This window comes from Aplidium turbinatum, chromosome 9 (genome assembly GCF_918807975.1).
Source record: "Aplidium turbinatum chromosome 9, kaAplTurb1.1, whole genome shotgun sequence".
NCBI lineage: Eukaryota > Metazoa > Chordata > Ascidiacea > Aplousobranchia > Polyclinidae > Aplidium > Aplidium turbinatum.
Window position 1 is genome coordinate 23,984,913 of NC_137480.1, and position 139,269 is coordinate 24,124,181.

Sequence of the window (139,269 nt, forward strand, 5' to 3'; positions counted from 1 at the left end):
GTCCGGAACGAAAAAGATACTAACTACAAAAATCGATATAGACCTACCAGCACGTTAATGAACGGGAAAAGGTGGCAAAACCTTGAAAGGTAACGTGCCTGAATGAAAAATTATGTAGTAGGCTAATAAAGTCTGCTAATAAAGTCTGCAGATTGTATCAGCTTGGCAGGTAGCGCAATGCTTTTCACATTAAATGTTATATTGAACAGAAAAATATGTTGTTTTGTTAATGTGTGTGCATTTATTTGTTGTTAGTCCAGGTTTGTGTCGGCGAATACTGTATCAATAAATTATTCAAGTTTCCGAACATGACTGAGTTCACTTTTAGCTAAGTCCTACACTACACATCAGTAAAAAATATATCGTAGCCTATATTCAAGCGGGTGGTAGGCTTGAGTGAAGAGTAATTTGGTTTTCCATCACAACCTCGACTAGGTTTTGCCAAAGTTGAGCTGATACAATCTGCAGACTTTATTAGGAATAGCACCTAAATGAACAGGCGCCACAGTGCTCTGCACCTAAATATCTTGACGCAACAGTGTGCGTGTCTTAATTTGACCGGTGCCTAACTGCCTGCACCTAAAAGACGTAGACCCCAGTGTGAAGTATGACTCAAATTATCAGCTTAGTACTGTCTGTGTCATGCGTTTGCCTTGTATTATAAATGAATTGACCAAAGTGCTTGCATAAAAATATGTTACTATGCTTCGTATATTTTTCGTATATATATAAGTTTAAGGCGTTTTTTTTTTGTAACGTAAAAACTCAAAATAGTGACTTTGAATTTGGGAAAAAGTAACCAAAATGTAACTTTACTCAACATAAACAAGAAAGCGAAAGAAATGGCAGCAATTCAACATAAAAAAGCATGTAAATTTATTTCAATTTGTACTAAAATCATAATTATATATAATACAAATTCAAATTATACATATTATATGTAATGTTTTACTTTCTCTGGCAGAAAGTTTCTGTCAATCAAGTTAACACAATTTGTTTCACCCCAAAAAATTACTTCACATTTACGAGTTTTTGGGAATACAGTACTAGCAATACGAACATGCATGGGCTCATGCAAACCTAAACTCCGTATCATAGTAGAAGATATATTAAAAGTCTTGGCATTACATAGAATCATAGGCGTAATTTCGGGGGTGCGAAGGGTGCTTGAGCACCCCAAAATGAAAATCTGAGGTAACAATATAAATGCGAGAGCACCCCTGGGCCCTGGTTTGCATACAAAATACACCGATTCAAATGGAAATTTGCATTGCTAAATAACGTTTTTTTTTCTTTCTTGAAAGTCGTTTTACCAAAGCGCAATATTTTCAGTGTTTTACATTTGTGGGTGGCACGCAGCGCCACACATATCAAAGGCAGACATGATTGTAACAATTAAGCACAAACACGCGCACTGCGTCAAGAAGTGCCGTTCGAGAGAAAACAATTTGTCTGGCTCTGGTTGGAAAATCGATTGGTTTCCCGTCGATGCAATATGTAACGGCGAAGCCGCAGGGGTTCGTTTGTGACGCAACAGATAGTTAATGAAAGAAAGTTCAACGATAAAGGAGTCAGAGTCGAATAAAATCTCATTTCAAGCTAGTTGTAATCCAAATCAGTTGCATCAAGAATCAGAGATTGTATTTCAGATACCAAGAGTTATTAAGATGAAAAAAACAAATCAGACAAGCATTGCAGGTTTTTTTGCGCCCAAGCGGCCTCGCCCAAGCGCTAATGAAGCAGCAAGTAGGCCTACAAGTAGTAACCCAGGTTCATCAGCTGACAGCTGCAAAAATCAAACGGAAGTAGATACGCATAGTTTGCCCGATATTTCTCCTCTCACAAAATTTCCGGAAGTTATGCCAAGAAACGACAACGGAGATCGATCCGCGCAAAAAGAATGGTTTTCTCAATATAACTGGTTAAGACTAAACGATGATGGAAGCTGCTACTGTTCCTTCTGTTACTGGGCCACTGCGAATAAACGTGTCAATGTCGGCACATCAACGCCATGGATATTGAGACGTTCAGCATGGAAAACTTTTCGCAAAGGAACCTCCTCTTTAGAGAAGCACAAAAATTCAGATTTACATCAACAATCTACAAATGTTCTAAACGTAAGTTAGCATAAGTGATAATTGCCACCACTGGTGGTGGTAGTAGAGTGGTATAGTAGTAGTAATGTCGTACGGTATTGTGGTAGTAGCCTGGTGGCCCACCAGGCATATTAATACAGTTAAAAGACGCTCAAGTGATGAAGTTTTGTAATCAATATGCGGAGAGGCCTCGTCAAGATGAATATCAGCGCAACATATAAAAAATAAGCTTGAAAATTAACTGTAGGCTACTATTAAATATTATTGTTTTGTACAGATCAGCCTCAGTGATTCACACAACCGTGCACGAATTTGCAGTCGCACCCAAGAAGAGCAACGCAAAAACAGGGTTGCATTATCAGCTATTTTTAATGCTATTCTTTTCTGTGGAAAATCATGTACACCATTACGGGGACATGGCGATGAAAAGATTTCATCCAACATCTGGAATCTCCTGAAGCTCCTTGGGATTTATAACAATGAAGTAATGTCTTACCTATCATCAGATGCTTGTGATAAATAGGCTACCTTTCACCAAAAATTCAAAACGAAATAATCAAAATTATCGGGGACAAAATTATCCGTCAAGTGATCTTTAACATCCGAAGTCAATCTCTGGGAGTCAATAAGTTTTACAATATTGATAAGTACGTATTTTCCATTATAGCCGATGAAACATCGGACATTTCCAACAAAGAACAATTAAGTATATGTTTCCGTTACTGCACAAGCTCTTTAGAAAGTGATGAAGTTTTCGTGGGTTTTTACGAAACACCGAAAACAGATGCGGAATCACTCTATAGAATCATCAATGATGTTCTTTTGCGGTATAACCTCAACTTCAACCAATTGAGAGGACAAGGGTACGACGGAGGGAGCAATATGGCAGGGAAGGTAACCGGTCTTCAAAAACGCATTGCCGATAAAAATCATAAGGCCTTGTATTTTCACTGTAGTGGCCATCAATTAAATTTAGCTGTACAGGATGCCTGTCATAACAACATCATTGCCAGTCAAGCGATGACACTCCTGAACGCAGTTATAAATTTTATACGAGATTCACCAAAACGTTGGAGTATTTTCAAGGGAATACTGGCGACAAACTCCGATCCTAATATAAGCAAGGTGAGTCAAATCAAACCACTCAGCGATACAAGATGGGTGTTAAGATTGGACGCCTTGAACTGCTTTTTGAGCCAATATCCCTCTATTCTGGAGTTTTTAGAAGAAATTGGGAATGACATGTCACAGTCTGGGTCTCTGGGAGCATTCGCGGTCGAGCTGTTGGCCACTTGCAAAGCTTGGAAAGATTTTGCAACTACTTTGGACTTCGCTCGCTACAACATCTCTTCCAAACTATTCACCCAGTTCACAAATCTTGTCAAGGTAGGAACGTAGTAGCTGGTGATGTTAGCGGTTGGATGGAATCGCTTGTAGAGACTCTGACTGCCGATAGCTCTTCTGCAGATAATGCTACATCATTTTACGAAGAATGCAAATCATATGCTTGTGACTTGAGGTTAGATCTCCCCAAAATTCCCCGGCAGTCTCGCAAGAACTTCACCGTTTCAGAAGACGAAATTGCTGTTTTCTACTCAAACGTCTACAAAAACATTCTGCAAACGGCGTCAGATGCAATCGTTAGCCGTTTCCCTTCTTTATCATACCGAATGGCAAATTTGCTACGAGAGCTGCTAGAGAATCCCACAATGAAAGAAGCCGATGTTACGAAAGTAACCAAATTTTATGATGGTGACTGGGAACGCAAGGATTTGCTGCGTGAACGCAAACAGTGGTTCGCTTGTTGCAAACGTGACGGTGATGTTGTGACAGTGAATACGCTACGTCAGAAATTCATTGCACAGCCGTCAATGGTCGATATAATGCCAAATATATATGCAGCTTTGGTAACTTACATTGTTATGCCGACTTCTTCCTGTGAAGCCGAACGTTCCTTTTCGTTATTACGACGCTTGAAGACCTACCTTCGCAGCACTCAAACGCAACAACGATTGAACAATTTGGCCGTTATAGGTAGTCATCACGAATTGGCGGAGAAATTAAACATGGAAGAACTTGTCACGGAGTTTGTTTCCAAGACAACGACCCGCAGAAACAAATTTGGATGTGATTAATTTATAGCAAGCCGCATTATAAGGCAGACGTGAACAAATTAAAGTCGAATATATTTCAATATTCAATGTAAGATCACTTTCGCCTCGCATGTAATACTTGTTTTCATTTCTATCTGATCGTTTGACATACCGCTGCAGTCTATTCGATTACACATATGACAAAGTTATCTTCTTTTATGTTGATTCGACGTTTCATGACGTAGGCTGCAGGCCTCGAAATTCCGGCGGTCATGGCGGACATGACCTCCGGAATGACCTTGAATGTCTGCCGAAGCCGACTCATTGGTCGGTCATAAATGACCGCCGCAAAATTCTTGACAAAAATAGAGCTAATGCAGCAAAAATATATTTTAAATTTGAATTGTTACAATTGTTTGTTTAACGCGAACAAATACGGAGCTGAAACAATTAATAGTAGAGGCAATTGCTTTAAAGATCACATTAGAGTAGCGTTGTTAACGAGCTGATGGCAAAAGTAGCCATTTTTACATCATTTCAACGCCTTGCACTGTTGCCTTGAAATAAAGTTGTCTGAAATTTCCGGCAGGATATGTATTCTAATTTTAACAATTAGGATTATTGCGTTACTTTGATCGTTTGTTAAAAAGAAACGTCACAGAGAAGCAAGTCTCAGCTGGGTTCCGCACGTGCACAGGCGAATGTGGCGACCTTATTCACGCTGATACTGATAGAAATTTAACACTAACACCATTGAGGGCTAACATTATTGCGCATTTGTCTGGACCGTCCTGAGCTGGAGATTTACGACCCCGCGCCAGCAGTAATCGCTCGGCACAACGATTTTATAACGCGAAAACCACGGAATAAGTGATCGTAGTTGCTTTCGTAATAAGGAAATTTGGATTGTTGTTTTCAATTGTGTTTATTGCGTCATTACACGACTGTCATTAACGCACTGATTTATTTGCAAGCAATCTGCTCCAGTATACTTCAGGGTCGGTTAATTAAGCCATCAACCATTGCAGAGTTATTCTGTTGTAGAAAATCTTCTACAAACACGACTACACAATACTGTAGTGTAATTTTGTGCAAAATCTACGTATGCAAAAAATATGTCCGGTTGAGATATTAAATGTCCGCTGAAAGGGCCAGTCCGGCAGGACATGCTTGATCGCCGGAAAAAAAGTACAAATTTCGAGGCCTGTAGGCTAAACAGTAAACATGGTTGAATTTACTATTAGATTGAGTCATTTGTTTTAACATTTTCCATCGGTCAGGTTTTCAATTGATTAGCCTATATTGACGATTTTCATAAGATAACTTAGAGCACCCCTAATTTTGTCAAATTTTTAAAAAAAATTACGCCAATGCATAGAATGTATATATATATTATAAATTCATCTCTCCAGTAGCAATGCAAGATAAATAAGGGAATTAGGCAAAAAAATATGCAAAATAAAGTGACCTAACAAATAAAAAGTAACCTAAAAACACAAAAGTTAACTTTTGGTAACTTTATAACTTACCCCACAACCATGAAATTTTGGTTCTACATTTCTTTTGTTTAATTGGTACAACTAAAAAAAGTACCTTTAGTGACAAAAAATCGCCCTAAATGACACAAATGTCGTACCATGCCTGTAAAACTTGAGAGAAGGGTAAGCTCTTGCCTTCCTAATAATTGTCAATCTGTTTTGAATTTTCATTTCAGGAAAGTAATCACTTAGTGTCAAGAAATGGCAAAATATACAATTGTTGAGTTTACAGGGGAAAATGCTGTTCAGGATGTACCAAGTCCATGGACAGTTATAAATGAGGTGAGCACCATTATTAAGTTGATGGACGACATTGGCTTAGTGGTTAATTTGGCTGCAAAGCAAACATTGGTAAATTGTTTGAAAATTTATTTTATCCAGTTTTGTGTCTTTGTTCAACAACATAGTAAAACCAATTCCACTTTTTGACAGGTGTTGATCTTGTGTATTTTTAAGCTAGTACAGTATACCAAATTCACTTAACTGGTTTATAAATGGCGTACTGACTGCTGGTATTAATTGCTATTACTTTGCAGACTACCAATTTAGGTCATTGTTATTGGCCACCATTTAGAGCAAGCTACCACGTTAAAAAATGCTCAATTGTGGATAAGGAGAAATGGACATTGTATGCAATAAGAGTCCTGGGTGTAATGGTAAGAAATAATATATTTTTATATTGCTACAAATTTTGTGTTTATGGCAAGAAGAACGTTTTGTAGTCAATTTCTTTATGACAAGTATTGATAACTTTTGCATGAAGTAAATTATTGATAACCTGATAACTATATTTAGTTTAGTCTAGCTGTTTATTTTTCAGATGACTATAAAATTGCTTTGGCGATGTCAGAGCAAGCAGAATACACTTCGAACTTGGAAGAAGAAGATCTGACCATCAGAAAGCGTAGGAAGAGAAGAGTAGAAGTCCTAAGTTCTTCTGACTCTGAAGGTTGATGATAAACAATTGATAAAATAAATAAGAAAAATTTATTGAATGTAGTTCTATATTTAATTTTAAATTTAATGTAGTTGTATATTTATGGATTTACAGTCACTAAACAAAGATATCAACACTCAACAGTCTGTTCCCCCTATGAGAGTTCGTCAGTAAGTACCTCCCGACGAACCCTCATAGAGGGAAACAGACTCTTGCGATCTTACTTTAGTGATTGTACATGTATAAATATGGCGCAAAGCTGTTTTGTGTTATTACCCGAAAACTTTAAGCTACACAGTTCCATATATACAGAGAGTGGTCAACGTACTTAGCACAGTAAGTTGATACTGGCTGAGGGAGAGACGCTGAAAACAATTCCGTGACAGTACATGTACAATCTTACAGTACACCCTTTGTTTGACCATATACCTGTGCTTAAACAAGTAGATATTATTAATGGAAGAGGGTAATTGGTTTTAGCGGCCCTCCCTCAGTCAGTCTTAACTGTGCTACCTAGTACCTACGTTGATTACTGAAATATCATAGACTGGCACAGTGGCACTGCTGTCTTATCTATATAGAACACTGCGTTGCAGTCAGTGTTGGATCTGTTTCTGCCCAGATTGCTTTTTTTCGCTGAGACTTATTTTATTAACCTCTGTTGTTAATCATGAAACGTCGTTTGACAACTGTTTTTTTTTGTTTCTGGCTGAGACTTTTTGGTAAATAACCTCTATTATAAACTAATTCCTTTCAATATACATATGCCGCTGTGGGATTTTAGAAATCTTCAAAAATGGCTGTCGATTTCACCGAGTCGAATTCTCCGAAATAGATTGTCCCAATTGTGGCAGACGGATTTTTTAATGCTAGGTACTACACAGAAAACATGTTCGTTGTAATTTGAAGTTTACGGTAAACTTCATTTTTTGTTTAGATAGCGATGATGATGAAGGACATCAGACAAAGAGGCTTACATTGAACTCTTCATTTTCTTTACCGATACCGCCACAATATGAAGACTGTACTCCATCAAGTACAGTAATTTTTCATAATTTCCTACCAATCTCTGCAAAGTTGAAACATGTCAATTAAATAAGTTTTTTTCTTATTTACACCAGGCAAGCCAGGATCGAGTACTGGAAAGAAACGTTACGCTCCATCTGAATTGCCATGTATGTATTTGCATGTATGTGTATTGTGGTTGAGATGACAATATTTTCTACATGGTTATAGCCAAGCCTATTCTAATCTGTATAGCAGTATGGTATTAACATGAGCTGACAACTTTGGTGTAGCGTTAACGTGCTGGCTTTGGAATCGAGAGGTGTCGAGTTCAAAACCTTCCAACACCAGATTGTTTCCTTGGGCAACGAACTTTACAACGATAACCTCTACCCAGTAATCCATCAGGAGTGATGGGTAGCATTAAATTCCAGTCACATTAGTTATAAATCCATTTGGAAACAGTTATACAGTCGACTCCATGGTGGGTGCAGACTGCAGAAGTTGTTCTACGCAGTGTCCTCTATTATTAGTGTGCAAGACGCTTTCCCACTCAGAAGGATAAAATGCAATCAATCAATCAATCAATCTGGAAATGTTGCAAGAGATTTGTAACATAATTTTTATTCAAAATATTGAAGAATTAATTAGCAACTGTAGCCGGTTACACCACTGTATTCTACTAATAACTTTTTTAGTGCGAAGTCTTGTGTCGTCACATAATAGACGGAATTTGATCACCGACGAACCATCTCTTGCACTAACTGGTGAGTGGTATGCTATTCTTGAGCGTGATTAGAATACAGTGCTACTTGATACCTTTTTCTTGTACAATGTACCCAGCACAGTTGTAGGCTACTCAATACAAGTACTTGATTGTAATTGATTTCAAACTGTTAAAGTTTTGACCGCATAGCTCATCGCAAAAATTTTACAGCATTTGAAGCCACAACGACGAGAATGCTCGACAAAATTGAAATGGACCTAAAATTTTTAAGTGCAAAGCTGATCAACATATTGGAGAACCAGCAAACGCAGATGGTATATTTGCACAAGCTGAGTACTTCGGCTGTTGCAGACCCTGAACCTGCAGATGTAAACCTGGCGCCATTTCGTGATGTCCTAAACTTTGAAGAGTTTTGTGGCAAGTTGGACAATAGTCAAGATTTCAAAAAGAACTTGGTATGCAGACATTATATTTTGAAGTACTTTACTTCGGCTATGTTTTTTCTTCGACATCATCTGCTTTAATTATCACTAATTTTTATTTAAACCATAGAGAAATAAAACAGAGTAGCCTTAGCGGGTTTAACGTAATGTATTACACACAAAAATATAACATAATTAAAATAAACTCTAACGTTTTCGACACGTACGTGTGTCCTCACCAGACAGTAGACCATGTCGTCCATGACTGCCCAATCCATCTACCACCACATGGAACGCTTGGACTGAAGACCCTGGATGACGAGACTGTCGAATGGCTGATGACATCATGCCCAAACATATAGTCCGGAAGAGGACAGCTCATACGACGAAGAAGATCAGAACATTGCAGATTTTAGTAATTCCTGATGAGGACACACGTACGTGTCGAAAACGTTTGAGTTTATTTTAATTATGTTATATTTTTGTGTGTAATACATTATGTTAAACCCGCTAAGATTACTCTGTTTTATATCTCTGGTTTAACAAAGCAAACTCTGTACCAAAGCTTTATAACTTTTATTTGTAGACTACTTTTCTCTGTGCGCTCGGAGGAAGAAATCCAGCAAGTTGTCTACGCTTGATGTTGAGGAAGATTGGGACAAGCGAACTTTGGTCCCAATATAGTTTGAAGGGGAAGAAAGGGAAAAAAGCCCTACAACCCCTTTCTATTTACTCCGTTATCACAAGTAAGCCATCACGTTAGCAATTTCGTTACCTTTTCCTGTTATGGGAGTGTTCACAATTGACATCAACCACATTATTTTCCCAACAATTTCAATTCTGTAGAGCAGGGTTACTCAACTAATGTTAACAATGTTCCAGGTTGACAAGTTGAACATTTTTAGCAGTCCGGTAAATAAGTTCTTTTCCACGCAACCACGAAAGTTAAATTATCTGTACCAAACCACTTTTTGAGGTAAAATGTAACTCGCATTGGATTTCTGAGAAAGTGTTGGGGAGTCTGGATGTCGCAGCCCCTCAGCAACTAGGATAATCTCAGTAAAAATTGCTTTTTCCCATTAGAAATCTGTTTAAAAAAGCCCTGAAACGTGGCAATGAGGTTATTCTTCCAAAAGCTTAAGGTTCACCATCAACACCCAGAAGGTCCGGATTCGAACCGCGATCCGCCAGTAGAGTAGCCCTGCTGTAGAGTGTCAACCTTTAGCTGTTGACAATAATTGTGAGCGCTCCTTAATTATTTTATATTATATTGTTTGATTGAAATACAACTTCTAAATAACTAAAGAGATATACTGTGATATACTAAAGTATGTCAAATTCATTCATTTTTTTATTTTTACGGTGCGGTTCGTCATAAACATACTTTACCTAATGGTTTTAAAGATAAAAAGAAAGATTAATGAATACCTTTTCTTTTTCAGAATGTTGGCTTACACTAAACAAAGATGGAAAACTACACCAACTTGATGGTGCAATCACGGATTTTTTTAAAATGCTCCAAAGGGTCTACAGGTAAATATAAGAACGTTTATCAGCGATTAAGGAATTTTCATTTAAGCCTAAGTTTTTATTTATTTGCCTAACGCATTTTTATCCTCCCGAGTACGCTGCTAGTGTTTACACTGTTCTTGTTTTTCAGAAACACAAGGAAAATGAAAACAAGATCCTGTCGGAACAGGACCAACTCTGCGAGCCGGACAGGGAAGCGAGCCAATTTGAGTGCTGACCTGACATTCCAACCTCGTGTAGGCTGGCTCGTCTACACCGACGACATTACGACATCACGGCCTCATGTACAGACAAACACTAATACAACCGTTGAGTTTTTCGCATTTTAAATACATGTTCTTTGATATGTAGTTTTTGAAGTTGAATACGTAGATAGCTGCAGTTAACAAGGACGATTTATACTGCAATTGATAAAAGTAATGGCACACAATACGCATAAGTTTTGTAGATTACAAATACAAATGTATTAAATTGTTGATTTCAGATACGCGGAAATTAAGTAGAATGTGGGTGTAAAAACACGTAAAATCCACCACCAAATATACGTGTAATACACGTGAAATAGTCTCGACACTTATACGTGTATTATACGTGAAAATTAACCTAAAATACACGATCCAAGGAACGTAGAATCTACGTGTCAAATACGAGGAAATTAGGTGTAATGCGGGTGTAAAACACGTAAAATCCACCACCAAATATACGTGGAAAACACGTGTATTAGTGTTGTCAGATACGCGGAAATCAGGTGGAATGCTGGTGTAAAACACGTAAAATCCACCACCAAATATACGTGGAAAACACGTGTATTAGTGTTGTCAGATACGAGAAAATTAGGTGGAATGCGGGTGTAAAACACGTAAAATCCACCACGAAATATACGTGTAATACACGTGAAATAGTGTCGACACATATGCGTGTATTATACGTAAAAATTAACGTATAATACACGACACAAGGTACGTAGAATCTACGTGTAATACACGTAAAATTTCTAGCTGGGTATTAGGCTACCGTAATGATGATTATAAATTTCAGATTGAGAAAATATCTTTTAAAGCTTGAGGAGTAGAGTGGTTCAAAAAAATTCAAGTTTCTCGGAATCTTCCACAAGGCTTAAAATGTGCCATTTCCCCAAAGAAGTGCCCTTGCAAAAAATTAGACTGGTTGGAGGACGTTTGAAGGTCAATCAGATTTTCCATTTTTTACCACATGATGCATAAAACATCATTTTTTTAATATTCTTCTGTTCAAAGATATTCAAAGGCAAAACTTACAACGCACAATGCAAGGTGGATGGCAAAGGCCATCTACTCTCTGAAGATGTTTCTGTTCCTGGACCAGTTCAAACTAAAAACTAGAGAGATCACTGGTTTATCCCAGTTTTGTCACTTTGTGGCTCTTGTTTATGCATGGTAGGCTACTTGCAAGAGGCTCCATTAGCTACAAGAGCTCCCAACAACGATTTGAAACATCTCGACCTCCTTCACCACTAGCCTACCCAATATGTCATATCAAGAAAGCAGCTGTGAAGGCTCTCCAACGTCACTTGTGGTATTTTTCTGACTAGACTATCTTGCTCTGTTTGATGATCGTGTTGATGACAGAACCAAAACAGCAACGGTGACAAACTTGGCACGATCACCACATCCAAACATTGAGGCGGCTGGACGGGACAGGATTCGACCCAGCCCCGGATTTAGGAGGGGGGCAGAGGGTGCAGGTGCCCCGGGCCCCCAACTTTTAAAGGGCCCCCTAAGTGGAAAAATGTGATTTTGTGTTGTTATGTTTTTTCTTTCAGCCTTTAAAGTTTCAGCAAAATGCTATGCAGTGCTGGATTCATGCTACTGTAGACGTAGAGGTGGATTTTGCATGGGGCCCCCGTCAGCGAAATCCGGCCCGGACTACTACGCCACTCACTAAGAATGCAGCTTTTTAAGAGGTATGTTAGGCTTTCCGTGAGCGCTCGGAGTATCGAACACGGCCGGTTGAGTGAGACACCAGTGCACTAACCACTACGGCACTCAGCGAGAATGCAGCTTTTTAAGAGTTATGTTAGACTTTGCGTGACACTACCGAGTATCGAACATGGGACGGTTGAGTGAGGCACCACTGCACTAACCGCTAAGCCAATCTATGCGCAATGCGAATGTAGCCTTTTAAGAGTTATGTTAGACTTTCCGTGACAGCACCGACTCACCAACACGGGCCGTTTGAGTGAGACACCACTTCACTAACAACTACGCCACTCAGTGAGAATGTAGCTTTTCAAGAGTTATGTTACACTTTCTCTGACACTACCGAGTATCGAACACGGACCGCTTGAGTGAGGCACCACTGCACTAACCGCTAAGCCAATCTATGCGCAATGCGAATGTAGCCTTTTAAGAGTTATATTAGACTTCCTGTGACAACACCGCCGGTTCAAGAGTTATGTTAGACTTTCCGTGACACCGCCGAGTATCGAACACGGGCCGCTTGAGTGAGGCACCACTGCACTAACCGCTAAGCCAATCTATGAGCAATGCGAATGTAGCCTTTTAAGAGTTATGTTACACTTCCCGGTGCCGCACCGACTATCGAACACGGGCCGGTTGAGTGAGACACCACTTCACTTACCACTACGCCACTCAATGAAAATGTAGCTTTTTAAAAGGTATGTTAGACTTTCCTGTCACTACCGAGTATTGAACACGGGCCGCTTGAGTGAGGCACCACTGCACTAACCGCTAAGCCAATCTATGCGCAATGCGAATGTAAGCTTTTAAGAGTTTTGTTAGACTTCCCGTGACTGCACCGACTATCGAACACGGCCGGTTGAGTGAGACACCACTTTACTAACCACTACGCCACTCAGTGAGAATGTAGCTTTTTAAGAGTTATGTTGAACTTTCCCTGTCACTACCGAGTATCGAACACGGGCCGCATGAGTGAGGCACCACTGCACTAACCGCTAAGCCAATCTATGCGCACTGCGAAAGAAGCTTTTTAAGAGTTATGTTAGACTTCAGTGACAACACCGACTATCGAACACCGCCGGTTCAAGAGTTATGTTAGACTTTCCCTGACACTACCGAGTATGGAACACGGGCCGCTTGAGTGAGGCACCACTGCACTAACCACTAAGCCAATCTATGCGCAATGCGAATGTAGACTTTTAAGAGTTATGTTACACTTCAGTGACAACACCGACTATCGAACACCGCCGGTTCAAGAGTTATGTTAGACTTTCCCTGACACTACCGAGTATGGAACACGGGCCGCTTGAGTGAGGCACCATTGCACTAACTGCTAAGCCAATCTATGCGAAATGCGAATGTAGACTTTTAAGAGTTATATTAGACTTCTTGGGACCGCACCGACTATCGAACACCGGCGGTTGAGTGAGACACCACTTCACTAACCACTACGCCACTCAGTGAGAATGTAGCTTTTTAGGAGTAGTATTAGACTTTCCGTGTCACTACCGAGTATCGAACACGGGCCGCTTGAGTGAGGCACCACTGCACTAACCGCTAAGACAATCTATGCGCAATGCGAATGTAGCATTTTAAGAGTTATGTTAGACTTTCCGTGACACTACCGAGTGTCGAACACGGGCCGCTTGAGTGAGGCACCACTGCACTAACCGCTAAGCCAATCTATGCGCAATGCGAATGTAGCCTTTTAAGAGTTATGTTAGACTTCCCTTGACCGCATCGACCATCAAGCACCGCCGGTTGAGTGAGACACCACTTCACTTACCACTACGCCACTCAGTGAGAATGCAGCCTTTTAAGAGTTATGTTAGACTTTTCCTGTCCTTAACCAAGTATCGAACACCGGCCGCTTGAGTGAGGCACCACTGCACTAACCGCTAAGCCAATCTATGCGCAATGCGAATGTAGCCTTTTAAGAGTTATGTTAGACTTTCCTTGACACTACCGAGTGTCGAACACGGGCCGCTTGAGTGAGGCACCACTGCACTAACTGCTAAGCCAATCTATGCGCAATGCGAAGGAAGCTTTTTAAGAGTTATGTTAGACTTCAGTGACAACATCGACTACCGAACACCGCCGGTTGAGTGAGGCACCACTTCACTAACCGCTAAGCCAATCTATGCGCAATGCGAATGTAGCCTTTTAAGAGTTATGTTAGACTTCCGGTGACCGCTCCGACCATCGAGCACCGCCGGTTGAGTGAGACACCACTGCACTTACCACTACGCGACACCACTAGTGAGACACCACTGAATGTAAGATTTTAAGAGTTATGTTAGACTTCCCGTGACTGCACAGACTATCGAACACGGCCGCTTGAGTGAGACACCACTTTACTAACCACTACGCACTACGCCACTCAGTGAGAATGTAGGTTTTTAAGAGTTATGTTAGACTTTCCGTGACACTACCGAGTATCGAACACGGGCCGCTTGAGTGAGGCACCACTGCACTAACCGCTAAGCCAATCTGTGCGCAATGCGAATGTAGCCTTTTAAGAGTTATGTTAGACTTTCCGTGACACTACCGAGTATCGAACACGGGCCGCTTGAGTGAGGCACCACTTCACTAACCGCTAAGCCAATCTATGCGCAATGCGAATGTAGCCTTTTAAGAGTTATGATAGACTTCCGGTGACCGCAACGACCATCGAGCACCGCCGGTTGAGTGAGACACCACTTCACTTACCACTACGCCACTCAGTGAGAATGCAGCTTTTTAAGAGTTATGTTAGACTTTCCCTGTCACTACCGAGTATCGAACACGGGCCGCTTGAGTGAGGCACCACTGCACTAACCGCTAAGCCAATCTATGCGCACTGCGAAGGAAGCTTTTTAAGAGTTATGTTAGACTTCAGTGACAACATCGACTACCGAACACCGCCGGTTCAAGAGTTATGTTAGACTTTCCCTGACACTACCGAGTATGGAACACGGGCCGCTTGAGTGAGGCACCATTGCACTAACCACTACGCCAATCAGTGAGAATGTAGCTTTTCAAGAGTTATGTTAGACTTTTCCTGACACTACCGAGTATCGAACACGGGCCGCTTGAGTGAGGCACCATTGCACTAACCACTACGCCAATCAGTGAGAATGTAGCTTTTCAAGAGTTATGTTAGACTTTTCCTGACACTACCGAGTATCGAACACGGGCCGCTTGAGTGAGGCGCCACTGCACTAACTGCTAAGCCAATCTATGCGCAATGCGAATGTAGACTTCTAAGAGTTATATTAGACTTTCTGGGACCGCATCGACTATCGAACACCGCCGGTTGAGTGAGGCACCACTTCACTAACCGCTAAGCCAATCTATGCGCAATGCGAATGTAGACTTCTAAGAGTTATATTAGACTTTCTGGGACCGCATCGACTATCGAACACCGCCGGTTGAGTGAGGCACCACTTCACTAACCGCTAAGCCAATCTATGCGCAATGCGAATGTAGCCTTTTAAGAGTTATGTTAGACTTCCGGTGACCGCTCCGACCATCGAGCACCGCCGGTTGAGTGAGACACCACTGCACTTACCACTACGCCACTCAGTGAGAATGCAGCTTTTTAAGAGTTATGTCCTGTCACTACCGAGTATCGAACACGGGCCGCTTGAGTGAGGCACCATTGCACTAACCACTACGCCAATCAGTGAGAATGTAGCTTTTCAAGAGTTATGTTAGACTTTCCCTGACACTACCGAGTATCGAACACGGGCCGCTTGAGTGAGACACCACTGCACTAACCGCTAAGCCAATCTATGCGCAATGCGAATGTAGCCTTTTTATGAGTTATGTTATACTTCCGTGACCGCACCGACTATCGAACACCGGCGGTTGAGTGAGACACCACTTCACTAACTGAACAAAGACGGTTATTTTTCTTAAATGTATTAACAAAAGAAAAATGATCGAATCGCAATTTCTGCAACAACATACACAACGTAAGATTGTTAAACTCAACACTAGAACTAGAACAAAAGAAGCTGTTGTTCGCTAGCCTGCCAGAATGAAATGATACGAATAGAACAGAGTACTGCCTCGCGGAGTACACGTGACAAAAGGAGTGCAAAAGTAATCAAGGAAGCATGCTAACTGCAGGCATTTGTGCATCCCCCCCAGCTCGTAAGGCGAAACTGTAGACTTACGAGCTCGAACCCATGATTACCCATTGACCAGAGGATGCGTCTAAATCCAATGCCGGCCGTCGGGACCGCGTAGAACGGCGCAAAACAGGCGATTTTTCAATATGAGGGACTCCACTTGTGGGTTCGGTTGGTTCCACTGAATCGAAAGGTAGCGGCTGCTTTGGAGGTTCCGGTGAGTGCTGTGGCTCACAAAGCTTCGGGCTTGAGGCTGGTGTGGGGCAGGAGAGTGCAGGCGGACTGTGATCTGCATCGAGAGGCAACATCGGTGATTCTCCAATTTCTGGGCTAGGGCCTATCTCGAGATGCGGAGGGTGGGGAGGGCAGTAGTCCGTTTCAGGAGGCTGGGCAAAAGAAGATGATGGGAGGCTCTGTGGGTGAGCATTGATGTTTGGTTGAGGAGGGATGGGATCGGCACATGCTTTAGTATGTGGAATTACTCGCAAGAAACGTCGATTCCGTTTTGTGATTCTGCCCGACCCGTCAACTTTCACTACATATTTGTCATGCGGCAACGTTTCGACAACCATTCCCACTTTGTCCCATTTTCGAGGATAGTTACCGTTTTGGTTTTGGATAAATACGCGGTTTCCACATTGTAAAGTACGTAAAGGACGAGTATGCTGAGACAGCGCCTTATCGGTTCGACCAGCTCGCAGACGAAGGGCGTCTTCCTTTGCCTTCCATGTATCCCGCCATGTACGACGAATGTGACGATTGGAGAACTTGACTAGGCGGTTTACAAAACCGAATGCGTCGCGCAGAGGGTGACCGAACACGATCTCTGCTGGAGAGATATCACAGTCAGGATCAGGTGTGATACGCAACTGTAACAATGCACGTAAGAAGGAATCGTTGTTCAGGTCTCCGTTTGGGCTCACATTAGTCATGAGCAAGCGTTTGACAGTTTTGACAGCCACCTCAGCTCGACCATTAGATTGAGGGAAGTAAGATGACGATATGCGGTGCTGCACACCCCAACTCTTAAGAAAGAGTTCAGTAACGGCAGCAGTAAATTCGGGACCCCCATCTGTAGATATTTCCTCAGGAACACCAAACGTGGCAAAGTACGAGCGCAAAAGTTGAGTCAAAGCAGCTGCTCCTGCGGCACTCGATCCTGATGGCGTGGCAAATACATCCGACCACCCCGAGAATCTGTCCCCAATGACCAAAAAGTGACGGCCCCCATAGTCAAAATAATCTGCAAAAATTTTCTTTAGATTAACCTTATCCTATTGCGATTCGATCATGAACAAAGACGGTTATTTTTCTTAAATGTATTAACAAAAGAAAAATGATCGAATCGCAATTTCTGCAACAAAATACACAACGTAAGATTGTTAAACTCAACACTAGAACTAGAACAAAAGAAGCTGTTGTTCGCTAGCCTGCCAGAATGAAATGATACGAATAGAACAGAGTACTGCCTCGCGGAGTACACGTGACAAAAGGAGTGCAAAAGTAATCAAGGAAGCATGCTAACTGCAGGCATTTGTGCACTAACCACTACGCCACTCAGTGAGAATGTAGCTTTTTAAGAGTTATGTTAGACTTTCCCTGACGCTACCGAGTATCGAACACGGGCCGCTTCTATGCGCAATGCGAATGTAGCCTTTTAAGAGTTATATTAGACTTCTTGGGACCGCTCCGACTATCGAACACGGGCAGCTTGAGTGAGACACCACTTCACTAACCACTACGCCACTCAGTGAGAATGTAGATTTTTAAGAGTTATGTTAGACTTTCCCTGTCACTACCGAGTATCGAACACGGGCCGCTTGAGTGAGGCACCACTGCACTAACCGCTAAGCCAATCTATGCGCAATGCGAATGTAGCCTTTTAAGAGTTATATTAGACTTCTTGGGACCGCACCGACTATCGAACACGGGCAGCTTGAGTGAGACACCACTTCACTAACCACTACGCCACTCAGTGAAAATGTAGATTTTTAAGAGTTATGTTAGACTTTCCCTGTCACTACCGAGTATCGAACACGGGCCGCTTGAGTGAGACACCACTTCACCAACCACTACGCCACTCAGTGAGAATGTAGCTTTTTAAGAGTAATGTTAGACTTTCCCAGACACTACCGATTATGGAACACGGGCCGCTTGAATGAGGCACCACTGCACTAACCGCTAAGCCAATGTATGCGCAATGCGAATGTAGCCTTTTAAGAGTTATGTTAGACTTTCGTGACAACACCGACTATCGAACACCGCCGGTTCAAGAGTTATGTTAAACTTTCCGTGACACTACCGAGTATCGAACACGGGCCGCTTGAGTGAGGCACCACTGCACTAACCGCTAAGCCAATCTATGCGCAATGCGAATGTAAGCTTTTAAGAGTTATCTTAGGCTTCCCGGGACCGCTCCGACTATCGAACACCCCCGGTTGAGTGAGACACCACTTCACTAACCACTACGCCACTCAGTGAGAATGTAGATTTTTAAGAGTTATGTTAGACTTTCCCTGAAACTACCGAGTATCGAACACGGGCCGCATGAGTGAGGCACCACTGCACTAACCACTAAGTCAATCTATGCGCAATGCGAATGTAGCCTTCTAAAAGTTGTAGTTCTAGAGTTATGTTAAACTTTCTGTGACACTACCCAGCATGGAAAACATGCCGCTTGAGTGAGGCACCACTGCACTCACCGCTAAGCCAATGTATGCGCAATGCGAATGTAGCCTTTTAAGAGTTATGTTAGACTTCCTGTGACAACACCGACTATCGAACACCGCCGGTTGAGTGAGACATCACTTCAATAACCACTACGCCACTCAGTGAGAATGTAGTTTTTTAAGAGTTATGTTAGACTTTCCCTGACACTACCGAGTATCTAACACGGGCCGCTTGAGTGAGGCACCACTGCACTAACCACTAAGCCAATCTATGCGCAATGAGAATGTAGCCTTTTAGGATTTATGTTAGACTTCCGTGACAACACCGACTAAACGAACACCGCCATTTCAAGTGTTATGTTAGACTTTCTGAGACACTACCGAGTATCGAACACGGGCCGCTTGAGTGAGGGCCGGTTGAGTGAGACATCACTTAACTAACCACTACGCCACTCAGTGAGAATGTAGCCTTTTAAGAGTTATGTTAGACTTTCCCTGACACTACCGAGTATCGAACACGGGCCGCACGAGTGAGGCACCACTGCACTAACTGCTAAGCCAATCTATGCGCAATGCGAATGTAGCCTTTTAAGAGTTATGTTAGACTTCCCGTGACAGCACCGAGTCACCAACACGGGCCGTTTGAGTGAGACACCACTTCACTAACCACTATGCCACTCAGTGAGAATGTAGCTTTTTAAGACTTATGTTAGACTTTGCGTGACACCACCGATTATTATCGAACACCGCCGGTTTAAGAGTTATGTTAGACTTTGCGTAACACTACCAAGTATGGAACACGGGCCGCTTGAGTGAGGCACCACTGCACTAACCGATAAGCCAATCTAGGCTATGCGCAATGCGAATGTAGTCTTTTTAGAGTTATGTCAGACTTCCCGTGACACTGAGCATCGAACACCGCCGGTAGAGTGAGACACCACTTCACTGACTACTACCAGGCCCGGATTTAGGGGGTGGGCAGAGGGTGCAGGTGCCCCGGGCCTCCCGACTTTTAAAAGCCCCCCAAGTGGAAAAATGTGATTTTGTGTTATTTTTTCTCTTTCAGCCTTTAAAGTGTCAACAAAATGCCATGCAGTGCTGGACTGATGCTACTGTAGACGTAGAGGCGATAGAATTTTTTGCACGGGGGCTCCCCGATCTGAAATTGCTCCGGGCCCCTCGTCAGCTAAATCCGACCACCAATCTTCAATAGAGTCATTCATAACAAGTCGGTCATTAAAGCTATTTTATCTGCTTTGCACAAATGGTAACAAAGAAGCAGGAGCATTCCTTGCAAATTCTCCCATAGGCCTACCTCTGGGCATCAGACCCGGCATAGGCCTACAATAAATTTAAAGCCAGTGTCAGTCTCCTGAAAGTGGTTAATGACACAGCCGAGCGAGGAATTGCACTAATTCAGCTCTAATCAAACATAAGACTCTAAAACAGTACCTACTGCAGTTAGCAAGCACCCACAGGAAAATATTTCCGGTGCTTGAAATGAGACTGTGATGAAAACAGAGGCCGAATGTCATATCTGATTAAAGCCTTTCCTTCCCAGTGGTGCCGTTCGGCAACACTAAATAAAAAAAAAAATTTTTTTCTCATTTTTCAGTCAATACTACCCCATGAGAGCTTTAGAAAAATTTTCCAGCCCAAAATAATTTCGGGAGGGTTAACACCACAGTCTTTGACGCTAACATTGTATTTTAATTCATTTATCGTGATATTGATGTCTCTTCGTGATAAAAGGAAAATTGTATTATGTTTAAACTTATTTAACCTACCTGTTTGCTGTAGGGTTTGACATAGGCAGAATGTGGTAAAAAAGTGAAAATCTGATTGACCTTCAATCAGTCTAATTTTTTTGCAAGGGCACTTCTATGGGAAAATGGAACATTTTAAGCCTTGTGCAGGAAGATCCCCAGAAACTTGTATTTTTTGAACCACCCTATTGAGGAGGTTTCGCATAGGCTACTCGTGGTAGCGTGGAGCCAACAAGGGAGACGAGCCATTAAGGCTTTGCTGTTTTATTAGTTGAGTAATTTCAGCTCCTTTCCAGGACTAGCGTTGAAGACGTCAGAATGGCAATCAACTGCCAGGTAGGCTATACGAAGAAGTTCTCCTAATTAGCGGAAAGAAATTCGTTTTTTTTTTCGCTCAGCCGTTGCGAACGACATCGGAAAGTACCTTACGTTAGTAGCCTACCCTAAAATCATTCCTCTGCTGAGTGCCAATCAAGAATAAAGTTAAGAAGGCTACCATATTTAAAAGGTCTTTGGTATGACCCGATGGGAATCAAACCCACATAACTTGTACGTTAACGCAGAGGTCACCAACTGGCGGCCCGCGGAAGGTATCAGCGTACAAGTATAACCAAACATACTTTTCTTGAGAAGTTAAAGAGCACGAAAGCAAAAAATACTTTCCGGGAAGCATATTTTCGCTTTGTATACAATTCCACCGACCAATCAGATTATAGTTCTAGGTAGGGGTTGCTTAAAAGTTATTCCAATGCGATGTCCAGCCACACTGTCCCAGTGGTTGATTAAAAGGTCTGTTTTCAAATTGTCTGTAAGCATAGGGTTGCTTATTTTAAGTTTGTAAATGTCATGTGAACACTAGTGTGCGTTTCACCGTTATTGTGTTTCACGAGCATGGTTCTCTTTATGCAAGTTTTTGTTGGCAAAATAGGTCACTGTGCCAACTCAATTTATAATAAATTGGCAAAATATTATATATAAATTTAAAGACTTTTTCTGATTGTCTTATGAAAATATTTAGCTTAGTAGGCTACTGCAAAATACATAGCCTATATAATATATTTTAAAGAAATATGGAACGCTTCACGATTTTAGGTGTCATCCTTACGCAGGGGCGATGCTAATCTTCTCTGTATCGTTCCAATTTTAGTACATGTACTGCCGAAGCAAGTACTGCAAAATGTTGTTAATCAACAAATTCTTGCCACGCTGATAAGCATCGCAAGTGACAGTTGTCTACAAGAAAGGCGGTTTTATAGACTCTCACAAAAAGGATGAAAAACCAACTCACTTCTTTTTTAGAGGGAAGACTGTTCATGATTTACGATAGAATTACAATTTTTCGGTGATTTCCACAAGCGTTTGTTTCATGGTGCCTGGTTTCTTTTTCCCTGTTATTGAAGCCTATTTTTCGATATGTTTGCAGGTCACTATTGTTGCATGTATTGGGATGTGTCAAACATTTCCTTGTTTACTGAAATTGTTAATTGGAAGATATCTTTTGTGAAGCGAAGTGACAACACCACTCTTGCTTGGCGTCGAATATTCTGATGAAACCGATCGCCTCGCTATAAATGCGCAAAACAAGTGGCCTCGTTTATTAGGCATTGTTAAAAAAGTCAAAAGTGTTGTAAAAGGAGCTTGGCCTGGCAGTAGCGTTGTTCGATAAATTTTGTTACTGCGGTATTCTAACATAAATATTAACAACATGTAACGCTGGATACTGGGTACGAAATGCGTTCTTTTCTAGCATAAGAGTCAATCTACCTAAAATTTTATTAGTGCGGCCCGCCACAGCTCTCCTTAATGCCAAAGCGGCCCGCATGCAAAAAAGGTTGATGACCCCTGCGTTAAAGCATGCTTTCTATTGTTGTCTATGGGCTTTCCTCTCAACTTTCCCTCCAAATTACAGACATTGTGTAGGCCTACTTAAAAAACAAAATTTAATAAAACCATGTGTAAAAAAGTTTTCAGTTGATATATTGCACTAAGGGAGCACCACTAAATATGCAGGTAGACGTCAATAGTTTGTGCAGCCAGCCAGGGTGGGAAGGCGAAGGTACAGCGGCAAAGAGACCGGACAAATCACATTTCCTCTTCTCGTAACCTTGCAAAGCCGTGAAGGTGAGACAACAAAGCGGCCAGCTGCAAAGATACAGCAAATTTTTGAGTTACACCATTACAACTTACAACATCGCCGGCTGCATAGCCGAGTGGTGAGAGCTCTGCAACGGCAATCGAATGGGTACCGGTTCGACACCGCTCAAGAGCATGCGATTGTATCTTTGGCAGGATACTTAAAGGCATGCCTGAAGGTGGACATGAAGATTGGCTTCCTTGTCTTCCCGTCCACTTAATCTAAATCTTCAACCACCAGGACCTTGCAATACCAAAAAAATTGCCAGGCAATGTCTACTGTAAACTTGTGTAAGTATTCTGGTGGGGAAAAAGATTAAATTGTATTATGGTGCGGAAATAAGAGCCCTTTTAACAAATGGTCTCTTTTATCAGATAAAAAATATAACCGCAATAATTTAGACTGTATAGTGTACTGTATGTATAGGCTACTGGTAAATTAATGAAATCGATGATAGTAAAAAGAAGATAATAAAGCTACACTTAAGTTAAGTCAGTTTCCACTTTATGTTCTTTTTCAGGTCTTAAACTTATGTGCATCTCACTTTGGAAATAGGTTACTTTCTAAGCAAATCAAACCATTCTTGAAAAATACAATTATGATTTGCTTGGCCTACGCTGGAACGATGATCACAAATGTTCTACCTGGAACCATCATCAGTAACTCCAGCGCGCCCATTAGCGGACATCTCAATCTGTGATTCTGTGAAGATGCAAATCTGATGCGAAGGTAGGGTTTGGTAAGCTGAGTGCGATTTTACTTCCTTCAATAGTTTGATCTCGGACGAGTTGAGAAGTTGCTCCTTGGTTTCTAGTAGCGACACCAACGGAACAATGGGAACAGCGCAATCGCCAAAATCGGTTGATTCATGGAACCACGTCTAACATGAGAAGACAAATGTCAATATAAAAGTTATGAAAGGTTACACATTATTACAATGCACAAAAAACACCATTGCCACAAAACTGCATCTATTAGTATTTTGCACTAAAAATCAGAAATTCTGCAATATTAATTCATAACGCCACATCCATTGTAAAAGCTATGCTCCTAAGCGCTACAAATAACAATAGCCAACAAAACGTATTTAGAAAATTACTCATGACTTGTAAAACAGACCCAAAGAAGCATTTCTAGATTAATTGTTGTGGTTGCGTTATTGTTCAAATTCAGTCACAAAAATGTATTTTCTACTTCAAATTTCCTGAACCTATCTCTGCACAAACTACCCACCGACACGACTTTCATCATTTGCCGAATCGTCAAAACCTCTTCCGTGTTCTTTGAGTCATCCGCAGCAGCATCCAGGCCAGCAGCCAGGCACTCAAGTGCGGGGGTCCTGCGGCTAAGCTTCTTTATTTTCTCTTTCAACTTCACCAGATGCCACCTGAAACGACAAAGGAAACGGATTTGTTTTCAGCAAAACATAGACTTTTTAAATTAAATAACTAACTTACAGTTTGTATTGATCACATAATATCATACCTCAACTGTAACTTTATCGTTTTATATTCTTTGCTGATATCAAGCTGCTGAAGAAAGTCTTCCAAGAGATCGTCAAATCTCTGCTTCATTGCAAAATCTTGTCTTACAATTTCAATGACGTCAAGATGTTTGTAAAGGGAAGCATTTTCCATCTCCGAATTCACCACTTGGAGGAGACAATGAGCAGCCTGAATGCAAGTCAATCTCATTGCATCATCTAAAATAATTAAACTTTTCGACCATCGCTGCTGCCTTTAAAAGAAAAGTTGAGTTTACGAAGCTGGTTAAACTTAATGGAGATTTAATATCCTTTTTCAAACATTGTACATTTGAAAATTTCGACAAGGTGCAGAAAAAAACACTATCTTTAAGAGCATTCGCAAGCTTACACTGTTCAAGATCAGTAGTCTTTAGATTATATACAATTATACATCCTATACACAGTTAGAACCAGGGCTGAGAGGATAATTTGGGCTATTTGGTATCAATGAGACTTTTAGGCCCTAAATTCAGACTCTTTTAAGAAAAACGCACCATATGGATATACAACGAATATGAGGTGGTTTCTTCAAGTTTCGGCGGAAGGGTCGTGGGCCCTAAAATCAGCCAGGACACGGGCCCAAAAGTACCTTCTGGACCCCCCCCCCCTGTCAACGTTTTTGATTTGCACCAATTAATACGGAGAATAGTTGCGACTATCAAGCTAATTAGCATTTGAATGATGTTGCTTGCACAATTGCAGAAGCAATGGTGGTTGAACCTACCTGCTGAGGAGTTATCAGCCTTTTCAACGTTAAGCAAGCCACATTATCAACTTGTATGCTTAGCTTTACGTGTGGGCGCGATGTCAGAATGGCCATGAAGGCCTTGTTCGGGGATAATGCAATCCCGTGCATTGTTGAAGGAGAACTTCCATTATAGCTTCCAATATCTGAGCAAACAAAAACTTTGTCTTAGTTATCTCGAGGCTTTTAAAACCGGACAATATATAAGTGTTAGTGACGTCACTGTGGGCATTGGGCATTAATGACGACACAAAAAAGAAGACTTACTACAATTTATGTAATGGTCAAGTTTCCAGACCGAGGAAACCCTCCTTCAGAGCAATAAAATCATTGCTAATCTTCGCTTTAATGTAATGAGTCATATATAGTTAGGCTACTGTTAGTTAGGATTCTATTTGAATAAGACCTTCTGATGATCCGTAAGGTGAAACAATTTGTAAAGGCTTCAGATAGTAATAACTATATTTGATTTAATTTACTCTGCTTTGCCTTTTTGCTTAGCATTGAGCACTTTTTGTAGTATTGATAGTTTTCATTGTTTTTAGTTAGACTACTGTATATACTGTAACTTGAAAGAATCACTTCTACTCACCTTTTTTACATTAAATACTGATTTCATATATGCTTTTCACTGATTAAAATATGGAAAAGTGATTCTGACAATCAGGAAGAAGTCAAACACTCAACTCAGGGCAAGAGACATAAATTTCACCCTGTCCAAAACCTCTTGCGGAGTCTGGTGCAACCAATGTTTCATATACACTCGGCACTGTCCTGGGTTTCTTTCCAAAGCAATCATCATTCCCACAGTTATCCAATTAGAACATTTGATTGAGTTTGCAGTTGATCATTAATTAATTATTGTTGCTTCGGGAACAAATCCAAACCAGCGTAGGTTTTCGTATCCGTTTCATTGTTATGATCCTTCGCTCTTCTGTGATACATTGAATAGCTACTTTTGCACTTTTTAAAACTTTCTTAAAACTCACCGGCAGGATTTCCAATGATGTCATTAATGGATAGTTCCAGATCAGGAGAAATGACAACTGTCCCGCAGACCACCAGACCATCGCTGCTGCAGGATATGAACTTTAAGTCTTCTTCTTTAACCACTCGAAGTTCTTTGATTGGTACAGCATGAATATCCTGAAAGTTGCTATGTAGGCGTTACAAACTGAGGGTTTGCTGCAATCTGGCGTTGCCAACTTGGCGCGAGACTATTGACAGAGACCGATTTGGCACAGGAACGTCACCCAGAGTACACCACACCGCTTGTTACTTGTTAAGGCTTTGCGACGGTACAAAAAACCGTGTTGAAGACCTATTCTCAAATAACCACATTTTAGCGTTGCTGTCTGATGGGACTGTTTGAAGCAAAATAATATACAGTATATACAATTTTTAATCGATGCAATTTTTTTCTCTTCTTTTGTTCGGATCAAGAAAATTCTGGTTTGTTTCCCAAACAAGATTCTTTTCAAAGGTTTTAAAATATTTTAAGTTTTCTTTGTACAAAAAGTCTCACATCAGAATGAAACGTCAAGTGCGACAAATGAGCATGACGTCATAATCGATATAAGTGGGAAATGCCTTAAAAGTTTAAATAGCTCACTAAAACAAGTATCTGCATCCAATTCAGTGGGCGTGGGTCGGACACTATCAGGCCACACCAAAGACTTTGTGAAAACGGCTTACTTAAAATTTATTTGTTTTCATGAACCATTCGACATTAAAAAAAATTAATTTAAGGCAATAAACACGGCTGCGACTTTATGCGTAGAGCATAACGTAATGCATAACAATGATGGATACACTCATTCCACTGCTATATAAAAACACGTTAAAACTACTATTATAAAACACAATATAGTAATCGGTGAACAGCCATGATGTTTCACCAGTAAGCCACAGTTAAGTTCAGAAAAACTGCATCACCTATTCGTCATAAAGTCAATTTCAAACCATGAAAAGCAACACAGCAAGCAAACCTGTAAAACACATTCTTCAATGACTTTAGCTTGCTCGTCCAAGGTCATGGCTACAAGAATGTGGGACTTGGCAGCAAGAACGACACTCCCAGCGTCACATGAAATCCAGTGCAGTTTTCTTTAAAACAATATACGGACAATACATTGACTTATAAAATTAGGATTTAATTTAAATTCGTTGGGAAGCAGCAAAAGCAAGAGCGCCCAAAGTTTTCCAGGCATGAGCTGCAATCGTTCATGAATCTTGCTAGGCAACAGTGTAGCCTACTAGTTTCAGCTCTTCAATTTCGGCTTAAGCTTCAAGAGGGCATTGAAATCGAGCCGAGATTGGCCTCGCAAAACAATTTCCCAAGATCTACATTTTGAGCATTCTCAGCTAGGTCATAGGTCACCAAGCAAAACAAAGACGGCAGATCTACTAATACGAATGAACATATCGACACTCACGTAAAAGAAACGTTTTCGTGTGCGTAAGACAACAATCTACAGGCCTCGAAATTCCGGCGGTCATGGCGGACATGACCTCCGGAATGACCTCGAATGTCTGCCGAAGCCGACTTATTGGTCGGTCATAAATGACCGCCGCAAACTTCTTGACAAAAATAGAGATAATGCAGCAAAAATATATATATTTTAAATTTGAATTGTTACAATTGTTTGTTTAACGCGAACAAATACGGAGCTGAAACAATAATCGTACAGGCAATTGCTTTAAAGATCACATTAGAGTGGTGTGGTTAACGAGCTGATGGCAACAGTAGCCATTTTTACATCATTTCAACGCCTTGCAATGTTGCCTTGAAATACAGTTGTCTGAACTTTTCGGCAGGATATGTATTCTAATTTTAACAATGAGGATTATTGCGTTACATTGATCGATTGTTAAAAAGAAACGTCACAGAGAAGCAAGTCTCAGTTGGGTTCCGCACGTGCTTAGGCGAATGTGGCGACCTTATTCACGCTGATACTGATAGAATTTCTGCACATAAGGGAGGGTGTTAGACTAACACTATTGTGTTAGTTAGTTAACACTAACACTATTGAGGGCTAACACTATTGCGTCACTAATGCACATTTGTCTGGACAGTCCTGACATGAAGATTTACGACCCTGCGCCGGCAGTAATCGCTTGGCACAACGATTCTATAACGCGAAAACCACCGAATAAATGATCGGAGTTGCGTTTGTAATAAGGAAATTTGGATTGTTGTTTTCAATTGTGTTTATTGCGTCATTACACGACTGTCATTAACGCACTGATTTATTTGCAAGCAAAAAATATGTCCGGTTGAGATATTAAATGTCCACTGAAAGGGCCAGTCCGGTAGGACATGCTTGACCGCCGGAAAAAAGTACAAATTTCGAGGCCTGACTACATAAAGTGAAATTTAACGCGAACATCAAGTCACCGTCAAACTTGACTTCTCAGATTAAACCGGAACTCAAGTAAGGATGAATAGTGGATACCTTTCAAAATGTTATAATTTTCCGATGTGTTATGATGGGGAAACAAAGACAAACCACACTATAAGTCTTTATGACAAGGTCTGAACGCCGCGAACTCGAATGAAGCAAGAACCGAATAAGTGGTAGACCTTGCATTGAAAGGCAAGTGATGTAACCAATTCAACACCGGGTATCAGTTCACTATATTTCTGATTATCAAACGGAAAAATAATCCTTGCATAATAGAGGAGTCAAGAAAAAGTGGCAAAATGCAAATATCGACAATCTCATGACACCCAATAGAAAATAGAGACTCGAGTCGTATAGAAAGGGTCTGCTACTATTCGGCGAGTCCGATTCGGCGAGTTCCCTATTCGGAGACAGCCTTTTTCGGAGAGTTCCCTATTCGGAGATTTTTTGAATTTTTTTATTTAAATTATTATTAATTTTAAAAATTAGTTATTTCAAAATTATAATATAGGTTTACTCTAAACTGCCACCTAGGTTTTAACTTCATCTTTTATGGCAAACGCTATTTGGCAACTGTCTTTTTTAGTTGACCCGTTTTCGCTGAGACTTTATCTCATTAACCGCTATTGTTAATCATGAAACTGTTGTTTTGACGTAAAACACATATTTTGAACGAACCCAGACAACAAAATTCGTCATTTTTACATTGATTCGAACGTCTGCAGACGTTGAATCAATGTAAAAATGACGAATTTTGCCGTCTGGGAAGGCACTCAAAGGTAAACACTGGATAAAATGCAAGAATGCAAAAGAAACGATATTGTGGAATAAAATACAAAATTCTCTAAATAAACAGAAGAATCGGACATACATCTCTCTGTTATCATTTTTAATGTAAAAATTCCTTTTTGTGGTCCCTTTGTCTGGAACAAATAAAAACTGTGCTGTTGGAAATTTCCGATTGTATATAGTTTTGGTCTCAATCTCATCACCATGATTCGGAGTAAGATGTTTGTTAGGTGATTCACAAGGCTAATTGTTCTGGGGAGTGAGCATTCTGTTGCTCCGGTTTTCTTTGGTAAAGTTATGAATATGGAACGTACCATATCACTAGGGTCTTTCCGGTGTCATAAATATGATTTAAGATCTCAGTGGTTAGGTCTAAACCCCACTCATCTAAAGCTTCGAGAATTTCAACTATAAAAGAAACGATATTGTGGAATAAAATACAAAATTCTCTACTGTAAATAAACTGAAGGCGTCGTTGGATTTAGAATTTTGTAATAGTTGAGGATTCTAATATATTCTAAGTTTGCATGCAGGAGGCGACGCAGGATACATGTCAATTTTATCTGAGCAAACATTAATAGTTCAAAAATAAATTTAATTCGCTTTTTAGTTTTAAGATCTCAATGGTTAGCTCTAAACCCCACTCATCTAAAGCTTCGATAATTTCAACTATAAAAGAAACGATATTGTGGAATATCCTAGTATGCGTATCCTAGTCAGCTAAAGTTCTCTTTTCTACACGATTTCAACGTTTAGCGACGTTAAAACGATGTAGAAACGGCAATTTCTGCTGGTCGGGATAACTAGGCTACGGTATTTCAACGTTTAGCGACGTTAAAACGATAGGCCACACATTTGGTTATCTGTTACTACAATGTAAAAATGAACTGTTAGGCTAACTGGGTTCTTGGAACAAATTTTTACTGGTCGGGATAACTAGGCTACGGTACCCGATAATTTCCTTTCAATCCAAGCTGTAGGCCACACATTTGTTGATCCAAACTACAGGTAATCATTTTAACTATTCAAAAGTACTAACTTATAGACATCACACAGACATGATTTTTTTTTTTGTAACATCTTCTTTTTTTTTATTTTCCCTTCATATCTTAAATTTTTCTGAAGGTGTTGCGGCCGTGCCAAATTTCTTTCAACTCAATCACTTACTTCGATCACAAGCACGTTTTAACGTTCGCGTTTTGTCGCTTCTACCTTTTTCTCGACCTTTGCTTTGTTGATGTGTATTGTTTTTGATATGATGGTCACAAATAAAAACAACTCAACTGAACTGACATGACGAATTTTCATTTAATTGTTCAAACATTTTATTTCTATTTTCTCTGCACGATTTCAACGTTTAGCGACGTTGAAGCGATGTAAAAACGGCAATGATAATTAGGCTAAGGCACCCGATAATTTTCAAAAAAATTTCAAAAAATCTCCGAATAGGGAACTCTCCGAAAAAAGCTGTCTCCGAATAGGGAACTCTCCGAATCGGACTCGCCGAAACGGGCCATTCCGTATAGAAACGACAGATATATAGATTTTGTGAACACCATAAACATCAGGCACAAGAAAAAACAAGTATAATATGGTGTCGGTTCTAGGCTCCTGTCATTCGGGTAGCGATGTTCAAACTACGTCACAGTGTCATGAAAGTAAAAACATGCAAAAACAAGGAACTTACTTTGGCGAAAGTCTGTCAATATCTGTCCATATTGTTTGCTGTGATGAAGTAACCCAGTTATCTTGGTCATCTGAAGTTCTCACAACACACCAAATTTGACCATTGCTGCTGGAAGCAACTAGAGATAATGAAAAAGGATCATCGGTAGTCACTGTTTTGTCACAAATATTTCTTTTAAAGGTGATTGTTACTATATCGGGCAGATTGCTTTGAAACACATCAACAATAGCAGGCTGACTTTCTGCATCCACAGGTAAACTAAATCCCCATATAACCACAAATCCATTTTTCGTTGAAGCAGCAAGAAAGCAAACTAATTTTCCGTTCAGTTCACAAACATCTGACCATGTTACACTGCATAAAGACGACGAGTACTTCTTTTCTTGTAAAGCTTGAAATTTAGATGATTTTGGTTTCATTGATTGATCTTCAAAATATCCACCATTTGCTTTCAAGCGTTCAATTAATATTGCAGTGAGGTTTGTATACAGCTTCCACTTCATATGGGTTCCGCAGCCACATTTCTCATAAACTTTCAAGCTATAAATGTATGAAAAAGTGTCTCTGTTTAAGTTGTAAACTTTTAATTAAACTGTAATCAACAGACATTAGTTGCTGCCATCACGAAAAGGATCGATAGATGTTTATTGGCTGCTGCGAAAAAGACAGAAGATATATAAATCAAAACACAATGTACAATTGTACAGAAAAACTGTTGAAAAGATTACAATTAAAAAAGAAAAGAAAGTATTTAGCATCACAGCAGCGGGAATAAGCTTGTTAATAATAAATTAAAACACACGCTTTGGTTACAGTTAAAAAAAAGCTAATTATTCTACACATAGGCGCCGAGTTTTCAAAATAGCTGGGCGGGCGAACACATACTGCACGTCATAAAGGTTATTTTGTGCGTTTTTCAAAAGGGCGATTTTGCTAGGTTGTTGGGCTAGCCTAGTTTTACATTTAAGTCTATATCTCCTCTAACACGATTTGGAAACAAGTAATAAATATAATTGGTACGCAACAACGTCTGGTCCTGGTAATTCAGTTCCGCATATTTTTTTGTGATTGGTATGTGCGCCGTGCGGGTTGCGGGACGAAAACTGCAATACTGTACTAGTTCCATAATTACATTATTATTGTTGATACAACATGATAACACACACACAACACATCGGTGGGTTCATACTATAAGTCGCTCCTAGCGGGCGCACAGATAAGAAACAAGATGCTGTAATGCAACGCAGAAGCGATTTTACAGCAATTCAGCTCCCGAGAAGCCATCTAGCGATAAACTGCGCTATTGAACCGAGCTTACATTGAATCTACAATTAGAACAGTTATATAACGAAGGAGCTGAATTGCAACTAATGACAACCAACGGTTTCATCCGGCCAAACCACACGTGTGCACAGTTTAGTATCAGTGACGTAACAGACGCAACTGTGATGATTGAGACGACAAAATAGAGCATTTTGGCAGCAGAGTTAATTGATAACCTCGTTTGAGAGAAAATTACTCCTTTGAAGAACAATGCTACAGTTTTTACACCGATTTAACATCTGGCGATGTTAAAACGGTGTAAAAGCAGTGGAAACTGCGGTCAGACTTTTGCCGCGAATGAAGTATGGTCGTCTCGTTGTCTCCCTGTGGGTATGGGAACTTGTGTAACTTTTGCATTGTGTATATTAATTGCATATTTCAAACATGTACCTATGTTCCTGTTATTGACAAATAAAACATTGATTGATTGAAGTTCCTCACAGGTTTGCGCAATTTACTTGATTTATAGCACTGGGCTACGAGTGGCAGAGTGGAGACAAACGGCGCGGCAAGACACTTTTACTGGTTTAACGGCAAATCAACGTTGTTTAACGTTGCATGAATGTAACAATGGCAATAGTTAACGAAAACTAATCGCTTAATTAGTAGGTCTAGTAGGGCCTATCATATGGCGACAAAACCCTGCGAATAAGGTAAGTAGGCTAGTATCAGAAGGGGGCAGATGGTTACAGAAATTTTGGAACTTAAAATTGCATTAATATTTTTTTTAATTCTTGAAATGTCCGGCGGGCATGGCCCGCCCACCCGGGACTCGGCGCCAGTGATTCTATACCTAAAACCAAAATAACAAGGAACAATTGCTGTTCAGTTTATAATTAATCACATTAAAAATACTGGATAAAGTTAGTAAGTTACACATGGCTTGAATTGGCATTTCTGTTCTGCATTTCAAAGTAAAATTTGGGCATCTCAAAATTAGACAATTAACTTTGCTACAATGCTACAGTACAGAAAGTATGTGTGTCTAGCAAATCATGACCAGACGGCAGACGCACTTAAATTGAACTACATTTCCCTGGTCTTGAATAGGAACAAAACAGTTAGACAATGCTAGAAAAAACTTTCACTGTTCTATTTTCTCATAATATGCAAGTCATGCTATTTTGTTTATGCTAGATGACGAAGCTTTTTGCCTGCAGATAAACTTGTTATAGCTAAACCGAATAAAAAACAGAACATTACCAATGGTCCAGTGATAAAACAGAAAGCAATTCCCCTGTTGAAATTTTGCTGCAGCCCGGTGGGGAAAACAGAAGAGATTTGTAACCCTTATATTCATGCTTCTTTTCTTCAGATAATGTTGGATCTAGGAAGATCTACACAGCACATGTTAACCAATATAACATATACTTGATCTATCATATCTACATTCCACAATGTTTACATATAATGGCAAACATCAAATTCTTGAAGCAATATACACAACTCTCTACCGAAGCTGTATCAATATACACAACTGGCACACAATTTTACTTATAACAATTGAAACGTAATTTTACTCGGAACTGTGCAAAATAGCATTTATTATACTTAATAAATGAACTGCACTCTTAAAAGATAGAAAATTTTGAGTCCCAACATTCATCAAGCCTGGCACACTGCAATAGGATGTGATAACACCGAAGCATTAATCAAATTCTATATGAATAATCTCAATTTTATTTTTGAGGTTACTTCATTATCAACAGGCATCATACAATCAAGTGCCTTCACCACTCTAACTAATGAAAATGAAAGCAACATTATACAATCCTAGTTTAACAAATCAAACATAACATGTATTTGTAAGCTTACCTTATAAATGTCGTAGTCTGGACAAGCTTTAATATTTGATGGCTTCAGGCAAGCTGCTTCAAAATCTGATAAAAATTTGCCGATACCAACATCGTAATCAACTTGATCCGCAGTGATGGGTAGATCCTCTACCATGAATCCAACCTCATCTAACTTCTTTCCACCAATCAACAATGACATGTCGCATAAAACAACTTTCTTTTCTGTTCCAATGGCAATTTGATGATCACGTGACCAATTTATACACGAATCACCAACGACTCTGCTGTGCAAATCTAACCTTCCAAAACTTTCACCCCAACTTTCTACTCCAAAGGTTTTACCCATTTTTAAAGAGAAATTTTCCTATGGTGTAACAACATATAGTAAAATGTTGTTTCACTAAGAATTAAAAGACATAGTTGAAAGACGAGGCAGTGATAGTAATATAAATATACAACAGTAAATGGTGGAAAAAATGTTTACTGACAAGGCTATTTGAATTTAATCTGATTCAACAACAGGTTTGTTATTAAGGTGTGGTAAAATGTTTTGTATTATAATTTATATCATCACTTTTCCTTGTGCAATGCTCATTTCTCTAAAAATTACTGAAACATTTAACAGAGCAAATGTTTCTTAAAACAATAAATCTCTGAACCAAATGCTTCCCTGATGAAAATTTTGAAAAGTAATTTGACAAAAAGGCAAAAAATTTAAATTGCAGCTTTTTGCCAAACATGCAACAATGATTTTAATATAATAATACCGATAAATAAAAGGGTTGAAACATAAAAATAAGAAAGAACCAATAAATGCCTGTCTTGCATCTCAAAGAAGACAATACGGTACTAATTGAGAAAGACATCCAGAATGATATCAATGCATACCATCTATCAAAATGATTTGCACTTCACTAGTAAAACAAACAATGCACAAAACCCTTGTTTTTCACATGTATTTTTGACAAATTTACAAGACCACAAACTTCAGAAATATTATATAAAAAATTTGCTTAAAGGGGGTTAGAATCTTTCTAAAGGCTATTGCAAATAACTCGTACTTTCAATACGAGAAACCATTTTACGTGCATAAAAATCTCTATATTCATTAGGTAATTCACTAAGCACTTTAACAGCTCGATTTAATATATCCATGCTTCTGGAGGCTGGGATCAAGTCTTTGTTGCCATAAGGGTCTTTCTTGTCATACAGATCAGAATTCAAGTTTTTCCAGAATACATTTACAGCTACACCAAATTCGAGAGCAACTACATTATGGAACCACAGAGCAGGAATAAATAAGATATCTCCTGGCTCTAAAATGCATTCATATTTATTTGTATTGGCCAGTTTAGGATATTTTTCTAAATCAGGAGTATCAACGTTCATTACAAGTGATTTATCTCCATCGAGATATAGATTTAATGCATCAGAAGGTGGAAACAAAATAACACGCTTGCGCCCATTCACTTGGATCAACAAATTATCCATAACATCATAATGTGTCCACAACTGCAGCCCGGCAGAAGCAATACGAAAAACACTGGAAAAGAACTGTTCTGAGGAAAAAAAATCCGGAAAAATTATGTCATTTTTAAACTCTGGCCATTGTTCTGCAACATTGGATGGTTTTCTTCTTGCGTCTTCACCCAAAGAACGAAAATAGTAATATTCAGTTGGGGTAGAAAAATAATCAGTACCAGTATGTAATGATTCAGAAGCACGTTTCACTAACTCACAAAATGGCAATGTTTTATAAGAATAATTTTTTTTGACGAAGTTCATTTGTGGAGTATCACACACATGCACACTCGCAGCTTTCGACCCTCCTTTCTGACAAAGATAATCTACTGTCCATTTTTCTTTGCATGGTCCAATATCTAAGCCTTTCAGAATGCAAGGTTTTCTTAGTCTTTGAATTTGTGATTCAAACTCACTTGAACTAACATTATATTTTATTTCGACCAATAACTTAGAATCCATAAAGCAACCTCTTAAGCTTAAACAATATTTTCTAGTACTGTAACCTGTAAACAGTCGCTATGTATTAGCTTTTTTACACACAAAGTTACATCGGTACTTTTTGTTATGTTTTCAAATAGCACGTACCTATCAAGTTGTAGCTGCTGCACAGAAGTTGTGGCTCTGGTTATTATTAAACGACTCAAGCACTTTTTTTTCTAAAAATGGAGACTTGTTGCTTTTAAGCTGCTCGCAACTTTATGCCAGGCTACATATTTCCCTAAACACTAAATGGTCTGCCGCATTAACCCAGTGGTTAGACGTCCGGCTCAAGATCACACAGGCACAAGTTCGACTCTCAGGGTGTGCGCTTGAGCAACGCACTTCAGGACTGCTCTCCATTCAGCGGCAACTAGTGGATGGAATAATTCCCTGGCAACAACACTTCAACAATTGGAAGACTTCACTCTGCCAATCTCTGTAACCGGCTCTGTGTCAAGAACCCGTACAAGTACACTATGTGAAACTACCAGTACCAGGAATAATCAATCAAGGCTTTTGTCAGTCCGAGAATAAAGATTCAAAACCAAACCAAACCAGCCTAAAATGCAGATCACCGACATGAATAGATGCCCCTCTAAAATAGCTACTGTACTGGTCTAGTGCCAAGAACTATTTAAATCACTACTTTCTCGTCTGATTGTTTAACTGAATACGACCACCATTTTTTTTTCGCGCAACGACCACCGTCCACGTTCTTTGCTTGGGAAAATCTGTTTTCAAATTTTTTCTCATACAGTCTTGCTTGCAAGTTGCCTTTTCATTTTTTTTAAATTATCATAAACTTTCAAAAGAGGTTCACGTTTTTATAACACAAATACATCAGATCTGAGATCCGCACAATGTTGTCAAAGTCATGCAACACTATGTGAGGTGATCATGTCGCCTAGTACTACTTCTTACAGTCTCTAAAGATGCAAGATAGTTTGGAAGTAGCCTACATTTCATCCGGAAAAAGCTTTTTCGATTCTTAATCAGTGTTTTTGTGAGATTTTAGAGGCCTAATTAAAACCATAAGCACAATTAGACCTCCAATTCACAAGGTAAATCACCCACGCTTTTTCAAACCAATAAACCAAAATGATTGAACTGTGTCTCCAAAAGTTTTCACTGCGTTTTTATTTTAGCTTCTGCCTGCAGCTCCACATTATAAAATATTCTGCCTGTTCTGCAGACCTAGCATTATGCCTTCACGTTTACAACCTAAACGCTTCCTCTCCTCAACCCATTAAAAATGTCTTTCACATTTTTACGTTGGTAACACTTACACCCCATCCCAGGACACATTTGGATTGTTGGACAAACTGTGTAATCGTTGCGACAATAATACACAAAGGTACAGCATGTAAAGATAAAAATATAAGCAGGCAAATCATTCAGCAATATCAGTTGACTAATTCGAAGCAATATCTTGGAAAGCGTTGATCTACTACTGCCAATGATGTTTCGTATCGGTTTCAACACAAAATCGTTGAAAAAAAACAGGTAGCCTAGAATGCAAAAGAAAAATCTCACAACAGAGAAACTTGGCGCTTCATTGTCTCCAACCCTCGACGAGAGAAAGGAACTTAATGATGATGATGAGAATGCAATATCTGGAAACCGAAAAACTGTGTAGCCTCAACTTAAATCAAACTCCAATTTTTTCGTAATGAAGCGTTTCGCTGGATGCAGCGAGGGTTGTATAGCCTACTAGGATCAGCTAAATTTACACTACACAATAAACCGATGCAAAATTGACAAACTTTTCTTGCGGAGGTTGCCCCAATGGTCATCCGCAACGGATAATAGGCTACAAAACAAGCTTGCGAATTTTAAAGCTGTAACAAGCATCAGTAAAGCATTTTGCGTTATTATAATGTTGCTTTTCGGTCAATAGACATGTAGCCTACATATAAACGTGGGAATTTGATGGTAATGACAGAGCATTGAAATAGCCTAAATGTAGAACTTAAAAAATCAATGGCACCACTAATGTATATGATTACTGGCGCCCAAAGTAATCTGCACAAAGGATTGGCAAAGCAACAATACTATCAATTAAATTTGGAACTATACGCTGTTTGAAACTGTTACAAACATCAACAGTAGGCTACAATGATCAAATTTTGCACAAATGTGTTCCAAAAATTTCACTTCATCAAAATAATCAAATGATTTGCAGTCATTACGTTAACGACGTCATGTCTTGAGGTTTGTTGCCTCAGTCATTAGCCTAGTTGTCGGCCTGAGTACAAAATCATTAGCCTACTTTGAAAGCATACGCCCAAAATAAATTCCCAAATGCGTACCACAATATGCGGTGGCCCTAAGCAATGGCTGATCGTTTGTATTTTTATTCAACGTGAAAAACGACATTTGATGGCTGGGGAGGGAATACAAACGAAATAGTATAAAAGCGTAGATAGGCTATTCATTGGCACCCCGAGATGAAAAATAATCAACAGGTTCAGTAGTGAAATGCACTGCAGAATAATTCTCAACTTGGAGATACGAACCTTGTCAGGCGTTAATATTGTGACAAGAAGGTTCTGGGCCTTGGTGGGGTTTGGTTAAATGAGGCAGATTCAGCAAAAAGAAATTGATCTCCTTGTAACATTATGATATGTTCAAGGACGTTGAAACTACGTAAAAAGTGCAACTTATTGTTGTAACTTGATGTGCCATCATTAGTTTTATTGATCAAGTATTACACTCAGCTAGTATTTTAATTTAATATACATTAATTCAACATTGGCAGATGTTAAATTGATGTAAGAAGGAATTATCTTGCTGGCTGAGTGTTAAACTTGAACGTAACTACAAAAATAGGTAAAATAAAATGTCAATATTAGAAAACAAGGCAGGAAATAGCACACAACTGCGTGAGAACGCGATTGAAACTGGAACATATCTCAAGCAGCAATAAACATTTGGCAGGAAACTGTGATTGTTTTCATTTCAGTAAGGCAGTTATGTTGTTTTCTTGGCTGTTGTCGTGATTGGCAATAAAATGGCATTTATGCAACTGGACCGTCGTAAAATGTAGAAACAATATAAAACAACAATTTTCTTGACTTACAATATCACTACACTCACTAAACGTAAGTGAAAGAACAAGACACTTCATAATTGTATTTTTTCAAGCTACAAGTCGTCCTTGTTTGCATCGTAGAAGCGTCAGTAGATGCTTAAACAATGTAAAAACGGTCATTTTTTGTTGCAGGAGTTGGAAAAACAAAGCGAACAGCTCGAAGTGAGAAGCTCTGATCAAAATTACGTCTATTTACGTTGCTTTTTATAAGAAACAACGAATATTGAATGACGCCAAGTGAATGCTTCTTCAAGGAAACAGTTTCTTGGTTTGTTCCGCACAAGTTCATCTAATCAGACACTTGCGCTCTAACCAACGCAATTTTAACGTAATCTGACGTCAATTTATTGCAGTTGGCCTATTATTTTAGCGAGTTGGAGCGAAAGGAGCGACTGTAAACGGAAGAAGAGTCCAATGCTAAAGACTCTTGCATCACTGGGATGGAGGGATCATATTGAGATACTTGTTCTCTTCCTCTAGAGTGGAGAGCATGGAGCTCATGCTGTTGATTGCCATGTTGGATGTGGGTCGTTGACTCCCAGCCATTGGATGTTGAAGAGGATAACGATTGTTCAGGAGAGGAGTTGCTGAAAAATAAGACGGTGTAACATTCCACAAGCGTCATGATGTGATTTACACTTTGTGGAACGAAAACGTTTTGTATCACCACATGGCCTTGAAAACAGCTTTGTCAGGCGACTCTGCTTCAATTTTTGATGTTTTTTTTTATCGGACTATTGTTAAGGTGGAAACCGAAAGCGTTAGATTTGCGTCTTTTATTGTTCGAAACATTGCTTCGATTAATTTCCTTTTCGTTTCGACAAAATGTCGTTGCATTCAAATGGTCAATAAACTGCGGTTTAGACTACAGAAACGCTTGGGCCTTGGATTACAGATTACAGAAACGAGGACTGTGTTAATGTGTACTGGCTACCACTGAATGACCACATCTCGAAATCCAACATTGAAAATGTCAAAATTACTTTCCACGTCATCATCGCGTGACCACATCACTGAGTTAGGCGTTCTTCCTACTTACCACCATTGTGACGTAACAACTAACTAAACTATGGCAGAGCATGGAAACTTACCCAGTCGTGATGAAAATGCTGACATTGGTGGCAATGTGACGTCAGTGTTTGTTACGCTCATTGCGTCATCATTGTCCTCACCTGGACCATTGGTGAATAATTTAATAATATTACAAAGTATTGCTGAACTAAAGTTCTTATAACAAAGCTTGCAAGCAGTAAGATAAACCACGTAGTTCTTGAACTGGGTTTTGCCTCAAGAACAAAGAAAAGCTCCATTATCAAAAGTTGATACGTTTTGTATCAATTTCTTCGATCAGCCAACAAAAGATTACATTTTGTTGCACGAAATATCTAGGAAAGATCCAAACGAAGCCTTATAATAATATTTATGAACTTGGAGGTTAGACAAACCAATCATAGACTCACCAGCATCACCATCGGGTCCTGTTGTACTATCAGCAGGCATTTTTACGTGAGAAGGCGTCTGCAATAAATTAAGACATTAATATTTTTAACACTTGCACTTCAGTCGATACGAGATGGAAATTGCCTCTCTGCTCCAGGTCATGCGTTAACAGCATTGGTTCGGAGTGGAGCACCCGGCCTCACAAGATAAACTGTTTCCTGTTTTCCACTCACCTGACTGGAGCCGCCAATCAACTCGGGTTGCAACTCTGGAATCCTGTCGATGAATTCTTGTTGCAAAAATTCATCAGGAATCTGAAAGATTTTAAATTAAGTATTATAACAAACGTCCACGGTGCTATTAAGTGAACTTAGCTGATACCAGATGATAAAAGTTTACTTGAGAAAAAACACATGAGTGTAAATATAGCCCTGGTGAAACTGAACTGAACAGACAAGTGAACACATAAAAATTACGTGAGGTAATGTGAAATCAAGTAATAATTTCATGAACTTACTTGAGCATCCGGGGTGCAGTTGATACGGTTGGAGCCCCCTTGCTGTGAGCCAGGGGGACTATTTGCAGACGATGACGTCACGGCTGACGTCGAACCTGCATGACGTAGTCTGGCCAAACGCAATCGGTTTTGCTGAGATGCACTGCTGTTACTAGGGGGACGAGGGGTGACCGGTCCGTTGCTAGGAGCCGTTGGGTTACGTTGGGACAGGCTGTTGTTCTGGGGCTGGTACATGTTGCCAAGTGGTTGGTTGTGATTGGCTGACGAGTTGACGTGGTTATGCACGGCTTGCCTCATGTTCACTTGCGCCATCTGCTGGTTGTATGCCTGGTACGAGTCCGGACAATTGTCGTAGTTGGAATAATGCTGACTCATGCTGTTGCAAGCCATATTTTGCTGAATCATCGCAGTTTGTTGCATCATCATGTGACTGTTTACTTGTGCATTATTGTACATGACGTCTGGGTTCATTTGCGCATGCGCGTTGTTGTATTGTCTTTGGGGCTGCCCACTGTTGATGTGGTGCCCTCTCATTGGTTGGTTCATTGGATGAGATGAGTTTTGGAATGATCGCGGTGTGTTCATTGACGCGTATCCACCTTGCGGCATTGTGCATGGATGAGTGACGTCATTGTTGCCGTTGGGTGACATCACGTTACCTAAAAACCGAGGTTCGCTGATAAAACCAAAAATAAAGTACAGACAACAAGACATGTGTAAGATAGAATACATTTATCGACGACCAAAAATAGAAATTTGAAACTGAACTCAAAATTGTAATAAAAAAATTGCTTGTACTGAGCAAACGTCTGACCGCACAAACTGTCTGCCAGAAGGTGCACACTGACTTCTACAAATGACTAACTTACTAATTTATTCGGTTTCAACTAGCAACTTACATCTATTTACAAACATTTATTCACTTACATTTATTTACAAACACGTATTTCGCACTAGAAGCAGAGCATCGTCAATAATAGACACCAACGAATCTCTCCAAAGCGAAAACCACTTCCGCATTGTAATTAAAAAAACAGTGAAGTGTCATACTACATTTTAATCTTACAAAACGTAATAAGATAATGAGATGTCAATATCGTCATAATAAACTTCGACTCCACTTGAAGACGACGCCTATCTTAGAGTTTATATCTCGGCTGTGGAGTCGGACGAAAAACGACTCCGACTCATGGGTATACAGTATAACCAGCCGACACCGAGTCAGGACACGCCAAAATCCCTCCGATTTCACAGCCTTGTTTTGTTTACATATCCACAAACTTTTCTTGCTTAGAGATACAATCACATATAAATAACCAGTAGATTACCGTAAGGCGGTTGGTTTTTAATCATGTCTTCCATTCCTGGCTGAGTGCCTGCCCTCATGTCGGCGTTTAAGTTATCCATTAATATGTGCTCGTTAACCCCACCGTGCGGTTGGTAATGTTGTTGATGACAATACGGTTGATGGGGGGCTTGAGGTTGATGTAAAGCCATGTTACTTCCACTCATTTGATAACTACTCTCGTTGCTGAAGTAGTTTCCATTACTTTCCGCGCCTCCATGTTGCTACATACAATTATCAGTTAGTAAGTAGTCAACGTAACTGACAGAACAAGTACGAAATGTTTGCTCATCTTTTGCATCAAAAACACATTCCCATTATAAATATGATAAAGGAGTCTCTCAATTTCAATTATGCAATTGAACTAGTTTCGCTTTTAGCAGCATGATCGTTGCTATTTCACAATTACTTCACAAACAGGTCGTTAAAATCTACATTGTGAAGTAATTTCACTTATATTTGCCCTTCTCGGTATGAAATTTTAGACTCATGCTAAAATGGGTTTCTATACAGATGGCCTTGAGTGAATATTATTCATATTGTCATTACAACTGTATAACAATTATATCATTGCATTTCATGTGATCACTTTCACCATTCACTTATATCAAAATAAAGAATAGTCTCGGTGGCTCTGATTGTTGTCGACTGTTTGGAAAGTAAGTTGACCATAAATTACTTTCCAGCAAAAACATTGTTATGTCACACACCTGAGTGTTTGGATTCCTGGGAACACAATGATTTGTTTGCTCTTGGCTACTGCTCCTTCCTCTGATCCCTGGAAGTGGGGTCATGTTATTCCAACTGTTGTGCCGCTGGACGCTCGGGAGTTTGTTTGGATCCATCTGGAAAACGAATAGCGAATGATCACAATTGGATCATTGCTAAATTAACAATGATGCTTCTAACCTCTCCAAACGCTACATGTAGTTAGTTCAGTCTTGCACATTCACGATCATGTCAAACTCTGCAAGGTCTTCATATCTTTTCTGGTGTATTGGCATGCACTCATGCTGTATAACGCCTGTTGCAGCTATTACTTTATTTTTCGTCCCGGAATAGTTAATAATAAAAAATATGATGAAATAAAAAATTAGTCACACAAAGGTGCACCATTTTTCACCTGCGAGACTTTCCTCACTGGATCACTGGCCCTTCTTGTGGTGTGGCCCTGCATGTCAGCCGGCTGAGGAGTTCGAATCGATCTCGTGTACGCCCCTTCGCTCCGTCGCCTCACAGTTTGATCGGGTGGGTGAGGTGGCCCCATTTGCGCTTGAGGGGAATGGAAAGTCCCCGAGTGAGGGTGCCCTATACCCTGACTGCTAGGAACGCGGTAGCGGTCATCCTCGTTATGCCTGAGAGAAGATATCGATAAGAACATCAATTTAACTCATTGAGTAATGAAGAGACAGAATTAAACTTGATTCTATTAGGAAAATGAAAATGCATCAAACAGCTTCGAGGAACTTTTATGTCCTTGTGGATGACCATTGAATTCATCGCTAAACTTTCACTTTGATTTTGTGCATTCAGAAAGGTAGACAGGTGAGAAAATGTATGTTCTTGGGTGTAATATAAAAATACATGAAATTCACTACCTACAGCAATGCACTGGGGCGTTGTTTCATGGCGCTCAAAATCCTAGCTACACAGCCGTGTGTATAGGTTGCCATGGCCATGACCACACCACCTTGAAAACTGTGAGCCCTGGTTGGAAACAAAATAAAGCAAACACCTACTCCTGTCTTTCAACTTACCATCGTGACATTTGACCTTTCGAGTACGACTCTCCACTAATTGGTGTTGGAGGAGGACGCCCCGTTAGTTCATTGAATGTAGACCTGAGCCTATGTAGCTCGTATGAGTCTATTTCAGGAGCGTTTGAGTTAGAAGCAGAGTGCCTGGGGCCTGCAAATCAAGCTGGTAAATAAACATCTAACTTTTTTGTGTAATTTTTGTAAATCACTTTTTTTAAGTTTGTACCAAAGCAAGATCGAACATTTTAAACAAATTTAGTTTTAGAAACGCGCAAATAAATATAATTGAAGATATACAGAAAGCCTAATATAAGATGTAGCCAACTTGTAAGAGGTAATGTGCTACAGAATTCAATAAAAAGCACGAAGCTGCTTAGCTTTGGCAGCTAGCTTAATCATAAACGTTTGCAACAAAGCCAGCTACCGTGGGGTGTTATCACTTTCGTCATTGGTAGCAATTAGAGTCAGTTCGGATATCAATAAATTTTACTATTTGGATAACGAATATACCCGGACATTGACATTTTAGCTAACCGGCTAACCAGATAATAAACGATAATCAGACTACCACCCTTCCGAAATTCACATAAATAGTGGCTTACAAAATCATGTAACTATCATGCAGTTCATTGTGAATGTGTCTACACACGACATGTAAATGAAAAAATCGGATATTGGATAGTCCAACCCTAGTGAAAATGTAAAAAAAAAACTCACATTAAACTCATAGCAGCCGCCAGTCGTACCTGTCACTGCTGAGTTCGAGCTTGATCTTCTCGAGGAATCCAGTGATATTGGGTCATACGATCCGGCGACATTGATTCCCATGTTAGACATCTTCAAGAATATTCAAACATGCGCATCAGTAAGTGAATAAAGATTTATGCATATCAGTTTGTATCCTCTGTGGATCCTTCTCTTGTATCATGGGCCAATCCCATAGATGTTTGCTGGTACACCCCTTCATTTTTTTAATCTTAATGCGCATCAGTATGTTGGCTATTTACAATATCGTAAAAATTTACATTTGCAACAAACATTGAATACAAACCTGGCTGTTTCTACGGCTGCCTTGTGACGTCATCGACGACTTTCTGCTGACGTCACTCACTGTTCCGCTGTCCCTCCTGTCCTGGTTGATGAGCGCCATCTGGCGACGGCCGGTCATCGAGCCAGTGTTGATGGAAGGATTGCTCTTCATCGGGATCAACTTGCTTTTTATGGATGATGAAACCTCCGTGGTTCCTCCTCCAATTATTCCTAAACAAGGGCAGTTGGACACATGAAAATGGACACACATGAATTTGTTCATTGAATTTTTTACCTGTTTCTGCAAAAATTTCTAAAAGTGATGTGTATACTTAGAAGATTTTGTGGTCTTTCACAACTGTTCCAGTGTTAACGGTTTACGTATGCTATGTAAAGCTTGATGTAAAGCTTTAAATATCTTGCCTTGCTTGTTGAGCCTTTCATTTATCATATTGCTTCCTTCCACGGTTCGAGAAGGGTAATCTCCCATTATGCGATCAGAAGGCGCGCCACCTATCGACAGGGTAGCCATCTTTTTACTAAAGTGCCGGGGGACCAAAGAGGTTTTGATGTGGGCGCGTCTTCTTGCTTGAACACCAACTCCACCAGAAGTGGAATCTAGAAAACACAATTCGTTCGTTGAAATTCAAAACGAAATGACAATCAAAGGGGCATTAGCTCACACCGCATTTGGAAACTTTCCCGATGGGCCACTTGACTGTGGACCGGTGAGGCCGCCCTGTATTAAAAGACACTTGATGTTTTACAGATTTTGGCACTTTCAACAAAAATATTCAAATGATGGCCATGATGATCGAACAGTTGTAACTGTAGCCATTGTAGTTTACTAAAGTGGTGTCCACTTTTATTTCTAAGTTCTCTGACTGATTTACTTTGCTGATCTGCCCTTGATGGTAACTTATGTAATTCTGATTTGTAAACTGATCACTTTTTGTATCGAAGAGCCTTTTGGCATCAGAGCAATCTTCTCACACAAGTCTTGGTACATTGCTAAGGGTTCAAAATTAGTATTTTCTTTATAACTAGTGTACTTCAATAATTCGAAAAAAAACATACTACCGGTCCGGTACTTTAAAATCTTGTTACCCTATAGATAGTATAGAACAACTATAATAACATCAAGTACCTGGGAGGGGATTTTCATCGACTACAATGTCTCCATCACTGTCCCCTTCATTGGCCCCAACATTGACGTCAACACCGGAGTCGTTGTTTTGTGACGTCATGTGGGGCGAATGGTGTGGGGTGACGTCAGACCCGGAGGTGTACGATGATTGGTTGCTTTTAGGATTCATATTGCTGGGAGGGTTCTGTGAGGATACAAATGAAAATGAAACAAGTGAGTTACTCACAAACTCAGTCCAAGATATGATCAACTCACAAAACGATTTCATGCATTTTGTATGCGATTGTTTACGCAGTAATTTTACAAAGTTTACGATATACTGCATAATCCTTATTACATCTAGCTTTGGAGTTATTTTGATATGTTGATAACTATTGCTGCTGTTAATGACCGAGAAAAGCGAAAGCGTCACAGCGGAAAGACTGGGCTATGCTGACAATTGGCGATGGTATCCAGGCTCTTGCCAGGATGTGATGAATGATGACGATTTGATTCTCCGGAATCGAGTTGACCGACTTTCATCAACCCCGGGGGGCCCGGAGCTTTTAACCGCTATAAGTGTTATGACAAACTCTACGATTCAGCAACTTTGCGTTGTGCATCTTGTTGCAGCAAGCTTGACTTTGGCAACCCTTCATATGGTAGTCCAAGAATTACCCTGTGCCTGGGTGCGACAACAACAAACAAGCTTATAACTGAAACATCATTGATACTGTAAGTTTCAAATTTATCCGAAATTCTCCCAGGAGTCACCCACATAGAGGTCCATAAGTTTTGAACTGAACATTATTGCTGAGTGCTCACATTTACAACACGTTTACAGTTTTATAAAACCACTAATGAAATGTTTGGCTAACAGACGGTTGTCAACTATCTGTTTATATGATTTACAAAACTGTTTAATCCCTTCAATGCATGTAATAACTTGCCATGTCATTAGAGGCTGGGCCATTTGGACGAGTAGTAGGCTGACAATTTTGCTTCGAATTTCCGTTTTCTAGTTTTCGCTTTTCTTTCTCGACGCCGGCTTCCTTTATGGACAAAATGTATGAATTAGATCTCGTTTTTTGTTTTGAAACATTTGAAGAATTTATTATTAAAACTATTTTTCAAATCTTTTTCTGCAAATTTGTGCTTTTTATGTTGATTCAGCGTCTGCAAACATAGAATCAATGTAAAAGAGGACTGTTTTTCTACCGCTTCCCACAGTAATGGCTTTGCTTCCAATCACCTGTTTCACATTCACTTCTGACTTCTTCTCCTCTCTTTCCCTGTTCGCTTTCATTCTCTTTGTGACGTGGGCTTCCGGGCCATGCACAGTCTTGACGTGTTTACGTAAAGAGCTGGGATCAGTATACCTCTTCGTGCAGTCTGCGATCTTGCAAGCGTATGGTTTCTGTAAAAGTTGCATAATGTTTTTGGTGTTTTATGAAAAGGTTCCTTCTTTTTGAAAAGAACGCACGCTCAACCAAAATAACTTGCTTTCTAATTTAAAACATAATTTTGTCAGTCTTGGTGCCTCGAGTGAAGTTTTTAAGTTTTCTATCAATGCAGTTTCTCATCAATTTTGCAAGACCAAAGATTAACTGCTCTCCAGTATTTTCCTGGAGCAGTAAAGAAACATCGACAACTGCAGTATAAAGGAGTGAAAGCGCATAGCAAAGGTTTTCAACATTTAACTCTAGTTTACGATTTGCCGACTGTTCAAGGATAAATTCACGTCATTGGCTTTTTTCAGACAAGATTTTAAGTTGTATTATCAAGTCTGCCTTTTCTTCTTTTCAGTAAATGTACCCCTTGATGAATCAAAATTACCCCAAAGGATAAATTTATCTCCGGTTGAAAACCTTTGGGTAAGACCCTCGACCGGTACCAGGGGCTTAAATGAAGAAAAAAATGGAATCACTGATTTTGTTATTACCTCGTTGGAATGAGTTCGGTTTTGATGCTTGGCCCTATCTGAAGCGTTGCTGAAGGCTTTATTACAAGAAGGGTACTCGCAAACATACGGCTTTTCTCCAGTGTGAGAACGAAGATGTGTTTTCAGGTTTTCCAATCGAGAATAAGCTTTTGAGCAACCTTTGAACTGCAGAAAGAAAAACAAACAAGATTTTGTTTAGTTATAAGTTAGTGGTAAAGCTGTGATCAATAGTCAAAGCATATTTTTGTACCAACTTTTTTTTAAAACCTGTCTGGAGTCATATTGTCACAGAAAACAACTTTCAACCTTTTTAACGTTTTTCTGAATGTCATGAAAAATTGTTCTTCCGTCTTTAGTTGCATACAAGAAGTGATCTCAAAGTAAGCTGCAAGCCAGTATGTTGCTGGTATTGAAAAACAACAAAAATCTCTAAAATAGTTGGTTCGCGGTCTCTTGACAGGTCTGTTGCTCTTTTCTCTTCCACACATCTTTATTATAGAGTATCATAGACACTTGTGACGTTACAAAGAATAAAGTTAATCTTACGTTGCATTTATGCGGTTTTTCTCCTGTGTGCCTCCTCATGTGAACAACGAGCATGTATTGTGCCTTGAAAGGACGCTGGTCTCTGGCACAGTTTTTCCACCGGCACACGAACTCTTTCTTGTCCCCATGTATGTGATCGTTGTTGATGTGCTATGGGTGGAGAAAATTATGTAAAATGTTTAGTAAAACAAAAGTTAAGCAATGGTCATCGAAAGACCGAGATCCAAGCAAGAATCTTACCTGGAGGCATTTGCAGCAATTATCCAGGGCATACAAAAGTAAAGGCAAAGCATCAACTTGTTTTATAGCTTCACTTACGTTTCACGAATGACGCACTATGATAATGTGCATCTTCAGAGCGAATACATCCCTTGTTTTCAGTGTTTAAATTTATTGTACATTATTTCGCTTCAAGTCAGTGTTTCTCAAATTGTGTGCCGCGAGAGATTCTCAGGAGTAACGCGAAACTTTTTTCTAATTTTAGAAAAGAAGTCATTTGCATTACAAATTGGTATGCAGGCAAGGATGCGATCTTTGAGTGCGTACTATCTATTAGATAACTGATAAAATTGTTGTGTCTCCCTTGCCGATGTAGTAAGGGTGATTGTCACGGTATAACTTTATTGGATTGTTATGTAATAATGTATTTTTGAACAAGATGTCCACCTTTCACCATGTTGACTCACCCCCAAAGTTAAGCTTACAGGAAAGCAATAAATTGTATTTACTATTTAGTATGATTAATATGAAATAATGATAAGCTTTTTTATAAATGGTTGTTCCCATTATAGCAGTATACATTATATCTTCTTACATGGACCAATTGTTCTTGTGTGTCAAACTCCAACGAGCAATTCTCCCAATCACAATTTGTTTCATATACAACGTCATTATCGTCATTGGTAACCTGTGATGCGGGGGAAATCCCTAAAAATAACAAGATTATGACAATCAGCTGAAGGTTGATGCTCGACATCCATCCGATGAAATAACTCAACGTGATTTTATTTAAAAGCACAAATTAAAATGAATACACACAGTTATTTTAAGCCAAGCCGCAAGCAAAAATCACTATTCTTGTCAGTGCTTTTAAAGCGATAGACAAGCACAAATACTGTTAATGATTATGAGGGATAAGGAATAAAAAAACTTTATTATCATCGAAATATAAACAGCAATACCCAGATCAAATTTCACTATACAGTAGATCTAGTTTAGATCCCTTATCCAACCTACTCACCAATGTTGTTGTTGGTGTTCAAGTTCACAGAAGGACTAACTGGCTCTGCACCCATTCTATTGGAATTCTGTGAAATTAAACTCGTTTCTATAAATTCGTGACATTTCTACGATAGATGTGAGAATTTGGTACTAAAATACCTGAGAGGTGGCAGTAATACATGCAAAATAAATGTGCCGATACTGTCTAACATTAAATCATATACTTTTATCAGTAGTTATTCTATTTATTAGGCATTACTATACGACAACTTTTTAGATGTTTTTATAACAAAGTTAACGTGCACTTGATCTAGTAACAGTTGTTATTAAAATAGCCACTAAATGTAAAGTAAGTTAGACGACCTACCTTGTTATCATTTCTGCTCTGAGGCAGTAAATGGGAAGGGTTTTGTGGGTTCTTTCCGGGAGGGTGAAGGCCCATGTGGGACGGAAAGTTCATCGAAGAATTACCCATTGGGTGGAAAGGATTGATCATCCCAGGTGGGGTTTTGTCCATAGCGGCAGCTAAATGATTGGTGGGAAGCCCATTTCCGGTGTGACCCGGAAATGACATTTGTCGCGAAAGAAACTGCAAATGCTGCGGTGACGTCATCATAGAAGTGTTGTATCCGGAAAGATAGCCAGTTGGACTGAAACCGAAAAGATAGAAAAGTGTTTTAAACAAAAGAAAACATAATTATCAATTCCGTGCTCGCTAAACACAAAAGACACTCCTAAGCCTTAAGATCAGAGAGCAATAAATGGACAAATAAACATAAGGCAAAAAAGCAAAAGGGTAAATTGGCTAAATAGACGATAGGTGGAAATTAGATTCTTAGTCTAATTCTTCGTTGGCTAATGACGATTCCCTAAACTATTTAATCAGTTCTCACCTCAGAAATGCACCTTGCATGTAGCATGGGATGTGGTAGCAATAATTAGAACAAAAACTCATCTGCTGGTTTAAACATTGAAACAGATTTGATTGTGAAACTAAAACTTTCTTCGTTGAATTTACCTGATGCTTCCAGCAGCCAAATGACCGTAGCTTCCACAACTCGCTACAGATGAACTTCTGGACCTGTTGAGTCCTCCGAACGGGAGCAAAGAGTTTGGTGATGTTCTTATCATTGTTGTGATGTCTAAGTTGTCAGAAAACGCGGGAGATATCGACAATGGACGTTTTCTAGCTCTGGATCTGCAATCAATCAATAACTTATTTGTCAGTAACAGGAGCATTGTAAAAGGTAAAGGGGGTCCCATACTTGATTCAAGTGTCGGGTATGAGAAGATAAGGTTCTCATTGTACTAAGCCTTCGGCACTAAGGAAAGGGAAAATTGGCTAAATAGGAGAGTAGGGTGGCCAGTTCCTTTCTCTCGGCCGCCTTTACTTCAGCAACTACGCCCACCTAATTTGTTACACCTTGGGTAGAGGTGAGCGGTGTTTTCAACAACCAGCTGAAGCCAGGAGTCGAACCAGGTTTGCATAATTGGAAAGCCAACGCCTTATCCGTTGCACCATCCCACCGCATAGTACATGTTTGAAATATGCAAGTATATATACACAATGCATAATGCACATTGCAAAAGTTTAACAAGTTGGTAGCCACTTTAACAAGTCGAAATTCTGCCACTGCGAATGACTACAATGCAACCGCCAACCAATCAGAACATGTTATAAGAGGCTACCGTCCAATTGTGACCCTTCTAGCACTCATCCAGAGAGTTAATGCTTGTTTTGAACTTTATTTGGTAATTACAGAAAAAAAAAAAGCAATAGCAGTGGTGGGAATCGAACCCGCGTCAATGAAATGACTACTTCTAGCCCTAACCCTAACCCCTAAGCCAACCAGCTCACAAAAAATCCATCACTTCGTCGTCGTCGTGTGAGCGTCTGGGGCCGAGGGTCTATCCTTTTACCACCCCAGATTCACGATGTTCCCGGACTACACTGGAAGGCTGCTAGAGAGCAGCCAGTCTTTGGTTTCATCATCCATGACACGCAGACCTTCCACTCCGTTAGGTGGCTTGAAGATGGAGCAGTCATTGATGATGTGGTCTGCGGTCTGTTCCTCGGCACCACATTCACAGGAGGAGGAAGAAGCCATTCCCCATTGGTGCATGGTTGAGCGGAAAATCCCGACGCCCGTGCGGAGACGGTTAAGGCGCATCCATGCCTGTCTTGGTAGTGTTAGACCGATGGGGCGTGTGTCGGCGTCGGGGATGAACGAAGAGAGTCTGGTGGCGGTTGACTTCCATTCAGAACTCCATTTATGGTCCGCCCAAGTAGCCGCAGAGATGTCTTGTACATCAGCTTCGTTGATAAGAAGTTGAGCGGCTGCCACGAATAAGTGTCTTGATTTCAGTCGACAGGGGTACTCGTTTGGGAGAGCAGAGATCTTGTGGTGGAGAAGGTGGTTAAGCTCCAGTGCCCGTCGACCGAGGGACAGAGTGGCTTCTTCGCGACGAAGCTCAGCGGGTTGGATGCCAGCGAGGATGAGGAGATTGTCCAATGGTGTGGAACGCAGGCATCCGGTCACTGTGCGCAGGGCGCTGTTTATGGCAGTGTCAATGTTATGGCAGTGAGCACTGCGGCACCAGACAGGTGCACAGTACTCTGCTGAAGAGTAGACAAGGGCTAAGGCTGCTATACGCAAAGTGTCAGTCCTCGCCCCCCAGCTAGAGCCTGCCAGGCGCTTGAGTAGCGCAACGCCGGATGTGAGTTTCTTGCGCAGTGACACCAAATGGTGGCGGTATGTGAGCGATCTGTCCAGTGTCACCCCAAGATATCTTGGTTCGGGGCAGAAGGACAGAGATTTTCCGTTGTTCTGGACGTGTAGCTTCCGATCAGCTTCCCGATTATGGAGGTGGAAAGCTGCTGCCACAGTTTTGGTTTCGCTGAGTTTCAGTCGCCAGTTCTGGAGATAGGCTGAGAGAGTTTTCATGTCCTGGCTCAAGGTGTCTTCTAAATTTTCCCACGACTTTGCGGAGAGGAGAATAGCCAGGTCGTCCGCATAAGCATATTTTGCGGAGACCGTAGTTGGCAGGTCGTGGGTGTAGATGTTGAAAAGAAGTGGAGCCAGGACCGATCCCTGTGGGACGCCGTTTTTCAGGCGTCTCAGTCTGCTTCGCCGTAAGCTACCGGTGGTGAGGGTAAAGCTTCGATTCCTGACAAGTTCCATAATCATATGAACCACATGTCGGTCAGGAAGCAGGCGAAGCAGCTTGCAAGTAAGGCCGCGATGCCATACGGTGTCATAGATGTAAGATCTAGAAAAACAGCGCCGGCCTTCTTTTTTGCCTCAAGGCAATTCTCGATGTCTTGGGTTAACAGTGTGACCTGATCTACGGTGGATTTTCCGCGCCGAAACCCAGCTTGCTCTTTTGGAAGGAGCGAGTCGATGATTGGGTTGACGCATGCGTAGATCAGTCTTTCGAGGATCTTGAAAGGAACACAGAGGAGGGATATTGGACGATAACTCCTTGGGTCCTCTGGTGGCTTGTGAGGCTTAGGGATCGCAACTACTAAAGCTCTTCTCCAGATTTTTGGGATTGTGAGGTGGTGCAGGCAGGAAGAGAGGAATCTACGTATCCAGGACTTTAGGGCATGGCCAGCATGGAGCACAAGCTCAGGGCAGATCTTATCGGGCCCTGGAGACTTGTGTGGTTTCACTAGGCGGAGGGCGGTGGCGAATTCCTCTGGGGTGAAGTCTCCAGAGATTGCTTCCTCTTGTGGTGTTTCCACTCGCCAAAGGGCAGATACTTCCTTGGCAACAAGACGGGATGCCTTGCGGTCCTTTGTCTTGTAGACCCCGTTCTGCACTAGCTGGGAAGCGATGGCATTAGCAGAAACGGGGCACTGACGAGCGGAGTTTGCTGAGCGCCCAGTGAGGTTGTTGACGATGCTCCATGCTTTGCGGCTTGAGTGTGAGAAGTCGATGGTTTGGACAGCTTCGTTCCATCGCTCAAGCTTCTTTGTGTCCAGCCGCTCAAGTAGTCTGGTGGCGGCGGTGTTAGAAGCAGCGCCACTTGTGGCGCTTAAGTAGGAGCGATAGAGAGCTTCACACTCAGAGTCCCAGCATGGTGTATAGCTGGTTCGATGGCCACGTGGTATTGTGGCCTTTGCCGCAGTTATTATGGCATTGCAGAAGTCCTGGTATGCCTCGTCTGAGTTGCATGTTTCAGGTGATGGTAACTTTGCAGCAGACTCATTGGTCAGGAGGCTGTATTGATTCCAATCGGATTTTTTGAAGTTCCATCGCTTCACCGGTGAACTCGGGACAGGAGCCACAAGTTTTGGGGCGATGATGAGGGACGGCCGGTGTTGGGACCGCGGGAACTTCTCAAGCACACGTCTGTCTGGAAGAGAACTGTCGACACTCGCGAAGGCCAAGTCAGGGTTTGTCCCTGTTCCCCAGCGGCCGGAGTGGAAACTGGCTGGTTCCTTTGGGTTGAATAGGAGGGCAAGATGGTTTGTAGAGGCCCAGTCAGCCAGCAATTCTCCGTCGCTGTTTGTGTTGTTGTAGCCCCAGTCAATGTGCTGGCAGTTGGTCGCCAGTGTAGAGACTGGGGGAGGGGAACGTTGGAAGGGATGATGGCAACATTCGCGAGGGTGGGGGCTTGTAGATGTTGACGATGTTGTAGTCTGAGATACATATGCACACCCACTCAATCTCGGCATCAGTTGGAGATTGATCGACAAACGTCCACTTCAGGCTCTCACGCACACACGTGGCAATGTCGTGCTTCCTGCTTAAGGTAGACCCGGCTAGCGTGTAGTTGGGAATAGCTAGCCTATCTGCAGAGGTGCAGTGGGTCTCCTGGAGGAGGATGACGAGTGCCTGGTTGGTATGGGCAAGCTGCTCCACAACTTTGGTCTTGCTTGTTGTGTAGCCTTCTATGTTGAGCTGCAGAATGGTGGGGCGTCTAAACTTATCAATTGCTCCTTGCAGCTGTGCCGTCCGGGTGGAGGCTATTTGTTGACAAATTTCGTTTCTCATCTAGTTGAAGGCAGATGGTACTCACAGGATGGGGCACGAGGAGCCATTTGTCGTCCATCCATCACTTAATTTGCTTTCTATCATCTTCTTTTCGCCATTTTTTACGTCACTTAAACCGTAGCTTATGATTGGTTGGCGGTTTCATTCTAGTCAAGTTTAGTGGCAGAATTTCGACTTGTTAAAGTGGCTACCAAACAAGTTCCCGTACCGACAGGGATTTTCACGTCATCATTGTTCCAACAAACAACGATGATGACATTTCAAGACAATCTGTGGTGAAGCTTTCGTGTGACGGGTAATGTGAAATATAAAAGTTTTAAAATATTAAAAATCCGTTTGCTGACCTGCATAGAGGGCTTGGAAAGCGACCCATTTCGTCTGGTTTGTCGAGTGAGGAGGCGAGCAACCGTTGCTGCTGCTGCATTAACTGGTAATACGCTAGAGGGCTCAATCCTTGCGTGGGAAAACCACCCGGAAGTGAAGTCATGTGACCTTGGGAACCAGGAAGGGAAGGTGCTAAATTAGACGAAGCTCCGTAAAATGGATTGTTCATCTTCTCTAAGTCTGAAACCAGAAACAGATTGTTGATTGATTAAAAAAGCTCAAATGTACACATCGAACAAACGTATGAATATATTTGGCGACGTTTTGTATCGCCAGCACAAAATGTTTATATGAACAGCATATGAAGAACATCAGTCAGTTGGTTACTTGAAAACGGCTAACATGAGTATGGCCGAAAACGTTTGTATATGGACAAAATGTTTTGGTCCATACGACTATGATGTTATACGCTTGGGCAAAATTGTTTTACGTCTTCATCAACTATTCAAACCATTATTTGGATGAAAACTTGGCAGATCGTAGGGAAAATGTGCTCACACGTTATCCTTAAAAACAATCCTCTTATTATCGCGTGTCGCATGCGGTTATTTTGTGACGTTTTGTTCTTGATAAACTTAAAAACTTTCGTAAACGTAAAACTTCCATGCCTTGAGTGGAATGTCTTGGGCTCAGGTTCCTCGCTTGTGACAGCATCGACATGGTTGGTGAAGTGAAGCCGCCCATGTAGAACTCCAAATTGTTTTGGTTGAATGGATTTAACCCTCCTATCCCTGACATGGGATCGGGAGAGATAGGAATCATTGGAATATCAGATAAAATGGGACTTCCACCTAAGCCTTGGCCCCTAAAAATTCAAACACAAAGTTTTTAACTCATTCTGACCTGGACTGCACCAATGAAAATCTCACAATCATGCTCATGATCACATGATACTCATGTTCGTGATCAGCTAATTTGATCATATAGTCAGGAGATGTGGTCTCGTCATCAAATGATTTGCCAAGTTGAACTTTTTGTTTAATAAGACTACAATGAAAATTTTATGGAGTCTTAAAAAGTGACGAAAATCGACACAAGATAAGAAAAAACACGAAACAATTAACAATCATAAATAAACGGACTTTTGAAGTACTGTAGAATCACTGCAACAGTGTAGGCTACGGCGATATGTTAAAAATAAAAAAAAATCATCAGATTCCGTCAGCACTACGTATTTAAACTTAAAGATGTAAGATTGAAACTGAAAACTTTTGCCAAACAAATTTCATGGCTGACAAACTACACTCCATCCAGCCGGTAATGTGGGTGGTACAAATGTAATCAGAGCTGGCCTTGATTATAGGAATCACCTGTTTAAGTGGAAGGTTGGGCGAATGGCAATTATAAGTGAAATTAGCCGGTGTATGGGCCACAGTGAATGTAGCGCACCACAAAATTCCGACATGGCAGGTTGGCTAGTTGTTGGCAGAAGTGTATGAAGCTGAACAATTACTAATGTTCTACCATGTGGTTCCCATTGGTTGAATAACAAATTCCAAAGACGAAAAATCAACGAGGCAGAACGTTGAAGGGACAGAGTATTTCGCTAACCACTGACCAGTTGTATTTGCGGGTAGCCTACTAAATCTATCCATTTCTTGTGATATGTTTTTTTCAGATAATGGATTGTCAGTCCAGCTTAGCGCAACAAATGGCAATTCCGAAAACAGCGTTTGTTTAAAACTTTTTGTTTGTGGCATACTCTTGTACTTGGGATGATAAGAGCAACGTAGCCCACCTGTTCAACATGGATAGCGTTCAGTGATTATTAACTGAAATAATCTTTTGAAGCGTTTTAAAGCTCTTTTAAACTTAGATGCTGTAGCATCATCATGACATAGTACTCACGTCAGCATGGGCATATAACGTGGGTCAAAGGGATGTCTCCCGTCACGAAACTGAGGATCTCCGGAAAAGTGAGACCCCAATGCTTGGGGGATGAGTTTGTCTGTCCCTGTGAATACAAATAGTCATCAAGACTCTAAGTCAAGAAAGTGCTCAAATAAATCTAGGTCACAAATTCTAAATTTCCTGTTTTGTTTGTACATAATCTTTTTTTAAATCAAATATAGTAATTACTATCTGAAGCCTTTACAAATTGTTTCACCTAACGGATCATCAGAAGGTCTTATTCAAAAAGATTCTATTTGAATAAGACCTTCTGATGATCCGTTAGGTGAAACAATTTTTAAAGGCTTCAAATAGTAATAACTATATTTGATTTAATTTGCTCTGCTTTGCCTTTTTGCTTAGCATTGAGCACTTTTTGTAGTATTGATAGTTTTCATTGTTTTAATCTTTTTTTAGATTTTATTTACTATTTTTTGTGAATTAATCCATATCAAACAATTTTCTTTGTTTTATTCCAATATATTTTTCAAAGTAAAAGAGTCTGTTTGGTAAAAAAAATGTGCGACCACATCTTCATACATCATACACCACAACAACGCACGGTGGGATCAAAAGGCCTCATGAAACATGATATCGCTAATATGATAGAAAGTGCCATATATCTTTATAACTAGACAACCTCAGTGCTTATGTTTCCCACAGATTGTCGTAGAAAATTTTTCTTGAGCTAAGTTACACTTTAGAAATTGAATTTTGAATTCGTCAATAACATGTTTGCCCATGTCAAAATGATGTAATAGTCGGGTATTGTGATCTCACCGTGATAATTTTCCCGCTTCACTGCACACGCAACCGGCAACTGCAGGCAATGATCGATGATGAAGAACATTAGACAAGTAAAAAACTTTCTTAGTGTTGTACTTGTTACGTCATTAGACGTCGAATTTGCGTTGAAAAGACACAATTACATGCGAGAATCTCTTGACAGCAATTACCAATAATTCGATTCCAGTCTGATGGTTTCTGCTGAGAATTGGGAAAAAATGTCTGAGAGGAGATACCAAGATACCAACCCACACAGCAAACCAGTCGTTTTTTAACGTTGAATCCATATAAAAATCGATTGATTTGCTGTTTGGGAAATCATGCTTTGAAGAAAAATTACGGAATGAGATTGTCACGACAGTGGTTCAAAGCCTAAACACGTTCTCAATTTTTCAAAGAAGCTTTCTCAGTCCAAGAACCCTCCCACCAATCAGCAAAGATCCCGGAGCCACTTACCTTGTTGGGATGTCCCGAACAAAAAGGTTTGTGATGCGGACGTGTGGGCTTGAGTGGTCGGATCGGCAGGCTTCAAAAACTCCCCATCTTTTGATTTACCTGGTGGACAAAACAAGGTTGTTGAGAATCTGAGATCCACATTTGAGTCTGCAAATTCGTCCTTCTTACATTGATTACATGTCAGTCTACGTTGAATTAATGCAAAAAAGACTGGTTTAATGGTTGGAATACTCTAGGTCAGTGCACTGTTCTGACTTTGTAATCTTTAGATTAGAACGAGACTCGCACTTTGCGTTTAAACACATTGTAACATGGAGCAGGACACACATGACTTGTGCTGTAGTTACTGAACAAAGCCTATTGACAGATCGCAATAGACAGCAATTTACTTTTCTGCTTCTGAAGTGGAGTCTTCTCAAATCCAGGATCGTTTTCAGTGGTGGTGGACGTCGCTTGTTCTTCTTTAATTTTGCCTGTCAACGTAACATAGTCAAAGTGTGAGTGGTGGTCGCTTTTGAGAAACTTATTTTTCTCTGCACCCAGAGCAGGTCACAGATGTATTGGAAACGTGCTGCTGAAGAGAATAATTAATCAACCCGTTTCCAAACAATTGAAATCAAGGAGATTACCAAGTTATTAACTGAAAAACAAACAATCTTCTTTCAAACATCAACTGACCTAGTGGTGTGCCACAGCTTGGGGGCCTTGGCTCGTTAACTGTGCCTCCTTTGCGTCCTTTGCTGGAAGCGTTTTGCACCTGAAGACGTTTCTCATCATCTTCTGGAAAAGAAACAAACAAAATTATTGAAAGAAACTTGCTACAAAGTCTACTACCAGTAAAATAGAAATATTGACTATTGAGCCATCACGAAACCTTTTTCAGAATTGGAATATGCAACAGCTTTGAATTTGTACCAGGTATATTTTAAACTTGAAAAATAAGTTACACTTGCATGTAGGAATAATTTCCTGCTCTGAAGCATTTTAAACCACTTACCAAAATTGAAGCATTTTACATTACAAACTATGTTGTGCACAACCGAATGGTAGCTGGTTAAAAAAGAAACTAACACTATTGCATCAAATTCGTCATTGATCAAGCTTCGAGAGTCCATCCATGTTGATTGCTTCAGCATACAGTTATAGATGCAACACAATAAACAACAGCAGCACCCCCTCATAACTATTGCTTTTAGTGCACTATCTCAGTTTAGGTCGGTGAGGTCCACATGTGCCAACGATCGGAATAGACGGGTGGTGAAGTGGTTGGATGAAAACCGTTGAGTCGATTAATTATTGAATGCAGGCTCGAAAATTGACTTTTTCCCCGAATACTTATCGAAAACCTGCACCATGCTTGGATCGGACTACCTATCTTCACTCCTATTCATACCATATACAAGTCAACTAAAGAGACAAAACACAATTTTTACAGAACATATAATCTTTGTTGTTCAGTCGTTTTAAGTAATTAGCGTTGTCTGTGATTCCACTCTGACATCATTTTCTGCTACGCTGAAGACCTTCCAGAATCTCAACAATGACGTCATAATAACGTAAACAAAGCCTCTCGCGGTCATAGCCCCAAGACAAAGACGATTGAAACGGAAAAAGAACAGTCAATGTCTGTCACCTTAAAGTCTGCAAGTTTTACGTTGGAATTGTGAATATTTAAATAAATTAAGACATCTTGCAGCACTTGTGAAGCTGATAAACGAAGTTAACTTTCTGAGCGGATGTAGCAAGTTATCAAAGCCTCGATCAATAAACTAAACCCGACTTAACATTGATTAGAGGTTACACACCATATAACAACGTTCATAACAGTTATGACTGCATTGGAGGGCCGGCCAAATTGTTTTGGAGTTCAGACGAAGTTGTTGCCAAAAAGTAACCAGTCAGAAAAGCAATTCTTTTTTCCTTGATTCAATGTCTGGATACGTTGAATCAATGTAAAGTAATACTGGTTTTCTGGATGGATCATAGGGTGCTCAAGTCCGATATCTGATCTCAAACGCAGCAAACACCCCCAAGAGAATCAACAAATCTGCAACTAACTGTACTCGTTTTCAGAGGAGATAAATCAAGAAAATCAAGCAGTTAGTGAAATGTCGAAATATTTCAAATACAAACCAAATTTAGGAGCAAAATGGTTGGAACGCCTGGTTAATCTAATCAAAAAATAAAGAGCCCAAAATGTAGATACTAAGCTCATGTTCAGCAAACAAACATTTCGAAAACTATTAGCCTACTGTCTTCATCTTCAGTGCTATAAATGAATATGAAGACAGTATAGTTTTCGAAATGTTTGATTGCTGAACATGAGTTTAATATCTACATTTTTGGCTTAATATTTTTTGATTAGACAAAACAAAATTCTTCATTAAGAAATTTAATTTGAAACACAACGCAGACATGACAAGACATTATTCTTCGTGGCAAAATATGAGTGCATCTAACAACGCTACTGAAGCACTGTTCTGCGTAGGTTAGTGTAGCAAGCTTTAGCCACATCAGCAGAAATCACAAACACGAAAATCTTGGAATGCAACTCTACGGCAACCGATATTTATATCAGCAGGTAAGCTAGAAAGAAACCCTTTCCAAATTTTCTCAAAAAAGATAATGTTTACTTGGATTATGAAAATTCACGCACTACAAACCAACTTTCACATGCAACAGAGCGTGTATTTCTAAACGTAGCCTGATGGTGTGCCTCATTTCTCTCTCACCAACTACCATTGTGCCATGTGATGACGTCTGTTGAACAAACAGGCATTGAGAAACTATGTATGACGTCACAGCAATACCATTTATCAATCAACAATCGATCACAGCACAAATTGTGATCTCCATGGTGGTGCGTATCTTTGAGATAGTCACCATACAGAGGAGAGGTACAAACTACAAAAGAAGAGACCAGTGTAATAATTTATCACTCATCGGTTTTTCATTGGGAAATTATATGACCTTCCAAATAAAAAGTCACACAACTATTCAAATTATTTCGTTTAGCAATAATAATAGTGTGGTTTTATATAACGCTGCATCCATCCTTTGCATATTCTCAGCGAATAATTTTCATTTTACGGTTTGATCTATCTACAAAATTTCTTTTCTGCTATTTAAACAACTTACAAGTTCCTTTTAGCCGTTGGAAACAAAACTAACGTGACAGATAACTTACATTCTATCAGCTTTATATAGCAAATATGTGTTTAAAAATAAGCAACTACAGCAAGAGCAAAATTGACACAAAAATTTCATTTTATCCCTTTGAGACTAGCTTTGGAATTTCTCCAAATTTAATTTTGTAATCCATCAAGCAATTCAGGGAGCATAACCAACCGGGCGAAACCACAAAACCGCAGCGTGACTTGGCAAACATCGGATTATTTCTGGGGTTTGGAAGAGAGTATTAAGTTCTCTCTAGTAAATAACTAAAGGAACCATGGCCTTGTTCATATGAATGGGAAAAATTTTTAATTAAATTTGAGTATTTTTAATTCAATTGTCATCAACAAAACAAGCTATCATGATTTCCGTCACTCTGGAGCTGTTTGCAGTAGTTAAAACGCATTTAAAATGGGCTCCCAAGCTACAATCTGGAATTTGGAAGTAAATGACAACAAGGGGAGGCAATGGGGGCCGTTTACACGTTGCCCTTCCTGCCCCTCTGGCAGTTAAGTTACCAGTTAATTGAGGTGTCGACTAAATAAAAGTCGTTAGCTTGAATATTTAACGTTTGGTTTCATTATTTAAGATGAGCATGTACGTTTCAAACAATCCATGTCCAACATAATGGAAACTAAAAACACAAGATTTCATTGGAAAGTGAGTTACGGGTTAAGTTCGAGAGACTGTCTTTAATCATCTTGTTGATTTTGTAAATATTTTTATACAACTCTACGAACCAGATGGCCGATTTCAACAGGTGATAAATTACAGTTTTGTTCCAGTTCGTAATAGCTATCTTGCTTAACAAAGAATAAAATCCATGCAGTTATGCACAGATTCTTATCTAAAGGCTGAGGCTGTTCAAGTGAAGATCTACCACAGCTGCAGAGCAGATCTTATCAATGCGCTAATACACGACGGTCTGCGGAAGACAAAATACGAAGACCATGTAGCTGGTCAAAATCATCAAACTTCTTTTTATTTAGAGATTTCAACTACATTACTTTCCGTCAAATCACCATAAAACTAATATAAGAGAAGTACTTTGTTGTGTGATATGAAACTTGGTCAGAAAAATGTGTTCAGAAAAAAAGGTCGGCTTAAGTATACGATTATAACCTATCAACATACCAATCTAAACGAAAAGAAATGAGTTATAAAATACACACCTACAACCTACCATCAAAAAGAATACAAAGTCAACTTGAGTGTCAAAAATAATTAGAAGCGAAATTCTGCAAACTACACAACATTAAAGTCTCCACCGCAAAAAGGCAATCACACAAAATCAAAATTGCTGTGCAGCATGAAACTCGCGGTAGGCACTTTAACATTACCCACTGGTCGAAGAGGTACGCAATCATGCGTGACATGTTCAATCAATATTTGTGTTTTAGTCACAATTTCGACTTGTTAAAGTGGCTACCATGATCCTTCTTGCACTCAGTTCAGTTGCAAAAGAAAAAATAATATTAGCAGAGGGTGGGAATCGAACCCACGAAATCGAAATTACTATACTCCTCTGCCCTAACCATTAGGCAACGGTGGTTGTGGTGAAGCATTCAGTTAAATTTCTTTGTATCAAAATTTTTGATCAGAATATCACGTCACGAGTCACATGACTGAAATCAGCTGAATCGCGAATGAACATGTCACGCATGATTGCGTACCTCTTCGACCAGTGGGTAAATGTTAAAGTGCCTACCGAAACTCGCGTATCAGAATAAAAGCGTTCCCAGTGCAGATTCTCATCCACAGATCCTGTATCTCAAAGGCTTCAATCAACCAGCACATGAGCTGGCACATTCTCGATCAGTAAATTAGTCCTTTTTTACATTCGACAACGTCTGTAGACATTGAATCAATGTTAAAAAGAACTCGTCGTCGTCTGAGCTTCTGGGGCCGAGGGTCTATCCTTTTACCACCCCAGATTCACGATGTTCCCGGACTACACTGGAAGGCTGCTAGAGAGCAGCCAGTCTTTAGTTTCATCATCCATGACGCGCAGACCTTCCACTCCGTTAGGTGGCTTGAAGATGGTACAGTCATTGATGATGTGGTCTGCGGTCTGTTCCTCGGCACCACATTCACAGGAGGAGGAAGAAGCCATTCCCCATTGGTGCATGGTTGAGCGGAAAAGCCCGACGCCCGCACGGAGACGGCCGAGGCGCACCCATGCCTGTCTCTGTAGTGTCAGGCCGATGGGGCGTGTGTCGGCGTCGGGGATGAATGAATGGAGTCTGGTGGTGCTTGACCTCCATTCAGAATGCCATTTATGGTCCGCCCAAGTAGCCGCAGAGATGTCTTGTTCGTCAGCCTTGTTGATCAGAAGCCGAGCGGCTGGCACGAATGGGTGTCTTGATTTCAGTCGGCGGGGGTGCCCGTTTGGGAAGGCAGAGATCTTGTGGTGGAGAAGATGATTAGGCTCCAGTGCCCGTCGACCGAGGGACAGAGTGGCTTCTTCGCGACGAAGCTCAGCAGGTTGGATGCCAGCGAGAATGGGGAGATTGTCCAATGGTGTGGGACGCAGGCATCCGGTCACTGTGCGCAGGGCGCTGTTTATGGCAGTGTCGATGTTGTGGCAGCGAGCACCGCGGCACCAGACAGGTGCACAGCACTCCGCTGAAGAGCAGACAAGGGCCAAGGCCGCTATTTGCAAAGTGTCAGCCCTCGTCCCCCAGCTAGACGACGACGAAAAAGAACTGATTTGCTAACTGGGATGTTATCGTGCTACTATCACTAGAGGTGGAGCAAATTAGAAGCAACGCCTGATAGTTTTCTTTTACATGAGTGAATCGGATACGGCCATAGACAGACAACAGCACAAAATTTTCGACTGATTTTAATGTCGAAAAATTGTCACACAGCAAAACAAAAAAATCAAACCTTGGGATGTCAAGCAAAAATCCGATGAGAAAACGCCACGTTGCAATTTCTCACTTTAAACCACTTATCCCTTCAACTGTGCATTGCAAGCAAATTTCTTAAAGTAAGAGAAAGATCTTCAAGATCCAAACAGCCAAGAATTGAAATCGAACCCGATAGCAATCTCAGTCGGACATGCTTGATTAAGTTACGGTGGAGTGATGACAGAGCGACACTTGTATACCGTCCGGTCTGCAGACGTTGAATCAATGTAAAAATGAAGGACTTTGCTCTCTGCGATCACGCGTTCACTAAGAAAGCGAAAATTTATGCGATTTATACGCAACAACAATGTGGGGTACGAATCTATGAACAACGTTTGGTACGCGGGCAACGTCGACAGAATCCAATCAAAATCTGTGTCTAACCTGGCGTTGAAAAGGGGTAATATAGTGCATGGCGTCGGTGATAGACAAGCTCTTAAGTTTCTAGTCCAAGTAATGGTCCAAGGTAAAGGATAGATGACCACGCAGGGTATGCCATTACCGCAATGTTTTGGGTTGCAACAGCCGAGAAGATGGCTTCGGAAAGTGGTTTCCTAATTCCAGACCACAATCTGGCTACAGATTCAATATTCTTGTGAGTGACTTGAAGTTGAGACATTGAGTCAAAACCTAAAAATCTTGAATTTGGTTGGATTCAGTCACACGGTCTACTCTACAGTAACATTAAGCAGCAATAGGAGAACAAATTAATTGAATTGCCAACATCAACAGAAACAGCCCAGCTGCTGACAAACGTTTCCAATTTTACATCGATTCAATATCTGTCAATGTTGAACGAATGTGTTAAGAGTTTGCAAGCGACGCACAATACTTTGTTATTTTTATAGCGAGTCTGGTTCATGACGGTAAAATCCGTCGTTGTTGCATTGATTCAAGGTCTGCAGACGTTAACTTAATGTAAAAACGACGGACTTTAAGACTCTTCGTGTTTCACTGTAGCCTTTCAATCAAAGTTAAACAAGGCTCAATAAGATCAGATCATTGCTTACTTTCGATTATGACAACTCAATCAAAACATGAAAGATTATAACAGGGGCGGATCCAGGCTGTAGCCATAGAGGGGGGGGGTCATTTCAACAAAGGATAATAATGTGCCGGTCTATATACTTTGCAAAACAAATAAAGTTACTTTTCTGTGTTTTAGAGGGGGAGAGCGACCGCCCCAATTGCTCCCCCCCTGGATCCGCTATTAGATGGTAATATGCTCAAAGCTGGGTTGGCATACAATATATCTTCCTCTTGCACTGTCAGTTTTAACCTAAATAAATAACTTCGTATTTTCTGTTTATTTCGAATACATTATTTTATTATTTTCGAATTGGTATAATGGGCTGCAACCAGCCTTGTGTTTTCTAGAAAAGAAATTTGTTTTGTAGTGTGAACAACTAAAGTATTTCCTTGGTATCTGTATTGTTGAAATGTACCGTGTACCGATAATTACGTCACAAATACTGCTTTATCAGACGCCGCGGCAACTGAAGACAAACTGGATATGCTAGTTAGCGTAGGCTACGTAATCTCATACACAATCTACGACTGTTAGTGATACACACAATTGTGTAGCGTGTTGTACCCAAACTCTTACGCTACTTGCCGTCATCTGTGCTCTACTATAGGTACGTTGTAACCATGGTGACCATAACTACAGTATAATAAAGAACAATGCAAACAACAAATGTAACTAAACATGAACATTTGTCATATTTAGTTGCCTCGATAACAATTTAATATCTTTGCGAAAAGAAAAATCTTCAAAGTTGGAAATCAGGAAAAGCTTTGAATCTAACACGTAGTAGCCTCTTAGTTTAGCCCAATTGGAAGGCAAAACTGGAATTTTTATCCAATAATTGGAAAAAGTTACATCTGTAGGCTACGTACTAACAAAAATCCTTGGAGATCTCTGGAAAGTATTCAACAAACTCCCAACTCTGTTAAAACAACAAAGCATAAACTATCTGAGACTCTCGGATGAATAAAAAAGATGAAAAAAGAGAGACAGAAAACAAAAATAAATATACAATACATATATACATCAAAAAATCATTGTTTGATAGGAGGAAACTCTCAGGATGAATCGCTTTGAAGCTGAAGCGTCAAGTCCGGTGCTTGGAAGAGAAGAATTAGAGCTCGTTTCTTTACCCACGGAATCATTGCGTGGGACGCTCAGAAAAACAAAGCCTGAATCTACTTTGAATATGTGACAAGGAAGTGAGGCGTAGATACTGTACTGGGTTTAGCTAAACGAGATAACCACTGATCCCTATATTTTCATCAGTGCCTGAGCTTCCCTAGCCTGAGCAACGAGTATCTAAAAACGCAGTATGATATACAGCTAATTTCATTTCACAATTTCCGTTTCGAGAAAACGTTTTTCCAACACAACACAATGTAAATAAACAAACTGTCAACAAACCAAAGCATTCTTGTCAAATTCTACCTGATGATGTTTTTGCGTTGCAGTGTAGTTCCAATATCAAGTCCGTCAGTTCGTCAGTCGCGCACGCATCCATTGCATGCTTTATGACGTCATTTGGCCTTCATGCACGCCGCAAGACACATCAGGCCTCTTGCTATTTCATTTGCATTCTAATCACAGTTCCATAATGCTTACAACTACTTCGCTTTTATAGCAAAACTCATTTTCAGAACACCTGGCTTTGTAAAGAAAGTGGAGTGATCATTTTCCAGTGTTGCCAGTTGCAACGATAAAAACAAGCTCGCACAAATTGTTCATATTAATTCTCTTTTAAATTGTTAAGATTATAAAAATTATTCTGAATTATTTAGTAATCTTGTATTTCAACTTAACTCCATACACTTGCATTGAGTAATAATTTCTACTCGAATTTTAAAATGTCCGGCTGCCGGTTTTAAAACAAAATAAAGTAGAAATTGCTTAATTTGTCACCTCAAGAAGATTGGAAAAAGTGACGAATTAGGCGAACTGACGAATTATGCAAACGGGTCAAAACTACTGTACACCAAAACGGGACAGACGAAAGTGTGACGAATAAGGCAAACTGACGAATTAAACAAGTTCTACTGTAGTACTGTAGTTAAACTGTAGTGCTGTAGTTAAACTGTAGTACTGTAGTTGTAGTACTGTAGTACAGTAGTAGTTGTAGTACTGTAAGTTGTACTGTAGTTAAACAAGTGCTACTGTATGTTCTTTGACACGAGGTAACGGTGTCATTTCCTTTGTTGAAGTCAATTACTTGGGCACAGTACAGTTAATTTTCTACAAAACATACAAAATAAAAACCTCGTTTAATAAACTAAATCACAGAGGTAAAGTTGTATTTTATGCGCTTTGTCGGGGTCGCAGGCCCCTTGTTTAATGTCGCGGAAACGCCCAAACACGCCGGTTTTGCAACCAATAATAGGCATGACCTGATCTACATAGAATCGTGTTATTTTTTAAGTAATACCATGTGAAATCAGGGGAATGTATCTTCCTTCAAAGCCACTAAGTTTTTTGCACGAAGAGTAGAACCCAAGAAATTTTAAAGTCCTACGCACGAAACCGCCCTACAACCACTGCACTTAAACATGAGACTCCGGCATCTGTTGGAAGACTATGAATTGCAAAAAACATCGGAAATCTGTTTGGACAACGCTGGTTTCATTACACAGAAAGATAACACTAAAACTTTCTCTGAAACGAAAGCTTAAAAATCGCCCACGAAGGAACAAAAGTATTATACACTGAAAGTATAAACACTGAAAGCCTAATGAGACAGAAAGAATGCAAATAGGCGAATTAATACTTGCTGAAGCCATCATTAGTCCTTAGTTTGTCACAGCCATGTAATACTGTGGCATTTTAAGCTAAAAATAAGCCAAAGCAAGATCCACTTCAAAAACTAAGCCGATCTTTATTGCAACACGTTTGCTGGTTTTATAGTTTGTATTGTAAATATAAACACAAAACCGTCCAAAAGTAGCTGGACTTTTGTCCATCAAAAACATATCAGCCGAGGCTATACATACTGCTTCATGACTGATTGCTAACAAAGATTGCAGCAAAAGCGTTTTCTTGCTTCAAAATGAATGTTTTTTCCGCTGCATTTGGCGACATGGTTGTTGGCTGGTTTTAATCCTACTACTGTTTGCGTAAATTTAAACTCTGCAATAAAGGCAAACTGCAAAAAGACTGAGTTAAAAAAATCGTCGTCATTACAACATCAAAAAGTTTAACTGCGTTAAAAAATGTTGTTTCGACGCAAAGTTTTTCACCTTTTAATTAAGTCTCCCACTTTCGAATTTTTTTTTTAAAGAATCCGGTTTCGAATTTTAGTTGTTTTTTAAAGAATTCGGTTCTCTTGTCATTTACAACACTGCTAGTGCTATTATGTAACGAAAGACTTGCTGCACATAAATTTAACATATCTAGTTATCTACCAAGGAAAAAGCATCACAATCGATGTGATAGTTTCAGGATTTAAAGCCGCTAAATATTCATGTGTGATGTTTTGTTACTTTCCGAACAATTCTATTCTATCTCCTTCCTCGATGGCTTCGATCTACAGTACAAAATGTGAAGGACGGCAGTCAAAGAAACTCGGAAAGACGAAATAAACCAATTCGCAAATACTGTGACTACCACCGACATTTTGTAACGTGCTGCTTGTGATAAGTGTGGTTTCTAACAAGTACGTCATAATATATTTTATTACTCTCGGAGACAAACCGTATCCTTACCAACAATACAGTTTTGTGAAACAGGAAAAGAAATTAAAGTTCTGAATTTGACGTTCTTACTTTTAGAGCATAATTTTCCATGATGAAACTAATTCTTTTTAACGTAAACAATAAGTAAAGTGTGTGTTACTTTTTCTATTTTTCAATTAACAAAATCAGTCCTTTTTACATTGAACGTTTGCAGACGTTGAATCAATGTAAACAGAAGGGAAATTTTCTAGTTGGGTTTAGGTTTACAGGGTTCAGCGTGTCAGCATGAAATCGGCGACAATGCGAAGATAAAAAAATGATACTGACTGAGTCTTTGACTTAAGTGCAAAATTTACCAGACGCTTAATATCCAGAAAGGCAACAATGAAAGCTTTCGCAGCGTGTGGAAAAAAGATACATTAACCACCCATTTAGACGTCAAATGAAACCCGCTGAGATCAACGAGCAATATTCGATGAATATTTTAATTAAAGGGCATTTAGATGAGTTCCATTTTGTCGTGATATGTATCGTCAGTGACAAAGTCGGGACAACAGTTATCGATCTTTATTGAAAAAATACGTTATGTCTATGAAAAATAATGCTTCGCTCTGCTAGGTCGAATATGCTTCAATGTGATTTATCATACCATTACATTGACAGGAGCTAATTTCACTTCAAACAACTAGTCATAAAAAGCCCATTCACCAATTCACGCAACATGAAATTTGTAAAAACCAACAGCTGTGAACTTACTTCATATTCAATTTAATTGAGGGTGACACTTCATCACTTAAGTAATTGTTCGATTTATTATTTCCTTCAGCTTTCAAACAGCACAGTGACCGTGCTTGTGTGGTAACAATAGAGCATTGACAGGATTGAGTTAATGTTTTGTGCCATCATTTACAATTATTATTTCATCATCAATGTGTCCAGAACGAATATCGAAGCATAACTACAACACGTGATATAATAGCATGTGCATAAAAACGGGGTTAGACAAAATGGTGTACTGATGGGTACTAAAATACATGTTTTTAGTCAGTACAGTAAAAAAACTGGACACGAAGTGTTTTAAGAAAGCTGTAAACACTTTAGTGTTTTTAGTTTCACTTCTTTCTAGCGATGAAAAGAAAATAACTAATTGCCATAATAACTCTTGAAGTGTTGTAGGCCTACCCAGAGCTGTCTGTTTTTGAGTTTATATTTACAAAATAAGGTAAGTTTGTCTTCAGAAGACTATTCCCGGCCAGCCTCCCAGATCAGTCTGTCAAGTTACCCCGGGGTTGGTAGACACCTTGCTGGCGACAAAGCAATTGACATAAAGTTGCTGGTGAAATTTAAAGATGCTTTGACAAGGTTAGTTACTTTAGCATCCTAATCTGACATAAAGAAAAATAATGTGAAATGGAAAACGTATTGCTTTGCTAACGTTTCGTTCGCCATTTTAATGAGCACCCTCATCCTAAAAACAAACTACGTATCATGCTTGTCAATTGTATTTGGTGTAGAACCGCTGAAGCCATTTATTTCTTCAATTTAAGGGATTTATGTTACCCTCTAACCTAAATATAACTAACCCTCACGATAAACCTCCAGAATGACCCACGACGACGTTATTACAACTAGCAACCGATACATTGTAACCGTCACAAATATCATTGTGCTGATTCACATTGGCATCTCTGGCCGACCAAATTAAGCTTTAATTTTGTGAATGAATATTTTCAGACAGACGTGAATCACATCTACCATTAAAAGTCAATGAAATTGTAACCGAATCATGTGAGAGTCTATGAGATGATAGTAGAAGCGTCTAATAGGTAGGCTAATGTTGTTTAGAATTTTTATGACTATTCTTATAATTTATGTAACAACATCACGTAGGTCAAAGCAACATTAGGTCAAATCTGGTCAAAAGCATAATAGTTCCATCTATTTCTGCAACCTATTTTCGTTTCACAGCGCGTATGAGCTAATAAGCTACCACACGATGCTGAAGGACGATAAGTTGTAAGCTGATCAGCGCTTTATTTTTAACGTTTTGTCAGTCAACACTTGTCAGAAGCTGCACAGATAAAACTATCCTGTTTGTCAACAAAATGGCATACCACAGAAAGCATACTGACGAAACAAAGGAGCTAGCAAGAAATAGAGTTAAAAAACTAGCCCACTCCATTTAATTGACAATTGCAAATGTTGCGACATAATTCAGCAACACCCGTCTAGTGAATAGTGATACCAAAATTACAAGAAACAATAGTACAAAAAATTTAACGCAGATGCGCTTTGACACTTTGCGCGAAACGTTAGGGAAACAGCATGATTGGAAGTAGTGCTGGACAACCAAACAAAGCGGTTAAATGTCCAAGCAAATCTTCAGCCAGATTAAAACGAAATAAAAAAGCATCTAATACAAAGTTGAATGGTAAGTTCAAATTTTTTAATATAACTCACAATTAGAGTTGTAAATGCAAAAAAAACGAACCGTTTTTTTTTAAAAAAAACGTGTTTTTTTTTCAAAAAAAACTTGGGCCAAAAAAAACACGCGTTTTTTGTTTTTTTTTGTTTTTTTTCATATTTTTCTGGAAAAGTTGCGAATTTTTTACAATTTGCAGCTTAGTTTCATTACAGTGCTCTTGAAAAACATTAAACTAGTAAAATTGGTTTTATTGGTGTGCTGAAATACCTAAGTGTGTGTGCTTGGCAGCAGCATATGTTTTTTGCATAGCCCTCAGCCTACGTTGTTTCACTTTCTTTTTCATTCTCAGGCATGTTTGTGGCAGTAGACCTGACAAACATTGTATTAATGCAATTTGATACATGACATAATGTAGATGAGTTAATTTCTTTTTCCTTTTATGGAAGTGCCCTTTATGGAAGGTAGCCTACGATGTTAGTATACCGGTAGGCCTACATGGTTATTCTTGTACACACTCAAGGGGTTGACGGAATTTTGGGAAAAACAAGATGGCAGTATTCAGAACACACATTACCTTGTTTGTGGTAATTTACTAATGCAAGCTATTGCCAATAGCTTATTTAAACATGTTTTTAAACTGATAGCTTAACAACGATGAATATGCTTTATAAATGTTGAAACAGAAGTATTCTTTTTATGTGTTGTAAGGTCTTAGACACTTTGTCATTGATAGTTCCTGCAGATCATTTGTGACATAATGCAAGAGATCTTATCACTGATATTTTTAGCTGTCAAAAGTAAGTGCATTTGTCAGAAAAGGTTTAGGTTAATGTTCGTTTCAAATGCCCACCACCCATGTTAACTATTGCTAGTAACTACCAACCATGAATGAAGAAAATTTCCCTTTAAAGTGGAGTTTTTCAGCACTGCTCAGTGTTCACATAGTGAATAAATGCTTCATAATACTTTTCCTGACAAGAATAAAGTTTTACCCATATTAGGTACCGCAATGCAGGATAAAGATACAAAACAAACATCAAAGATGAAAACTTATTTTATTTGGGAACTACGCTGGAGTAAAAAGGACTGAGAATTGACTTCTTGTCGTTACGCACCAATAAAACCATGATGCGTAACTTTAATTTTTTTTTTTTTATTGGGTAGAGGAAAGATTGATGAAAAGTTTGGCAAAAACAGAAAAGTGCTAAAGTCTCAAGGTCCTGCAAACTACAGTAGTTCAATTTGGATGGATAAGTGCAACCATACTTCTTTTAAAAATGTCTATGACAGCACAATGGTGTAGTTAAGGGAAAACAAACATGACTATGACATCACAAAGGAGTATTGAACCTCTTCAGGGAAAATAAAAAACATCAAAATGTTTCCATCTTTCACTACATTTAAATGTAATTTGGGCTAAAAGTTGGGGCTTTAGCACTACACTGCTTTTGCCAAACTTTTCATCAACCTTTCCTCTACCCGATTAAAAAAAAATTTTTTTTAAGTTACGCATCATGGTTTTATTGGTGCGTAACGACAAAAGGTTAATTTCTTTTTATCTGAAAAAGTAGTCGCCAAAACTTGTTTTAATGTTCATAAACAGATAGCCCACCCCAAAAAACATGGGCTAGAGCTAAAAATTATCCAAATATGTTGAGCGGTTCTTGAGATATTGCCATTTTTCTATTGCTTCTTATCTATGAAGCCACCTAGTGGCTAAGGTTACTTCACTTATAACTCGAGAACCGCTTGTGTGATTTTCATCAAGTTTGCACCAAATGCACATCAACTGGAACAACCTCTTGACGTTGTACTGGAAAAGGTGTGGAATGCTGGTCAAAAGTGCTTGTGTTAAGTAGAAAAACAGGACACTGACCACCTGGTCCTAACATGCCCATTAACTAAAATCCCAGGTGGCTTCGAAACTGTACACGAGTGTGGTACTGCATTTAACAACTGGCTCGACCAAATTACAGACAATAGGCTACTTGAGATGTGCCAACCATAGGACACTGTTACTACTATTTGAGACAGTGAGAAATCTTTATGGCTCGTGTGTTGAGACTTGGGATCTACAAAATTGCAATGAAAAAATAGGCCTATACCAGACATATAGTCTAATTTAAAGTAAGTTATACAAGTTATGAGACTGTTTCTTTGTTGAAAGAGACGCTATTGCAATGAGTTTACCCTAATTGCTGCATATTGAGACATTTAATGTCAAAATAAGTAAAAAAAACAAAAAAAACGAATAAAAAACAAAAAAAAACGATAAAAAACAAAAAAAACGAGCTCGTTTTTTTTAAAAACAAAAAAAAACGTTTTTTTACATCTCTACTCACAATCCATTGACTCAATTAATACGAAACAATTGGCAGTCGCGCAAGTTTCTTGCAAAACAACCGCACAGAGAGCTAATGCAGATGGCGCAAAAACGTGTGGAAATCGAAAAAATAAAATAGAAATATTTCGCCAGTCGAACAAAACATAGCACCATTTGTAAAGTTGAATTGTGATTTCAATTTTCTCCTTAAGTATAAACACTAGTAATCCGGGGTTACAAAATCTGTCTTTTTACTTTGATTCATAGATCAATGTGAAAAGGACAATTACTAGAATATTTCCAACGTGTCAAGTCGTTCAACGGTCACTTTGTTATATTGAAACGTTAGTGCAGGACTGCAGGACCTGCCCGCCTACGCAATGGTGAGACATTTCACAAACATCCAGGTAGCTACAATAATAAATCTTCAGCTTATTCAAATAGAACAACAAGAAAACATATTTATTGCTGCTACAAACTTCAAAGCAGTCCTTTGTCTAAAAGCATGTTCTCAGCTAAAACTACTGGCTGTACCTGTACCTACATTACACCTCTTGCTACTGCTTCTTAGCAAATATATTTCTGACTTTGTCTAACTACTTTTAGAACTATCCCTGTTCAACCATTCATGAGTTAACAAAAATTTACTGTTTTTATTAAAATTACGTCTGATTACAGTAAATCTGCGTCAAAAACACCAAAGTTTAAAATAGAAAAGATGAATGAAGCACTTTCATATCGACTTACAAAATTTTTGCCTCTTGTTACAGCCTGAAGGTCCTAGCTATGTTAACGACTGTTCAGCAGTCAACAAAATATAGAAACTGAATAGCGAAGGTCAAAAACAATCTAATTGGCCCAACTGTGCTGCCAAGATAAATGCAAAGCGTGTTTTGGGTAGAAGCGCTCAACAACCTGGGTGGTCTTCGCAGTTACAGTGATCGTCTATGACGCGTGTGCAGCCCACGAAAAGGTGAAAATCTGATTTAATGCTTTGTAAGGAAGATCCTCATAAACCCAGATAGGTTTCATGCAAATGGTCGTACCAAACTGTAAGCGCGCCTTTTGAAGACAAGAAATGTAAGTTTTTATTTTTTGTAATCAATTACTGTTGCCGGGGCTATAATGGCAGCATCTGTTACCACGCTTGTTGTATTGGAAAACTTAAAAGATTTTAAAAACACCATTATTTGTGTAAGTTGAGTCGTCTCTAAAACTGAAAAAAAAGCAAAATAAAGTGAGCATGGTTTTCTAGGTATCACACCACACTACCCATGCCCTGAGTAACGGGGAGCAATAAACTGATCCGCTTTCCAAACTCTGCAGTTCCAAATAATTTTCAAATCGTTCTGTTTAAAATCCAGACAGTAAAAAAATATTTTTTTATTTTTTTCGAAATGGAACAAAACTGAAACAAATAATTAAGCGCCAGAACGAAAAGCAACATATCGAATATTTTGATTCCAACACCTCCGTTTAATACTGCGAGATGCAAACATGAAATTTTTGATGTAAAGAAACAAGAATTTTAAATTCCAATTTTAGATTTCGTGTAATAAAAAACAAAATAATTATGGAGCCAGTTATACCTCGTTGAACCGAGCCAGACCAGAGTGGAGGTTTTACGAAATCTCAAGGCACCTACACTTTGTCTCGTACAAGACATAATTGCTACGTGATGAGGTATTTGTTTATAGCGTAAACTCTTCAATAATTGAACGTTATTGTGACATTAATTGACGTTGAAATCACGAAAAGTAACCATAGCTTTATGTTAGGTGGTTTCTACTTTCATCATGATTCTATACTTCGAGCTGAAATTGAGCACTAAAATGGTGTAAATTGCGTTGAATTATTGTCAAACTACATTGAAACAACGTGTAGACAGAACAGTTTGTTGGTGTCTTAGCGAGACGCCAAATCGCTATTTTTTCTTGAGCCGAATCATTGAACCGATCCCATAATTACGACCAAAATTAAAATTCCATTTAAGCGAGTTAAAAAAATAGTGGATCCATTGAGTTCGATGGTGCCACCGCCACCAGACATTAAAGCTGCACTAACGCCTCAAGAATTTTAATTGAAGCAAAAAATATAAACTTGATATAAAAGCAGTGATCATGTATTTTACTCTTGTACTTGCATTAGCTTGCCTCATAATCATAAAGTAAGTTTTAACCCAGCGAATAAAATCTGTAGTTTTACGTTGATCTTCACAAGTTGAATGTTGAATCAATGTCAACTCAACAGAGTAGATCTTGTCAAGTGGAAATAATCAAAGAATCTTACAAATATTGAATACAAACTACATCTTAGGAGCAAAATGGTTGGAACGACTGGTCAATCTGATCAAAAATTAAGAACCCAAAATGTAGATACTAAACTCATGTTCAGCAAACGTTTCGAAAACTAAACCGTCTTCATTTTCAGTGCCATACATGTGCACACAAGATGCACATATTTACAGCACTGAAGATCAAGACAGTATAGTTTTCCAAACATTTGCTGAACATGAGTTTAGTATGACAACAATTTGGGCTCTTTATTTTTTGATTAGATATTCTATAATAATTTTTAAACTAACTCTTCTTGAAAAGGACATTGATCTAACCCTAACCGCGAGCCCACGGCTGTGTGGTACCCCTGTTAAAGACATGCTTGAAGGTGAACATGAAAGCTTTTTTGCCTTCCCGTTCACTTGATCTAATGTTTCATCTACGGAACATTTGGCTTAACATGACAAAAATCCAGCATTTGAATTTCAGATTTCTAAGTCGACATTTTTTGTTATATGCACATTAAGTAATAGAGAACTGTTGTTTACAAAATCAAATCCGGTACAAGCAAGCGTTGTAGTAGAAGGCGAGCAAGTTACAGGTTAAATTAATTAGTTCAAAATTGAGGGTGCAAACTGGTTTGTACAACTCGGTTCTGCCGGCAACACAACCCAAACAGACATAAATTAGAAAGGCGTCAGTTTGAAAAGTCAAGACACATCAAGAAACAAAAACTACAACAACAAGAAGCTTGCGGCTATTACATTTCCGCGTCTGCAACCCAAACATAGTCCACAGCGTTCATTAATTAGTTTTGGTAAACTTTGAAAGTGGTGTTAAGATAAACGAACAATGTCTGACATTGTGACAACACAAGTGGATCATTGTTGCCAAACTAATACAAGCACAATCGCCAAAGTTACTCAATTGTTGGTTCATAGTCAAGTAAATATTCTTGCACACTTGCTGACACAACCTACTTTCACCAACGTAAATTGAGATCAATGCAACAAAAGTTAGCAGCAGCGCAACCAAGGGGGGGTTATAAACACCCCTTTCAGACTTGTGTGACGTCACAATATTGAATCAATGGTAATAAACAATATTATCAGTATGGACCCAATTATAGTGACGTCACACAGGTCTCTAAGGGGGGTGTAGTGCACAAAACCCTCTGACCGCGCTACAGATTGCGACAAAAGTAAGGTTTCTAAAGCTTTCTGCCATTGACAATTTTAAACAATGCCTCGTGACGACAAAAGGAAAATGACAGGAAACCGTATCGAACCTGACAGCGCAGCCAAGCATAAAGATGATTTCATCTTTAATTTTTACTGGCACTGCTTAGAAAATGCGATTTTTATGAGAATTGACAACGACACAAAGTGTTCACTTTGATTCTTTGAAAATAGAATATATCATAATTGTTTGAGAACACTTCTCAAACTGATCGAAAATACTGTTGTGGTTTGAATTCCGAAACGTCTGTGACGTTTTAACTTTTCAATCAGCAGCCCATGATGTACTCAACAGGTCCAGTCGTTAGCGTCGTCATTACTAAATGGATAGAAAATGTGCTGCTGGGTTTGCAGATGTGAGTGACAAGTTAAAATTACAGCATCTGGCCTCATTGTTTTGTGCATAGGCACCAATTGACAGATGTCAATATTACTGAGCATTTAAAGTTAAACGTAAAGACTTGAGGTGAAAACATGGATCTGCTGCAATTCTTTCCAAGCCAGTTTTTTTTCCAAGATCAGTATGGAGAAAGTGACATTGCTACCAAACAGTAAAATCCGTCATTTTTACATTGATTCAACGTCTGCAGACGTGATATTAGACATAAATCATAGACAAGTTTTCTGACAACTTCAAAGATGATATGTCAACGCCATCACAACTTGCCACTCGACCGACACCTTCAATACGTCAATCAAGGACACAAGTCACAACGGTAACGTTGACTCGCAAAACGACGCGTAATTAGTTTACTGAAAAACGGATCTGATCCTGGAAAAAGTGGCAAGAAAAATAATGACAGGATTTGTTTTCTTTACAAAACTATCAATGAAAAAAATATCTGTTCGTAATATTTCAAAAAAATGGAGAATTTACACTTGACAAGACAAACAAAATTACACGTTTTTATACGTGTATTCTGCAGTTCCAACACAGATATGAAACACTTGCTGCAAAAGAGGTGTTCATTGCAAATGTCACCCAAACTCTTCAAGCAATGAGTAGGCTACTTTTCTTGGAAGAAAGTTATTAATCCAATGGCAAAGCATCAATATAGTGTTTATTGTCACACTGGTTTGGATCATAAATAAAGCGAAAAGTTTGAACATCAAGAGCATTCCTGGGCTTATCAGAGTTTCATCTACGAAGAGACAAAATATGCTTTTCAAATACATATCACTTTAAAATCAATCTAACGTATGGCAACGTATAATTTACATGCAATTCAGTTTCTTATAAAACAGATAGTCATCTGGGCAGGTGCACAAACCTGTAGTATATGCTTAAGAATATGTTATCCCTGCCAACAACGGAACAACATCATGACTCCGAAGCAACGAGTTTCAGGAACAGTAAAACTGCGGTAATGTAGGTACATCTTTGCAACGTTAAAACACCGCTATATGTTCAAGCTTTCAGTCAGAAAATTTTCTCAATTTCAAGCAAACGCTACCCAGGTCCAACAGAAGGCGGCTGGGAGCGACAATTCGATGCTAAAATATGCAATACTTTGATAAATTCGTGCTTCATGAAATTCATCTCAAACACAGTTCGCCAAGTTGTTTACATAATATACATTCGAAATAACGTAAAACATGAATCAAGAACTTAAAATGAACACAAGAAGAAAGTAAAAGAAAAGTTAGTCATTTTAGTGGTTTTAACTTTGATATAAGTTGACATGCGGCTTTATAGATCAACGAAGTCCTTCCCAGTAATTCAATCTTTGAAACTTACTCACAATAACTAATTGAGACTTAAGCCATTCAGTTTTTTTGCTTTAAACGAAGACACATAAAACGCTTAAATTTCAAATCAGAAAAGAATTTATCACAATTCTGCAAAATTTCCTCGCTGCAATTATGTCTCATGTTCATCTTGGTCAGATATTGCTGTCGCATCTTTCAAAATATACAAAAATTTTTGCTAGCCAGATGCATGGCGATACATTTACAATTTCATAAAGAAAAACAAATGCAATACGCACGCAACCATTTGCAGCAATAAATGGCAGCAAAGTGGAATGCAAGGTTTACATGATGTGATGCAACTGACATAATGTTGCAAATGCAAATTACGTAACTGATGATGTAATGTTGTCAGGTGTTTCAGTTCAACAAAGAGTAGAAAGCAATAAAGACGACAACACGGCCAAAAGTATTTTAGGATCTGAAAAATGAAATGGAACACAGAGAGAAACAAAGAAGCGATGGAGAAGTCTTTGCGAGAATCGCCCCAACAGCGACCCCGTGATATCAGAAGTTTAAACAATGACGTGCCAGAAAGAGATTAGGTAGCCTGAAAGGGGTCAAGCCCGTAACCCCTCTGCCTCTGGCCATGGACTTCTAAATAGTAGCATCTGGACTGGAAACTCAGTGGGCAACATGAGGCCAAACAGTTGGTACAACAGCTGGCCAATAGTGGGCCAACAGCCAAGTAACTAACCCTGTTGGTCCACTGTTGGTCAACTGTTGTACCAACTGTTTGGCCTCATGTTGCCCACTGAGTTTCCAGTCCAGATGCTACTATTTAGAAGTCCATGCTCTGGCAATCTACATCTCAAACCTGATCCTTATTTTTGTTTATTTTGCGTCAAAAATATTTCATGTGCATAACAAATGCAGCCATTCTGTCCATCTCAGTCAAGTCCTCCTCGGTGCCGAAAACCAAAAGGTCGGAATGAAATATCTCAGGGATTGTAAACTACACAAAATCCAACCTCATCCTAATGATGTTGCCACCACCACTCATTTGCATTTACTACTTTTGTTCTGAGGTTGACATTTACAAAATAATCTACAGTAATCTTTCAACAATGTGAAGGAGATAATTCCTGCAAATCCAATAGATTGCCTATCAGCTACTGAATGATCATGTGGTTAAACCAACTGTGACAGGCAAGTAAGAAAACACGCCCTTTTTACATTGCTTCAACGTCGGCAGGTGTTGATACGGCGTAAGGAAGAGCGATTTGCTAGCTTGGAGCACTAATGCTTGTTTACCTTTTGATAAGATACAAATGATGATGTGAATCTTTTCTAGCCATTTGAAAACCGATTGCAACCAAATACCGAAGTAAAGAATGCCTCGCGCTTTCAATGCATCAACGCCGGTTCGACACGAGGTAACGATAAAAATTAAACAACGACACGCGGTAAAAGTATAAGTTAAATAACGACCTCACCTGAGATGTGCTAAAAGGTGAAACAACCCGAATTGAACAAGGATGCTGATAGTAATGACAACACATCACTGTATTCTTAGTAGAATAGAGAATCGTATATTTTATTAAACGTAACTGTCATCACTTTAACCTTACGTATATTTTTCCTCGCTGTGGCCTCAATGCAGACAAACTGTTTTTTCTACCTACTCCCATTGGTTGCAGAATGTGATGCATTGGTGAAATAGTTATACCAGACTAGAGTAATATCGGTATGTTTCCAAGTGACTCAATATTCTCTTCGAGTTAATCTCTACAAACAATTTTGTTTGGCCTCACAAACCAAAGTACATTGTTTTCAAAAAACAATCTTTCAAATTTTTTCTGGCGGCTCGTCAAATGCTGAAACATTTCATAATGAAATGGTACGTCTGCAATTCGAACTTAGATAATAATAATCAATTGATCAATGCGCGGTTAGTTCGAGTGTAACTACAATGACGTCATCACTAACCAAATGACGTCGTGCTGGATGCCGCAGCCGTCTCTGTGATTTGGTTTTGGCGACGATGACGTCGCTGCTGATGATGCAAATCGTCCGGATGACGTGAACTAGACGACACTTGAGGGGACGAAGGGTCGTAGCCTCTGTAAAGTCATAAAGTTGGTTGTTACATCACAACAGCAAAACTGACAAAACAAACCCTTGTCAATTCACTCATTGTGCAGATGTCAACGTCATTGAAAGTTTAACGCAGGGGTGTGCAATTTTTCATACTGCCGGGCTAAATATGTGTATCCGGGTGAGACCGCGGCCTACCTTGCCGCGTGGTGAGAGCCCTGAAGGATGCTGGTTCGACGCCTCTCAAGAGCAGTCGGCTGTGTCTTTGGCAGAACACCTAAAGACATACCTGAAGGTGGACAGGAAAGTTCGCTTCCTTGCCTTTCCTGTCTCCCTAATCTTCAACCACCTGACGTAAGCCTGGACATGACAAATAAAAAACAGACAAAGCTTTGCACCGACTTCAACGGAACGATGTGTCCGTGGGAAAATATTCCGGAAAAAGGCTTCCAAACATCATTTGAATGCATGGGAAGCCAAATTAAGGAATAATAACAAAAGTCTCAAAGCAATTTATCAAATCGTTATTTTTTGTTTGCCTATGTATGAAGTATGAATTGCCTATAAAGATAATTCAGTTGTATCTAAAGCGGTTGGTTGAGTTTTTCTACAACCATTATTAAGAGTATTCAGATCGTTTTTTTAAGACATTATTTATAAATGTATCTTATACTGAGAGAGATAACTAACCCCATAAATGACAAACTATTACAAATCACATAAAAATTACTTTTTCTCTTTGTGATCGTTGGTAGTTGAGGACACCACCGATTCGTCTTGAGTCGTTCTGCGACACTCGTTCGGAGAAAAAGTGGAAGAACTTGCCGGAATTGAATTGTCTAAACACGGCCGAGAAGTATCAAAATCTTCGATGTATCGGTCTTCAGGAAAGTAGGTGTACTGTTCTTTTCCAGCGCTATGTTTATTATCTTTGTCTTGATACAATACAGCGGTGGATTCCAAAGATCTTGTGTCGGATTTTAGATTATGACGTATGGCATGGGTTAATTCGCGACTATGCGCGTTTTCCATGTTACGCAACAGCCCACGTTTCAAACTATTGCACCTTACACAATGCAACAATCCCTGCAAAAAAGAACAATGTGCTTTCAGTGATACATTTACATTCAAATGAGCTTTACAACTTTTTGTTTTTGTTTACAATGAGTTCTTTTTCATAGAGGTAAAAAATGATGATGCTGAGAACAAGTTAGCCCCTGAAATTTTTTTTGTTACATGTTTGATCAAAATTATGGTGCCAAACTAACTGCTAAAAAAACAAGCAAGAAGCCAACCTGCTATGCTCCCTCCAAGGTCAAACATTTGGTGAAGTCAATAGTTTTGATAGCGAACTATTTTGTAGTTCTTCAATGAAGACGACAGAAGTAGATTAGTTGCTTGAAAGTTATTTTCAAAAGCCCAGGTAGCTCAAATTGGAGATGGATGTTAAATTTTATTCGGTAGGCCTAACCTACGAATGTGAATCGGGGTCTTTAACGAGAATTTACATTTCCTCTATCATCTCATAGGCTACTGCAGAAAGCTGAACTGATTTGATGAAAAAAAGAACCTTTGGATCAATAGTGCGCCTTGCAGGCACGTTTGATCTATGCTGGTATTTTTGGCACAAACTTTTTGTTGCGCTAGCGAGCAAGGGTAAGATAATTACAGCTCACAATGTTTTGTCATATTTCACATTTAAATGTATGTTAATGCTGTGTTGCCAGATGAAAACATTTACTGGGCGTGTGACCACACTGTGCGAACAAGAAAATACACCATTGCTATAATGACTCGTTCTACGAATGAAAAAGCTTGATTTTAAACATTTTTGTGACTTCTTGCATTGAAAATACTGACATAAGCCTGATATATATTCTGATAGATGGAGTTTTATTTTGAAAAAATTAGTTTTGTACAAGTTCTACATAAGATGATACTGAATCAAAACAAAACCATACATCACACTCGTTTCTTTCCTACTTCTGCAACCGCATCAAAACCAATAATTATTCAACATTGAAACAACATCTTTACAAGGTATTTTAGGTTTCACAGATCACGGGAGTGTCGTAGGTTGTCATCTGGAAAACCATCTTCACAATCTTATCAAGGAAATGTTTGGGCTGACAAGGATCTATCATCAAGCCTGAAGTGTTTTGCAACATTGCCTGCCTTGTTTGTATCAATCTATAACTTCCTGAATACTCACACTCTCTTGCTAACTTTAAACTCATCCGAATAGAAAATTATCAAATGTCTTAAACAAGTTATCGATTAAACAAGAAGCAGTAACTTTCAGTCACAAAATTTATCACTTGGCTACTTTCATGACGGCAAAATATCGTTTAGCTTTGATGCACTACCTCAAAAGTTTTGGGGTCTCTATGTACAATCGTGTATTCTATCTTTCAACTTGAAGACTTCCTCAACAAATTACCAAAGACCGCTCGGACGAGAAGGTTTTTGAAGCGACAAGTAGCTGCCTAAGAAATGACGAAACCCAGACCATTTGTGTGGTTACTATCATGCTAGCCAATCTGGCATTTTTTACATTGGTTCAACGTCTACAAACGTGCATTGTATAAAGACTAACTTGCTGGCGGCGTAAGAAAAAGAAGTTGATAAACGTAACAAGCGCATCATTGTTGTTCAACAAACACATCATTACGTTGATAGTAGTCTGAAGGTTTGAAAATCCACCTGGTCCCACAGGTAAAATTGGTCCTTTTGACATTGACCCAACGTTTTCCTGACGTTAAATCAACGTGGAACGACCGATCCTACTGGCTGGGATAGGAAATGCTGCAGTTCTCTCTCCCCAAACAGCAAAGTCCATCATTTTTACATTGATGGACGTCTACAGACGTTGAATCAATGTAAAAATAACGGAATTTGCTGTCTGTGTCTCGATATAAAATGAAATTAACTTTCGGCATTTTTGCAACGCTACGAATTAAGAATTACCTCATTCTACTCTGAAATCTGCACTGCAGCCACTGGTCTCTGCAACTCAACACGGGACGAGATAGAAAGTGTCATGTGGTAACGTGGTTCATGTAAACCGCAACGACCTTTTTCGTGAACGCGTTTACTGGGCAAGAACGCAAGAGGTTGTGCATTGCATTGTGTTGTCTTATCTTGTGTTGCCTTTGCGCGGTGTCACGAATGTTTGAATGATGTCGTTTCTCTCAAGTGGTAATCAAAAAGTTGCAATACAAGAAAACCAAGATTTGGTCAGTTGAAACCAATCATTTTCATCAGATACAAGAACTTTCTACTGCATCGCAACAATGACTAGCACCAACTAACAATGGCAGAGGAAACGTAGGAAGGTGAACCGTCTAAACTTCAAACCAGCACATGAAACTAAACCACATGAATGGTGAGTTGGACCAAAAGGTTAAAATTACGGAATATAAAAACAACAACACATTTATTTACAGTTGAAGCACTTCTCTGTGTTGTGTAATGTCTTTGGTGTAGTCTCATAATTAAAACAGTTGGTTCTCAGATTCTTGGGACTTGGGAAAGTAACAAATCTGAAACTTGGCCACAGATGTCCTGGAATTTGAGACAATGTTTTGAGATTGAACAATGTGAAATGGTCAAATTTTTTTGACATTACGCTTTCAAAACCCAAAAACCTCCAGCTGATGATACACCATCTTGGAGATGGTACTAAGCATCCATGCTTCTTCTTTGTAATGATCGTTGCGACCTAACAGACAGTAGTGTTGACAGGGGGTTTAGTGGGTACTTTTGCAGCCGGACCCGAGATAATTTTAGGGGCTCAGAGCCTTTTGAAGGGGCCCAGGAACATGAACAAACCACAACGTGTTCTTTGGATGCACCGCATTTTTCTAATAAATGTCTTGATTTGGGGCGCAAAAATCTCATTAGTACCCGGCCCAAAATATCCTAACAACGGCCCTGCTTTACCTACCGGCCTTGCTTTATCTCTCTTTACCCCTTTACTTGCAATATCTGCCTGATAATAATAAATTCAATCCATGCTATCTTAATCAATTCAAAATGGTAGTGTTATTTTGCATTCATCAAACGCTGGCATTTGCACAACAAGCTAACCTCTTAGTGTAATCTATTAAGAGTCGATTTCGCTATTAGTTACAACATCTTCAGCTGTTCAAATAGATTCAATTCAATTTTTGAAAATAAATCTAGCTAGTGCAACAAAAGTTTATTGATTTTAAACTGTGGAAAGTTCTCAAATATAAATCTGGTGAAATATATTGTAGTCCACATAACTAAGAATCGACAATGCTATCAGCAAGTCGATCCAACTCTTTTGGGCCAAAATTGGTTTTTATAATTGGATTCGAGTTTTTGATTGCAGATGCTGATATACAGTGGTTTACTGTACTGATTCACTTATTGATAAGAGTTAACTGCTTCCAGTAGACAAATTGACTGGGGAAGGTTCTGTTAACCAACAAAAAGTTTTATAAAGCGTTTACGGATGTTAAAACAATGTACAAAAGATTGATTTTTTTTCAAATGGATAGCCTGGAAATTTGAAACTGAGAAATGTGGGCTTTCAGTGTGCGTTTGGTGCATTAGCGTGGCAGACACTTCAACGCGTCTGTCAACGCGTTTCTGTGTCAATGAGAAAGATACGAGCCATTCAATCAGACACAGAGCAGCCATCAAATCAGTACTTTTTACATTGATTCAACGTCTTCATAACGTCAAATAAATGTAGAAAGCAACTGATTTGCAAGTTTTGTCTACCTCAAATTTGTCTTTGCTGTTTTCCCACTGAGGAAACATGTGAAAATGTTAGAAAATATTAAAGAGAGCAAAGTTTTTCAAATTTGACAGTACTGTATTTCATTTGAACGTGTGGTTAGCTATGAACATACCAGACTTTGACTTTCTACTGTAAGTTACCCATTTTGTTGATTTTGAGTTTTTACTCGAATTTTATCGACTTGTGAAAGCAGTGAATAACATTTTCATCTGAATATTTGGTCAATTTAAATACTAATCGTATGGTTCTTGTAGTCAGCGACCCGTTACTGGTTTCAAATGATATTAGACAAATTTCATTGCATTGTACGACGCATGTACGAAGCAATGAAATTGGACAGGTGCAAGCAGCCTTTGATCTGTGCACTTGAGTGACAAGGAAGCTTGAAGATGGTAGGATAGGTGAATAGGAAAGTATCAAATTACCTCTTCACGATTATGGTTAGATTAGTAAAAAAAATGGGACTTGAAGCACAAATTTGTGATGCGTTTTTAATGACTTTGTGCTCAATAAAACTACAATACGTTTTGACGGAAGGCCGATATAAAGTTTCAGTTTTTAATTTAAGGATTTTTAAAACTTTGCCACTTACTCAAAAACTATACACAAGCAAATTTATTCTTTCGCACGAATAAATACAACACATTAAATGTGTGTGCAAAGATCCAAACGGATCTCTAGAAGATATTGATCAGAAATTTTAACGCATTCTAAATTTTTTTACGCACTTGTTACATAAAAATAAATAAACAAAAGCAAGCTGACATGCAGCAAGCTTTGTCATTCCTTTGCATTTTGATAATTGCATTTCTACCTAAAATGTTGTTTGATTTTGAATCTTTCAATCTTTATTCTCGGAAGAAAACAAGTAACAAAAACTTAACCCTAATTTACCAACATGGATGTTTCACATGATGACGATCATATTTGTCTCGAGGTGTTTACGCTCGGAACGAGATCGAATTGTTGACACGTCAGTGCCGAAGCACGTGCTGATTGACCTATGACCCGAGTTCTGAGTGGATGGCTGGAAATTTGATCTGATGATAAGCTCTTGGTTGCAAGGGCGCATGATAACACTCAGCGTAAAGTGTGAGAATAATCAGAAAAGTAATTATTTGCTGTCAAAATAAAAAGTGTCTCTCGTCCAGGGATGTAATAACCTACACCCAGGCTACAATGTTGGAAGTTGGTCGTAAATTGAACGAATCAAATAGTCAATGAATACCGGAATCGCCAATTTAGAATTAAACACCCAATTTACACAAAAGCTGTTAAGGACAACAAAACATGACCACATTATATCATTGAGAACAATAGATTAGAAATGTTCTTGACAAGTCTTTCATAACAAGCAGAAACAAAAACACGTCGCCGGCAGGATTCGAACCTGCGCGGGCAGAGCCCAACAGATTTCTAGTCTGTCGCCTTAACCACTCGGCCACAACGACCTGATAACGTTAAACTGTAGAAAGCGACTCACTCATGGTTGATTAGATCGAGCAGAAATTTTTAAATATCATTTATTGTGTTTTAAAAAACGCGATGAGCCTATCTCAAAACATTCAATCCATTATACTGAAATATATATAGTTACACCAAAATACTGCATCTCTTAAACCTGAGACTTGAGAAGATTAAGTTAGAACGTAAGTTAAAAGAATTTTGTTGACAAGCAAACATTTTAGATTGGTCGTATCTGCAATAGGCCAATGTTCGATGGGTAAGGATTTCATATCAGTGAACAGGGGAAGGAAAACTGATATTCATTTCACCTTCGAGCACGTGATGGTGTCTTGCCAAGATATAATCTCTTGATCATTATTGGTATCGAACCCACGTTAATTGAACTTCCTTCAAACTCTTGCACACATGGTAAGAAGAGTTCGCTTACTTGGTAGGCCTACAATACTTTTATTGTCAACGACTACAGCCTGCTTTCCAACATTACTTATCTAGTTTATGATTCCTCTTGTTTATGAAACAGATATCTCGATAACACACTACAAGCGTTGTGTAGCCGCAGTAAAGCATTAGCAATGAGTTTTTTTTTTAAGATTTATATTTCTTTAAGGATTGAGAATGTGACCAGTCACCAGACTGTTAATTCATCCTCACTGCTTAGGTCGGTTTTGGTTGGTTGGTTGGTTTGAATCATCATCTCATGCCCTTATTTTATGCTTAAGTTTGAATCTTAAGCAAGAAAGAACCTAGACACGATCATTGTAAAGCCTGTGATGAGACTTGACTTGGAATCGACCCAGATGCTTTTCAACTAGTGCTCGTGAACAAGATGTTGGATAATAAAACTTAACAAAATTAATCGATCAGTTACAGTGCCCACTGCCCATGTGCCCACTGCCCATGTTACAGTGCCCATGTGTAGAACGTCGAGAAATGATACTCAGGAGCTCAAACCATTGTCCACATGCTCAGGGTGTTTGGGAGGATCGTTTGGGGTCCCAGTGACAAGATGAGGGTCGCCGGCCGCCCCCAAACGAAACAAATGAATATTTAACCAACATGCAAATTCGTGAAAGACAAACATATAATAACAATCGATCGGCACTTCTTGTTCAAATAAAAACTTGAATTGTGCAACCTCACCACCAATAAGTTTCTTTTAAACCAACACCTCAAGGTCGTTGTGGCCGAGTGGTTAAGGCGACAGACTAGAAATCTGTTGGGCTCTGCCCGCGCAGGTTCGAATCCTGCCGGCGACGTAGTTTTTTAACTAATACTTTATTAATAAGCTGTTTATGCTTCTTGTTGAAGCTTGCAGACAGCTCATTTTCTTGGTCATATACGAAACTAGTTGAAATATACGATCGAACAGGGGACCTTGCATTGAAACACTTTGCTACTAGTGAATCAGTTTGATTCATTCGATTAAACACAGAAAACGTAAAAAATTAGCATTTGTATATAAATTAAATAAGTTTGTATGACCAAGATGGTGTAGATTTCTAATTTCACCTTATTTTTTAAACTTAATTAAACTCTGGCTGCCCAGTGCCCACAGTCAATGTTCACAGCTCCGTTAAAACTGTTATGCAACAATTCCTACCAGAAACCACTAAAAAATAAAAACCGTTTCAATTTCAACAAAAATAATTTCATGCAATTAAAAACATCTATCTCAACTTCTACGTGACACTATGCAGAGTTGCAAGCCGCAAACATGAAAGCAAGAACCTTTTCTCTATTACGTCACAAAGACCAACACTCATGCTCATTAATGATGTCCTTTGTGTGTGTATTATATACACACGATTACTGTATATATAATCGTAATAGACATGCTTGTACGGCCTTGCCCAGCCAACAAAATTTGCCGTTTTCACATCGATCCAAAGCCTAGAGTATGACTGTATGAGTCACTGAGTCATCTGTATCTGCTCCACGCAGAATCTACTTCCACTGAACGGAATTTGATGGAATGATTTCTTCATGCGCACAATCAAGAGGCAGCATTGTAATGAGGTGTTTCAAAACGCGAAAATGTCGCCAAAGTCAATAAACATATTTTGCATTACGTCACAACACTATTTTTTTCTTTTAAAACGCGCTATTAACGTTAGCTTGCTTTAAGCAAATTAATTAAATCTTCATTATCTTTTCTGATGTAATCTGAAGAGTTATTTCAATTCGCTTGTTGATAAGTTGAACTATCATTTGCTGTTTGACGAAAAAATTTTAGGAGCATATTTTTCCCTTATTGCTTTCCTACTTGTTAAAAGCTTTTAGTTGATACTAATCTAAAACTAACTGCAACACTGACTGCTCAGAATGCAAATTGAAGTTTGTGAAGCGATTCGGTTTCTTCCATTTGTCTTGTTTGGTTGAAGATTCGGCTATGCAATTTTCATATCTAAATATTTCTTGGCTTACACAACCAAACCGCATAAAAAATTCTCAAAGCGCACATCAACAGGCACTGCTGACTTGCTTGACTGCATGACATATTCTTCACAACAATAATAATCTGAAGGGACAAAAGTTAAGTCAGAAACTAAGGAGCATGAAGCCCGTTCGCTGCGGGAACGAAATTCGATACCTTTGCTCATAAAAAAAGATGGAGCTTCACTCAACCATGACTCACGCTATGCATGTACTGAAGCGTAAAATTTCTTAGAAAAATACAAAATTGAGCACAACGTGCCGACTTTAAAGACGCTGAGTAAAATAATTTGAGTTTATTTTGCTTTTTTGTTAAGCTGAAAAAGGCAAACCAATGGCAGTTTTTATGCCAATTTTACGTTCGTTAGACAAAACCTACCAATTTTGCGACGAGAACGAAAAAGCTTCATTTTCAAAGCAGCAAACACTCATCAATCAGCATTAAATATCTCAATCAACTTGTCAAAGTATCGCAACCTTAATGATTTAATCTGGAAAATAATGTTCAACCGCAATGAGACATGGAAAGGCCAGAATTCAGAAAAAAAGACTTTTGATTGTCTTTCTTCGGTGTATTTCTTAAAAAAAAATAGTAGGCCACTGCCCAGACAGCAAAATCTGCCATTGTAAACGTTGAATCAATGTAAAAATGGCGGATTTTGCTGTCTGGGTGGTTTCTTCAAAAGCAGCGTGTTGATGAAAATAACAGTTGGATCAAATGAGTCAATAAACCAACCTTTTCTTTTAATTTTTTTTTGTTTTTTGTTTTTGTTCATCCCAGCTGAACAGTGGAATGAATGAGATGGGGGCTCTTAAAATATGAGCTGCTGTCCGTGTTGCAAGCGTGCCAAGTTTGAAACTGATTATTTTATTTCGGCCTCAAGTAGCAACGAATCCAGAAGGAGGAGGAACTTGGTTCCTCCTGAAAACAAATAAAAAAAATACATTTTCCTTTTTACAATTTTTTTTCATTGGTGTTGCGCTCTCTATCCCATTTTATTAATCTTATCGGCGCATTGGGCACGCAGGACTTCAGCAGAGGATTGTAGATATTTTTACGTTTTACATTAATTTGTTTCCAATAATTATAATAATAGCTTTTTCATGGCGTCACATACATAATGAAAACTATGCGCTTAAGTAGGCTACAGTAGAACACATATTTAGTTATATTTCTTAACAAAATGGAATGCTTCAAGGATTGTTTTGCGTTTCAAGACTTTAACGTTTGATAAAACGTTACCCGCTGATGCCTCTTGCGGAAAACAATAGCGCTGCAATACATTTCATACACCCAGTTGGCCTACTTGCTATGGATTCAAACCACCACTTTCTCAGGGCTCAAAGATATTGTTTCCATTATTTGTAAAATTTTAATGTGCCGGCAATTGAAGAATGGCAGGTAGACTAATTTATGTAACAATCAAATAAATGTCTTATTGTTTCCTATGTTCTTACAAGAAGAGAAATTCAAGATAAAGCGGCGCTGGTTCGACTCTCGGGGTGTGAGCTTGAGCAACGCACGTTAAGGACTGCTCTCCATTCAGCAGCATCTAAAGAATGGAATAGTTCCCCGGCAACAAGACTTTAACAATCGGAAACTTCACTCTGTCAATCTCGGTGACCAGGTCTGCGTCAGTGATTCAAAGTTTCTACAAGTATGCGAAACTGCCAGGATTAATGCTTCGTATGCCTATGGTTCAACAAGACAAACTCTCTACCGAAGCCCTGCCAGGATTAAGCTCTGCAAAAAGATTTCCCAGTCCGAGGATAAAGATTCAATCATTCAACTTCAGCAGGTCGTTGTGGCAGAGTGGTTAAGGCGACAGATTAGAAATCTGTTGGGTTCTGCCCGCGCAGGTTCGAATCCTGCCGGCGACGTTTTTATACCGATGATTTTTTACTGAACCGTGAGACGTCACTAATCTCGGTAAAAATGGCCTGATGCTTTCGGTTTGCTGTGACACATTGACTCTACACACCATTCATCATTCAACTAGTGCTTGAAGCACATGACAAGGAAACTGTGTTCTGAAAGCTAGTGCAAACCGCTACCACAAAAGCGAATCTACAGCATCAGGTTGAAACAGGTCGTTTGTATCTACTGTACAGTAACACTGCAAAGAAAACAGCGATCATGCTGCTAAAAGCGAAACTCAATCTATTGCAAATTGTAAAAATTTGTGATGTTGTTTCAAACGTGTTTTTATGAGATTCTTAAAGAACCATAGGCATACGAAGCCGAGCAACGTGATCAAGTTTAACATCTTCAAGTTTATTACATTTACATAAACATAAAACTACGCAACAAATTAAGTATCGAACGTTTTCGACATCACAAGATGTCCTCTTCGGGAATAATATACATACAAATTAACTACATCTGAAAAAAATACTTATTCCCGAAGAGGACATCTTGTGATGTCGAAAACGTTCGATACTTAATTTGTTGCGTAGTTTTATGTTTATGTAAATGTAATAAACTTGAAGATGTTAAACTTGATCACGTTGCTCGGCTTCGTATGCCTATGGTTCAACAAGACAAACTCTCTTCCGAAGCTCTAAGATTCTTTAAGGAAAACAAATTAAAGTCTACAAATCCAACAAACCAAGCAGGTCGTTGTGGCCGAGTGGTTAAGGCAACAGACTAGAAATCTGTTGGGCTCTGCCCGCGCAGGTTCGAATCCTGCCGGCGACGCTACATTTTGGTTTGTGCAAATATTTTGTTACCAAACCTTAAAAGTTTGTAATGTTCCAACCACTGCATTGTTGGAACGCTTGAAACAACGTTACAAACTTTTACGGTTTGGTAACAAAATATTTGCACAAACCAAAATGTAAACGTCGTCGGCAGGATTCGAACCTGCGCGGGCAGAGCCCAACAGATTTCTAGTCTGTCGCCTTAACCACTCGGCCACAACGACCTGCTGCAAAGGATTCACTTGCACAAGTAAATTTTTCCTTGGTTTGTTTAAGTAGAATTGCTGAAGGAAGCTGACTGTTTATTGCTGACAACAAACACAGGTTGCTGTTCATATGAAAAGTTCTAAGTGGGTCAGAACTCAGAAGTTCCCAAAGTTTCCAACCAATATTGCTTGATTGATTGAATCTTTATTCTCAGATTGGGAAAGTTTCTTTCAGAGCTTAATCCTGGCAGTTTCGCATACTTGTAGATGCTTTGAATCACTGACGCGCAGGCCCTGTCACAGATATTGGCAGAGTGAAGTTTCCGATTGTTGAAGTGTTATTGCCGGGAAATTATTCCATCCATTAGATGCCACTGAATGGAGAGCAGTCCTTAGAATGCGTTAATTGCTAAAGCGCACAACCCGAGAGTCGAACCAGCGCCGCTTGATCTTGAAGCAATTAATCATTTTTTATTTGCGTCAGACAGAGTTGGAAGATGACTTTCTACGTTGTGTCCTTCTCACTCAAATGTTTTATATTTCGGCAACCATTCTGCATCGGTATTTGCGCTTCCTCATCGTCCCGTCCAAAACAAAAAGGCAATACTGGCTAGCAGTGGCGTTGCGTGACTCATTTGGTTGGTGGGTGGGAAAGAGGGGCACTCAAAAATCACAAATACAGTATTTAACTTGAAATAAAAATTTCACCTTAGTCAGCAATTTTTAAAGCTCCAATTAACTCTTGTGTGATAATTTCAAAAACAACAAACAACCAAAAACAAAGAAGAAGGAATTGGTGAGTTCAGGCTATAACTTACAATTCCTTACCAATTAGCTCACCTCAGTGGTCACGCGCTCGACTTACGATCAAGCGGCGCTGGTTCGGTTCTGTAAGTGTGCGCTTGAGCAACGTACTTCAGCACTGCTCTCCATTCAGCGGCACCTAGTGAATAATTCCCAGGCAACAAGACTTCAACAATCGGAAACTTCACTCTGTCAATCTTGGTGACCAGGTCTGTGTCAGTGGTTCAAAGCCTCTACAAGTAGGCTATGCAAAACTACCTGAAATAAGTTCTCAAAAAGCTTTCCCAATCAGAGGATAAAGATCAAATCGATCAAAACCACTAAAAAATACGCATGAAGGCTGACAAGTAACGTCAACCAACGAGTGTGAAGACTTGTCACCCTACCCCACATCATACTTTGCAAATGCTAAGTCCACTTGATTGCCTGGGTCGAGTCTATAAAATTTCCAATTTGCAAAAGGACAAGCAATTTATTTGTAAACTATAGTGTAGGGGTTCTTAACCAAGGGTGCACGCACACACTATGGGGTGCGAGATTGGTGCCTAGGTGGTGCGGGGATGTTGAATTGTTAGAAAGCAAGATTTGTTATAATATACGTAAGAAGCAAAGTTGTTTTACAAAGTTTCAACAAAAATTTGGAACTGTAGGACTAGGAGTCTATTAGCCTACCTTTCAGCCAATCCTAATAGGGGGTGCGAGAATTGATTGGTAGCCTACTTTCAAGGTGGTGCCGACAAGGCAAAAGGTTAAGAACCACTGCTATAGTGGGAAGGCTATTGTAAAACTATAATAAATTTATAGACTTGTAGGTCTGTTGCTAGTTGGTCTATAAACATAGCGTTGACTCCCTTTGCACAAGAACTTTATGTAACCTCCAACACATAGCATCTTTTCACAAATTGGGACTAGGTGGGCAAATTTTCAAAAAAGGGTACTTTTAGCGCGAGAGTTATGTTAAAAAGGGCACTTTTTGCGCGTAAATGATGAAAAAAAGGGCATTTTTTTTCCGAGCATAAAACATGTAGCCTAAGCTTAAAAATGCAGGTTTTTCAGGCAAATCGTGGATAAAAAGGCATATTAGCCTATACCTAGACTAAACTTTTGAGATCCATAACTGATTCCTATATTCATCCCTGCCCACAATATTTGATAAATAATAATATAATAAAATTTAATCTAGCAACATTTAGTTGCAGAGGTCTCTTGTACTGAAGTAAAAAGAAACAACTATGATAATAGCCTATATGAAACACAACTGCTAAGATATTAGAATGAGTTGAATCTTTGATGAATTAGATGGTTCTAAAGACCTGGTATTTTATTTTGATGAAAATCAGCAAACAAATTTCGGTAAGTCAGACGTTTAGAATCTCACACAAAATTTGAGGTATTCACAACACAAATTGATAGTCTGCTTAAATGGTACATTGAGGATATTATAAGTAAGGTCAAAGGTAGGCTCATAAGTTCTAAATGTATGCTGAAGCTTTCCATTTAACTGTTCATTCTTTAACTTGGATCTAACTTAAACAAAAATTAAGTCTTAAAAATTGCCCACCTAGTTTCAAACTAGGGGGGCAAAGAAAGGGCTAGGGGGCGAGTGTAGGGACTAGGTGGGCAACTGCCCACCTAGTTTATATGTGAAAAGATGCTATGCTCCAACACGTTGAAGAACTACCCTGATACTTCAGGTTAGTCTAAACATCCTACAAAACTATATTGTTAAAGACATAGCCTATTCCAATTCAAACCTCACCGGCATGAAGGTGGTTTATTCCTGGCAGTCTAAACAAACAAAACAATATGAGTAAACAAGGATTCTTTCAATCTGTTTTACGGAGAGGTATGATGGCAAGGCTGTTTTTTGAAGCCAATGGTTACTGAAAAAAGTAACTTAGCTTAGTTTTTTTGGTCAGACATGATAAAATATCACTTTAAGTTTTAGCCTGGTCTATAGCAACTTCATTTTCAAACCAATCTTAGATCCTCAGCTGCCTAATTTTCTGGCTATTGAATAAGAATTAGTAAACTTTTGTCCTGTTGCTTTGGTATGTATACATCATTGTCTCGAGAAACAATTTGAAAATAGTCTCGTGTCGACTTGAACCTGCTGGTTCAAAAGTTTGTAAGCGTATTTTGCCCCAGGCGAAAATTTAATGTATTTTTGAAAACCTCGGAATTTTGACGCTGATCGCCACCTTGCTATGGGTTGAAGTGCAATCAATTTCCATGTCTATTCTTAGGGGAGTAGTTTTTAATCTTTTGCCTTATTGGCAATCATCAGCCTTGGAATCATCAACCAATTCTTGCACCCTCCACTAGAATGGCTGAAAAGTAGCCCAATAGTCGCCTGCTATTCAGAATGTAGCCTATGTTGAAACCCGATAAAGAAGCATAACTTCTTACATCATTTCATAACTAAATGATCTAGGATCCTGCACCCAGTGGGAACAGGTCTAGCACATCTTGGCGGTGCATCACTCTGGGGAAGCCGTCTTAGATATGGTTACGCGCAGAGGTAGGCAGTATAGCGCCGCTACATTTTTGTTGAAGTAGTTTATGTTTTTTAATGTAGGGAAAACTTGACAGGTTATTCCTGGTAGTTTCACATACTTGTGGAGGCTTTTAACGCAGGGCCGGTTACCTAGATTGACAAAGTGAAGTTTTCCTATTATTGAAGTGTTGTTGCCAGGGAATTATTCCATTCACTAGGTGCCGTTGAATGGAAAGCAGTCCTTAGAATGCGTTGCTCAAGCGCACACCCCGAGAGTCGAACCAGCGCCGCTTGATAGGCTATCGGGGCAGACAAAAATTATTAAATACAATACTCCCATTCCTTCCAGTGCTGCAGTGGAGAGATTTTTTCCGTTGGAAAAGACGTGCTGAAGCCAAGCGGGCAGCACTCAGCGCCTCGGATTGTGAAACGTTTCTGGTTTTGAAAGATGCGTAGCAATAGATTTTTTCGAGATCGTGTTTTCTCTATTGCGACGTTGAAATGGCAGTGTATACGAATGATAGCCTATCATTCGTTTTTAAGATCATTTTGACGTCGCAAACTGCTTTCTGTGTCAGTAGCGCGCGCTACTTTAGCCAGAGTAGCGGTGGCGCGCTACTTTTAAAGTAGCGGATACCCACCTCTGGTTGTGTGTGGCATAAACGCATCGTTACGTGTTCTATAACATGTAGCAGAGGTCTTTAGAAAGGTAAAAACGTCGAAATGCGAACCTTAAAACGTGCTTGAGATCAAAATAATAAGTAAAGGTTTGGCACGGTTGCGTAATGCGTGCCTACACTCGCCGGGAATTGAACCCACGTTGCATTATCAGTGATCAATGTATTTCAACAAGGGCAAAAAGAATTATACCGTTTGATTAAACTGCAATCTCTGCTGTCCAGTCGCAAGATAACATTCAAGTTTAAACAAGATATTATTGTGACCGAATTTTCTTTAAGTCTGATCGGAAATCAAAAGTAAATCGATAAATCACAAATGACAATTTCTCATTGTCACAATAATTGTGACATTATGCAACAAAACTTGCAACATTAAAATACCCAACAGAAATGATTTTGGGCCAAAAAAACGTTTACATTTTTTATGGCTACATAATTTTTTATATTTAATTCTTTTTTTAATTAATCTGCCATGCGAAATTATTCGAAACACACAACGCTAACACCTCAGATGCACGTTTACAACCATCCAGAGCAACGCACCACCTCCTGCTTGAATCGAACGACCTGGTTTGCTGCAAAGCTTAGCAGGAGTAAAGCATTTAGTGATAAGCACATTAGTGTTCTGGAATCACGGATGCATGCGACTTATTTGACAGTAATTACTAAGCACAGTTTGTTCACAAATTTGAGAAGCCAGGTCCATAAAGTAGACCGCCTCATGGGGTGGTTTACTTAAAATGGGGGCTAGGAAGGGGTTGGAAAGCTCGATTCTTTGAAAACTTCTAAACAGATTGACACTTGCACGGGTAGCTGATGTAGCTCGTTTTAACATCCCCGTGAATTGAAACAATGCAAGCGAAACCAGAGCGAAATATTGATTAGTTGGCAGCAGCAAACGTTAATAAACCTACTCTAATGGTTAGTTTTTTTAAAAACCCTTCTACCACCATCACATTCGAAAACCGAAAACAAAAAACGAAGTTTACATGAACAAGTCTAGACAAAAGTACCTGCGTTAGCATGGACGCTTTCATAATTGCCAAATAAAGAAATATTGATGCGTTTTGAACGAGAGAAAAGGCAGTACATGAGCATTGAGCATATTTTATCATCAATTTGAAAATCTAGGTTTCTTGAAACTACTAAAAAGTCATTATAACCAGCAGCCTCGGTGTCAACAAGTTATGTCTGTAGTTGCATTCGTTTGCCACACTTGTTGCGACTTTATCTTCATCAAGCAAACTTGTTTATTTCTTGATAATTTATTGAAAAGCCACACTATTCATGACATCACACAAAGAAGTCTTCGCTAGTAAAAGCGTCATTATGACGTTCCCGATGATAAAAGGTTAACAAATGACAAACGTAATGATTGCGTTAGTTAACGAAAATATAATGGCTTCAGGGTTCAAGGGGTCAATCGTTTGGGGTCACGTGGGAACAGTGAAGCGGAACGAATGTTGTGCAGACCGAGGTAGAGCATGGTTACTCTTTCCATTCCTGAAACAACAACGATTGGTTAATGAAAGTTACACTCATTAACTCTTTAAAAATCATGACCAGGAGGTGATAAGGGAATGATTTGGGCCCATCCCTGGCCCTTAAAACAGGTCACCTCAAAAAACAGATGCACGTTTAAAAAATTACCTCAAAGGAAAAATTTCAAATAAAAATTATAAAAGCATCAAGAGGGGTTCGAAACAAACTAGGGCTTGTCTTGAAACGCAATAGATGCAAACGTTCTGTAGGAAAAGAATCTCAGGTGTTTTCTGTCTATTTCCGAGTGCCCTCGCAAGAGTTCGGCCCCAAGAACTATCCTAGGTTCATGTCTACCCTATGCCAACGCACTGATCATGGCCGGAAAAACTCTACTGTTACAAACGTTCATGGATGAAAACAATTATATATCGAGAAGTACAATGATAGTTGTGTATATTATCCCCACTGACAAAATTAGTTGTTTCTACATAACGTATGCAGACGTTGAATCAATGTAAAAATGGCGGATTTAGGTATTTCGGATTAATACGTCTATGCACTCTATAGATTTTATTTATTATAGGTCTGGCTCAAAATATATTCTAACGAATCCGAATCCCGGACAGGAAAAAGTTCTTCCGACTCCACAGCCTGCATAGTACAGTAGCAACCCAAAGCGCAGCTGCTGTTAAAAGAAGGATGTGTCGCTTCAAAACGAGCAATAAAATGACAAAAGGTAAAGATACAGCGAACGGATGTGACGTACGACATAACAACGAAAAGCCGTCACGTACAAGCTTGTTGCTTCGAAAACTTTATCCCAATAGCAACAACCTGTCATCCAAACTAGGATGGACTAGTGAGATTGCTTCTAACCACAGACCATAGTTCGATACCCGGAAAAGCTGGATGCTGAAAAATAATGCTAGCCTCTATCTAAGGTGTGGTGGATAAGTTAAACGTCATTGCTAGAAACGGCCGAGAAGAAGGAACTGGTTTTTAGCCACTCTAAGCTCGAAAGTAACGTAGGCCCTAGAGCAGGGATGGCAAACCTTTTTTAGTGCATGGGTCACAAAAGAGAACTTAATCCTTGAAAAAGCAAAAGTGTGTCATGCATTTAATTACACGTTGATGCGAAACTTGCTGCTGCATCTTCTCTGCAAGTCTCATTATCCTTGTTTGGTAATCCGTAGTTTTTAGCTTCACACATGCAACACTCATATCTGAGCTGAGACAATTCCGTGTGCTTGATTGTATAAAATTCATGTGCGAAATTAAAGATTCGCACGAATATGAAGAACCAAACAACGTTAACAGAGCTAGCGCAAATCTTTTCATAGTTTCAAACGAATTTGGCAGGGAGTTCCACTCTGTAAGAATTATATTTTCCGCAACAGCAGGAAAGTCACGACCATCCATATCCGTTTTCATTTCAATTTTTTGTAGGAGATGATTTAAGTCTACAAATTTTGTTTTCCAAACTGCACTTTCTTGAAAGTCTATCATTTCCATTTCCAAGTTGTAAAGACGAAGCCATTCGAAGTTTGATAACTCAAGATTTTCAAATTGAATTGCATGCGGGAAAAGAATGAACTGCAATGTAGTATCTAGCTTTCGGAACTGGGTAAACCTTTCTGACATTACATTTTTGGCCTCTTTCGTCAGTAAAAATACTTGTTGAGTGCAGTTTGCTTTTGTTCATAAGTTAAATTGGTGCTGGTAAAGTGCTTCAACAACTAAGGAAAATATTTCAGCTGACCTTGTTCAAGGTCTACAGAAAAAATAGCGAGTTTCTTCTCAAATGCTTTTATGTGCCCAAACATGGATAATACAATATTTCCACAGCCTTGCAATTTAGCATTTAACTTATTGTAATGCGTTGTGAAATCAGCGAAAAAAAGAAGAAGCAAAAAAATGCAAATCATTCAACCACGTACTTTCGCTTAACTTTGGATATTTTTGATTTTTTTCAGCTAAAAAAAGTTGTACTTCTTTCAACAATTCAACAAATCGCTGTAAAACATTACCACAACTTAACCACCTTACACTGTTGTACATGAGTAAGCCATTAAATTTACTGTCACACGCATTCAATAAATTTGCAAACTGGCGTTTATTAAGAGCATGAGATGCAATATAGTTGACTATTTTTGTTACTACACTTACAACTTTTTGAAGAGATTTGATTGATTTGGCGCAAAGGGCTTCCTGCTGATGTATTATGCAGTGAAATTCAATAAAGCTAGATTAAAATAGGGTGGGAGCCTTATTACAAATATTTAGGGAAACATTTATTCTTTGCTGAAATATTTGCTTAAATTTCATTATTTTAAAAAAGACAAGTGGGTCACTGAAAATCTGTGATGGGTCACTTCGTGACCCGCGGGTCAGTGGTTCGCCATCCCTGCCCTAGAGTATTGACAAATGTGTTTTCTGACATGGCTGTATGGTTGCAGGCACAAATACCGAATAAGACTCACAACTACAGACAACGCCGAAACGCCGACGCCCATCTTGCTTCCACAATCTCTCACGAGACTTGCAATTCGTGAGCAATGCTTTGAGCTTAATGCTTATGATGAAACAGGAAGTTATAAAACTTGTAAACAACAAAACTTTCAGTTCCCTGTTCGTCTGCTTTGGGCAGTTAATTTTGTTTGTTGTTGGTTAAATCGAGTTAGTCAGCATGGTCCACTCGATGGATTACCTACCCAAGCAAGTTTCGCATCCTATAGCAGTTCTTTGTATGTTAGCTGCAAGTGCGGCAAAGTGTAACTCCAAAAAATGGTTCAAGATCGCATCAGCTTATCTCAAAATAAAACCATATTTCTTGGTCAGCAACCGGTCCTTATTACATTGATTCAACGTCTGCAGACAGATTTGCTGCCTCGGTTGACGCACTGTGAAATGATACTTCCAATGAAAAACTGATGCCTCCAATAAAGAGCGTAGCATAGCATAAATTTTGCATTAATCCAACGCAGGTTTGCATTAGAAAATTATAGATTTAAAACAAAAAGTGACATCATCTTACCAATGCCCCCACCACCGTGCGGTGGGCAGCCATACTTGAATGAGTCGATATATGATTGAATGGTGGATACGTCTATGCCATGAGCCTTGGCCCGTTCGGTCAGGAACTCCGGGTCGTGGATTCGTTGGGCCCCGGATAGAATCTCCTCCCCTCTCATGAACATGTCGTAAGAGTTGGACCATTTCTGCAAAGGTTGGGATGGTTACTGGGTGTTGCTTTAAAGCTAAGTTGGATAATGGATATGCACGTGTGACTAAGATTAGAATTTTGCTTACGTTGTAGTTCCTTGGAATTCCAAACATATGACTACTGCAACGTATGTTTTTTTATTACTGTAATATGCTAGGCAGAGTTTCTATGCATCCTTATGAACATCCGATTGCTTTTGTTTTCAGTATTCAGCAAAGCAAAAAAACTTTTGACACGAATTAACCTAAAACCAGAACTCGGAAGAAGTAAACACCAAGTAAATGTAAACATGCGAGCAGCGGAAGTAAACGTAGAAACAATGTACCAAATCAGTGTACTTGTATAATAAGTAAATTTATAGACTATATTGCATCACAATAAGGTTATTATAACGTCATTCATCTTACAGGGTTCTCAGGGTCAGGCATTGTGTAGAAAGGTCGAACTTCCAGGGGATATTTGTCGAGAATGTAGTAATCAGTGTCGTACTTTTTGCGAACCAAACGGCCCAGCAATTTCTCGTTGGGAGTACTGGCAAATCAACAGAATTGGAATTGAAACATCTTGATGGCTGCTTTACATTTTAAACACAACCATGATACAACCCGAATAGCTCATTCAATTGCAATCGGGATCGTAAAAGAAAATTGAAGAATCAGACCTGAACATTTTTGTCATAAACAGTCGCGCACACTTTCAAAATTCATTCGAAAAATTGCAGATTTTGCTGAGTATGAAGTCGAACTTACGAATTTCTTGTAAACGAATATGAAAAATTACACTGGTCAACAGCAAATTTTAATCGAGCTCGTGATTGATTGATTCTAGAAGCATTTTGTGCGCTGATTTCAAAAATGTCTTTACTTTTTTCCTAGCACATCATGTTTTCTAGATATTCCAATTTTAAAATTTTGAAGACATGCCACATTTACAAGCAAGTAAAGCAGTTTTTTTATTCGCAAATTAAGTGTGACGTCATAATAAAACAATGATATAAACAATAAAACAATGATACGTCATAATCAAGCAAAGGGAAAAAATAACTGATCCAAACTTGGAATCTGCTCGCCGGCCGGTTCCTCATGATGAAACCATGTCGCCACCTTTACCTCCACATGGAGGCCTAGATTCCATTGAAAATGATGGTGATGACGTCGCTTCATTAAGCGAACTCTCATCAACAAGTTCTGAGTATCAAGAAGAAGAAGAAGGCAGGCCACAGTTATTTTTCCAGGAGCACCTCAATGATTTGATTAGAGACCATAGGCGTAGCCAGGGGGGGGCGAAAGGGGCCATGGCCCCCCCCCAAATTTTCAAAGTTTGGATTCCGAAGTTGAGCCCTTTGTTGAAAATATAATAAAATTTGTAGAAATTTATAACGTTTTCCAAGACATCTGGCTATTAACACCCCAAGGACTTGTTTTAGACACACAGAAAGACACCAATAAATTTTGCAAATCCTAAATTGCGCAAAATTTACTCGATTTACGTTTCTTTTAACTAATTTGTGGAAGCAATTTCAGAATGGCTTACTCTGTTGGGTTTTTGTGTAGCTGAGTTTTTGGTGTTCTCTAATTTTAGCCGCAGATTTTGCCCGTTTGTGTGTAAGAGCTACCTTTAATAAGTTAATAGCTGTTTATGTGCTAATAAATTTCATACAAATATTACCCTAAAAGTGTTTCCAGAAAGTGCTATAATCCATTATTTAAGTGTAATTTTGCAAAAACTTTCCGGGGGAGCATGCCCCCGGACCCCCCTAGAATACGCGTGCCTTCGGCACGCTCTAACCCCCACCAGTTTCATTGCTTCCCCTTGCTCAAGCCCCCAGGATACGCCACTGCACATCAGGTGGCGATGTCTTAAATCCAACACTTTGTCGTTCTCTTCAATTCATCAAATATTTGGCCCCCCCCAAATTTTTTTCCTGGCTACGCCACTGTTAGAGACCTTGGCCTTTCAAAGCAAAAGTCAGAAATCCTTGCGTCAAGATTAAAAGAGCGAAATCTGGTTGAGGAAGGTGTTGCAGTGAGCCATTACGGAAAACGAAACAAAGACCTCGCTGCTTTGATGGCCCCTGTGCTTTTGTCATGATATTGAAGAACTTTTTCACAAATTGAGAGAAGTTCACAATCCTCATGAGTGGCGAGTTTTCATTGATTTCTCAAAAAGAAGCCTGAAAGCTGTTCTTTTACATAACGGAAATGAAAAGCCATCCATTCCCATAGCATACTCGGTGCACCTAAAGGAATCTTATGAAAACATCGAAATTCTTCTCAATGCTATTAATCACAGGGATTATGAGTGGAGTATTTGTGGAGACCTGAAAATGATTGGAATCTTAATGGGGATTAGGGTGTTGCAGGCGCCCCATAAAATTTAAATCTTGGTCTCACCATGCTTACCTTTTTTGTGGTACTGTGTTTAGATCAGTAGACCACAAATATGAAGTTTCATAAATTTTCATCGACGTTTACCTCCACCGCCGAGGCCATTTTGAGGACCACTTTTTGAAATTTTTCATGTTTTTTGCCACTAGAGGGCAGTGTATAAGTTTTGCAATATTGGGGGTACATTTAAAAGATGCCCTATGACGTTCTGAATTGTTAAAAAAAAATTGGAGAAATGGGATGAGTATATCCAAAAATATTCAAGTTTTTTCACTAATTTTTTGCACAATACTGCTCCTAGTGGTGAAAAGGAAAATTAAAATATCTCAAAAACTACTCATCATATTGTTATGGAACTTGCATGCACCCCCCCATTTTCATGGGTAAGGAATTTGATTTTAGCAATATTTTTGCAAAATATTACCACTAGAGGGCGGTAATCCTAATTTTGATCTGTTTTCCTGTAAAAAGGCGATATTGTTGCATTTCTTGAGCTGTGCTATCTGAAGAATACAATTTTATGACTTGTGCACAACAAAATTTATTCAATTGTAAAGAAACTGCATGCATGCACTATATCAGTGGTTCTCAACGGGTTTTGATTTTGTAGGGGGGCGGTATGATTACTTCGGCTTAAGGGGGCGTTTTGATTATTGGGGGGCATTCTGGTTTAACCTATCTACCACCCAGCGTAACGATTCGTCAAAGAGCTTGTATCTTCGTGGTAGCATTTCCTACCTCATACCTTGGTGGAAAAGGGATTCAGCTGTGTTGTTCTGCTACATACCAAACAGCGAAACCCACTTGACATATCCATAAAAGGTGATCTTCGAATGTTTCTCACTGCCTTTACACCGGATGTGAAGAAACTGGCACTTTCTCACCAAGCCCAAGGTTCACACTGACTACCAGTAGGCCTATACTGTTTTCATGCTCGCAAATAAATATTTGCTTTTCATCAAATATAGTTACTAGTCTCTAAAACAGTTACAGCCTGTTTAACCCTAAAAGGGGGATCATCAAAAGGTCCTTATCCTAATAGAAATATAATTCTATTTGAATAAGGACCTTCTGAATTTCTTAGAATTCTATTTGAAAAGGTCCTTATTCTAATAGAAATAGAATTCTATTTGAATAGGGACCTTCTGATGATCCCCCTTTTAGGATAAAACAGGCTGTAGCCTAAGGGTTTTAGAGACTGGTAACTAGTCTATATTTGATGTAATTCGCTCTTCTTGGCTTTTTGGATGGCATTGAGCACTTTTTGTAGTATTGTTTTATATTCGCTTTTCGTAATTAATCGTTTTTGTTGGGGGGCGGTAACATTTTGCCAGTTCATGAAGGGGGCGTTGGGCCAAAAAAGGTTGAGAAACACTGCACTATACCAATAAATCCAAACAGGCATTGTGAATCTTAGTTAACACAATTTCCGCAAAGGCAGTTTTGCATCTTCATTGTGTTGATAAATGACGTTTTCTATGATGTGGTATCTTTCTTCAATCCTCCTCCAATACTTGAATATAGTTTTGCAGATTTTTTTCTTGTTTTGCTAGATGAAGAAGGTCGGATACCAGTTTTACCCCTCTCTCTGCTGAATCATTGCAGACTCTGAGTGCACTTATGATACCATTAGCAGAAGCATAGCCATCATCTATTTCCCACTCTTTCGGGTGTTTGGCAAGAAAAGTTGTTGAAATGTGCAAAAGTTCAAAAAACATTTTGCTGCTGGCATTTGCATAGGAGCACAATGACAATGAGTTATCATTAACAATATCTGGCAGCTCTGGCTTTCCGTATCCATTACCAAACCTGTTTGTAACCTGGCCATCGAAACTTGCATTTAAATGCAACAGAGTTCCAGCCAAAGCTTCCTTTTCATCCATAGTGACTTGTTCGTCCCATAGAGCTAAGGGGAGCAGTTCCTCACAGTCCCCAGTTACATACCATGTGTGCCTACCTAAAGCTTTTAAAGCAGCAACAGTGCAACACTGATATTGTCTACTGCAGCATAGCTTTTGATGTTACTTACCACTCTACCAGTTGCAAATCTTCTCGGGGTGCTGATGCAGCAATTGGACAGTTGAACCACCATCCATTAAATTAATACAAAAGTGCAAAAGTCAACAAATCACTCTTTGTTTCTCGGCAGCCGATTTGTAGCAAGAATTGACAGCGATAGACACGTGTTTCGCCCATGAGGCTGGGCTCATCAGTATCGCACCGTATTCTGCCACAAATTTATTCGACCACCGCTTTACCAGTCAGTTTAACTCTTATCTTTGTGGAAACAAAGAAAGAGCCAACAAAACCAGCAGGCGACATTGTGAAGAAAGGGGCGTTCTTCCCGGCTATCAGCACAAGGCTGAGCACTCACTAGTACAGCGAGCAACTGCGATTCGCCAACCATAACGGTGTAGCTTCCACGCTAGCCATTCAGACTTTCCAATCAACAATATGTTTCTCGGCAGCCGATTTGTAGCAAGAATTGACAGCGATAGACACGTGTTTCGCCCATGAGGCTGGGCTCATCAGTATCGCACCGTATTCTGCCACAAATTTATTCGACCACCGCTTTACCAGTCAGTTTAACTCTTATCTTTGTGGAAACAAAGAAAGAGCCAACAAAACCAGCAGGCGCCAGGGCAGAGGACATTGTGAAGAAAGGGGCGTTCTTCCCGGCTATCAGCACAAGGCTGAGCACTCACTAGTACAGCGAGCAACTGCGATTCGCCAACCATAACGGTGTAGCTTCCACGCTAGCCATTCAGACTTTCCAATCAACAATATGTTTCTCGGCAGCCGATTTGTAGCAAGAATTGACAGCGATAGACACGTGTTTCGCCCATGAGGCTGGGCTCATCAGTATCGCACCGTATTCTGCCACAAATTTATTCGACCACCGCTTTACCAGTCAGTTTAACTCTTATCTTTGTGGAAACAAAGAAAGAATACGGTGCGATACTGATGAGCCCAGCCTCATGGGCGAAACACGTGTCTATCGCTGTCAATTCTTGCTACAAATCGGCTGCCGAGAAACATATTGTTGATTGGAAAGTCTGAATGGCTAGCGTGGAAGCTACACCGTTATGGTTGGCGAATCGCAGTTGCTCGCTGTACTAGTGAGTGCTCAGCCTTGTGCTGATAGCCGGGAAGAACGCCCCTTTCTTCACAATGTCCTCTGCCCTGGCGCCTGCTGGTTTTGTTGGCTCTTTCTTTGTTTCCACAAAGATAAGAGTTAAACTGACTGGTAAAGCGGTGGTCGAATAAATTTGTGGCAGAATACGGTGCGATACTGATGAGCCCAGCCTCATGGGCGAAACACGTGTCTATCGCTGTCAATTCTTGCTACAAATCGGCTGCCGAGAAACATATTGTTGATTGGAAAGTCTGAATGGCTAGCGTGGAAGCTACACCGTTATGGTTGGCGAATCGCAGTTGCTCGCTGTACTAGTGAGTGCTCAGCCTTGTGCTGATAGCCGGGAAGAACGCCCCTTTCTTCACAAAATCACTCTTTGTTTTGTATTTGTGGCTTGGAAATGATTCCTTGTGGTAGAAAGTCTTGCAGCATTACTATCTTATAGCAATAGAGCTGCTTTCCCATCCACCTTGCTCGATGGACTGTACCACATTTCATGAAGTTGAACTGTCCACTGTTGATTCCAATGTACATCGCCATCAGGTTTAAAAGTTCTTTGTAGTTACCCCTCTGATAATTTTGCATATCTCTCTCAAAATTTATAAGTGCTTCCATTTTTCTGCTTTGAGTTGTTACAAATTCTCCCAACTCTTGAGGATCTTTGTTGTGCAGTACAGCTGCAGCATGTGGGGTTGCATCAATTTTTTTGAATAGTTCAATGTCTGGAGATCTTGACATTTCGATTTTCACGGCATTGAACTATTCAAAAGATTCCGGAACAAAGGATTCAATGCAACCCATCCTGATGCACACTGTCAGTTTTTGTTTTATGTATGTTTCGGCGTTTCGCATCCAAACAAAAATAAAATGACCATCCATCCATGTACTGCACACCAAAGATCCTCAAGAGTTGGGAGAATTTGTAACAACTCAAAGAAAAATGGAAGCACTTATAAATTTTGAGAGAGATATGCAAAATTATCAGAGGGGTAACTACCGTAACTACAAAGAACTTTTAGACCTGATGGTGATGTACATTGGAATCAACAGTGGACAGTTCAACTTCATGAAATGTGGTACAGTCCATCGAGCAAGGTGGATGGGAAAGCAGCTCTATTGCTATATAAGATAGTAATGCTGCAAGACTTTCTACCACAAGGAATCATTTCCAAGTCACAAATACAAAACATACAAAACATATAATTTAATGGATGGTGGTTCAACTGTCCAATTGCTGCATCAGCACCCCGCAAAGATTTGCAACTGGTAAGTGACATCAAAAGCTATGCTGCAGTAGACAAAACTATCAGTGTTGCTGCTTTAAAAGCTTTAGGTAGGCACACATGGTATGCAACTGGGCAGCTGATCCCCTTAGCTCTATGGGACAAACAAGTCACTATGGATGAAAAGGAAGCTTTGGCTGGAACTCTGTTGCATTTAAATGCAAGTTTCGATGGCCAGGTTACAAACAGGTTTGGTAATGGATACGGAAAGCTAGAGTTGCCAGACATTGTTAATGATAACTCATTGTCATTGTGCTCCTATGCAAGTGCCAGCAGCAAAATGTTTTTTGAACTTTTGCACGTTTCAACAACTTTTCTTGCCAAACACCCGAAAGAGTGGGAAATAGATGATGGCTATGCTTCTGCTAATGGTATCATAAGTGCACTCAGAGTCTGCAATGATTCAGCAGAGAGAGGGGTAAAACTGGTATCCGACTTTCTTCATCTAGCAAAACAGGAAAAAAATCTGCAAAACTATATTCAAGTGGTGGAGGAGAATCGAAGGAAGGATACCACATCTTAGAAAACGTCGTTTATCAACACAATGAAGATGTACAACTGCCTTTGCGGAAATTGTGTTGACTAAGACTCACATTGCCTGTTTGGATTTATTGATATAGACATAGTGCATGCATGCAGTTTCTTTACAATTGAATACATTTTGTTGTGCATAAGTCATGAAATTGTATTCTTCAGATAGCACAGCTCAAGAAATGCAACAATATCGCCTTTTTACAGGAAAACAGATCAAAATTAGGAATACCGCCCTCTAGTGGTAATATTTTGCAAAAATATTGCTAAAATCAAATTCCTTATCCACGAAAATGGGGGGGTGCATGCAAGTTCCATAACAATATGATGAGTAGTTTTTAAGATATTTTAATTTTTCTTTTCACCACTAGGAGCAGTATTGTGCAAAAAATTAGTGACAAAACTTGAATATTTCTGGATATACTTATCCCATTTCCCCAATTTTTTTTTTTAACAATTCAGAACATCATAGGGCATCTTTTAAATATACCCCCAATATTGCAAAACTTATGCACTGCCCTCTAGTGGCAAAAAATATGAAAAAAATCAAAAAGTGGTCCTCAAAATGGCCTCGGCGGTGGAGGTAAACGTCGATGAAAATTTATGAAACTTCATATTTGTGGTCTACTGATCTAAACACAGTACCACAAAAAAGGTAAGCAAAATCCGAGAGGGTCGGGGCGCCTGCAACACCCTAATGGGGATGCAAGGGGGATTTACAAAGTACTGTTGTTTCTTGTGTCTGTGGGATAGTTGCGCTACTACTGAGCACTACCAGAAAAAGGATTGGCCAACAAGGAGCTCCTACAATCCTGGATGAGAAAGTGTCCAAAATGTCCCGCTAGTTAATCCTGACAAAATTCTTTTGCCGCCATTACATATCAAACTCGGCTTGATGAAGAATTTTGTGAAAGCAATGGGCAAATCAAATTCAAACGGTTTTCTGTACCTCTGTGAGAAATTTCCAAAACTAAGTCATGCATAGCTTAAAGAAGGAATATTTGTTGGTCCACAGATTCGAGAAGTTTTAAAAGATACTGACTTTGAAAAATCACTCACTTCATCAGAATGTCGAGCATGGCAATCCTTTAAATGGTTATGCTTTGACTTTTTGGGAAATTTCAAGGCTGCTTCCTTCAGAAAAGGTCTTGAAAGGTTGCTCTCAACTTACAATGACATGGGCTGCCGCATGTCCCTCAAGATTCATTTTCTTCATTCCCACCTGGACTTTTTCCCTGAGAACCTTGGTGCAGTAAGTGATGAACAAGGTGAAAGGTTTCACCAAGATATCCAAAGCATGAAAGCACGCTATCAAGGGTTCTGGAACGAAAGGATGATGGGTGATTACTGCTGGATGCTGCATCGCGATGATCCAACATGTACACCTATGCCCAGCGATTTTAATGCAGCAGTGTCTAAGTGTCATTGCAACATTTTAAACACTATCTTTGGTATCATGCTGAACGTTTTTCTTGTGTTTTTGTAATATAATACAGGGAGCTTAAAAACCTGACACTTCAGTATTTTGCTAGCTCAAGTATTTAGTACCTCAGACAAGGTTTAAGAGGCATTTTTTGCACTCTAGTGTCTAGTATGCATACATATGCAACTAAATAGTGCTGAATCTGTGAAAGCAATGCACAAATCTGAAACACTCTGCTCTCTGAAGCTAATCTAAATTTGAAAATTGTAGCGACAAAATCGGTATTTGAACGCAATATTGACGTTTCTGGTCAAAAATTTTCAGACCAATAACTTTAAAACCTGATGTGCTAGAGCAAAACTAGCGCCAGATTTGAAATCAGCAGCAAATTGTGGTCTAAGAAAAGTTACTCCCATTCTCGATTAAAATTTTTTTTCAAATTTTGTTAACCTGTGTTATCGAGTTCACAGTCCCACCGTGAATGTTACACAATGAATTATACTATTTTCCAGAGTTTCCAACAAGACAGTCCTCACCTTAAATCCTCATTGTCTTGCATCTCACAGCCTGCTTCGTTGAGCATCTTCACCGCCTCCGGGTACTGCAGGATGAGAGTCGGCTCCAGGAACTTAAACGGTTCCGCTGGGTACTGCCTGCCGACTGTGTCTATCTCGGTCTGGTACCTACAAAAACGGGATCACGTGATATCACGTTTCATAAAAAAGTCGTGTGGTCTGACGAGTAACAGACGTGGCATCACAATAACAAGGTGTTACAATGACGTCGGCTGCAATTCCACAATCCACGCCGGACTCTATGAAGAAGATCAACGGTTTTTAACTTTTTCCACAATTTTACCCCTTATTAAAAATTATTGCCAGATTTATTCCCACCCAACTATACCCATGTAATTCGCTAGAAACAAAACTCAGTCAACTATAGTGGCAGTAGCTTACACTAAGCTGTTAGCTTTGCAGCAAGTGTTGCGACGGTCAGTTGCAACAAATGGTCACTAGGGTGTTTCATTTGCTCCCTTTATTTGAATTTTGATCTGTCCCTAAGTTAATTCTGTTCCATTTGGGAAAAAAATAACCTGGAAATAATTTTTAATTTCATGGCCCCCCGCTTACCCCCCCCACCGCGACTCCGAAATTTCTGCCTACTCCAATCGCCATAACTCAAAAACCACTTTAGATAGACATGGGTTGTTGGGTATCAAAGTTATTGCCATACCCCACTTTAATTCAAAAATGCTGTCAAAATAATAATCTGAGCAAAAAAATTTTTTTTTTCATTTTTGCACAACATAAGAAAAGCAGTTGGCATGAATATTGAATAGCCAAACATACGATGTGAACAACCAAACATAAGTGGCAGCAACTGACACAACACCAAAATTAATCACATGACACAATATTATCAAAAACCATCTATGAAGTAATAGGACATCACAATAAGTAATAGCACAGCAGGGGCTCACACAACCTCCATTAAGCAGGCAGCAACGTGGTGTGTTGTGCTTAGCGCATTGGTCTTCGCACCAAAGAGTGTTTACATTAATTTCAGCTACTGAAACCACTGCGTTGCTGTTTTCTTGTGCAAGAAAGGTCAAAATGATTGCCTCCATCCAGTAATGGGTAGTTAAAATAAATTCCAGTCATACTAATGTAAGTCACTGGAAACAGTGTATTACAGGCAACTCCAAAGCGAGTGCTGCAAAAATTGCCTATTATGTGCTGTGCTTCAATGATGTTTTTCCGTCCTGGAGGATAAAAATTCAATGACGACAATACAAGTGGGACATGAATGGAAACACAGCAACAGCTAATGCTGATTAAGTAGGACATGGATAGGATACTAAGGCCCGTATTCTAAGATCCAACTTGAGTTCAAACTGAAACTCAAATTTGGCTTGGTCCATGTATTTGGTATACCATAACCCAAGTCCAACTTTCTGATGTATTCAGCAGCATGTATCAAGATAGTCTGCAGCGTCCCTTGTAGTCTGCCTGTAGACACCATAGTATAAAGGAAGTCACTCTGTCTCGAATTTTTAATGATCTAAAATTTGAAATTACCAAGTCTCCTGATGTTACGCTGTACTGCTCAGTGCTCAGCATAGTTTCCAGAGGGGTGATTAATTAGAGTTCATTGAACTCTGTCATATTTTCCTGGAAAAGTCACTGCAAAATCCAATAACCTTCAAAAACCCAGGAGCTTTGCATAAAGCCAGATGGACGGCAAAGCTGATTTACTCCATTAAGATATATCTTCTGGGAAAGTACATTGGAGAACTTCCACTTGGCACTGTTACTACCACTCAACAAACCTCAAAGATAAGAGGCTTTGTCAACTTCGTCACTCATGTCATGTGTATTCTCAGTGGTGCTTGACATGTCCATCGCCCACTGATGCTCCATGGAATGATCTAAAGTTTTACAAGATGCTGTTCACTTACAGCAACATCAATAACTGTATTGCTCTGAAGGCATTAAAGAGACACCTTTGGTACTTGACAGAGGAAATTATTTCTCTTTCTCTATTCAGAGAACACACCCCTGTTGAAGAAACTTGGTTTATTGCTGATCGAATGCTACAATGCATTGATACATACACACTCAGCCATCCCAAAACAGCGACATGGATCTGGGTTTGAAAAACCAAAATTTCCAAAGTGTTGTGGATTTGTTTTTGAAAAACAAATCCACAACACTTTGGGCCATCAACAAGGATTGGTGATTTAGTTGGACAAGATTCATGCTATTTTATCAACTTGTTAAACCTGAACCATAAATTTTTGCACCTGCCTGTTAATGAATGGCATGATAACAGCATCTTAAACGAAAACCTGGTAAATGTCCTAGGAAGCAATGTAATTAATGACTGTGCTGAAAGGTATATAAAATTAAGCTCAGACTTCTTGGGATCTTCTCACAGCGAAGACCATTAGGCCTACCAAGACACCCTGCAAGTGGCAGAAAAACACAGAAAGTGTCAACCATTCCTTCGCAAAAGAAGCACCCACTGTTGATGATGCCCAACTGCCTCTTTGACGATTATATGCATGCATCATCAATCATGATAATATGTCAACCAACTGGCTTGGATACTAATCGTTCTTGCAGTTTTTGAAAAAATGTAACTATTTCCAGGATTATAGATAACTTAAGCCCGTATTCTAAGATCCAACTTGCGTTCAAGCTGAAACTCAAGTTTGACTTGGTCCATGCATTTGGTATACCATAACCCAAGTCCAACTTGTGTTCCAGCCTGAACTCAAGTTGGGTCTTAGAATACGGGCCTTAGTATCCTATCCATGTCCTACTTAATGAGCGTTAGCTGTTGCTGTGTTACTATTCATGATTCATGTCCCACTTGTATTGTCGTCATTGAATTTTTATCCTCCAGGACGGAAAAACATCATTGAAGCACAGCCCATAGTAGGCAATTTTTGCAGCACTCGCTTTGGAGTTGCCTGTAATACACTGTTTCCAGTGACTTACATTAGTATGACTGGAATTTATTTTAACTACCCATTACTGGATGGAGGCAATCATTTTGACCTTTCTTGCACAAGAAAACAGCAACGCAGTGGTTTCAGTAGCTGAAATTAATGTAAACACTCTTTGGTGCGAAGACCAATGCGCTAAGCACAACACACCACGTTGCTGCCTGCTTAATGGAGGTTGTGTGAGCCCCTGCTGTGCTATTACTTATTGTGATGTCCTATTACTTCATAGATGGTTTTTGATAATATTGTGTCATGTGATTAATTTTGGTGTTGTGTCAGTTGCTGCCACTTATGTTTGGTTGTTCACATCGTATGTTTGGCTATTCAATATTCATGCCAACTGCTTTTCTTATGTTGTGCAAAAATGAAAAAAAAAATTTTTTTGCTCAGATTATTATTTTGACAGCATTTTTGAATTAAAGTGGGGTATGGCAATAACTTTGATACCCAACAACCCATGTCTATCTAAAGTGATTTTTGAGTTATGGCGATTGGAGTAGGCAAAAATTTCGGAGTCGCGGTGGGGGGGTAAACGGGGGGCCATGAAATTAAAAATTATTTCCAGGTTATTTTTTTCCCAAATGGAACAGAATTAACTTAGGGACAGATCAAAATTCAAATAAAGGGAGCAAATGAAACACCCTAATGGTCACCCTACTACCAAGTCGAGAACGAAGGAATTGGCCTTCACAAATAAAGTTGCCCAAGGTTAAAAGTTCCTTCTTTAATTATAAATACGAAAAAAATTCAAAAAGTACCGTAACAAAACCTAGATATAATGCGGCGAGTTGTGTATAAGGCACAACTGGATGATTTTACAAGTTTTTCTTCATAAATCACTAGCTGCAGAGTCAAGTAAAAATATATTATCAAAATAGCGTTGTATGAAAATAGTTCTTGTTAGATGATTTTATTTTGTGGACAAACTATATTCTCGCAATCCTTGGAGCTCCACCGTCGTTGAAAGTTGAACAACAGAGAGTTGATTTGTAATAACCCAGCTTCAAAATTGGGCCTTTTTACATTGATTCAACGTCTGCCTGGGTAATCAAGACAACTTGTAACATGTTACTGCACCCTTAAGAAAAATACAAACTAAATAAGTGGTAAAGAAAGCAACCGATTTTACAGCAAAATTTTTCAAGCTTACTTTTCTCTCAAGCCCTTGAACATGGCGATGAACATGTCCCCTATGACCTGCAGCACCTCATGGTAGTGATACTGGAAGGCCATCTCCATGTCCAGACCGACGAACTCAGTCAAGTGGCGATGGGTGTTCGAATCCTCTGCACGAAACACTGCAAACACATCAAGATCGAGCTCATTTTTTTATCATATAAAAATAATAATAACTATCCACACCGATTAAATTATCACAGCTCCAAATGCGCCACATAACGTTCTCTTGAGGATGAAGAAATATTCCATTTTGGAGACCTTTTTTACAGTCCAGTGTCGCTATTGCGTGTGCTGATACGATGGTAAGAGGGTGCGATTTTTTTACTGAAAGTCACAAACAACAGACAAAACCGGACCGGATGGCCAGTTTGCAGCGCACCTAAAAAGTAACTTAACTCTGAAACAACCTACCTCCGCCAATTGTGAAAACTCTCCCAAAATCTGCAGCAATAGCCATCTGCTTGTACAACTGGGGGCTTTGTGCAAGGAAGGCGGTCCCTTTGAAGTAGGATACCTGTTGCGACATAATAACATTATTATTGGAACATATTCAGATGTATTGGTTGAAACCAAAGTAACATTGAAAGCAAGTTCTTTCCCTCGCCTGGTAAGAACCCAACAACAAAGTTGGCCGGCCGGTAAGTAAAACTCCTGAATCAGCTCTCCCCCTAAGGAATGTGTGGAAAATTTGAAGGGGCTCTACAAGCACTAAAACGTAGGCAAAAACAAACTATACTTTTTAAAAATTACAAAACTCTCACTCAAAGTCACTCTTCAACGTTTAGAAGTGAGCAAACTTTACCATAATATTGTTTGAAGGAGGCCTACAAACTATTAGAAACTACTGGTCTTACTTCAGGATAATCCCAGAGGAATTACAATGCATACCGTGAACACATTAGCTCCTCCTTCACTGGCGCCCGAAATAATCTTGGGGGTGTGAATTTCACAAAATCCTTTTTCGGTCAAAGTATCGCGGAATAATTTGCACACTCCGGCTTGGAGTCGAAATATGGCTTGTTTAGTGGTGGTCTAAAACGACAATTTCTCTGATAAGTAAATGACAGTTGTTTTCAAATACAGCAACACTGTATTAGCAACGTAACTACCGGCCTCTATGTAGCATTGCAAGTAAAAAATAGTAAAAAATCTTTAGCCAGCGAAATACCCAAGAAAATAGTCCAGGTAGGCTATTAAATCTAAATCGCATTGAAATCGCTTAGTTAAAAACTTTAACAGTGGAAATGACCACTTTAACACATATATATAGTAACATAGTAAGCTTGCAGATAGTAACATTTATGTCTTGTTCACATGAAACCAACGAAAGGACACATAGAAGTATTGGCGTCAAAAGTAATGAATCAGTTTTCAACAATAGCGTCCATTTTTGTGAACACCTCACCCTTAAATCCAAGATCCTATTATCCAGCCTAGTATCAAGATTAACACGGGGACGCCCCGCCTCCTCTGACTGTCCATCTTCCAGCTCCGGACGTGAAGCATCCTCAATGAGGAGTGGGAGTTGGGGAACTGATTTGCTCACCACAAAAATCTGCGATCGAAATGAAGAAAATTAATGAAAACAACTTTATCTAGAAGTTTTGTTTATCGCACAGGAAAACAACAGGGTATCTACTTTCTGGTTTCTTTTGCAACTAGAAGAGCAGGCCTCGAAACAACTTTGTTTTTCCGGCGGCCAAACGTGTCCGACTGAAGCAAGCTGTTCGGCGGCCAATCACAAGCACATGGCGGCCATCGGAACTTCGACACGCATCAACATACAGTCTTCGAAATTAGCACATTTTCACTTCGGCAGAAGCGAAAAATATACTAGAGTAGTCTATCACGACCGCACTGTTTGATTTGTTGTGATGTAATAATGCCAAAAGTAGCGATAAAGCGAGCAACAAGATACGCACGTCGCACGCTGTTATAGTAATTCACGTTAAATAACTCACGGGGATAAAGTAAGTTAATTTTGGGTTGATTCAACGTTCGAGTCAGCACAAATCGATTTAATTTTCCCGGCGGGTTATATTGCGTAACAACAATGCCTAATAAGAAAGTTACGTTTGTTTTGCATTAATTCGACATCTAGCAACGTTGAATTATCATAAAATAATGTCAATTGCTCAACCAGGTACCGGTAACAAATTAATAGCTCCCTGCGAGAAGTTTGCATCAATTTACGTATACACTAACATAATTTCGGCACAATTGGGATACTGGGAACAACACAAAGTCTGTTTGATAAAGAACTAGCTGTCAGAATCGGAATCATCAGATGCTGTATCGGAGCACGAGGTTGTCGCGTCGTCACGCCTTTGCCGTTCGCAATGAAGCGTCCACGTTTTGCGGCTTTCGGGCTTTGATACCAATCCACACGCCTCTTTCTTTTTCATAGAGATCCATCAGGGTGTTGACTAAGGAACAAATCTATGGCTGTGCCATAACGACTGGGAGGAATGTCTAACCCTAACCTTACAAGCGCTCGTGTAGCCTCGGCATTTTTATTGCCGACGCTAATTTCGAAGACTGAATATATCGCATCAATAAAATGTATTGTGATGTCACTTGCATCCTGCTTATGTCAGACATTAGCTGCTTTGTCCATCAATAATGTTAACAATTCAAACATAGACAGGGTGTATTGTGATTTATCGGATACTTTGACTGCTTTCTAATCCTTTGTGATTATAAGTGGCAAAGTACTTTATTCACAAGGCCGCTTGCGTAAATTTTCTCGGAACTTCATGGCGGACAAATGCGGCCGACGGAAGGGCGAGACCCGGCGGACAAAATGTCGGTTTTTGTAGGTTAATCGCGGCCATGGCCGCGATGGCCGCCTTCAGTTTCGAGGCCTGAAGAGATTGGCAAAGATGTATCTACAAAGCAGCAAATGCAAAGAAATGTTTATTGAACTCTTTATCAATTCTTTACCATGCAAGGTAGTTTGTTTTCAATAATTTGCCCTCGGAGAGATCTTGCTCTTATTTAAGTGATCTTTCCAACAGAGCTCAAACAAACAATTAGGGAACTAAAACAAATAATTTCAACACTGAAGAATGCTATCTGAAACTTTTCAACACAAAACTACCCACCTTTTGAATGTGGATTTCCACACTGTCTTGTGTACAACTCTCAATTTTTTTGTCAACTGTCTTCACCTCTCCACAGACATCAACAATGCTCTCCTTAGGTATGCTAAACATAGCGGGGAAGATTGAAGGTTTCTCGAAACAAAAGCATTTGAAAAGCAATTTTTACAAAACTTTCTAATAAAGTAGCAAAATTATTAACAAAGAAAGAATGTGCCATATAAGTAAAGGTTTAGTGAAAAATAAGAAGACTTCATTTTATTAGTATCATATGGTAGAATTTTAGGCCATTTATTAAAATGTAAGTTTTTTATAAGCGATAGCTGTCAAAATAGAATAATTATAAATAGGGCCCCTTATGAACGGATTAGTGCAATATATGTTGATATTTGTTTCTCGGCAGCCGATTTGTAGCAAGAATTGACAGCGACAGACACGTGTTTCGCCCATGAGGCTGGGCTCATCAGTATCGCACCGTATTCTGCCACAAATTTATTCGACCACCGCTTTACCAGTCAGTTTAACTCTTATCTTTGTGGAAACAAAGAAAGAGCCAACAAAACCAGCAGGCGCCAGGGCAGGAAGAACGCCCCTTTCTTCACAATATGTTGATATTGTTATGATAGATAGATTAAAGGTTGCATCAAGGTTACAATTCTTTGCATAAGTTATAAATTGGTAACTGCACTGAGCGTTTCCAGTAGCTTCTGTCTTGGTCTTAAATTACAAATACGTCATCAATGCACACAATGCAACCCACTTTGTGCAGAACTTCACCATTTGCTTGCTGATTGATTGACCAACAAATACAAGAGCTTGTATGGTTGCCTGTTGATCTCTCAATACAACAAAGCACTGGCGGCCGGTGCCGCGTGAGGTGTGGAGACGACCCCGCACCCAGATTGTAGTATCTGCCATGGCTGGAGTAATCTTTCCAACATGGATCAAAGTTCGATCTGAAAAAAAAGAAAAACAATGTATTTGAAATTGCATGAAAATTTATGTAGGCCACTTACTTTGACAAAATACATGTTACGTTTAAAGTAGTTGTCAAGCATCGTAGCTAAAACCATATATCTGAGTTGAATAAAGTGAAGCCGGAAATGGCACAACTACAAGACCTCCACAACCCCAGACACCAAACTCCGCCATGTTTACATTGTTTTAACGTCTGCAAACGCTGAATCAATGTAAAACCAACTGATTTAACTGTCCGGGCAATGATTTTACTCCAAGAAAGATGAAACATTTACAGATGCTTCAGGATTGAGGCTGTATATATATAATGAAACAAATTAAACTCAAGCATTCTCAAAAATGCATGTACCGGTATATATATTTCTCACATGCATGCAGTAAGGTAACTGTTAGTAATGTTAGAGTTCAACTTCAAACGCATCAGTGTATAATATAATTGAAACTTTTTTACACAATCTTCATCACATTCATTAAAAGTTGCAACAATGAATAAACTAGAAGTGATTCTGCTACAAAACAGCATATGCACTATGCAGCAGGTTAGATCAGCAGCTAAGTAAGTCCACCTCAGGACAAGACTGCTTTAGGGTTACTAAGCAGAAGTGCTTATAATCTGAAGACAACCTTTTGCCGGAATGGCCCATCTCGGTGAGTCCGATTCGGTGAGTTCCCTATTCGGTGAGAGCCTTTTTCGGTAATTTTTTTTAAAAATTGTCAGGTACCGTAGCCTAATTATCATTGCCGTTTTAGGGTTAGGGTTACGGGTCTTATTTCAACGTTTAGCGAAGTTAAAACGATGTAAAAGCGGCAATGATAATTAGGCTACGGTACCCAATAATTTTCAAAAAATCACTGAATAGGGATTAGGGAACTCTCTGAAAAAGGCTCTCACCGAATCGGACTCACCGAATAGTAGCAGACCCACCTTTTGCTGCTTCTGTTCACATAGCTTCAACTGCCTGTATTGCCACCTGCACCGACTCGATGTCTTAGCTTGGTTAGAAATTCCGCTTCTGAATCGGTAGGCACTTAGGCATGGGTTCAATACTCTGTTGAGTGTTGAGTCATACCAAAGACTTTTAAAAAGTGGTACTGAATCTAATTCCTGCTTGGCACTTAGCAATGGTATAGATTCAGGTAATAATGTACTTAGTTGCGCCTCTATACGTCTGCATTGACACTGTCTGCTTTATAAAATCCTGAGGAGCAACGCATTGTGATGAATGCAAAGCTACATTAAAACAAGTACCGGAATATATCATTATTATTATGGCTAAATAAATGCATTAAAACGATTATATTCAACTTGTGCATTTGCTCCCATACTGACCAGGTTTTTCAGTGGACTGAATCATCACCATGTCTCCATAAAAATCTTTTGAAACGTCATCAGCGTCGGATTGTTTTTGTGCCTCATCCTGGGCAGCCTTTTTCTGGGCTTTCTTTGCAGCTTTTTCTGCATCTTTTTGCATTTTCTTCAATGCATTTTTTGACAAAGGTTTACCATCAGGTCTACATACAAAAATATTGCACTTACAGAACAATGTATAATGTATTTTGCATATCATATATTAGAAAAACAATCTATCAACTTAAAAGCAATAAATTCTAAATTCTACTCAAATGTGTTAAACAAATGAAAATACATGTGAATGTTACCGCACAGCTAAATGCTCAAACTTGATCAGCATAATTTTGTTTTAGTGCAGTTACTTACTAGCCTAGTTTAAAAAATAGGTAATAATAATAAGCACTACATTTCACTGTTAGCAATTAAGTTTGATGATTGTACACATAAACAAAACTCATTTCTAAACAAACAGTTTCACCAAGATATTCCAACTTTTAGGCATTTGTCCCTTTATTGGTGACAAATTTGTGTGTTAATGGAGGCTGTGCAACTGTGCAAGTTTACGTTTCACAAAATTATATGTTTGAGCGCATGACATCTAGCTCAAGTGAAGTACGTGAACCATAGCTATAATTATCACATATGGCAACCATAAGTCCATAACATCTGTCAATTAAATAATATGGTATATACATACCCAAGTGGAACGTTTTCAGCATCTGCCATTAGATATTACTTTCTTACAAGCACAACACAATATTTTAAAACGAAGCAATATCTTGAGCCTATAATAGCCTATAGATAAAAATATAAAGTTTTGTTATTTTAAAGTCTTTGGTATGACCCAAGTTTTTAGTTATATGTTTGTTAACTTGAATGGAAAGCAGTGCTGAAATGCGTTGCTCAAGCAGCAAGCACATAGGCTATCCTAAGAGTCGAACCAGCACCATGTGATTTTGAGTCGAGCACCTAACCACTGAGCTAATGGGCGGTTCTTAATAATACTGTGCCAGTGCTAATTTTTATGCAACTCATACTCAATTTGCTCTTTAGGTCACTTTACTTTAGAAGAAAACATTCACAAACTTTTTCTGTTATGACACTTCCCACCAGGGTTGTTGGTATTTTACCCGACCTAAAAAAACCGTCCTGGGTAGTTGTTTTTAATAAAACCCACTTAAAAAAAACATAAAAAACCCAGAGCATCATATTTGTCCAGTTTTTATTAGAAAATTAAAAAAATGAACAAAAACACTACAAGGCACTTAAAACAAACTTTAAATTAGGACTTAAGGATATGATTGTGAAGTAAATTTCCAAGAATAAACTGAAAACGCAGTGGATATTGTACAGTACACAAAAATCAAGTAATGTCACTTTGTGTATAGTAGGCTATAATACACTAAAACTCATTTATGCAAGAAGGCATTATAGTTAAACTGGTGAAAGTACTACTCTACTGTAGTCTGTATACGGTATATGATGTGAAATGCAATTTAGGAGGCTATTTACCAATTACAGATTCTGGATTCTAACATATGGCTGTTTCAGAGCATTTGCCTAAATGGCCATTGGCCACGCAATCGCTCAATTGCTCATCCATTACTATTAATATATATATAAATGATAAAAAATATTTAAACATGATGGCATAAATGCTCCTTGCCTTCAAATCTAAAGCAAATGATGCAATAATGTGATTTCTACCAGGTAGCATCAACTTGGTATAGAAATCAGTGGATGATGCAAAATCCAACTTGATCTTGAAATTAATGGATGATGGGTCATTCCATGCCAAATGAGCAAATTTTTTGGAAAAATTACACCACATGTCATAGATTTTATTGAAATTTGGCATACTTGTAGATGTCGAAGAAATATAAAGAATGCAAAAAAAATTTTTGAAAAATTTCAAACATTGGTGGAGTTATGGGCATTGGAAAAATCACCATTTTTGCCTGTTCCACTTCAGTGATTTTGTCCAATTTCTTGTCATATTTCTAATTTCTTATCCTACGATCATACAATATGGCTGAAAATTGCTAAACAGACATTTTAAGATCCAAGGAATCCAAAAATGTAAACTAAAAAGTTGACAGAGAACTTCTTTATATGATTATAAAGGTTTCAACTTGCTACATGCATTTTTCGGAGGCCAAACTTTGGGGGCCTATAAAAAAAATGGGTATAAAAATTAAGAACTGAAATTCACATGTTTTATACTTATACCAATACACTTTCATGTCAAATAAAAAAATTGAATTAATTTTGATAACTACTATGATAAAAATTAGATTTTCTGACTTGCAAATTTTGACCTTTTTTACACTCATTGTTTAAGATTTTTGTCTATGACATCACAATTTACATTATTGCTTGTTGATGACATCACAATTTACATATTGTTTGTCATGACAATTGTTGTGTAGCTCATGAATGAATTGAATACTGGTAATACACTAAGGTTTAGTGCAGTAGGGCATGCACCATAGTAGTGGTAACTTGTAGAGTTATTGAGTTAATTACTCTTTTAACTGTGATTTCAATTTTAGGTTGTCCTATTAGCAATGTGTTATTCCTAACATGCTCCACAGATCTTGCAACCAGAAAAGATACTTTTCCCACTGTTCAAGTGTTCAAAGCCCGTCTACCTGCTTGAAGCAGAGAAATGTCAAGGTTCATAATAAACATGTTCATCTGTTTCTGCAAGTCCACCAATGTCCAAAAACCCAATGCTTCTAGCAAAGTGAATTTTTATGGTACAATACCTTATTTTTTTCCAATGTCATAATGCTGTGATGAATCCATAACAATTGTGTTATTGTAAAACTAATGTAGTACTAATAATATGATAACTGCTATAGTGCATGGCCTACAACGTTAAACCTTAGTGTATTACCAGTATTCAATTCATTCATGAGCTGCATTATGACAACAATATGTACATTGTGATGTCATCCACAAGCAATAATGTAAATTGTGATGTCATAGACAAAAATCTTGAACAATGAGTGTAAAAAAGGTCAAAATTTGCAAGTCAGAAAATCTAGCTTTTATCATAGTAGTTATCAAAATTAATTCAATTTTTTTATTTGACATGAAAGAGTATTGGTATAAGTCCAATACATGTGAATTTCAGTTCTTAATTTTTATACCCATTTTTTTTATAGGCCCTCAAAGTTTGGCCTCCGAAAAATGCATGTAGCAAGTTGAAACCTTTATAATCATATCAAGAAGTTCTCTGTCAACTTTTTAATTTACATTTTTGGTTTCCTTGGATCTTAAAATGTCTGTCTAGCAATTTTCAGCCATATTGTTTGATCGTAGATTAAGAAATTAGAAATACTATAGGAAATTGGACAACATCACTGAAGCGGAACAGGCAAAAATGGTGATTTTACTAATGACCATAACTCTGTTAATATTTAAACTTTTTCAAAAATTTTTTTTGTATTCTTCATATTTCTTTGACATCTACAAGTATGCCAAATTTCAAAAAAATCTATGACATGTGGTGTAACCCATTTGCTCATTTGGCATGGAATGACCCTGATGCAACATTCAAGCAATAACGGCCCTAGTGCATTATTTTATTGAATTATGCAAGCATGTACCGTGAGTGAAAGGCACTTCATTCGTAAAAAGTAGTTTTGAGGTGAAATAAGCATGAATCTACCTTTTTTGCATCTTTTTTTAAAAAAAAAAAACCAGGTTTTTCTCGACCCTGCTTCCCACTTTACCGTATCTCTTCAAAGCTTGATTGTGTACTTTCCTTCTAGACTAGATGCGTGCCAATAAAATACCTCCGTTTCACCCACATGTAATACGGCACTTAAACAATAAACACCATTACCTCAGGGCAGCCAGAGCCAGGCTGCAAATTCAGTTAGACTCGACCAGCTACCGCCGTTCACACGGGATTGATAGCCTAGATATTTTCATTTGTCAATTATCAAGGGAAATCACCGAAACATACAATCAACGTATCCAGAGCTTCCATACTTTTTATTCTATTTATTATTTAATTTTTCCCAAGTTTCCTCACGAACAATCAATCAATGTTATATTTGTCAGTAGCAGGAACATAGGTACATGTTTGAAATATACAAATAATATACACAATGCAAAAGTTACACAAGTTCCCATACCGACAGGGAGACAACGGGACGACCATACGGTCTACTAGTCAATTGCCACCCTACGGAAATGACGATTTTGCCATAATCAGCTTACAAGAGAAAAAATAAATAAAACGTTAAAACGTTCCGCGCTTCAACATACGCACCAAAAAAAAAGAAAAGCGTATTTAAAATAACGTAGACCTAAACACAAATGACAAGTTGGTTTCCATAACATATCACTTACGATGCACTGTAGCTTTGTAAAATTAACGTTTTGATCTCTTTTTTGAAACAATGAAATGATAAATTTTTTAGCCTACTTGGAACCTCTGACCAAACCATTGGTCCCAATACCTGCATGGACTTTTTGCCAAGTTCTGTGTTTGATCTATTTATAAAATAATTGTTGCTTGTTTGATATCTTGTGTTATGCTGATGAATGGATGAAGCATTTGTAAATAAATCACAATGCGTAGACGAATACTGATTCATATGAACTTTGTACATATGTTTTTTTTATTTCAATGTTATGCATGTCTTTTAGTTTCAAGATGTTCATTTTGAAAAATAAAAAATTAGTGTGAGCATAGTAACTTTGTTTCGTGATTATTCTTATAACCTTTTTTTGTAATTTTATTAATAGATCCAGTACACTGTCACAGCACAGGCCTTTCCCCAACTTGATATACAATATTGCAAATGACAGTAAATCAAAGCGTGATACACATCTTTTAAAGTGTCTGTGTTGACATAATTTCTGAGTTTTAGCAACGCCCATGAACCTTTTGCTACTTTTCCGCAAATTTTATCTATGTGATATTTCCATGTCAATTTGTTATCGATGTAATAGCGCCAAGGTATTTTATTTGATCTTTTTGTGGAATGCTTGTGTTACCCATATTAATCTTAAAATTTTTTATGTGTTTTTTATTTGTTATTATTTGTTATTTGTTTTATTTGTTATTGTTTGTTATTAACAATATATGTTTTCATAAATTGCCTACGCATCTATGCCCACTGCAAGCATGGTTGTTGTTGACAAAAGAGAACAGTTGTTAACTTGTTTATTCGACAGGTCCACTCCAGTTGATAACCCATCACGTTTTTTGTTTATAGTATTTTATTCTTGTACTCTTCCCCTTGTGAGGAGGAAAACTTGAAACAAAATTTTTCTGAAGCATTATTTTATTTCTACACAGAATTTGTAGGCCACGTTATCTTTGGTCGTAAAAGATGTCATTTCCATCAACAAAATGCGTAGCGTGGTCAGGAAGGAGCAAAAGAGGCAATTCCGCCTCTCTCTCCCTCTCCGAAATATTTGTTTAAACATTTCACCTTCGGTTACAGTAGGCTATCATTTAAAAGAGTTTTAGCCTACTATTAATAATTTATTTGCATCAGACAAAGCTGTCCATATCCAAAACAAAACAACGAAATAATACACAAACTGCAAATGCACAAATAACGAACAACAACAACGATTAATAAGCTATTGGCTGAATGTAGCCTACTCTCAGAATGCTCAATTTTAAGGTATTTTGTTCAAAATTTTCTGGGGGAGGCTCGATTCCCAGATACTCTTGTGGGTGCTTCAGGCTTTGCTGACTTGTTTCCGACTTTACTGACATATGCAATAATAGCCTAATAATTATAGACTCACCTCTGAATTTTTTTGCTGGGTAGCCTACTGTATATAGGTCTACGCCCCTAAGCATATTCTATTGAACAACTGTAACTTAATTATGGGTCCTGACAGTTCGATCGTGCCTTAAAAGCCCAAAGATTCTGCATTCAATAAACAGAGTATAATACATCGCTGATAGGCTACAATGTGTCTATACTTTTTATAACTTAATAGTTTATATAATTTTTATATAACTTAGGCCTACGTCGTTTTCAATATCTCTGCTTAGGCTAATATAGAGGTCAAAAATACTGAGCTGTCAAAAACCCTACTTTATTGCGAAAAGCAAAAAAAAGTAGCCTAGGGGGAGAGAGCACTACGTTTAATTCGAGAAGCGGTAGCGTGTTACTTTCATCTACTGGTTAGCGGTGAGTAGGAGAGCCATAGGCGTAGCCAGGGAGGCGAAAGGGGCCATGGCTCCCCCCAAATTTTCAAAGTTTGGATTCCGAAGTTGAACCTTTTGTTGAAAATATAATATAATTTGTATAAATTTATATCGTTTTCCAAGACATCTGGCTAATAACACCCCCCAGGACTTGTTTTAGACACACAGAAAGACACCAATAAATTTTGAAAATCGTAAATCGCGCAAAGTTTACGCGATTTACGCTTCTTTTAACTTATCTGCGGAAGCAATTTCAAAATCGCTTAGCCTACTCTGTTGGGTTTTTGTGTAGTTGAGTTTTTATGTAGCTGAGTTTTTTGTGTTCTCTAACTTTAACCGCAGTTTTTGGCCGTTCCTGTGTAACCTTTAACAAGTTAATTGCTGTTTATCTGCTAAGAAATTTCATACAAATATTACCCTGAAAGTGTTTCCAGAAAGCGCTATAATCCATTATTTGAGTGTAATTTTGCAAAAATTTACACTCCACCAGCTTTATTGCTTCCCTTGCTTAACCCACCAGGATACGCCACTGCATATCAGGTGGCGATGTATTAAATCAAACACTTTGTCGTTCTCTTCAATTCATCAAATATTTGGCCCCCCAAAAATTTTTTTCTGGCTACGCCAGCGAGCGGAGCGCCGCTGTTTTGACATGTAGCAGTAGCAATAGCGCACTAATTTCTAAGTAGCGGACACCCACCTCTGCATACTAGTAGCCTTTAGTTATTCCCTTAGCAGAGTGACTTCTACATAGGCTACTCGACTTTGGCGTATTAGTTCGCATTATAGGCTACTGTAGTAAAGTTTTTCAAGCCAATGTTGTTTTTATTTTAATTAAACACGTTTAAAAATTTATTTGCACATACAAATAAAAAACAGCATAAAATAAATTAAATAAAGTTAGATAAAAACAGGTTGATGAGTTACAAAATATCATATTTCCATAATAACAACCTATATAAAATAACATAGTCTACAATAAATATCACGATTCAAAATAAAACGTTGATTATGTGCAGACAGAATAAGTTACAACCAAAGAAAGGAAATTTTGTGCAGGCTAAGCATAGCTCATGTCAGCGTGTTACGAAATTACAGTGCATGGATGGACAGAAATTCACTGCCGCAGTCATAAAAAATATTCAACATTCTAAAGCGTTGCATGGCAGTCTAGCAAAGTGAAATTCAGTTAATTTGACCATGACAACTCCGCAAAAAGTTTGACCATGACAGCTCCCGTTGTGTGAAAAAAAAGCTCCCCGAAAACAATGCAAGCCAACTTAACAAAGGTTCAATAACTATGATTTAGGAATAAAAGAATCAAGAAAATGAAATATCTTCTGATAGGTGTCAAACCATTCTGATTTTGCATTGCAAGAATAAAAGAATGTAGAAACGGCAAAGCGCAAACGTTCAAAAGTGCTTAAAACTAAAAAAGGCTAATAGCTTATGCTTACACTTTGGTTGACAACGAATTATAATTTTCCAACAAATAATTATAAGGATCTCGCTTCAACAGCACGCACGTGTTTTTGTTCTGTTTGGGTTTTCTTGAAAACAATTTCCTCATTATTTTCTTAAAGATCTTTTTATTTTCTCTCTTGTTGGCTTCATTCTGCATGGCTTTTCGCTTCATGCGCCTAAGCAAGCGCTTCATGCCAGCAATGACTGCATCGAAGTTGGAGTCCTTTTAGAAATAAATTATAAATTAGCATTAAAGTTATTCCGCCCCGTTAGTTAAGTGGTTACGCCCCCGGCTCAAGCTCACACGGCGCTGGTTCGACTCTCGAGGTGCGTGCTTGAGCAACGCATTTCAGGACTGCTCTTCATTCAGCGACACCTAGTGAATGGAATAATTCCCCGGCAACAATACTTGAACAATCGGAAAACTTCACCCTGTCAATCTCGGTAACCGGCCCTGCGTCAAGAGCCTCTACATTCTACATGTATGAGAAACTACCAGGAATAACCTATCAAGGCTTGGTCAGTCTTGGAATAAAGATTCAACCACCAAACCAAACCTATTTCTTGTCAACAGTTTTCCTTTGTGTTAAGTTTCAGTCATTGATGACGGAAAAATCGACACTAGCTCTGTTGTTAAAAATTTATTATGCATAGCATCTACAAACCAAACAGCATACTAAATCACATGATATGCGTACTTCTAGTGCAAACTAAGCTGAGCTATCACAAGATTTTATTGTTTCTTAGAATGAAGAACACATGCAACAGACATAAAGCTATTGTTTCTTAGTCTAGGGCAGTCCTCTTCAACCTTTTTTCTCGTGACGTAGCTTGAATAATTTTTCAAAAACTTTGTATACCTTACAAATGGAAATGTTAAATTGCGCTTAAAAAAATTACTCAAATGAAAACTAGCAGGACGTGGCTCGTTGAGTTATAAAAAACATTCAATTATTATTTTCTCGTCTATTGAAAAGCACACCCAAAACTCTTTGTTTTTAATCCACTGCTGAAAGCGCAAGGACTAGATACGGGACTAGATACTAGATGCAACCGCTTAAGTTGATGAAGTATGATTGAGCGAGCAAAGCGAGGAAAAAAATTGCAAAACCAGCAAAAATTCAAGTTGTTTTTAGTTTTAGACATGAACGTGACCAAGTACTCCCATTGGATCCGCTATCGCATAGCCTACGAGTATAAGCTACTTTAGTAATTATTCATATTTTCTAAATAATACTATAGAAGCCCTGAAGTAATATGTATACCCTTCGTATACCCTTTCTCACTTGTATACCCCATTCGGGATCTGGTATACACTTGAGCATAAAGTAGCCTATAGCCGGTTAAAGAACACTGGGTTAGGGCACATAGAGTAAGAAAGTGTTGCAAAAGGTTTTTCATCTATTAATGCAGCCAATTCTTTTTTCTATAAACAAGCAAATTCTATTTCTATTATATTTTTTCTATGTCATGTAACTTGCTTACATGATTGGCCAGCATATCCTTCACCAGAAGAAGAGCTCCGATTTCGTACTCGCGTACACGCGCTCCTGTGACTTGTGTCTCACATTCGGTTGTAGTTTTCTAAAAAGATAGATGGCGTCAATTTACAATTTTTAAAAACAAAGCTCTTTGGACTATAAGTCGGGTACTCTTAAAAAAAGTAAAGCTTACTTTGGACACTTTCGATTTCTTTGAACCCTTCCTGCAGTCCTTCGGTACCGTAGAATTTCGTAACCACATCGCAAACTTGAATGTGTTTATCAGCAATGAAAAAGACTTGTCAAATTCTCTCTCGATGACTTTCCTCTCTTGGGGTGAGAGCCAGTTCCGATTCATTGCTTTGATTGACTTGTTCACTTTCCTTCGATCAATCTACAAAGACAACAAACACAACATTACCAAATGTTAATGGGTTAACATTTAAATGTAAGATGAAGCAATCACAAAAGAAAATGAAGTTTGGCTAACCATTAGCTCAGTGATTAAGCGCCCGATTCAAGATGAAGAGGCGATGGTTCGGCTCTCCGGGTGTGCGCTTGAGCAACGCATTTCAGGACTGTTCTCCATTCAGCAGCACCCAAAGGGTGGAATAATTCAGACAACAATAACTACTGAAGTTTCATTCTGTCAATCTCGATAACCGGCCTTGGGTCAGAATCCTCCACAAGTATGCGAAACTACTAGAGTAGTACGAGGATAAATATTCGAAGTCAAGCTAAGAATACCTAGCCTACATCACAAAATATAGGATACTATTTTGCAAGTTAAATGTGACTAATTTAATTAGTTAATCCCACCATCTTTGGTAATACTTTAGAAGTATAAAACATATAAAACAAGTGCCATTGCTACCTTCAACCTCTAATAATTCCATCAATTTGTAGTCACCAAAAAAAAGTTGCAACAAACTTTTGAAAGATTTGAGAAAATACCTTTGTTGACTTAGCCTAAACATAACCATGAATTTGTATATTATAATCGTTCTTCCTAACCAAACCAGCAAAACTCTAACTTGAACCAAAATATCTGACTTTTATCTAAACGTTGTGAGAAAAAAACTTTGGAAATGCTTGAACCACTCCTATTTGTATTTCTTAAGTTATATTATTAAAATTGTAAGTCGGAACTCAAAAGCTGTTCGATATCAGACCCTACATGTTTCCGGGAGCACTTCAACCACAGGACTCTACAATGTGTTTCTGACTTTACAGTCTTACTGCTAGTTACTAATTTTTGAATCAGAATAAAAGCAGGACAGTTCATTTACCTTTGTATTGTATATGCAAGCTGTTCCAGAAGACAAAAAACTCTTGTTCAATCGTTCAAGATATTTATTTGTGACCAATGGAGATATTTCTATGTTCTTTTTAGGTTTTCTTTTCTTGTTTTTACAATCAGTTGCATGAAAACTAACCAACAGCAACACAAGGAGTAAACAGAAGCATGTTGAGGACCACATTGCAAGATAACAACTTTTGAATAAAATTGAAAATTACAAACAATTTCAATTTAGAGATTTTTTGATTTTGGTATCTTTGCCTTAGCAGCTAATCCGTGAAAGTGATTTCAAATGCGACAGCGGGGGTTTTAAATATCCCACCGCTTCGGAAATTTTTCAGTTACTTTCAAAATGGAACCAGATTGCTGCAAATGTTATAAATTCTCGATATAGATATAATATGTTTATTTTGGTCTATATTGTGTTGTTCTTCACAGCTTCTCTGAAACAAGGACTGCAGTTGCTTTCGATATAGTGCACATAAACAGAGCGATTTTATAAAAATAATAAAAAGAGCTATTTAAAACTACTGTAAATGAAGTGATAGATAATTTGGTGCTTATTCATTTCGATTTCTGGTCATTGACAAAATGCAAATATTGTGCTGTGATAAAAGCACACAGCATACCAACGAAACACAAGCGTGCCAACTGAAAAATGATTTCCCATAACTATGTAATAGTCCAAGCTTTGTTAACATGGACTAGAGCAGGGGTTCTTAACCAAGGGTGCACTGCACCCACCACTAAGGGGTACGAAACCTGCTTCTAGGCGGTGCGGGGATGATGAATTAATTATTAAAGTTTGTTATAATATGACGTAAGAAGCAAAGTTGTTTTACCAGATTTCAGCAAAAATTTCGAATTGTAGGCGACTATCACTTTTTAGCCAATCCTAGGAGGGGTGCGAGAACTGATTGGTAATTTCAGGGTCGTGCCGACAAAGCAAAGGTTAAGAACTACTGGACTAGAGCATAGTTTTACAATACCACAACTCCCACTAATTTAAGTTTGAGATGATGATTTTGAAAATAGGTCCGGTTTGTTGTGGACTAAAAATTTAAGCACAAAATCAAAAATACAAAACAAACTTTGATGCTTTTTGGTTTTAAAAAAATAGAACCTGAAGCAAATGTTGAAGACGATCGATGAGTTCTTGGATGGTGATTAAAACTGAAAATGTTTTTTTGCGCTTCTTTAGGAAAGTATCTGAAAATCTGAAAATGAGAATTAGGTAGGCTATAAGCTAACCCTTGCTAAAAGGGTTTAACAATGCAAGAGAAACAAATATAGGCTATAATAATCGATGCCAGTATCACAAAGTTGCCGATCCAAGAGCTCAATTGAAAGTGTGTCATCATCATCATAAAGTTTCTTCCTCTCGTCGAGGGTTGGAGGTAATGAAGCCCCAAATTTCTCTGTCGTGAGATTTTTTTGCAGTTTTGTATACATCATTTTTTGTTTTGTTTTTATTGTTTGTAGATTTTCCATATTAGTTTGCATTTTAAGAGGCAATAAATTATTAGTGATTCAAATATATACTATGGTCTATGGCTTACTCCTTGCTATTAGCCACAGGTGGAATAGCTAGGAAAGGCTTTTCGATCATGTTTTTGACGCAAATTTTAAGGCATGAAAAGAAGTGGACAACAAAGGTGCGGTTTGATGCTTTTCTTTTCAGTCACTTCCAGCGCTGATAACACAGAGACCATTGTTTTTATCTTTGAGTGTTATGAGTATTAATTTTTGGAAATCGCATTTCCTATTTTCTAATTTGGAAGAGGAATTAAAAAAGACTCAAAGTTTTGCCCGAGATTTAAGTAGGGACTTACTGCCAAGATAAATTTATTGTTTCGGTCACAATTTAAAAAAAGATTTAATGACCTCATATTAAGAGCAGTGGCAAAATGATAGCAAACGAAATCTCACATTTCCCATGATGACGTCATGTTTACTTTCTTTGTTTATTGGAAATAAAAACAAAGAAACTGTTTTGCAATTTCCTTTTTTCTATATTTATCACCTGCTGAGAATGTAATCTCAACACTGGCAGTTGCGTTATTGTCGGTGTTGCTTTTTGCATGGATTTTTAAACCAAAAATTAGCTGAACTGGACTTATGTTGGCCCACGTGTTTGCGAAAGATGTCTTAAAAGGCTACATAAGGCCAAGTTCAACTTGAAACATTTTGTCACACTTTGAATGCTGGATTTGTGCAATATTCTACTTACTTCGTGACTGATTGACATTTCGTTCATGACGAAACAATATTGAGGTCTTGTTAATATTTCAAATAATGCAAATGTGAATTTCGCATTTGTGAATAGAAAACCTGAAATCGATTTCCTGCAAAAGGTTTCCTTGAAAAGTGAAACCGGACATTCGTCTGGATGCTGTTTTAATGTTCACTTCCGGGCAAACGGTACATTGATTCAACGTCTGCAAACGTTAAATCAATGCAGAAAGGACTAATTTTGCTGTCTTGATGACATTTGTTGATTCCGGTTCTGAAACGACATTTGTGTGTAACTTTCACATTGTGTGTTTTCCGTTTAGTTCTAAATTCACTCTATCCCACTAAATATAGCATCGATAATACGAATATTTTTAAGCTGCCGTTGGTTTGGCAATACGCCACAAACAACATATCATTAACTCAAGGCTTCCTATTCACGAGTTCATATGTGTACGGGAAGCATATTTTTTGGGGATGCGAAAGAATTCTTGTCCAAATATAATCAACTGCGTCTAAAGTTTAGTCTAAACAAAAGTACACATGTAAGAAAAAGCAATAATATAACCTTAAAGAAAAAAAAAGCATAAGGCTGCTTCAATGCAAGTGAAATTCTTAAAATTTGACAATGCACCGATTTCACAGCCTCCCATCGGCAAGTCTAACGTGTTATACAGAGCGACTTTAGTTTAATGTACTTTCCAAATTTTTCTTCATCATCAAAACTTCTTAAAATTGTTTCCCTTTTTGGTGAGTGAAAATAATGATGTAGTGACTGTACTAACCCAAGTGCATTTCTCGGAAAATTGTTTACTTTCCGAGTATCTTGAAGAGCCAAGTTAAAAAGATGGGTATAACAATGCACGTAAATTGCCTATTCCTTGTATAATGAAATCTTGATAACGATAGGTATGAAATCTTGCCCAAATATGAAATCTTTCCCAAATTCTCGACAGATTGGGGGTGCGATCGCACCCCCTGCACCCCCGACTCGTACACCTATGCACGAGTTTTATAACAAAGAAATCAAATGATAGTGAATACCCAAGATAATAAAACGGTAGCTTTGAACAAGGGCAATTATAAATGTAAATGCAACCAAATAACTGGTATTAGGACTTTGTTTGATCGGCAAATAGCGCAGTGTTTATGGTGGTAAGCCTGATCCATGCAGGAAGTGAAAGACCGAGTAGTAAAACAGTATCGTGCATTTCATAATGGAAATTGGCGGTACAGGCTGCTTCAAAAGAACTTTTTTTAATAAAAAATCATACAAAATTCCTTACTGAGAAACTAATGTCAAAACGAAAGAAATCATTTTGTTTCAAAGCGAAAGATTTTGACTTGTTTCCGTTTCGAACGGTGGTCACCCAAACAACAAATCAACCGTTTTTACGTTGATCCAACGTCAGTAGACGTGACATCTACTTTGATACATGAACTTGATAGCGTGCGGCTTGGCTTCTTGTTTACCAAGTGACGTACACAATAGAATCGGTGAATCGATGCCACCCGCGATTCGCTCTAAGAAAGTAGTTATGTTAAAACAAACTAAATAAACGAAACAACATTTCGGGATTCCCCTAACTCTACGAGAACTAAACCCATTAGCAATTTGGCATTTTTTTGCATTGATTCAACGTTCTGTAGACGGTCATATCACATATTTTCGAATGATGGTGCTTTTTGCATATAACACTGAAGATTATTTGGGTAGCCTATTAACGGCCCAGACAGCCTAATCTGTCATTTTGACATTGATTCAACGTCTGCAGACGTTGAATCAATGAAAAAAGGCGGATTTACTGTCTGGGGTGGTCGCATTATGAATATGATTTATGGATATTAAAATTGTTCACATTGTAGGTTTTCGAGTTTCGACCTTTCTATTAATGCAAAGGTGACCTGGTATGACTTATCCAAATGTCTGTTGAGGTGCATGAAACTAGTTTGGAAGTTTGACACGACAAGACATGTTAGGTCGGCCATCAATCATTCTAAGCAGACGTCGCGGTTGGTGACAGCAGAGGGGGCGGAGCAACACGATTTCTCTAACCGAATCTTTACTAGGTCAGTGGCTGAGTGGTTGATATCTCCGCCTCAGCTTCGGGTGAACCTGGTTCGCTTCCAAAAGTCGACTTAAACAAAGATATTTTGAAATCGGAATTATTGTTGAATTGTTAGAACCTTCTGCAGACGTTGAATCAATGCAAAAATAACAGATTTTACTGTCTGGGTTGTGTCATCTTGAGCAGTGAGGGTGTTGTGTGTATGACAATGTCACATCGTAAATATTGACTGAGCTCAAAGCAGTAAAATCGCCAAGAAATCTCAATAGTCGCAGAGCGACATCTGCCGACATTGAAACCATGTGAAAGTGAAAACTACTTCTGGTTGATATAGTTTCGGGAGGGAGTTTGCTTTCTTGTATCAAAGACAGGCAAGACACAACAATACAACAGGGTTGAGCATTATAACAATATACTTTACATACTTACAAATAGTTTTAACAATCGAACGTTTTCGGCTAAACTTGCCCTCATCAGAAATCTTTTTTATCCTCATCCTCATCTTTCTTATCCTCACCCTCATCAGAAATCTTTTAAAAAAAATTTTAGATTTCTGATGAGGGTTTAAGGTAAGCCGAAAACGTTCGACTGTTAAAACTATTTGTATATATGTAAAATATACTTCTAGTTGAGCCACCTAGCGTAATAAACTAGTGTAGCTAATCGGTTCTTTCAACTTGTTGAAGGGACGAAGTAGTTGATTGAATCTCATTCTTGTCGTGAATACGCTCGTCTTAGGATATCAACACAAGGAAATGTCGGCTGCATTGCCTAGTGGTGAGAAACCTGGAACCTGTAGCGCACCCAGCATGGGTCTAAGGGGGCTCAAGCCCCCCCAAACCCGCCACCAAAAATAAAGTTTTTGTATGTTTCCCATTTATACATTTTGCTTACAAATTAGATATGAATAATACACAACAATACAACAGGGCTGAACATTATAACAATATATTTTACATATTTACAAATAGGTTTAACAGTCGAACGTTTTCGGCTTAACTTAAGCCCTCATCAGGAATCTGAAAATATTTATAAAAATGCAATAAATTTCAACTTCTTGAAGGTAAAATTACATTAGGAAAAGGCAACTAGCCTACCTACAGGAGCTAAGTTACATAAAAGTTGCACCACAGTGAACGTGATACATCAAGTAAATGTTGAGGAGAATGGACGCGCCTCCACCAAATAATTGTTTGTTCAAATTTGGGTTGTAGCGTTTGATTAACAGTGCTTCCTGAATTTTGGTGTCACATTGGCATTTGCCTTTGCTTAAAATTTTAAATGAGTTAGCAGAGAATTTTTCGATCTGTGAAAAAAGAACACTCCATAATATGGTCATTGATGACACTTTTCTTTAACTCCCTAAAGTTCAGATGCTCCCCTACTCTCGTGGTCAAATGTCTGGTGGAGTAGTGGTGGACATACCGATGTGCCATACATCAATGCCGAATCACACGGACATGTAAAATTGTATAGGTCTACGACATTTGCGAGAGAAAGGCGTCTGGGACTTTTGTTGAAAATACGAACTGCTTTGAATGTTTTGTAAATAGGCAAAACGTCTACATAAAATTTACTGTTTACAAAATTAGTGTTTTGTTTCAAACTGTTTTCGTGCTAGTTGTTGTTTTCGCACTTATTTGTGCTGGCAAACGGAAAGCTAATTCTATTTTGTCATACATGACAAAAAAGTCGAGATCTATGGAAGATGGCGACATTTCTTAATTATCCCCCCCATAATTTTTTTTCTGGGCGCGCTACTGCCTGGAACGACGTTCAAAAGGGCGCCGGTTCGACGTGCTGGAGAGCAGGCGACTGTGTCTTTGGCAAAGCACTTGAAGGCATGCTTGAAGCCTGAAGATGGTCACGAAGATTGGCTTCCATGCCTTCCCGTCCACTGAATCTAAATCTTCAACCACCGGCCGTAAGCCTGGATACGACTAACAAAAAAACAAACACAAGGGAAAGCCAGAACGACTTTTTTTGGGTCGAAACAAAACCCTCCAACAAGAAACTTAATTTAAAGCAAAAAGAAAACAATTTGTTGAAACAAAATTCACAACGGATAAATATGCTTGCTTCAAACACAACCCAACTCTCAGCCCCAGTAGGTGCGTCCCTTAGATAGAAGGGCAGAAATATTAATCGACTGGTTTATAGAAATCTTAATCTTCGAACTGAGAAAGCTTTTTCAGAGCATCATTCTGGCAGTTTTGCATGCTTGTAAAAATCATATAGATCATAAGAGTGAAGTTTCCGATTGTAAAAGTGTTGTTGTGGGTGAATTACTGACGACGCTGAATGGAGAGCTGTCCTTAAAATACATTGTTCAAGCGCTCACCCGAGAGCCGAACCAGCGTTGCATGATCTTTCCATTCGTGCGCAGAGTCGGATCCCAGACAGTAAATCAACAGTTTTTTACAATGTATGTGCAAAAAATTCAAACGTTAAAAAAACGGGTTGCTATTCTAACAGAGCTATTCGGGCAGAACATCTAATAAACGCAGATTGACTTCATTTGAGCCTTCATGTGAACGCCAGCTGTTGTTAGACTTGTGGGATCTGGGAATTTCAAAATGATTTTCCAAGTCGTCTGACATTCTATCAATCCACAAGGGAATGGATCTTCACTTTCAATAACTTGCTGAAGCCAAGCGATTGAAATGAAGACTTTTACATCGAAACAACAAGTCACCAACAAAATAACAACGCGTTTGTTTAATTGTTGTTTATCAAATATCACTCGGCTAGCAAATTCAGTTTTTTGATATTGATTCAACGTGAGTTGATGTCAAAAAAACGGGTTTAGCTAGCTGGGGTAACCTGGGCTCGCCTACATAGAAAAATGTTGTTTGAACTGAAGTCTAAACTGAACTGTAAACCACACTACGCAGCACACGAAGTGTGAGAAAACTTAGTTCTCGGCTAGCACAATTGAAACTTTGCGTCAATCCGACGTCCACAAACGTTGAATCAATGTGAAAAAATATGTTTTGGTTCCTCCGCTCAGCAACGTTAAAGATCCATACAAGAAAAAGAGAAAATATTTCCACAAAAACCTCAAAAGGTGCAGCTGCCTTGTTCAGGACTTAATTCGGTTTATTTGTCTCGCGCATGCAGAGAAGGAATAGCCATTGTGTTTAATTGATCGGTGCTGAAAGACGTAGTGGTACTTGGCGTGCACTTTCTGAGCCAAACGTTGCTCAACGTTTGGCCTACCTAGTTCGGCAGTCGAGTATGTGAAGGCAAGCATAGCGGTGGTATTGCTTGGAAGGAAATGAGTGCAAAAAATGATAAGTGTTACAAGTTGGGAAAGGCATGTAGCATGCAGCCAGACTAAACCAACCTTGCAAGAACAATCACTTGACAAACCGAGTTTGTTGCTGCATAATGTTACAATCAGCAAGCAACTTACTTTGTACTGCTTCTACATCTATGAATTAAGCCTTTGAATTGACATAAAAAAGGCGTATTTTGCTAGCTAAAGAGAATTTCTAAACATCTTGAATATGGGCAGCATATTGAACAAGTCTGTTGAAAACTTTAGCTGGGGTAATACATAGTGAATTAAGTTAAAATTCTGTTAAGAGAAATGGGTTTACCGTACCTCATTACAAAGCATCATGTCATGAAATAAAGATGTTATCATTCACACAGCAATAGTGCAGAGACACTGTCTCTGCACTATTGCTGTGTGAATGATAACATCTTTATTTCATGACATGTTTATTTTCGTTATTTCCTGAACCTACCCTTTGGTTTGCATTTGAA

General features: G+C 39.0%; 6 protein-coding genes and 6 non-coding genes across 14 annotated transcripts; 5 read left to right on the plus strand and 7 right to left on the minus strand.

The window, feature by feature from the left end:
- The first annotated feature begins 2,011 nt into the window (after positions 1-2,011).
- Positions 2,012-3,494, plus strand: LOC145776821 (zinc finger MYM-type protein 1-like). The gene is made up of 2 exons (XM_082588043.1): positions 2,012-2,117; positions 2,764-3,494. The coding sequence occupies exons 1-2, from the start codon at positions 2,012-2,014 to the stop codon at positions 3,492-3,494; spliced, it is 837 nt and encodes a 278-aa protein (XP_082444169.1).
- Positions 2,913-10,698, plus strand: LOC145777360 (uncharacterized). Of its 3 annotated transcripts, XM_082588726.1 has the most exons (11): positions 2,913-2,990; positions 5,960-6,009; positions 6,264-6,383; positions 6,533-6,676; positions 7,602-7,700; positions 7,786-7,839; positions 8,368-8,436; positions 8,607-8,851; positions 9,405-9,564; positions 10,261-10,351; positions 10,479-10,698. In XM_082588726.1, the coding sequence occupies exons 3-11, from the start codon at positions 6,347-6,349 to the stop codon at positions 10,675-10,677; spliced, it is 1,098 nt and encodes a 365-aa protein (XP_082444852.1). In that variant the 5' UTR covers positions 2,913-2,990; positions 5,960-6,009; positions 6,264-6,346; the 3' UTR covers positions 10,678-10,698. The 3 variants fall into 3 exon arrangements, with proteins under 3 accessions (XP_082444852.1, XP_082444851.1, XP_082444853.1); XM_082588725.1 differs by lacking the exon at positions 2,913-2,990 and having other exon boundaries at positions 4,394-6,009; XM_082588727.1 differs by lacking the exon at positions 2,913-2,990 and having other exon boundaries at positions 4,396-6,009; positions 6,548-6,676.
- An 11,222-nt stretch (positions 10,699-21,920) lies between these two features.
- LOC145777785 (U6 spliceosomal RNA) lies at positions 21,921-22,027 on the minus strand. Its single transcript, XR_014290361.1, has one exon. It is a non-coding gene; the product is annotated as a U6 spliceosomal RNA (small nuclear RNA).
- A 752-nt stretch (positions 22,028-22,779) lies between these two features.
- Positions 22,780-34,655, minus strand: LOC145777148 (general transcription factor 3C polypeptide 4-like). Its single transcript, XM_082588452.1, has 10 exons — positions 34,279-34,655; positions 33,667-33,800; positions 31,141-31,680; positions 27,249-27,366; positions 26,250-26,406; positions 25,240-25,406; positions 24,476-24,663; positions 24,224-24,377; positions 23,635-23,870; positions 22,780-22,998 (listed from the first exon to the last, which is right to left on the minus strand). Exons 1-10 carry the CDS (start codon positions 34,603-34,605, stop codon positions 22,824-22,826), a joined length of 2,196 nt encoding a protein of 731 aa, XP_082444578.1. The 5' UTR covers positions 34,606-34,655; the 3' UTR covers positions 22,780-22,823.
- A 10-nt stretch (positions 34,656-34,665) lies between these two features.
- On the minus strand, positions 34,666-36,267 carry LOC145777149 (tRNA wybutosine-synthesizing protein 5-like). The gene has a single exon (XM_082588453.1). It carries the CDS (start codon positions 36,240-36,242, stop codon positions 35,301-35,303), a length of 942 nt encoding a protein of 313 aa, XP_082444579.1. The 5' UTR covers positions 36,243-36,267; the 3' UTR covers positions 34,666-35,300.
- A 1,311-nt stretch (positions 36,268-37,578) lies between these two features.
- Positions 37,579-82,657, minus strand: LOC145777328 (transcriptional activator GLI3-like). Its single transcript, XM_082588685.1, has 29 exons — positions 82,350-82,657; positions 81,512-81,645; positions 59,472-59,573; positions 59,183-59,266; positions 58,794-58,892; positions 57,510-57,615; positions 56,270-56,466; positions 55,622-55,841; positions 51,296-51,475; positions 50,645-50,927; positions 50,297-50,363; positions 49,871-49,983; positions 49,057-49,206; positions 48,511-48,675; positions 47,821-47,985; positions 47,519-47,620; positions 46,590-46,773; positions 45,856-46,060; positions 45,465-45,663; positions 45,160-45,250; positions 44,414-44,564; positions 43,780-44,011; positions 43,367-43,501; positions 42,640-42,880; positions 41,312-41,970; positions 41,028-41,108; positions 40,783-40,872; positions 40,446-40,521; positions 37,579-39,941 (listed from the first exon to the last, which is right to left on the minus strand). Exons 1-29 carry the CDS (start codon positions 82,649-82,651, stop codon positions 39,787-39,789), a joined length of 4,968 nt encoding a protein of 1,655 aa, XP_082444811.1. The 5' UTR covers positions 82,652-82,657; the 3' UTR covers positions 37,579-39,786.
- Positions 82,658-87,759: 5,102 nt separating this feature from the next.
- Positions 87,760-87,841, minus strand: Trnas-aga (transfer RNA serine (anticodon AGA)). The gene has a single exon. It is a non-coding gene; the product is annotated as a tRNA-Ser (tRNA).
- Positions 87,842-89,031: 1,190 nt separating this feature from the next.
- Trnas-aga (transfer RNA serine (anticodon AGA)) lies at positions 89,032-89,113 on the plus strand. The gene has a single exon. It is a non-coding gene; the product is annotated as a tRNA-Ser (tRNA).
- Positions 89,114-92,089: 2,976 nt separating this feature from the next.
- Positions 92,090-92,171, plus strand: Trnas-aga (transfer RNA serine (anticodon AGA)). Its single transcript has one exon. It is a non-coding gene; the product is annotated as a tRNA-Ser (tRNA).
- Positions 92,172-92,906: 735 nt separating this feature from the next.
- Positions 92,907-92,988, plus strand: Trnas-aga (transfer RNA serine (anticodon AGA)). Its single transcript has one exon. It is a non-coding gene; the product is annotated as a tRNA-Ser (tRNA).
- Positions 92,989-93,132: 144 nt separating this feature from the next.
- Trnas-aga (transfer RNA serine (anticodon AGA)) lies at positions 93,133-93,214 on the minus strand. Its single transcript has one exon. It is a non-coding gene; the product is annotated as a tRNA-Ser (tRNA).
- Positions 93,215-97,323: 4,109 nt separating this feature from the next.
- Positions 97,324-121,559, minus strand: LOC145776975 (aspartate--tRNA ligase, cytoplasmic-like). Its single transcript, XM_082588230.1, has 12 exons — positions 121,460-121,559; positions 120,742-120,923; positions 119,194-119,389; positions 118,437-118,539; positions 116,738-116,887; positions 116,221-116,364; positions 115,744-115,846; positions 115,304-115,451; positions 111,179-111,325; positions 102,290-102,413; positions 101,694-101,877; positions 97,324-98,680 (listed from the first exon to the last, which is right to left on the minus strand). The coding sequence occupies exons 1-12, from the start codon at positions 121,486-121,488 to the stop codon at positions 98,589-98,591; spliced, it is 1,602 nt and encodes a 533-aa protein (XP_082444356.1). The 5' UTR covers positions 121,489-121,559; the 3' UTR covers positions 97,324-98,588.
- Positions 121,560-139,269: the final 17,710 nt, after the last annotated feature.

Excerpts from the sequence above, each read along its gene's own strand:
- LOC145777148 (XM_082588452.1), bottom strand. The coding sequence starts at position 34,605 with ATGGGTAAAACCTTTGGAGTAGAAAGTTGGGGTGAAAGTTTTGGAAGG. Across the intron at positions 26,407-27,248 it reads TTGAAGAATGTGTTTTACAG|GATATTCATGCTGTACCAAT; the intron begins GTTTGCTTGCTG and ends AGCAACTTTCAG. Across the intron at positions 22,999-23,634 it reads GTTACTGATGATGGTTCCAG|CTGGCCGCTTTGTTGTCTCA; the intron begins GTAGAACATTTG and ends GTATCTTTGCAG.
- LOC145777149 (XM_082588453.1), bottom strand. The coding sequence starts at position 36,242 with ATGGATTCTAAGTTATTGGTCGAAATAAAATATAATGTTAGTTCAAGT.
- LOC145776975 (XM_082588230.1), bottom strand. The coding sequence starts at position 121,488 with ATGGCAGATGCTGAAAACGTTCCACTTGG. Across the intron at positions 118,540-119,193 it reads ATGGTGAAGTTCTGCACAAA|CATACCTAAGGAGAGCATTG; the intron begins GTGGGTTGCATT and ends CGCTATGTTTAG. Across the intron at positions 115,452-115,743 it reads AGTTTTCACAATTGGCGGAG|TGTTTCGTGCAGAGGATTCG; the intron begins GTAGGTTGTTTC and ends ATGTGTTTGCAG.
- LOC145777328 (XM_082588685.1), bottom strand. The coding sequence starts at position 82,651 with ATGGAAAACGCGCATAGTCGCGAATTAACCCATGCCATACGTCATAAT. Across the intron at positions 45,251-45,464 it reads GCAGCCGTAGAAACAGCCAG|ATGTCTAACATGGGAATCAA; the intron begins GTTTGTATTCAA and ends ATATTCTTGAAG. Across the intron at positions 39,942-40,445 it reads AGCATTTTCATCACGACTGG|CAACTCCTCTCCTGAACAAT; the intron begins GTAAGTTTCCAT and ends CTTATTTTTCAG.
- LOC145776821 (XM_082588043.1), top strand. The coding sequence starts at position 2,012 with ATGGATATTGAGACGTTCAGCATGGAAAACTTTTCGCAAAGGAACCTC. Across the intron at positions 2,118-2,763 it reads AATCTACAAATGTTCTAAAC|CCGATGAAACATCGGACATT; the intron begins GTAAGTTAGCAT and ends TTTCCATTATAG.
- LOC145777360 (XM_082588726.1), top strand. The coding sequence starts at position 6,347 with ATGGACATTGTATGCAATAAGAGTCCTGGGTGTAATG. Across the intron at positions 6,677-7,601 it reads AAGTTCTTCTGACTCTGAAG|ATAGCGATGATGATGAAGGA; the intron begins GTTGATGATAAA and ends TTTTTTGTTTAG. Across the intron at positions 7,701-7,785 it reads TGAAGACTGTACTCCATCAA|GCAAGCCAGGATCGAGTACT; the intron begins GTACAGTAATTT and ends TATTTACACCAG.